The sequence below is a fragment of the Pinus tabuliformis genome, chromosome 1_2 (assembly GCF_031772625.1).
Source record: "Pinus tabuliformis cultivar Carrire ecotype Pingquan chromosome 1_2, CPIR1, whole genome shotgun sequence".
NCBI classification, from domain to species: Eukaryota; Viridiplantae; Streptophyta; class Pinopsida; order Pinales; family Pinaceae; genus Pinus; species Pinus tabuliformis.
Window position 1 is genome coordinate 178750945 of NC_142298.1, and position 144179 is coordinate 178895123.

Sequence of the window (144179 nt, forward strand, 5' to 3'; positions counted from 1 at the left end):
GGGGAAGATATCCGACACATGCACTAAATGAAGCTGCAATGCAACCAAATGTTGTCAAAGTCCAGAGTTTGAATGTATGACATATGGATTCTGTGTCCATGAGTCCCTACCAACAATTAGAGTCAATGGATTAATTCTGCCCGACCTTCTGTTTGTTGATATAAGTTGGTTGGTCATGCGATAGAGCGTAGTTTACCATATTTCATCATTTTGTTATTTTTAATTAAAATATTTAATATTTTTGAAATTTATGTAAATAAATTATATATATATATATATATATATATAAATATAAATATAAAGTTGGGAACAAATTTCACTATTTATGATGTAATTGTATATAGTTGTATTATTTTTTTAAATTTTATGAAATGAAAGAAACCATTAAATCAAGATGCATTTTGTTTTAATATTTTTATTTATTTTATTAATATTACCATTTTACATGTTTAATAAGTTATACAATAAAAATGGTTATTGTAATTATATAAATTTTTTTATTAGAGTTTATATTGTGATTTAAGATAAAGGTTTTTATTATTTTTATATAGAAAATATTAAAAAATGAAAATTAAAAGAAGAATTTTGGTAATATTAATTATTCATCATTCCAAGTTTTTATAACTGTGGTAAGAATGTGATGAGAAAATGACAATTATATTAATATAAGTTTATTTTCATTATTACTTCGATAGAATAATAATGTGTTTATAAGAGAATCTTTATCTGTAAAACATTTATTTGATTTTTTTTAGTATAAGTTTTTATTAACTCATTCTTAAATATTTATTTGACTATTTTAGCCCAAGTTTTCATTACTTCATTTTTAAAACAATTATATGGAAACATATAATTAGAGATGAAAATCTATACTTATTTTATAAATATGGAGATATTAATTTCATATATGTAATGATATATTGTTTTTAGAACAAACAAATAATATAAAAGCATTCTTTAAATTTAAAGATTTGAATAATTTACACAGCTAGTAAGTTTGGGAAAAAAATAATATTATATTAAAATATTTTAGAGTTGTATTAAAAATGAGTATACAACAAATTGAGATATCCTTAAAATGAAAGATATCAACAATGCAAATCTAAATTTTGTAATTCTTAGCCTCAAAGATACTACAATCCGTTTGCAAATATATATAAATAATAGTATATTTTATTTTTATTTTTAAAAAGTAAATCAATCAAAAACCTTAAGAATACCATACATTTGATTTTGCATGGATTCAAGTTCTACAATGATGAACTCTTGCCCATAATTTTTGTGTTTGGGCTTATGATCAAGATTCTCAACTTTAAACATTACTACAGTTGGTAGAGGGAACTTTCCATTTTATTATGGAGGAAACTTTTCATTTTACTTTTTAAAAAAATATGATATATTTTTCTTGGTTTTTTTAGTTCCAACATGAATTTCAATTATATATTTTTAATATAATTCAAGAATATGATATAATTTCTCATTTGCTTGATCATATCAAAAATTCCTAAAATAAGAAATATTATATAGTAATCTTTTTATGGAAGGTTAAACTTATATTTAATTTTTCTTTTTTAAAAGAAATTTCTAAATATGTAATGCTCCAATACAATTATAATACTTGAACTTTCATTAAAATAAAAATTTAAACTATGATTAGTGTTGGGTACATGCTAGAGAGGCTAAATTATTACCAAAGGTTGCTTACTCATTTACAAGTCATTCCCCCTTAAAACTCTAAAAGTTGGTACAAATACGTTATAGCCATATTAACCTTTTAGACTTGGACAATAATTGATAAATGAAGGTTTAAGCATTTTGATTCACTAACAATAATAAAAAAAATTATGCCTTTGCAGATGCTTATCTTCAGACCTTACCAAAGAGAGAGAGCTTCAGCCTGGTTATTCGAGACTTTCCCAAGTCCCCATGCATATTTTGTTTCATATTTTTCTTTGAGGTTAAATATCACTCCTCCTACTCCTGCCTCCACGGGGTTACCTTTCAAAGCACCATTGAAAAAGAGTTGAACTTTCCCTATATTCCCTTGCCATTCTTCAAAATTTTCCCCGAACAGTCTAATACAGAATGGAGGGACTTTATTATTTTTTTTTATTGGAGGTAGACTTTGAGTTTTTAGAGATTTTGAGCCAATCTTTTTCTTCTGTAGATAGATCCTTTATTTCCTCTTCATCATATCCCCAAGAGGATATAACCTCAATAAGGAGTTGCATTCCTTTGATGGCAACAAATTCTGGGGAGCACCATTAATCTTGGAAGATCACTTGATTTCGACAAAGCCAAATCGACCAACAAAGGAATTTTCGAACTACCATCAAACATCGCATAAAGAGGGAGCTAGATTTATCAGGAAAAGGATATTGAGATCACCATAGATTAAACATCACATTCCACTCATTAGGAATAGCAGATAGATGAAAAATAGGCATGAGAGAAAATTTCCAAGTATCCACTGAGAAGGGGAAAAAGCAAAAGAGATGCTTGATGGATTCCTCTACCTTGCCACAAAGCACGCAATGAGAAAGCCCATGGATGTTTCTTTTCCTAAGGTTCTCAGATGTCAGAATTTTCTCATGGACAAACTCCCAACAAAAGATGTTGACCTTTAGGAGACCATCCTTGTTCCAAATGTTTTCCCATATTCATGTTGTAGATGGAGAGGGAAGTTTCTTAATGAGCATAACATATCCCTCTTTGATTTTATAGTTTTTAATTTCCCTCCAATCCAAATTAATTTATCCAATTTGTTGGTAGCCATAGGCATAAACCATTTCAGATGGCATAACATTGACTGCCAATGATGCAACAAATTCCTGGGAAGATTTAATTTTCTCCACCCGTTACAATTTCCTTGTTCATCCCAGCTAGAAATGTCAGCTATATGAGTAAAACCATGTTGCATCATTTAGTTTTCAAGATCCATAAACCATTGGTCATCTACTAACATATCAGAGAGGGGAGATCGATATTTCCACATATGAATATGCTTCCCATTACCTGATTGCCAACCTCGCTGATTCAGTAAAAGTGGGGTCATTTTTTTGCAAATCTTCCAAATTTTGGTACCTTTCCCTTCCTAATATTCTCCTTCAGGTTTGAGGAGACAATTTTTGTGGAAGTATTTCCTTGTAAATGCCTTTCTCCACCATTCATTTGAATCTAAGTGTAACCTCCAAACCAGTTTGGCACCAAGAGCTAAATTCATGAATTTAGGGTCTTTGATTACTAATCCCCCCATATTCCTTGGTTGCCTTACCATTTTCCAGTTAACAAGATAGAATTTGTTTTCATTATTTTTGCCTCCCTGCCAAAGGATTTCCTGGATTAGACTACTTAATCTATGAATTATGTTCTTTGGAGATAACAAACCTAACCCCAAATACACTGGAAGGGAGGAGAGGACCGATTTGATCAGAATGACCCTCCTTGCCAGATTTATCCACCTTGCTACCCAAGATTGAATCCTTTTTTTAATTTTCTGCACGACAGAATCCCAATCTTCCCTAGACTCCTGTTAAAAGGATATTGGAATCCCAAGATAGGAAAATGAGTTTCTATCAATATCGATAAGGAAGCCTAGCAATCTGGAAATTTCAGTGAAAATAGCCCGAGAGGAATTCCAACCAATAAATTGACATTTCTTTTTATTGATCAAACCTCCAGACAAAAGAAGGTAGAAATCCAAGATATTCTTGAATATTGAGGCAATAACTAAGGAGGAACCACCAAGAAGGAGAGTGTCATCTGCAAACTGGGAGTGGTTGACTTCCCGAACATTTCTAGCAATGCTTAAGCCTAGAAGAGAACCATCCAACCTTACAACCTCAAGATTTATGCTCAAGGTTTCAACCATTATTATGTAGAGAAAAGGTGACAACAGACACCCTTGTCGAAGTCCTCTAGAAGCAACAAAGAAGGAATTTGGTCTTCCATTGATCAGAGGGGAAATCCAGGGGGATCCAATACAAGAATTAATCCATAAAATGAAATCATTGTTGAAACCTAATTTTTCCAAAACAAGGAAAAGGAAGGAATGATTTACCTAATCAAAAGCGTTGGCCATGTCCAACTTAATAACCATTCCAGCTTCTCCTGCCTCCTTGCTCGAATGAATAGCTTCCTGGACCAAAATGATGTTATCAAGGATATATCTGTGCTACATAAATCCCCCTTGGTTCTCAGAGATAAAGGAAGAGAGCAAAGGTTTGACTCTATTGGCAATGATTTTGGTTAGGATTTTGTAAGAAGAGTTGTAGAGTGAAATGGGATGAAATATGGAGAAGTTGGTTGGGTTGGATTCCTTGGGGATTAGAGAAAGAAAGGAAGAATTAGTGCTGCCACCAATTTTATTTTTTATTCTGTTGTGGTTTAGCATTCTCAAGAGATCCTTTTTAATAGTATTTCAATTAATCGATACAAAAAAATAAAGAACTCTTCAGGCCCAGGAGATTTTTTAGGTTCCAAGGACCAAACCACTCTTCAAAGTTCCTCATCCTTAGTTTCATCTAGTAGGAGAATATTGGTTGTAAGAGAGATCACTTGAGGTAAAATACATAGGAAATCCTTAGCTCGATCGGGAGGAATATGATGTTTACTGAGGAGAGATTTGAAGAATATTGGGGCCTTGTCCTTGATTCCCTCGAAGGAGCAAACTTTTGGCTTCCCAACATGCTCTATTTCTTTAATTTTATTTCGTGCCTCCCTTATCTTGTCTTTCTTAAGAAAGAAGGAAGTATTGGAGTTCCCAAATTTTAACCATAGGCTGTGAGATTTTAACGTCCATAGATTTTCTTCTTGACGTCTTAAGGTGAATATCTGGCTAGAGATTTCCTTTTCGTGATGAATGTGATTTTCCTCAATTTGGGCTTCTTCCATTATTTTGTAGTGTTCCTCCATTTCTTGAACTTTGTCTCTCCTTTTTTTCCCTGGAGGTTGATATCCTTCAACCATTTCTTGATTTCCCATTCACATTCTTTAGCTTGGATTCCCATACAAAGTTTGGGGAGCCCTAAACAATGGTCTTCCATGCCCTTACCACCATATCCCCCACCTCTTTCGATAGCCCCCAATCTGTGTTGAACTTGAATGACAAAAGCCTAAGGTTTTCCACCTTCTCCATTTTGATCATAATAGGTCGATGATTAGAATCTCCTTGGGATTCAATAGACGAAGAATAGTCAACACCTTTAAAAAAGTAGCAACTGTGAATCAGAAAATAATCTAAGTGAGCTGCAATGTATTGAGGATCAATTCATCTATTTGACCAAGTGTATTTCCCTACCTTTGGAATAACATCCAGCAAATCCCAACTATCTGTTAAGTCTTCCATTCCATCTCTGAAAAGATCCCTTACTATAGGTCCTCGTCTTTTTTCTGCATTATTTAAAATAGTATTGAATTCACCTCCAATCACACAATTAAGATGCATATTCCTTTCCTTTAGAATATCCAAAGAGTCCCAGAATTCCGCCTTTTCACTATATAGCACTAGAGCGTAAATATTTATAAAGGGTATTTATTCTCTAGTTTCTCTTACCTCTAAGAGTGCCATCACCCAGGATTTCGTTTTTAGTTCTTCCACTAGGGAAAAATGCATATTTGTTAAAAAAATACCCAGACCTCCAGAAGCTCCTCTGGATGATTGCATAGTCCCGGAACACTTTTTCCAAAATACTTCGTCAGCATTGATAGCCTCTGTCTTGTCCAGTTTTTTTTCTTGGAGAAAAACAACCATCAAAGATTCTTGTCTTATTATATCTCACACAACTAGGTTTTTAGCAGGGTTACCTAGTCCCCTTATATTCCAAGAAATTACTTTCATTTAGAAGAGGTGACTTGACCAAGCCCACCATCCTTTCCTTCCTTATTTTTTACTACCTTCCCTTTTAGTATTTCTGTAATAACTGGTTGACTTCCCAGTTTTTTATTCAACTCAACTTATTTTTCCCTTAGCTCTTTCTGCTTCAGTCTACCTTTTTTTTTAGCTCTTAGTTCCTTGATTGTTGCAATTGTCTGCCCAAGTTAAGTTCCGAGTCATATTCTAAGTAATGACTCTACCTATTTCCTCACTAACATTTCCTAAAAGGTCGCCTAGGGGTTCTGACGCTAGGGCCACCCTTGAAAGGGAGGCAATGAACTCGATTCCTTTGGTTGGACTACATTCCGTTACTATTTCACAATCCTCGGTTTCGTCAATTGCCATTTCCTTTTCATTGCTTTTGTCTTCTTGCAGGATGGGAGTTTCTTCCACCTCATGTGGGGAGCTGAGAACGTTAAAAGGGTTAGAGGAGGAAGGAGCTACGATATTACCCATAGTTCCTTGAGTTTTTTGAGACGCTCCTTTCCCTTTCAGACCTTTCTTTTGCTTCTGCCATTGTTCCTCCTGGGGAGCTGAGATATCCACAGGGTTTTGCCCAACTTTAGAACAATCTCTTGCAAAGTGACCATAGTCGTGACAATGTCGACATTTAAAAGGGATTTGTTCATAATCCAAAATTTGTTTGTGCTTCCATTCTCCCAAGTTTAGGTTAATCTCCATTGGTAAGCCTTTTTCCAAATCAACTTCCACACATATTTTAGCACAGGAAAATTGGGAGCCCTTAGGTTCAGATTTATCCAAATACTTTCCCAGACCATTGCCAATAGCCCTGAAGCAGTCATCGCTCCAACAAGAGATGGGAAGCCTAGGGAGCTTGACCCAAACCAGAATAGTAGTGGGAATGTCTTCATCCAGATTGAAATCCAGTGTCCATTTGTTCAAATACATACCTCTTGATCCAAAGAAATAAGGCCCATTTCGAAACACAACATCTCGATCTTCTTTGAATTCGAACAAGAATACGAAGAATCTGTTTCCCACAATAGATAAAGAAATCTCTCCTTTCATCATAGATTTCCAAGTCTTTCTCATCCAAAATTCCATAGACTTGGGGGATGGCCACATACCAGTGAAATTTCCAATAAGAGCATGTTTCACATAAGCTAAGGAATTTTTTCGGGCACCATCTAGCAGGGTGACATTTTTTACTTCAACATTTCGCTTGACAAACTTGGACGGGGCCTCCACCGGACGTGGGTGCTTGAAAAGAGAAGCTACCATGACTTGAAAGGCAACATCGTCAGAGGAGACAGTGAGGGGCAGAGGGGGAGCAACCCCCTCCACAGAAGCCATTGGAAGAATCAGGAAAGACAGAGAGTCGAGACAGAAGCAGAGGTGACAAAAACCCTAGCTCCGATATCCTATTTAATTTTATTGTTAGTAATAATGTCATTAAAAAATACAAAATATTTAAAAACAATGTAATCACAATAATGGCACCAATAAGCAACAAAAAACATGCCCTTGGTTTCCTATAAGAAATGTGAAAATATTAAATATTTGCCCCATCATAACATCCAATATCATTGCTTATGAGCTTCCAAAGACGTGGCATGGGGAAAATTAAAAATATGTTCCTTATGAGTCAGATATATTTAAAATTTCTCCAAAACCTTGTTTCTTTAAAAATTTCCTTATTATAAGAAAATCTTTAACTGATCATCTAATTTAATGCAATATACCATTTTATTTATATATATATATATATGTGTAAAGTTTTGTTTTCTTATAATAAAAAAATGAAATTTTGGTTAAGTTTATGTTATTTTTATTTATTATGATGGCTTCATCAAAATGCTTAAACCTTCATTTGTCAATTATTATCCAAGTCTAAAAGGTTAATATTGCTATAACTTATTTGTACCAACTTTTAGAGTTTTAAGGGGGAATGCTTTGTAAAAGAGTAAGGAAACTTTGCTAATAATTTAGCCCCTCTAACATGTACCCAACACTAATGATGGTTTAAGTTTTTTTAATGAAATGTCAAGTATTATAATTGTATTGGAGCATTACGTATTTAGAAATTGCTCTTTAGATAAAAAAAAAATTAAACATGAGTTTAAATTTCCATAAAAAGATTACTATATAGTATTTCTTATTTAAGGATTTTTTTATATGATCAAACAAATGAGCAATTATATCATATTCTTTATTTATATTAAAAATTATATAATTGAAATTCATGTTGGAACTAAAAAACCAAGAAAAGACATCATATTTTTCTCAAAAGTAAAATGACAAGTTTCCTCCATAATAAAATGGCATGGCAAGTTCTTTCCACCAACTATAGTAATATTTAAATTTGAGAATCTTAATCATAAGCCCAAACACAAAAATTGTGGGCAAGAGTTCATCATTATAGAGCATGAACCCATGCAAATCAAATGTATGTGTATTATTAAGGTTTTTGATTGATTTATTTTTCAAAAATAAAAATAAAATATACTATTATTTATATATATTTGCAAAAGATTTGTAGGATATTTGAGGCTAAGAATTACAAAATTTAGATATGCATTGATGATATGCTTCATTTTAAAGATATCTCAATTTGTTGTATACTCATTTTTAATAGAACTCTAAAATATTTTTAATATAATATTATTTTTTTCCCAAATTTACTAGCTATGTAAATTATTCAAATCTTTAAATTTAATGAATGACTTTATATTTTTTTTTTTTCTAAGTTAAGATAATCTATTGATATAAAACAAAAATGTACAGAGAGGACTATGCCTCAACAGAGTTTAACATAGTGTTTCAGAGTATATCTGGACTACCCCAACATTGGGGAAACCAGTCCACATAAACAAAAACCAGCAAGGGTATCAGTTCTTGAGACCGGAAACAACAAAGGAACCAGTGAGGTTTTACCATGACAAAGATCCAGACAAAGGACCAGATTCGAACAAAAACTAACAAAAACAAAAAGACCAGACAGACGACACCTGGGCGCCACGTCAAACTATTTGAAATCATTCGGGATGGGTTCCTCAACAATTGGGCATGCCCAATCATCCACCTCGTCCGTCAACATGCTGCCATGTGGCTCTCCTCCACCGCCATGTGGCTCTCCTCCACCGCCAAGTGGCTCATCCGCCGGATGGGCGTTGCCATGCCTGCTAGTCGCCACCTGCGAAGCTAACCCATCATACCTGATTCCACCTGGGGAGCGCGTGGCTGTGGAGCTACCACCCTCAGCATGCTGACTGCCACCAATATTCTTGCCATGCAGAGAAAAATTACCTTCGTCTAGCAAGTTCTTCCCTGTGTCTCTGCCATTACTGCGTCTGGGGGCTTCCTCTTGCCACAAGTCGGAATTTTCTACTTGAGAAGTAGGCTGCTCATTGTCTTCTGTGAAGAGGATGGAGATTGTAGCGGTAATAACTGGCCTGTTCAGGGTGCTTCAGAATCTAAATTAGGTTGAGTGGGGGGCAGGATGAAGGGGCAGAGGAAAACTAGTAGAGTGAATTGCAAAATCACCGTGATTTGCATCTGAAGACCGATCATGACCCCATACAATTCGTGTACTAGGATATCTGCTCGAACCATACCTCTGGGGATGATGCAGTTTAGGAGAGGGAGAAGAGGCAGCAGGCTTAGGGTGCGGATTAGTTTGAGGGCGAGAACTGCCTCCCCAAGTTCCTCCTCTTCGACTTCACATACGATGCCACACCATGCTGGAATTTCTGGCTGAGTTATCAGAGGGAGCTGTGACAGAAGGAGCAATGACAGAGGGAGCGCTAACAGAGGGATTGTGAGGGGGAGCAGGGTCTGTCTGGGCAATGGTTAGATAACAGAGACTGGAATGGGAATGGTGATGCCCATTTCCAAAATCAACGTAGCAAACTAACCAGCAGCGACGCCCAGTTACTATGCGGGAGCTGGGTTCAGAAGCTTGGAGCGGGCAGTTGCAGTGGAGCAGGGGAGAAGGAGAGACAATGAGCTGAGGTAAATCCATGTCCGAACAGTTAATGACTTTTCTTCGATTCGAGCCTACATTAAATGTCGCCTGCGGTGTGTCAAGAGGGCATCTCAGGGTGGTATGGGGAGAGGCGCCATCAACCAAGTGGCCTATCCTCTCGCCGCCGGTATTCATTGTTTCCATTAAATCACTGTGTGTCACCTGCATCCGGGTATGAATGATTTTATATTATTTATTTATTCTAAAAACAATAGATTATTACATATATGAAATTAATATCTCCATATATATGCAGATAGGCATCCTCCTACCTCCTATTGAAATTGCCCATTTTAATCCTTTTGCTAATTAATCCCTTTGATCTGATGATCTAAACTAAAAGATGTCAGTATATTCTCATTGTTGCCACTCCATAAATGGATGAAATTAAAAGCTAATATAACGTCCTTGCATATTTAAATTAGTTGTTTAAGCCATAACTTCCTTGCATATCTAAATTAGTTGTTTAATTTTTTACCCAATGATGACTAAAATTTTATTGTGCCTCTCATTTATCTCCATGTATAGGGATTAACAAAAATGATATTAAAAAAAAACAATAAAAGGTATATGAAACAATATAGAGCTACAATTTTCCTTCTATATGTGCAACCTGACATGCAATTATCCCATCATTTAATCATGAAATGCTTGATGGTTGGCATTCTCCTCCACTAGTGGAACAAAGTACTCCAAATCCACTACTTCAATTCAATAATTCAAATCCAATTGGTGTTTGCGAAATGGATGGGACCTTGTGGGAGTCGATTGGCTTTTAGAGTGCACTCTCATATGGCATGAAAATTTCAAGCCTAGTATTCATGTCCCTCTCTTCTTTCTCAGATGTTTCCAACAAGCGCAGTGTTGCTTTGGCCAAGGAGGAACAAGCCAGGTTCTATATACTCAGTCATATATCCCCTTACTCTTGTGTTGGAATATTAGGTTTAGTTAGATTGTATATGAAAGACTTTGTAATTATAATATATATATATATATATATATATATATATATATATATATATATTAAATTTTTTGTTGTTATTTTGTAATTATAATATATAAGGCAGACTCGAGCACAGGAACATAAGATCACGAGATCCACTCTCACTAATGAAAGGTGACAGTATTAAACTCTTACTATATTCTAAGATTTTCATGATTTCGCAAACATTGGATGCTAACCAACTTGATTATATTTAATATGTTTTTATTCTATAGCCTTTATTGTATTTTAGTTTTAGTTTTAATTTTAGTGACTAATTTACATCTTTTGGGTGTGAAAATAGCTTTGATCTTCTTTAATCTATTTTTGTTTTGTGTATTTATCATATATATTCTCTAATTTAATACTTACACAGTACCATTTCTAACTAGGCATGTGTTGAAAACTATTGTTTCTTTGCTAAGATAAATTAATCCAACACAATAATCAATTAGGATCTAATTGTTTTTGTTTCTTTACCTAGATCAAAAAAAAAATTACATACTTGCTTCTCCCTGGCCAAAGCAAGACTACTCTTGTTGGAAACATCTAAGAAAGAAGAGAGGGGCATGAATACTAGCCTTGAACTTGTCATGCCATATGAGAGCACACTCTAAAAGCCAATAGACTCCCACAAGGTCCCATCCATTTAGCAAACACCGATTCGATTTGAATTATTGAATTGAAGGAGTCAATTTGGACTTTTTTGTTTGACTAGTGGAGGAGAATGCCAACAATCAAGCATTTCATGATTAAATGAGGGGATAACTGCATGTCCCAGGTTGCATATAGAAGGAAAACGATTTATCTAGGCGAGCATTAAAATACTTCAAGGGGGGATCCATGCTGAACTGGTGAATAAGACACCAATTAGTTTTACACACTCATTATTTTTAAATCGAAGTTCGCATACAGTTCCTCAAATGCTCTCATCTTTGTTAACACCAACTGTTCTCAACTTTCTTTGGCAAGCATGCATAGTGAAGGTGAACTTTTGCATAGTGAAGATACAGAGAAATAAGCATAACAAAACCAACCAGGAATGGTTCGATATTTTTTTATGTTGCTACTAAGAGTTTCGCTCAATTTTGGGTACCTCTAATTTTCCATCAAAGTTCAACACCAATGTTGCATAGAATAGATACATCTACAAAGGCATCTTGTTCCTGGGATCCAAGGGAACCTGCCATGGTTTTTTTTGCATGTATAATATCTGATATCTGGAAAAACATGCCAAGCTTCCATGCACAAAATTAATTTCAATGCACAGATAAAACCAGAATGAATCGGATTTTTGATATCTAACGAATGGTTTAATTTATCTAATATTTGATTTACACTGACCTAGCAACAAAATATATTCCAAGTTTGAGTCCTTTAGAGTGTACATAGTCCACGAGAAACTTTGAAGCTTCCCAACCAGATTAGCCATACAATCCATATGCTCTTCTTACAATGAAGTGAAGATTCTAGAACAATTAAAAATTTATAAATGTATAACAAGTGAAGGAGTCTTATAATTTACCTTGGCATCTGGATTCAAATCACCCCATCCTTTCATTTTACAGAAATGCATTGCCCCACTTCCATATTTTTAAGTTGAATTACAAAGAAAATTACAATTTTATCATTAACTAAGTGCTTAGAAAATACCAAAATGGTTACACCCCATGCTATTGATATAAATCATGTTGTAAACTGAATCCTTACTGCATCATGTTCTTCGGCATTTACAACCTGTTGAAACAACTATTTATTTACAACACGTAACAAAGTTTCTAGACATTTCACAATAACATGTGAATAGTAAATATGAAAATATTTTCGATAAGAAAAACCATAACTTTAATTGAATTAACGGAAAGCAGGGATGCTATAACATATCATTAACATATGTGATCTCCACCATTTACAATTTTAGGTTATTAAATATTTAAAAAAATTAACATTAGTTGTTATAAATATTAAAAATTAACAGTTTATATATTAGATATTATATATATTAAAAATAACATTTTAAATATTAGTTATTATAAATTTATAATCGTTATTATTATAAATAAGTAATATATTTAAAAAAATATATAAATAATAATTATTATTAATAATAATGGATTTGAAAACAATATTATTAAATAAAAAATATTAATAATATTTTTAATACAATATTAATCATGTTTAAAAACATCTCTTATTTGATTAATATTATAAACCTAAGTGATTAATAAATTTAAAGTTTTAATCTCTTCGGTTTATCAATTCCATAGTCACCATAATCAATGTTCTAAAATTGTGGTCAACCTATGGTCAACCATATTTATTTTAGTGAACTAAGTTTATTTTACTGTTTATATACCTTAGTTTTATAATATCAATACCTTGGGTTTAATATTATTCCCTTCGGTTTATAACATATTGGGGTTTTAGAATTATTCCTTTGGGTTTATTATACCCTTGTGTTTATAATATCAATCCCTTAAGTTTATTAATGTAACGGTTTGTATTCCTAGGGTATAATATTATTCATAGGATTTATAATATTAATCCTAGGGTTTAATATTAAAACTAAATCCAATTTACTAGTGGTTATATCTATAAATTGCAACGAAAAATTCATAAATATAATAAAAAACTCATATGTGATTTCCACCATGTACAATTTTAGGTTATTAAATATTTAAAAAATTTAACATTTTAAATACTAGTTATTATAAATATTAAAAATAACATTTTAAATACGAGTTATTATAAATATTAAAAATAACATTTTAAATATTAGTTATTATAAATTTATAGTAGTTATTATTATAAATAAATAATATATTTTAAAAAATATATAAATAAAAATTATCATTAATAATAATGAATTTGAAAACAATATTATTAATTAAAAAACTATTAATAACATCCTTAATACAATATTAATCATGTTTAATAACATCTTTTATTTGATTAATATTATAAACCTAAATGATTAATAAATCTAAGGATTTAATCTCTTCGGTTTATTAATTCCATAATCACCATAATCAATGTTCTAAAATTGTGGTCAACCCATAGTCAACCATATTTATTTTAGTGAACTAGGTTTATTTTAGGGTTTATACTTTTTATTTTAGGATTTATATACCTTAGTTTTATAATATCAATCCTTTGGGTTTAATATTATTCCCTTGGGTTTATAACACATTGGGTTTTAGAATTATTCTCTTGGGTTTATAATATCAATCCCTTAGGTTTATTAATGTAAGGGTTTGTATTCCTAGGGTGTAATATTAATCATAGGGTTTATAATATTACTCCTCGGGTTTAAGATTAAAACCAAATACAATGTACTATTGGTTTTATATATAAATTGCAATGAAAAATTCATAAATAGAATAAAAAAACTAGTATGTCATCTCCACCATTTACAATTTTAGGTTATTAAATATTTAAAAAATTAACATTTTAAATATTAGTTATTATAAATATTAAAAAATTATTATAAATATTAAAAAATAACACTTTTAATATTAGTTTTTATAAATATTAAAAACAACATTTTTAAATATTAGTTATTATAAATTTATAAGAATTATTATTATAAATAAATAATATATTTTAAAAAATATATAAATATAAATTATCATTAATAATAATGAATTTGAAAATAATATTATTAATTAAAAAACTATTAATAACATCTTTTGAGTTAAGTCTCGGAGTATCCACAGTAATAATCATACTTGTCAACGTTTCAAATCCCAACAGGGATCCAATTGTGGCAAACTTATACATGGAATACTTTGAAAAGAAAGCCCTTGAATCATAACCTTTGAGGCCAGCTTGGTGGAAATTATTCGTCGATGATACCAACCTAAAATGGACTCATGGTAGGATAGAGCTTGATAAGTTTTTTATGCACCTTAACTCTATCTCTCCCGAAATAAAATTTACTATGGAGTTGGAGGAAAACAATAGTATCCCATTCTTAGACGTTCTTATCATCAGGAAGGAGGATGGCTCTTTAGGACATAAAGCTTTTAGGAAGTCAACTCACACAGAAAGCTACCTCCACACTGAATCCTACCATCACTCGTCCCAGAAGTTTGGTATTCTTAACACTCTTGCCATTAGAGCTCTTCGAATTCCTGACTCTGAGCATCTCGAGGAAGATAAAAAGCATTTATCCTCGGTATTTAAGGGTATAGGCTATAAAGAAAAAAAAATTAAGAAAGCTATAGAACGAGTGGAAAGGAGGGTGTTATCTCAGGAACCTAAGGCCCAAGACCTACCTCAGTGTGGTAGAGTTTTCCTACCATATATTCAAGGGGTGACATATAAGATTGTCAAAATCCTGAGAAGGAAAGACATAATCAGACAATTCTCAGCACTTGGAGCAATTAAACAAGGTATGAGGTCTGTCAAGGATGATATTGATAGACATCAACTCAAGGGAGTTTATAAAATTGATTGTTCTTGTGGAAAAAGTTACATTGGTGAAACAGGCTGTTCTCTGCAAAAAAGACTAAAACAACATGGAGCAGATATTAAGAATGGAAGGTCTTGTACTTCGGCCCTTGCGAAGCATTCCTAAAAAAAAAACACTAGGTTTGTTTGGAGAGCTCCTCAATTATCGCAAGAGAAGAACAATATCAAAGACAAAAGATTAGGGAGGCTCTTGAAATTATAAAACATCCACAGAATCTCAACAGGGACAATGGTATCGAGATCAATGGAAGTTGGCTTCCTTTAATCAGAGGGATTAGGACCACCAATACATCTTAGGTAATCAGGTAACTCTTCTCCTTTCATATTATATCTTTCTATTCTTTTTTTTGTAAACTTGGTAGTACTTTCAGTATTTATATTAACTAGCCAAAATCAAGTTTTTCCATTTGTTCCAGGTGGCCTCAACCTGCCCGTAGGAAACTAGGTTGGCCACCTGTCAGCGTTAAAAGTTGTCCAAAATTTGTATAAGTCTTTCTCTATCAACCTAACAACATTATCTATATTATCTATACTGCAATTCAACTTTGAAAAGTAAAAGCTATTTGTCATGAAATAGAAACAAAATTTATCTGGATCACTGTTTTACTCCTCGTCTGAGGAAATCACGGGGGCTGGGGCTTTGGCACTGGAACCCAGCATCTTGCTTCTCTTCATATCCTACAGAGTTTGTTCAATCCTTCCCAGTGCTAGGTTGTTTCGATAAGTTTGGATTTGGACTGCCGCTATCTCCTTGAGTAGCTCTGCTCTGATGGGATCTTTCTCTTTGGTGTCCTCCTGTGCCTCCGGACCTTTGCTTGTTGCCTATTCTTTGTTGAGAGTCATGGCCCAAGCCACAACATTCTTCATGACCCAGTATTGCTGGATCGTTTGTCTGAAGAGTGTGTGTCGTCTGCTGGTGTTTCCTGGGTCTTGAACCATGTCTTCCCATTCTTCCACGGGAATGTCTTGGTGTTTAATATCATCATTTAATTCTCTCTCTCAACTAGCTATTTGGGCTCTGACCTCAAGTGGATTCCCTGCCATGTACGCATCAATGAGGGTCTTCATATGCTCACATCCTGTCTTTCTCCCTCTCTTACTTTGTTCTCTATTGGAGCTTCTCACCCCCTTGGCGTTCTTTTTACCTATATCTCTCTTGCCCTTCTTGGTCGCTTCTTTTCCATCTCTTCCCATTCTGTCTTTGTCGCTGTTGTTGTTGGCTTCTCCCCATTTTCTTGCCTTCACACTGTACTAGATGCAGATTATGATTAAACCTATAACATAACCATGAAAAGTATCAATATTCTGTTGGTATAACACCCAATCAATTTTACAATTAACTGAGCCATGTTTGGTGTCCCGCTCAAGACCAGATGACCTGAGATTTCTTAGAATTCCCTTCAGCTTCCCCCTGCCATCTCTTGGTTTTGCTCTTTGCTGGCCCTCACTTCTTCTTTTCTCTGGTTAGTCTCGCTCCGTCGGCCATCGCCCAGAAGGTTCGACAAAGACATCCTCACGGGGACGCCACTAGGGGGGACTGTATTGCTGTTCTGGACACCGCAGGGAAGTTTAACCATAGAGAACCTATCAGGGGAGCTAGACATAAGGGCCATGGCCCTGTTCTGCACTGCACCAGGTAATTTCATTCCCTTCTCGCTCTTCTCTACCTTCTTTGTTCTAATTGACACTCTGGTTTTCCTCTCATTTTTGCTCAAGAAATTCCAGGTAGGATTCTCAGGGGCCGTGGTATCTCGTGTCTCATCTCCTGAGGTCTCCATGGTGGATTCCTCTCTATTCCAGGTACTTACAACATCTCCTCCGAGCCTCAGGCGCCACCTGGCCAGAGCGAGATTCCTCAGACCAGCTTCCTTACCAGGTTCGCTCTTCTCTCCCCAGCTTTCTCCTTTCTCTTTGTGCACCTTCTTCAGAGCCAGGGTTTTAATTCTTTCTTCTCTCATTCTTATATCTACATTCTCAACCCAGTCGGTGTTCCAGGAGTTCCTGGTTTTGGCTCTTACCGAGTCCATATCTATCCTGGTCTCCTTCCCTAAGACTATAGAATTTGGCATCACTATACTTCTAAGGTTTAGGGATAGGAGAAGAACATACCGTCTACTAGAGATGGTGCCGTTGCATTCCCCGGGCTGCATCGTCGTCCTTCTACCACCTTTCTCTGCTTCTGCTCTCGTTCTCGCCTTCTGCATGTAACTACCAACTAACTCTCTGCCCATTTGTTTTATCCCCCTTCCCCTTTTGTCCTTCCGTGTATCTACCACCTGTCCTTCGCATTTACTCGCCGCCCTTTTCCCTATGCCATCCCCTCGGGATGATGGCCCTCTGTCCCTTCCCACTCTGGCTCTCATTAACTCACGCATGCCTCCGGCTGCTCTTGTCGTGAGTCCTCCTTCATTGTCCTACCACTTGCTGGCATCATTCTGCCCGCTCTCCCGCTGGCTCCCCTGCCTTCCTCGCTGTCTTCCCTTCTTGGCTCCACCTGCCTTCTCTCGAGGCTTGCTCCTTCCCTGCCCTATCCTTCCACCTGCCCTTCCCACTGTCCTCTCCCTCCACTTCCCGAATTTATCCCTGTCCTTGCGCTCGTGTGGACGATGTCTGACATCTCCACTTCCCATCTCTGCTGGCCCACCTCCTCTGCGTTGCTACACCCCGATCGGAGGTATAGCTTTCTAATCTTATATTAAAAATAAAAATAAAATTAAAAATAATTATTATTATGATTCTTAATAATAATTATCATTATTATTATTAAGTATTTATAATAATAATTAATATTTAATTAAATATTATTTATAATAATAATAAGAATAATTTATTTATAATAATAATAATAATAATAATAATAAATTATTTATAATAATAATTAATTATTATAATATCTATTAATAAATTAGTTTATTAACCAATCATTTTAGAATTAACATATAATAATAATTAGTTTTATTGATTATAATATCTATTAATTAATTAATTATTCTAATTAGATAATAGAGTATTAATCTAATAAAATTGGTTATATTATTATAATAAAATAAATTTAATTTATCTTATATTAGAAATAAAATTAGAAATAATTAATTATCATTATTAATTATTAAGTATGCATTTAATTATTGATGATGATGGTTAACGTCCACTGAGACCAAACTTTGGTCTATTAGACCTAAAGAAATGAATTATTTAGTTTGATTTAAGATTTTATTCCTATGCTCAAAAAGCTTGGAGAGAAGCCTTCTAAGCTCACTATAATTTTGACATCGTAAAAGGCTAGGAAGGTCAGTATTGCAACAGAGATTTTGAAACTGAGATCTAATGTGGTTTTACGTAGGGCACTCTAAGAGGAAGTGATTTTCATCCTCGATGTTCGTATTCTCACAGAGATGGCAGAACCTTTCCATCCATGGTGTTTTAGGAACTGCCCAACGACCCGTTTCACTGTGGAGCTCATGAGAGTTCGTTCTAATCTTGGCTATATTAATTTTCTTCTTTGAGCTAGTTAAAACAGAGAGATACTTTTGATCTTCTAGTGTGGGGTTGATGACCTCCTTATAATATATTAATTTTCTTTTAGCTGCTAAATCTTTCTCACACCACATTTTTTCTTTGAACTTAGCAGTAACAATATTTTTAATGTTATTAATGTTTTGCAATGCAACATTCTCGTCGATCTCCCAATGGTTTAACCAAGCTCTGGTGTCTTTATGCCAGCCTCGCTTGAGCCTTAGGTGGTTTTGGCTAGAATTTAAAGCTAGCTTAGGAAGTCTATGGTCTCCTATGTTATTGAGTTTGTGCTTGTACAATAGAAGCCTAGTCATAGCTAAGCTCTCGATAGGGGAAAGACCGACTTCTATAAGGAGAATAGGATAGGGTGTGTTGCTTTTAATTTTGAGGTTATAAGTTATAAAACGCTTCTAGATTTGCTCAATCTTTCTCCAGGATTCTCTAGAGATGCTGCAACCCCAAACCTCACATCCATATAATATAACCGAAGTGACTAAAGTTTCAAAGGGGAACTTCTTTCTATCCCACATTACGAGGTTTGTCATTTTACAATTATTTTCAAGACCAAAATAAGCTTTCCACTCCTCATTAATCCTCTTCTCAATGCTACAGTTCTAGTTGATCTTGTGATGAATATCAATTCCTAGGTACTTGTAGGAAGACACTTCCTCCAAGTTACTATTGTCATACATAAAATTAGCGTAAGTGTCCTTCTTGGATTTGATAATCATAACTTTTGTTTTGTCAGTATTAACAATCATACCCATGGTAGAGCAGAAATCCTTAAGAATTCTAAGTTGCTTATCAAGATCAGATGGGCACCTTGCGAGAAGAACGATATCATCAGTGTAGAGAAGAAGGATGATGACTATCCCAGCTAAGATCGTGCTAGCACATCCTGCTTCCTCTAAACAACCTTCTAGCTTATCGATGTAAATGCCAAATAGGGTAGGGGAGAGGGGGCAACCTTGTTTAACTCCGATATTACACTTAATATCTTTCAACCACCCCTCATTGCTCTTTAACTTGGCAATTACATTCTCATATAACCTTATAGCGGCAGCTCTCAACTCAAAAGGAACCTTTAGCTCTTCTAATCTATTCCATAGGTTGTTTCTAGGAACCATATCAAAAACCTTTCTAAAGTCCACAAAGCAACATAAGGGATTGGATTTATCATTGTGGCATTCCTCCACAATGATCCTAAGTGTAACGAGGTGGTCCGTTGTTGAGTGTTGCCTTCTAAAACCCGCTTGGCCTTTAGCCTGCTTACCTTCACTTTCAAGCCATATGCTCAACTTCTTTTCCAAAATAATACCATATAACTTGGCTAGGAGAGGGCTGATCATAATTGCCCAATAATTAGAGGGGTTATTTGTATCCCCACTTTTAAAAATAGGGATAATGAGGCTTTGAGTCCATGGTTTAGGGAACCCTTGCTTGACCGCTTGATTGAAAAGCTTGTGGATGTGGGGGATGAGGACAAGACCTCCAATTTTTAGGATTTTCACCTAGTAACCTTCAATGTCCTTAGCTTTCCCATTAGCCAAACTATTAATCCAAAAATCAATGTCTTCTAATGAGAAAACTTCTTTTGTAGTGAGTAGGGTTTCAAAGTTATCCATGACATTTGGAGATTCATAAAGCTTTTTAAGATAGGAATTCCAGTCGTGTAAAGAAATTTTATTATTATCTTTAGTTTTCCTAGTTAGAATCTGCCTCCATAATTTCTTAGGAGCTACCTTAGAGAGGTGTAAGATATTCTCTTGTCTTTTACGAATATACTGCCTTTTTTTCCTTTTAGTTAGGGCTTTGTATATTTTTATCTTGTCAATTTTAAGAGATTCATCAACAGCTTCCTTAATTGCTCTCCTCGCACTTTTACAATCTTTGTCATACCATGGGTTGGTTTTTCTATTTCTTTTATTACTTGAAACTTCAATTGAGAACTTGTTAATAGAATATGAGAGGGTTGTAGTAAAATTATGATAGAGTTCTTCTATGTTGTCTATACTAGATAAAGGAATCAAATTAGTTTTTAGTTCATCTAGAAAGAGTTCTTTTTTATTTCTATCAAAGATTAAGTTATTTTGGCTATAAGTATTATGTTCTATGGAATCTCTATGCATGACAAAATTGAGAGTTATAAGTAAAGGCCTATGATCAGAGTCAGGCTCGTGGTCGTTTAAGATGTCAAAATTTAATATTTCGTTGTATAAAGGGAGATCAGAGATAACATGGTCTGCCATGCTACTACCAAGCCCATGGATGAAGGTCATCTGGCTAGAATTGGGCCACTTCTTTAGACCGTTGCAAATTATGAGATCCTGAGCACTACAGAGCTTGACTAGCTCTGACCCAAACAAATTCTCCCCGCGGTCTTCAAAGCTCTTTTTGTACCGGTTAGCCAGAGGAAGATCTTCATCTAACCAAAGAGGATTAGGGTTGGAATGATTGCTTAGAAGGATAGCTCTGTTGCTTGAAGTTCGAGCATTAACATCACCCATTAAAAGGATATTACCTTCATTCCTTAGGCTAGAAATATCATTCTCTAAACCATTGTAAGGACTATTTTTATCTAGATTCTTTTTCTTATAGAAGTTAGAATTGATGGGGGGAATAACAGATTGCTATGTATGTATTTTTATCATAAATGTCAGCAATCTCTATCCAACTATATTGGTTGTAAGGGTTGTTTTAATAAATCCTAGCATGGGGAGAGATGTTCTTCTTAATGTAACAAGCTATACCCCCAATGTCTCTACGGGAGGATCGCTTGTTCCAGGTAGACCATAATGTAAAGCCATCTATGTTAGGGACCTTAGATTCTTCGTGCTCCCAAGTTTCAACAAGTAAAATATTATCAACATCATTCGAGATCCAACTTAGCTTGGGGCCTTTGTTCCATGGAAAGCCCCGACAGTTCCAAGAAATAATTTGGAGCATGTTGAATTGTTATTTATTATTATCTTTTTGGTTTCTATCTCGAATAACGACTTTTCTATTTCTGATTATTTCCCATTTTCCTTCCTTCCTAACTTGCTTTACCTTTTGAACCTCCTTTCTTAATTCTGCTTGATCTTTTGGAATGAGATATTCATTTATAAATTTTCTCGTTCCTTTTAGACTTGAGGTTTTACTAAGTATGTCATACTTATGGTCAGTAGAGCTCACGTTTATTCGGATCAGCCTTCCTTTATTCTCAGTTAGTTTCCCAGACCTTGTTGTTTCTATGAGACACGTTGTTTCAATTTGTAATCTGTTATGTAATTCTGTCTGGGCTATGGCTAAAATATCCTCGTCTACCTCCTCTTTCAAATTGAAGATTATAAGGTTCAAGGCCCTTTTGTTACACTCATGGTCTAATTCTATCAATTTTTTCATTTCATCTTTAATTGGTTTGATATCTAATTTATCTGCCATACTATTTAGGGTGAGGCGGCTATTAATCAATCAATTAATTAACTAATTAGAATTAAGATATAATAATAACTATTCTTTTTTTAATAGAATCTATTCAACTAATTAACTAATTAATCATTCATCTATTACAAAATCAGTCACATTATAATAACATTATAATATTATAAAATCTATTAATAAAAATAAAATAAAATAAAATTCATTAAAAGATCTATTAATAATAATAAAAATAAAATACAATTTATTATAAAGATTATAATAAAACTTTAAATAAATAAAAAAATTAAAAATAAAATTTGTTAATAGCCGACCTCATCTCCTTAAATCAAATCATCTTATTACTATTTATCCTCTCACTAAGCTCTTCTTCTATCATCACTCAATAATTGTCCTGATGATGGATCCCTGTTGGGATTTGAAACGTTGACAAGTATGATTATTACTATGGATACTCTGAGACTTAACTCAAAAGAAATGCACCACAGATGCCTGAAATCCAATATTAATAACATTGTTAATACAATATTAAACATGTTTAATAACATCTCTTATTTGACTAATATTATAAACCTGAGTGACTAATAAATCCAAGGATTTAATCTCTTCGGTTTATTAATTCCATAGTCACCATAATCAATGTTATAAAATTGTGGTCAACACATAGTATTCCATGTTTATTTTAGTGAATTAGGTTTATTTTAGGGTTTATAATTTTTTATTTTAGGATTTATATACCTTAGTTTTATAATATCAATCCCTTGGGTTTCATATTATTCCCTTGGGTTTACAACACATTGGGTTTTAGAATTATTCCTTTGGGTTTTCAATATCAATCCCTTAGGTTTATTAATGTAAGAGTTTGTATTCCTAAGGTATAATATTATTCATAGGGTTTATAATATTAATCCTAGGGTTTAATATTAAAACTAAATCCAATGTACTAGTGGTTTTATATATAAATTGCAATGATAAATTCATAAATAGAATAAAAAAGTCATATGTGATCTCCACCATTTACAATTTTAGGTTATTAAATATTTAAAAAAATTAACATTTTAAATATTAGTTATTATAAATATTAAAAATAACATTTTAAATATTAGTTATTATAAATATTAAAAAATGACTCTTTAAATATTAGTTATTATAAATATTAAAAATAATATTTTAAATATTAGTTATTATAAATTTATAATAGCTATTATTATAAATAAATAATATATTTTAAAATATATATAAATAAAAATTATCATTAATAATAATGAATTTGAAAACAATATTATAAACTAAAAAACTATTATGATGATTATGATGATGGTTAACGTCCACTGAGACCAAACTTTGGTCTATCAGACCTAAAGAAATGAATTATTTAGTTTGATTTAAGATTTTATTCCTATGCTCAAAAAGCTTGGAGAGAAACCTCTCAAGCTCACTATAATTTTGACATCATAAAAGGCTAGGAAGGTCAGTATTGCAACACAGATTATGAAACTGAGATCTAATATGGTTGTATGCGGGGCACTCTAAGAGGAAGTGATTTTCATCCTCGATGTTCATATTCTCACAGAGATGGAAGATCCTTTCCATCCATGGTGTTTTAGGAACTGCCCAACGACTCATTTCACTATGGAGCTCATGAGAGTTCATTCTAATATTGGCTATATTAATTTTCTTCTTTGAACTAGTTAAAACAGAGAGATACTTTTGATCTTCTAGGGTGGGGTTGATGACCTCATTATAATATCTTAATTTTCTTTTAGTTGCTAAATCTTTCTCACACCACATTTTTTCTTTGAACTTAGAAGTAACAAATATTTTTAATGTTATTAATTTTTTTCAATGCAACATTCTCATCGATATCCCAATGGTTTAACCAGGCCCTGGTGTCTTTATACCAACCTCATTTGAGCCTTAGGTGGTTTTGGATGGAATTTAAAGCTAGCTTACGAAGTCTATGGTCTCCTATGTTATTGAGTTTGTGCTTGGACAACAGAAACCTAGTCATATCTAGGATCTCGATAGGGGAAAGACCCACTTCTATAAGGAGAATATGATAGGGTGTATTGATTTTAATTTTGAGGTTATATGTTATAAAATGCTTATGGATTTGCTCAATCTTTCTCCAGGATTCTCTAGAGATGCTGCAACCCCAAACCTCACATCCATATAAGATAACAGGAGTGACTAAAGTTTCAAAGAGGAACTTCTTTCTATCCCACATTATGAGGTTTGCCGTTTTACAATTATTTTCAAGACCAAAATAAGCTTTCCACCCCCCATTAATCCTTTTCTCAATGCTATAGTTCCAGTTGAGCTTGTGATGAATATCAATTCCTAGGTACTTGTAAGAAGACACTTCCTCCAAGTTACTATTGTCATACATAAAATTAGTGTAAGTGTCCTTCTTGGATTTGATAATCATAACTTTTGTTTTTTCAGTGTTAACAGTCATACCCATGGTAGAGCAGAAATCCTTAAGAAGTCTAAGTTTCTTATCAAGATCAGATGGGCACCTTGTGAGAAGAACAATATTGTCAGCATAGAGAAGAAGGATGATGACTATCCCAGCTAAGATTGTGCCAGCATAGCCTGCTTCCTCTAAACAACCTTCTAGCTTGTTGATGTAAATGCCAAATGGGGTAGGGGAGAGGGGGCAACCTTGTTTATGTCAGGCCCCTATACTAATAGTGTAACCCCTTATTGTTATTAGTACAACCGCCTTATTATATTGTTGTACCCATGTAGTCCCCATATTGTTATTATTGTGCCCCATAGAAGCCCACTATTGTTATTATTGTGCCCTTACATTATTATTGTTATGTTGGATCTGATTATATTATGACCTCTTAGACTCTTATATATAGAAAAGAGGTCTTGTCATTTGTATCATCCAAGAATTGTTCATTTGTGTAATGTAAAGGAGGTTGCCCCCTTGAAGAGGCTTATTTCTAAGGCATTCATCTATCTTTACTATCTTTTTGTGAGCTAGTTTCATAACATTTGGTATCAGAGCTTTCGATTCTAGGGTTTCGCTGCTCCAAACAGGTCATCGTGGAATTTTCACTATAACTTTTTCACTACGAAGTTTCAGAAGCTAAAAAAAACCCATTTGAGACAAAATCGTGTTGAACCCAGGGTCCAAATTTTAGATTTTATCTCGCTATATTTGCGGAGATATGATCTGAGGAAGTTAGGGTTTTTGCAAGCTCTAGAATTTCAACTAAAATAGGTCATCATGGGCTTTTCTCTATAACGCTTTCACTACGAAGTTTCAGAAGCTACAAAGAAAACTCATTTGAGAAGAAATCTGTTTAAACATCAGCTCCGAATTTCAGATCTTGTCTCGCTATATGTTCGGAGATATAGTCTGAGGAAGTTAGGGTTTTTGCAGACCCCTGAATTACATTCCAAACAGGTCACCTTGGGAAAATCATCATAGTTGTCTATCTGAGAATCAAATTGAAATTTCGTAAGAAGTTACAGAAATAGGACGAACTGTAGTTTCTTGTGTATATTTTTTAGAACCAAAGGTCAAAACAGTCACACGTGGCACTTCATACAAGTTCACTCTTTTGAAAAGGTATATAATCAGGTCATCTTGGGAGATTGTGCGTAACTCTTTCTTGGAGAATCCAAGAATTATTCTTTTGTGTAATATAAAGGAGGTTTCCCCCTCAAAGAGGCTGATTTCTAAGGCATTCATCTATATTTTTTATCTTTTTGTGAACTGGTTTCATAACATTTGGGAGAAGTGAAAGATCACATTGAGAAAGAAGAAATGAATCCAACCATATCTTGTAATGCATTGGCTAGAATTACCACTCCTCAAACTATCAAGATAGAAGGACATATCAAGAAGAAAAATGTTCAAGAAGTGAAAGAGCACATCGAGCATCAAGAAATGAATCCAACTATATCTTGTAAAGCATTGGAAGAAATTACCACTCCTCAAACTCTCAAGATAGAAGGACATATCAAGAAGAAAAAGGTTCAAGTAGTGAAATATCACATCGAGCATCAACAACAAGTTCTCCAAATTTTAAAGAATAACTCCACTTTGGTGCAGAATCAAATGAAACAATAGGTAGATCAACATCGCAGTGAAAGAAGTTTTGATATAGGTGATTGGGTATTTTTATGACTACATCTCAAGCAAGCTATTTATGAGAAGGAAATGTTGGCAATACTACATGCACTTAAGAAACGGTGACCTTACCCAATGGGAAGACACTTCAAGGTAAAAATGGATCATGATAGTCTTAAATACTTTTTAGAACAAATATTATCTTTAGAAGAATATAAAAAATGGGTCACGAATATGTTGGGTTATGAATTTGACATCATCTACAGAAAAGGGAAGAAAAATTTTGTTGCAGATGCACTCTCAAGAAAGGATGAGTATGTGGAAGCATTGTTTTGTGCTGTTTCTATTATCCAACCAGATTGGATAAATGAAGCAAGGGATGAATGGAAGAAGGATGAAGAAGTGTGGCCACTCATTCAAAAGTTGCAGAAGATCCCAATTCATACAATATTTCCAGAACTTGAAGAGGAAGGATAAATCATATTGGAACCTGGAGCAGTCACAAAAACAAGAACCCAAGAACTATGAAATCGATCAATTTTAGAGTATCTCATCAAGTGGAAGAACTTACCCACTAAAGATTCCACATGGGAGGATAAGAATTTTATACAGAAGCATGAAGAACTACTCAAGCATTGAGGACAACACTTTTCTAAGGAGAGGGGCATGTTAGGCCCCTATACTACTAGTGTAACCCCTTATTGTTATTAGTACAACCCCCTTATTATATTGTTGTACCCATTTAGTCTCCATATTGTTATTATTGTGCCTCATAGAAGCCCAGTATTGTTAATATTGTGCCCTTACATTATTATTGTTATGTCGGCTTTGATTATATTATGACCCCTTAGACTCCTATATAGAGAAAGGAGGTCTTGTCATTTGTATCATCCAAGAATTGTTCATTTGTGTAATGTAAAGGAGGTTGCCCCCTCGAAGAGGCTTATTTCTAATACGTTCATCTATCTTTTCTATCTTTTTGTGAGCTGTTTTCATAACAATTTAACTCCGATATTACACTTAATATCTTTCAACCACCCGTCATTGCTCTTTAACTTGGCAATTACATTCTCGTATAACCTTATAGCAACAGATCTCAACTTGTAAGGAATCTTTAGCTCTTCTAATCTATTCCATAGGTTGTTTCTAGGAACTGTATCGAAAGCCTTTCTAAAGTCCATAAAGCAATAAAAGAGATTGGATTTATCATTGCGCATTTCTCCACAATGATCCTAAGCATAACGAGGTGGTCCATTGTTGAGTGTTGCCTTCTAAAACCTGCTTGACATTTAGCTCGCTTACCTTCACTTTCAAGCCATATGCTCAACTTCTTTTCCAAAATAATACCATATAACTTGGCTAAGAGAGGGCTGATCATAGTTGTTCGATAATTAGAGGGGTTATTTGTATCCCCACTTTTAAAAATAGGGGTAATAAGGCTCTGAGTCCATGGTTTATGGAACCCTTGCTTGACCGCTTGATTGAAAAGCTTGTGGATGTGGGGGATGAGGACACGACCTCCAATTTTTAAGATTTCCCCCTGGTAACCTTCAATGTCCTTAGCTTTCCCATTTTCCAACCGTTTAACTTGAAAATCAATGTCTTCTAATGAGAAAACCTCTTTCATTGTGAGCAGGGTTTCAAAGTTATCCATGACATTTGGAGATTCATAAAGATTTTTATGATAGGAATTCCAGTTGTGTAAAGCAAATTTATAATTATCTTTAGTTTTCCTAGTTAGAATCTGCCTCCAGAATTTCTTAGGAGCTACCTTAGAGAGGTGTAAGAGATTCTCTTGTATTTTACGAATATACTGTCTTTTTTTCCTTTTAGTTAGGGCTTTGTATATTTTTATCTTGCCAATTTTAAGAGATCCATCAACAGCTTCCTTAATTGTTCTCCTCGCACTTTTAAAATCTTTTTCATACCATGGGTTGGTTTTTCTATTTTATTTATTCTTTGAAATTTCAATTTAGAACTTGTTAATAGAGTATGAGAGGGTTGTAGTAAAATTATGATAGAGGTCTTCTATGTTGTATATACTAGATAAAGGAAGCAAATTAGTTTTTAATTCATTTAGAAAGAGATCATTTTTATTTCTATCAAAGATTAAGTTATTTTGGCTATAAGGATTATCTTCTATGGGATCTCTATGCATGACAAAATTGAGAGTTATAAGTAAAGACCTGTGATCAGAGTCAGGCTCGTGGTCGTTTAAGATGTGAAAATTGATTATTTCGTTGTATAAAGGGAGATCGGAAATAACATAGTCTACCATGCTGCTACCAAGCCCATGGATGCAGGTCATGTGGCTATAATTGGGCCACTTCTTTAAACTGTTGCAAATTATGAGATCCTGAGCACTATAGAGCTAGACTAGCTCCGACCCAAACAAATTCTCCCTGAGGTCTTCAGACCTCCTTTTGTACCGGCTAGCTAGAGTAAGGTCTTCGTCTAACCAAAGAGGATTAGGGCTAGAATGATTTCTCAGAAGAATAGCTTGGTTGCTTGAATTTCGAGCATTAAAGTCACCCATTAAAAGGATATTACCTTCATTCCTTAGGCTAGAAATATCATTCTCTAAACTGTTGTAAGGACTATTTTTATCTAGATTCTTTTTCTTATAGAAGTTATAATTGATGGGGGGAAAATAATAGATTTCCGTGTAAGTCTTTTTATCATTAATGTCAGTAATCTCTATCCAACTATATTGGTTGTAAGGGTCATTTTTATAAATCCTAGCATGGGTGGAGATGTTCTTCTTGATGTAACAAACTATACCCCTAATACCTCTATGGGAGGATCGCTTGTTCCAGGTAGAACATCGTTAATACAAATTAATCATGTTTAATAACATCTCTTATTTGATTAATATTATAACCCTGAGTGGTTAATAAATCCAAGGATTTAATCTCATTGGATTATTAATTCTATAGTCACCATAATCAATGTTCTAAAATTGTGGTCAAACCATAGTCAACCATAATTATTTTAGTGAAGTAGGTTTGTATTAGGGTTTATAATTTTTATTTTAGGATTTATACACCTTAGTTTTATGATATCAATCCCTTGGGTTTAATATTATTCCCTTGGGTTTATAACACATTGGGGTTTTAAGATTATTCCCTTGGGTTTATAATATCAATCCATTAGCTTTATTAATGTAAGGATTTGTATTCCTAGGGTGTACTATTATTCATAGGATTTATAATATTAATCCTACTGTTTAATATTAAAACTAAATCTAATGTACTAGTGGTTTTATATATAAATTACAATGAAGAATTCAAAAATAGGATTAAAAACTCATATGTGATCTCCACCATTTACAATTTTAGGTTATTAAATATTTAAAAAATTAACATTTTAAATATTAGTTATTATAAATATTAAAAATAACATTTTGAATATTATTTATTATAGATTTATAATAGTTATTATTATAATAAATAATATATTTTAAAAAATATATAAATAAAAATTATGATTAATAATAATGAATTTGAAAATTATATTATTAATTAAAAACTATTAATAACATCGTTAATACAATATTAATTATGTTTAATAACATTTATTATTTGATTAATATTATATATCTACGTGATTAATAAATCCAAGGATTTAACCTATTCGGTTTATTAGTTCCATAGTCACCATAAACAATGTTCTAAAATTGTGGTCAACCCGTAGTCAACCATATTTATTTTAGTGAACTAGGTTTATTTTAGGGTTTATAATTTTTATTTTAGGATTTATATACCTTAGTTTTATAATATCAATCCCTTGGGTTTAATATTATTCCCTTGGGTTTATAACACATTGGGGTTTTAGAATTATTCCCTTGGGTTTATAATATCAATCCCTTAGGTTTATTAATGTAAGGGTTTGTATTCCTTGGGTATAATATTATTCATAGGGTTTATAATATTAATACTAGGGTTTAATATAAATCCCTTGGGTTTATAATCATGGTCAGCCATGGTCCAATGTCACATTGTAACAAAGATTGTCTCAATATGAAAATCAACCATGGTCTACCATGGTCAACCATAGTCTAACGTCACATTGTGCCAAAGATTGTCTCAATATGAAAATCAAGCATGGTCAACCATGGTAAACCATGTCTATTTTTTGGTTTATAATATTTATCTTAGGTTTTATATGCCTTGGGTTTATAGTATTTATCCCTTGGGTTAAATATTATTCCCTTGGGTTTTTAGTATTAATCCCTTTGGTTTCTAATATCAATCCCTTATATTTATTAATCTAAGGGTTCTTATTCCTAGGGCTTAATATTATTCATAGGATTTATAATATTAATCCTTGGGTCTAATATAAATCCCCTCGGTTTATGATCATGGTCAACCATGGTCCAACGTCACATTGTGACAAAGATTTTCTCAATATGAAAATCAACCATGGTCCAACATTGCATTGTAGCAAAAGATTGTGTGCATATGAAAATAAATCGTGGTCAACCATGTTACAACGTTGCAATATGAAAATGATTGTCTCAACATGAAAATCAACCATGGTTAACCATGATAATTTTAGGGTTTACAATATTTATCTTAGTGTTTATATATCTTGGGTTATTTATCCCTTGTGTGTAATATTATTACCTTGGGTATTTAGCATTGATCCCTTGGGTTTATTAATCTAAGGGTTCATATTCCTAGGGTGTACTATTTTTTTCTTTTTTTTTTCCACTGGAAAAATCGTAATTTTATTCAATATTGAGTAAAATTACATATTGTAGATGCTGTAATAGCATATGCTGTAACAAAACTTGTCCTGCTAAGAACATGATCTAAAAATCAATTAATTGTCTATCTATGCTTTCCTACCTTTCTTTTTTTCCACTTTCCGCCAGCCTTCATTGTTTGGCGTGGCTGTTACAATTGTCATTTGTGCTTCGTTTGTGGCAGCCACGATGTCTTTTTCAGAATCTGAGCTTGTTGTAGAGTATGCTCGCTTGCTGCCACCAATTTCCTGTCCTGGAGTCTCATATTGCTACTGTGAGCTGTTTGCGTTTGGATCTGTTGGATATTCAATCAGATTTTCATTATTTTGTAAATGGTGTGGAGAGCTTTCTTTGCTGATTTCTGGATTATTTCTTCCATCTTCATCTTCCTGAAGTATACTGGTGGTTTCTGCATTCTTTTCCTCTTCTATATCCTCTGCCCATGTGGCTGTAAACTGCCATCCTTTCGGCTTTGGTCGTTGTCCTTTTTCCTATCTTTTTTGTTTTGTGGGCATGCACTCTGAAGATGACTAGTTTGTCGACATATGCGACAGCGGAAGGCAGTGTTTTCATAATCAAGTGGCTGTGCCCATTGCTTTCCATTATGGAGTAAGAGAATGTGATCTGGTAGGCCTTGACTGAGATCAACCTCCACGCAGATCCTGGAAAAAGTGTAGATATCCTTGGATAGGCGCTCATTGTCTACTTTTAAAAAAGTCCCCAAGGCGTTGCCGATTCCTTCCAATACTTTGTAATGCCAAAAGTGTATAGGTAAGTTAAATAATTTTACCCACACTGGCATTTTTGAGACCACCATGCTGTTTGGATCGAAGTCCGGGAACCATGATTTCATAAAAAGGCCTGCATTTCCCCAAAACCATGGTCCCTCATTCAATGCATATTCCTTGTCCTTTATGGTGTCGAATTTGACAATAAAGAACCCCTTTGAACAAAGATGGATATCACAGTTTTCTGTCCATATGGAGTAAATCCATTGACGAAGGGCTTCCGGTTTGGGCCAAAAACCATTGAACCTGCATATCACTGCTTTAGTTAAATAGTCAGCATGTATTTCATTTACCTCTGGTATGGCGATTGTTAATGCAGGGTTCTATGTTGTCTGCTCCACAATGTAGGCCCTTGGTGTTGTAGCTTGCTGTTCTGGTTTCTTTTGTGGTTCCATCTTCCATTTTACTGCATCTTTGAAGGAAGCATGTCCTTTTGTACTTGTGCCAGAACTGCCACCATGGAGTCTTGTGCTAAGACAGATGGTTGAGTCATTTCCTATACCGTATTCCATTAACTTGCACATCCTCTGTTTTAGTGTTTTTGTCACCTCCCATTTCCCTATCCTGATGCATATTGTGTTCCCTCCCATGGATCTGATAAAGAGAGAGCTTTGCCTTCCTTCGAGAATATCCGATGCAGGTGTTGTTTGGTTGTTTTGCAGATTCGTCATAATCATCGAATCTTTCGGTTGCCTGCTCTGATCTATGATCTGAGACTGTGATTCAGATCTGTGAGGAGCCTTTTTGTTATCAGGCATCGAGATCCGAGTTTTCCTAGGGTGTACTATTATTCATATGGTTAATAATATTAATCCTTGGGTTTACTATAAATCCAGTGGATTTAGTTAATTAAATTAGGTTGATAATATTCATCCCTTTCGTTTAATATTACTCCAAACAATAGTCAGCGATAGTCAACTAAAGTCAACCATGTTTATTTTAGGGTTTGTATACCTTGGGTTTATAATATTAATCACTTGGATATAATATCCTTGTTCAATCATGTTGCAACGTCGCATTGTGACAAATATTGTCTCAATATGAAAATCAACCATGGTCAACCATGATAATTTTAGGGTTTACTTCCCATGGGTTTACAATATCAATCCTTTGGGTTTATTAATCTAAGGGTCCATATTTCTTTGGTGTACTACTATTCATATGGTTCATAATATTAATACTTGGGTTTAATATTACTCCCAACCATAGTGAATGAGAGTTAGCCATTATCAACCACAGTCAATTATAATCAACCATATTTATTTTAGTCAACCATGTTTATTTTAGGGTTTATAATATTTATTTTAGGTCTTATATACCTTAGGTTTATAATATTAATCCCCTGGGTCTAATATCCATGGTCAACCATGTTGCAACATTGCATTGTGAGAAATATTGTCTCAATATGAAAATCTTCCATGGTCAACCATGATAATTTTATGGTTTACAATATATATCTTAGGGTTTATATACCCTAGATTTGTAATATTTATCCCTTGACTGTAATATTATTCCCTTGGGTTTTTAGTATTGATCTCTTGGGTTTATTATTCTCATGGGTTTATAATATAATTCCATTGGGTTTATCAATCTAAAGGTTCATATTCCCAGGGTGTACTATTATTCATAGGGTTCAAAATATTAATCCTTAGGTTTAATATCAATCCCATGAATTTAATTAATTAAATTGAGTTTATAATATTCATCCCTTGGGTATAATATTACTCTCAACCTAAGTCACATGACACGAGGACATGAGACATGGAGGACAGGTAAATACGAGTATTCAATATGAAATGCAGCGACCTGGAAACAGGACACGGGGGACATGTTTTATATATATATTTAATAAATATATATATATACCGAAATATAGTTTTTTATCCATATTAAATTGCAGGTTGCAGCTTATATAATCAAATTAAAATATAATTACTTCTCAAAGTTCATAGTTCACTTTAAAAAAATAAATAGAATCAAAATTTACTATTTAGAAATTAGAATGTGATATGCTTGGTCTTGATTCTTGAATATTCAATGTTCATTGTTCATGTACAACTTACAAGCACATAAGAAAATAACTAAAGTCTAATCCTATTGATTTCCTCTGCCCCTCTTGCGAGAAAATGCCATAGCTTTCCCTTTTCCTCTAGATGTAGATGCTAGTGCTGGTGGAGTTGGCAGTGGAGTTTGCTATGCTCTAGAAACTGAAGAACTAGAAGTAGGAGCTATAGGAGGTAGACCACGTCCTCTACTGGTGGCAGGGGTAGCACGGGCAGGTGGTGTCACTTGGAAACATTACAATCTCCTAATCCTAAAATCCTGAAAAACTGATAAGTCTGCTGCATTTTGAATGAAATCTAAAATTCTACTTTCTCCATATGAAATCCAATGAGGCCAGAACCACTCTCAAACATCTTGAGTCCTTTCATGGTAATGTTAAAAATTTAAGTAAAAGGATGAAAATGAAGATTAAGGAGAATGTCACTTTTACTTTAAGAATTTAACATTACCATGAATAACATATCAATACTAGGGCCTAGACTTGATCATTAAGCTGCCCCACTCAAAAATTATTTGTTTCTTTCAAAAACAATTGCAGCTTATGCAGGCAACGTTTTCTATCAACGGAATACGCGTTTTCCAGATGCATGACACGACAAAAACTGGCGAATACGTTTTACATTTTATAGGACACGATGAAAAACGTTTTCGACACGTTTTAGGGCCGTTTTCGTGTCCGACATGTAAAATACGGGACACGGGACCTTGGAGGACGTGTCCTGTGACTTAGCTCTCAACCATATTCAACCATGGTCAACCATGTTTATTTTAGGGTTTATAATATTTATTGTAGGGTTTATATAACTTAGGTTTAAAATATTAATCCCTTGGGTCTAATATTATTCCATTAAGTTTATAAAATTTTGGGGTTTTAGAATTAATCCTTGGGTCCAATATTAATCCTTGGGTCTAATATAAATCCCCTTGGTTTATAATCATGGTCCACCATGGTCCAACGTAACATTGTGACAAACATTTTCTCAATATGAAAATCAACCATGACCCAACATTGCATTGTGACAAAAGATTGTCTGCATATGAAAATAAATCATTGTCAACCATGGTCGACCATGTTGCAACATCGCATTGTGACAAAGATTGTCTCAATATAAAAATCAACCATGGTTAACCATGATAATTTTAGGGTTTAAAATCTTTATCTTAGGGTTTATATATCTTCAGTTTATAATATTTATGCCTTCTGTGTAATATTATTACCTTGGGTGTTTAGTATTGATCCCTTGGGTTTATTATTCCTGTGGGTTTATAATATCAATCCCTTAGGTTTATTAATCTAAGGGCTCATATTCATAGGGTGTACTATTATTCATATGGTTCATAATATTAATACTTGGGTTTAATATAAATCTCATAAATCTCCAAACAGGTCAACCATATTTATTTTATTCAACCATGTTTATTTTAGGGTTTATAATACTTATTTTAGGGTTTGTATACCTTGAGATTATGATATTAATCCCTTGTGTATAATATTATTCACTTGGGTTTGTAATCCTTTGGGATTTAGTATTAACACCTTGGGTTTATAATATCAATATATTGGGTTTATTAATCTAAAGGTTCATATACATAGGGTATAATATTATTCATAGGGTTTATAATATTATACATAGGGTTTAATATAAATCCCTTGGGTTTATAATCATTTTCAACCATAGTCCAACGTCACATTATGACAAAGATTGTCTCAATATAAAAATCAACCATGGTCAACCATATTCAACCATGGTAAATAATGGTAAACCATTGGGTTTATCCATAGGGTTTATAATATTAATCCTCAGGTTTAATATAAATGCCCTGGGTGTATAATCATGTTTCAATGTCACATTGTGACAAATATTGTCTCAATATGAAAATGAACCATTGTCAATCATCATTAACCATGGTCAACAATGGTAAACCATTTTCAATCATCGTAGATCATGGTAAATCATGGTTAGCCATCATCTTATGTCACATTGTGACAAACATTGTGTCAATATGGAAATCAACCATGGTCCAACATCGTGTTGTGACAAATATTTTCTCAATATGAAAATCAACCTTGGTAAACCTTAGTCAACCATGTTTATTCTAGGGTTTATTTACCTTGGGTTTATAACCACTTGGGATTTTAGTATTAACCCCTTGGGTTTATTATTTCGTTGGGTTTATAATGTCAATCTCTTGGGTTTATGATTCCCTTGGGTTTATAATATTAATACCTTGGGCTTATTAATCCAAGGGTTCATATTCCTAGGTTATAATATTATTCATAGTGTTTGATAAAAATCCTTTGGGTTTATAATCATCGTCAACGATGGTCAACCATGGTCCAATGCCTCATTGTGAGAAATATTGTGTAAATATAAAAATCAACCATGGTCTACCATGGTCCAACGTCACATTTTGACAAAGATTGTCTCAATATGAAAATCAACCATGATCAACCATGGTCAATGATGGTCCAACGTCACATTGTGGCAAAGATTAGCTCAATATGAAAATCAACCATGGTAAACCACAATTAACCATGTTTATTTTAGGGTTTATAATATTTATCTTAGTGCTTATATACCTTGGGTTTCTAGTAATAATCCCTTGGGGTTTTAGTATTAACCCCTTGGGTTTATAATATCAATCCCTTGGGTTTATTAATTTAAGGGTTCATATTCCTAGACAAAGATTGTCTTAATATGAAATTGAACCATGGTCAACTATTGTCAACAATGGTAAACCATTGTGAATCGTCGTCGGTCAATCATGGTCAACCATGGTCGAATGTCACATTCGTCTGAAAATTTGTCAAGCATTGCATTGTGACAAACATTGTCTCAATGTGATAATCAATCTAATAATGTTTGTTGCAATGTTATATTTCATTGAAATTTATTCAATGTTGTAATGTGACATTAGAAAATTGGGGTTTAATATTAGGTTTCTAATATTGTGTTTAATATTATATTTATAATTTTAGAGTTTAATATTGGGATTATAACATTAGGGTTTTTATTATTGGGTTTAATATTAATCCTATGGTTTGTAATATTAATCCTACTATTATATTAATCCCTTGGGTTTATTAATACCTTAGGTTTATAATACTAATACCTTGGGTTTATTAATCTCTTAGGTTTATCAATCCCTTATTATGGTTAATTGTTTGGTTTATGATACCGAGACAATCTTTCTCATTATGAGAAAGATTGTCTGAATATGAAAATCAACCATGGTACAACATCACATTATGACAAATATTGTCTCAATATGAAAATGAACCATGATCAACCATGGTCAATGATGGTCCAACATCGCATTGTGGCAAATATTAGCTCAATATAAAAATCAACTATGGTAAACCATAGTTAACCATGTTTATTTTAGGGTTTATAATATTTATCTTAGTGTTTATATATCTTGGGTTTATAATATTAATCCCTTCAGTTTAAGATTATTCCCTTGGGTTTATAATCCCTTGGGGTTTTAGTATTAACCCCTTGAGTTTATAATATAATCCCTTGGGTTTATTAATCTAAGGGTTCATATTCCTAAACAAAGATTGTCTTAATATGAAAATGAACCAAGGTCAATTGTTGTCAACAATGGTAAACCATTGTCAATCATCGTCAACCATGGTAAATCATGGTCAACCATGGTCAAATGTCACATTCATTTGAAAATTTGTCAAGCATTTCATTGTGGCAAACATTCTCTCAATGTGATAATAAATCTAATAATGTTTGTTGCAATGCTATATTTCATTGAAATTTATTCAATGTTGTAATGTGACATTAGAAAATTGGAGTTTAATATTAGGGTTTCAAATATTAGGTTTCTAATATTGTGTTTAATATTAGATTTATAATTTTAGAGTTTAATATTGGGATTATAATATTAGGGTTTTTATTATTGGGTTTAATATTAATCCTACTATTTATATTAATCCCTTGGGTTTATTAATCCCCTAGGTTTATAATACTAATAGCTTGGGTTTATTAATCTCTTAGGTTTATTAATCACTTAGGTTTATTAATTGCTTAGGTTCATTAATTGCTTAGGTTTATTATATTGATCACTTGGGTTTATGATATTGAGACAATATTTCTCATTGTGAGAAAGATTTGTCTGAATATGAAAATCAACCATGGTGCAATGTCACATTATGACAAAGATTGTCTCAATATGAAAACCAACCATGATCAACCATGGACAATGATGGTCCAATGTTGCATTGTGGCAAAGATTAGCTCAATATGAAAATCAACCATGGTAAACGACAATTAACCATGTCGTTTATAATATTTATCTTAGTGTTTATATACCTTGGGTTTATAATATTAATCCCTTGGGTTTAATATTATTCCCTTGGGTTTATAATATCAATCCCTTGGGTTTATTAATTTAAGGGTTCATATTCCTAGACAAATATTGTCTTAATATGAAAATGAACCATGGTCAACTGTTGTAAACAATGGTAAACCATTGTTAGTCGTCGTCAACCATAGTCAATTATGGTAAACAATGGTCGAATGCCACATTTTTTCGAAAATTTGTCAAGGATTGTATTATCACAAACACTGTATCAATGTGATAATCAATCTAATAATGGTTGACCAATGTTATATTTCATTAAAATTTATTCAATGTTGTAATGTGACATTAGAAAATTGGGGTTTCATATTATGGTTTCAAATATTAGGTTTCTAATATTGTGTTTAATATTAGATTTATTATTTTAGAGTTTAATATTGGGATTATAATATTAGGGTTTTTATTATTGGGTTTAATATTAATCCTGGGGTTTTAATATAAATCCCTTGGGTTTATTGTTCTTTTTGGTTTATAATATCAATTGCTTGGATTTATTATGCCCCGACCAACCATGGTTTGTTATGAAGTCAACCATGGTCCAACATGGGATTGTGATAAAGATTGTCTCAATATGAAAATCAACGATGGTAAATCATGTTTATTTTAGTGTTTATATTATTTATATTAGGGTTTATATACGTTGAGTTTATAATATTAGTCCATTGGGTTTAATATTATTCCCTTGGGTTCATAATCCCTTGGGGTTTTAGTATTAATCCCTCCCACTTATTATTCCTTTGGGTTTATAATATCAATCCCTTGGGTTGATTATTCCATTAGGTTTATAATATCAATCATGATAATCCATTGTCAATCATAGCCAACCATGGTCAGCCATGGTTGAATGTCGCATTGTGACAAGGATTGTATAAACTATGTTTATTTTAGTGTTTGTAATATTCATATTAAGGTTTACCAATGTTGGGTTTATAATATTAGTGTCTTGTGTTTAATATTATTGCCTTGGGTTCATAATCCCTTGGGGTTTTAGTATTAATCCCTTGGGTTTATTATTAACTTGGGCTTATAATATCAATCATGGTTAGCTTTATTAATCTATTGTGTTTGTAATATCGATCCCTTACGCTTCTTGATCCCTTAGGTTTTTAATATTGATCCCTTAGGTTCACTAATTCCTTGGGTTTATAATATTAATAATCCCCTTGGTTTACTAATCCCTTGAGTTTAAAATATTAATTCTTAGGGTTTATTAATTCAACCATCTTTATTTTAGTAGTTTTTAATATTTATCTTAGAGTTTTTATACCTTGGGTTTAATATTATTCCCTTAGGTTCATAATCCCTTGGGGTTTTAGTATTAATCGTTTTGGTTTATTATTCCTTTGGGTTTATAATATCAATCGCTTGGGTTTATTATTCCTCGGTCAACCATGGTTTATTATGATGTGAACCATGGTCATCCATTTTCCAACATGGAATTGTGATAAGGATTGTCTCAATATGAAAATCAATGATGGTCAATCATGTTTATTTTAGTGTTTATAATATTTATCTTAGGGTTTATATATGTTGGCTTTATAATATTAGTCCCCTGGGTTTAATATTATTCCCTTGGGTTCATAATCCCTTGGGGTTTTAGTATTAATCCCTTGGGTTTATTATTCCTTTGGGTTTATTATTCCCTTAGGTTTATAATATCAATCATGGTAAAACATTTTCAATCATAGCCAACCATGGTCAACCATGGTTGAATGTCGTGTTGTGACAATGATTTTCTGACCATGAAAATAAACCATGTTTATTTTAGTGTTTGTAATATTTATATTAGGTTTACCAACGTTGGGTTTATAATATTAGTCCCTTGGGTTTAATATTACTCCTTTGCATTCATAATCCCTTGGGTTTAATATCAATCACGGTCAATTGTGGTCAATCATGGTCCAATCTAGCATTACGACAAAAATTGTCTCCACATAGCGATTCTATACCTTTGATTTATAATATTAGTCCCTTGGGTTTAATATTATTCCCTTAAGTTCATAATCCCTCGGGGTTTTAGTATTATTCCCTTAAGCTCATAATCCCTTGGGTTTTAGTATTAATCCCTTGGGTTTATTATTCCCCAGTCAATCATGGTTAATCATGGTCAACCATGGTCCAACATGGAATTGTGATAAGGATTGTCTCAATATGAAATTCAAAGATGGTGAATCATGTTTATTTTAGTGTTTATAATATTTATCTTAGGGTTTATATACATTGGGTTTATAATATTAGTCCCTTGGGTTTAATATTATTCCCTTGGGCTTATAATCCCTTACGGTTTTAGTATTAATCCCTTGGGTTTATTATTCACTTATCACAAAAGGTCTTGGTTTCGAAGTCCAGCTGGTTCAACAAGTTCGTTGGCAATTCAACGACCCCTGAACACTCTAAGCTACTAATTGCATAACTCCCTGCCCCATGGTCAACCATGGTTGAATGTTGTGTTGTGACAAGGATTGTCTGACCATGAAAATAAACCATGTTTATTTTAGTGTTTGTAATATTTATATTAGGTTTACCAATGTTGGGTTTATAATATTAGTCCCTTGGGTTTAATATTACTCCCTTGCATTCATAATCCCTTGGGTTTAATATCAATCACGGTCAATTGTGGTCAATCATGGTCCAATCTAGCATTACGACAAAAATTGCCTCCACATAGCGTTTCTATACCTTTGATTTGTAATATTAGTCCCTTGGGTTTAATATTATTCCCTTAAGTTCATAATCCCTTAGGGTTTTAGTATTATTCCCTTAAGTTCATAATCCCTTGGGGTTTTAGTATTAATCCCTTGGGTTTATTATTCCCTAGTCAATCATGGTCAATCATGGTCAACCATGGTCCAACATGGAATTGTGATAAGGATTGTCTCAATATGAAAATCAACGATGGTGAATCATGTTTATTTTAGTGTTTATAATATTTATCTTAGGGTTTATATACATTGGGTTTATAATATTAGTCCCTTGGGTTTAATATTATTCCCTTGGGCTTATAATCCCTTAGGTTTTAGTGTTAATCCCTTGGGTTTATTATTCACTTATCACAATTCTAATTATTATTGGACCATGATTATTATTATGAGTTAATATTATTATTATTATAATAATACAATATAATTGTTATTGTTATTATAATATTATAATAATAATTATAATATATTATTATAATAATAAAAATATAATAATAATTATATTATTATAATAATATAATGATAATATAATATTATTATCTGTTATTATTATTATTAATTAATATTATTAATATTATTATTATATATTTAATATAATAATCATATAATAATATATGCTAAATATATAAAAATATGGTTGTTATTATTTATATAGTTATTAATAATTATGAATAGTTGGTGTTTAAAAAAATACACATAGTAATTATTAATGTCGCTGATACAAGGCTATCTCGTTAATATCAACCACATTGAAAAATGTGATTGTGCTGATTACAAAATAAATATAAATGTTCATATCTAATTATATTTTTTCATATAATTTGAAATTTGAAATATCCAATTGAATGCAACACCCAGTGAGTATCAGTAAGTATCACTCTCGCTGGACAGTGGCCGCGGCTCCTGTTCGTTGTCAGGCCTCCGGGAGATGAAAATGTACACCAAGAAATTCAGGCCTCCGGGAGATGAAAAGGTACACCAAGAAATAAGAGCTGCAAGAAAATCTTGAGACACCATCATCTTTGCCATAAGCGTCACATCCATTTCCAAAAGGTCGCATTATAGACTACAATAATAAAATAAAATAAGGAGTAGCCTATAAATCAACTTTTTGGATATAGATGTGGCATTGCCATAGATGACCATCGTCCATAACATAGACAAAACAAGATTACGGGGTCTCTTGATTTCTCGGCAGCTCGTTTTTTTGCCTCCGAGGCCAACACTAGACAAGACAAGATTACAGGGTCTCTTGATTTCACGGTAGCTCTTTTTTTGCCTCCTACGCCAACACCAGTTTGCATCTCCCCGAAGTCTGACAATGAAAAAACAAGACTCGCGACCATTGTTCTGACAAGACGACTTAATTAAAACGTTGATACCTACAACCTGCGACATCGTCCTCAATTTGAAATTTGAGTGCTAAGCAAAGCACTACATGAATGCCCATGACCGGGAGATTGGATTTCTGGTGTGTTTTATATTTTTTAGGGACAGGTATTGCTGGACAATTACACCTTCAGTTTTCTCTAAATGTAGACTGTATTTTTGCAATAGTATAGCTATTTTGATCAATTGTTGCTTTTGACGCAGGATCGAAATGTTGTTGTTGCATTGATAGATCATTGGTTTTGACACAAGGCCAGAGTGCCTATACATTTGGTGAGATGTCAAGACATATGAAAGCTCTTGAGAAGGTCGTCGATACTATTTTAATAGATTTAGAAAAGATAACTTATTCTTCGAGGCCAACGCAGTGACGAAAGTATGCCCGATCCAACCAACATTTTGGATTTTGTATTTACAACAAAAATCAGATCCGCATCGCTTGCTGCTCCGAATTATCAAAATATCAAAAGCCACAGAGGTCTAATAAAATAGGGAGGAGATACCTAGGTTATATTTAGATGATTTTTTCGGCAATATTGTCTTTTCTTTACGTTGTCGAGCTCAGCTTGAACGTTGTTATGCTCATTGCTTTTTCAAAATCTCGGTGGCGTTTCATTTGAGTTTTCGTTCGAATCTGTTTTCACTGACAAAATAAAATTAAAAAGTGAATTTGCTCCATTGCGGCGATCTCTACTACCTTCTATTATACCTTAGAACGTTTATAAATATTCTAATATTAATATGTATTATGAGATCAACATCGTTAATCTACATGGATTTTGTGTGACCCCTGCCATATATGATGATGGTAAGCAATTAAATTTCCACAAATTGCCGACTAATATTGCATGGCGCAAGTGTCTTTCAGTTCAAAAACTTGAAATTGAATCATATATTGTTTATACGAACAAAGATTTTAACTTTACATATCCAATTATGTATAGTTTTGCAGGTAGAAAGGTTTTACAGTGAATTAAACCAAATAAAAAAAATAAAAATTGAAAACAAATCTACGATAGTAAAACTGTGACTTTGAGGTAGCCTCCATAATGATCAATTTTGTGTATGGTAAAGAAGAATTAAGCTAGAAATGGTTTCATGTTAAATAAGAATTAACATAGAAATGGTCGTAACTTGTTTTTCTTCTTCTTTTTTAATTCGTGTTTTCTGAAAATAAATATGTGAGGGTTCGAATCCTCTTCCTATATTTTTTGAATTATTAGGGCAATTGCAATCGAAAACGTTTATGCTGTCCATGATTGTATCTTTCCATTTTCTTAATTTTAGTTCACGGTAAAATTCTGATCCTCACTAACATATGAACTTATATTGGGGATCCATGGGAGTTCCGTCCCAATTCTGGTAGACGAAAAGAGCATCTTGGTTGGAAATTTGGTAAGTCATTTACCTTGTTTAGAAAAAAGAAAAATCCCATTTTTTAAAAGTAACCATGGATTTTGAGAATTAAAGGAAATATGCACGGTCTGGTTCTAATTTTTTCAGGTTGACCATTCAATTGTGGAGAGTTATGCAGAAGGGGGGAGACAATGCATATCCGACACATGCACTAAATGGAGCTACCAAACTATTTATGTTCGGCAATGCCACCACAGTTTTCAAAGTCTAGAGTTTGAATGTCTGGAATATGGATTATGTGTCCATCAGTCCCTAGCAACAAGTTACAACTAGAGTAAATGGATTAATTCTGTCGGGCCTTCTATTTGTTGATATATGCTGGTTGGTCATGCGATGTATATATTGATGTAAAATCTGTATGACATATAGAATTTCCTAGAATATGGGGAAGTGATAAATGAGGAAGGTGTCAATTATTAATCACGAGCATCTCTCACTGTTCAGATGGCGCAGATCACTATTCAGCAGTCAGCATAGTGGGCTAGTGTTAGTAGATAATAAATATCATTTGCCCAGTTATTAGTCGTCTAGTGCTGAAGATGTCTATAAATTGCAATGTTTAGTAATGAAAGGAACAAGTTTTGAGTGTTCGACTATGTTCTCTGTTTTGGTATCAGAGCGAGAGTGTGAGGGCTCGCTGGTGTAGAGGTTGCAGTAGTAAGGTTGTGTAAAGCCTGTATGAAGTCTGGTGAAGGCTCGGTTGTATGCACTGAGCTTTGTTGAGAGAGTCTGTTGTGCAGAGCATCATTCCTGAGTCGGATACTGCTGTGTGAAAGCTGCTGCTAGTCAATCAAGCGTGCAAGCCTACAGCTGTCTGTTGGAATCGCTCAAAAAATTTTCTTGGTTGTTGTCACCACGTTGCAGAGCGCCTTCGTATATTACAGTGGTAAAATTATCTGTACTCTTTCCATTCTACAATATGAGGTTCTGCAATATAAACTTTTGTGAAGTATTTTTTTTTTATGATTAAAAAAGGGAGCATAGCATATTGATGTTATAAAGTGTAATAAGAGCAAGTGGGGTTATAAGGAAAAACATATATAAATTGATATTCAATTCTATTGTGCGGTGGTCTTTATAAGGGTGGCCGGGGATATATGTTTTTTATAACTTGTTTTGAAATGATATTGGGAAGAGGAGAGTAAAAGATAGTATGTAGTTTGAGGAGTGATAAGTTTTCAATGTAATTTTTTAAGTGGTGAGAGGATTATTAAAAATAAAAACGTTTTTTAAAGTGAAGTTTAATATAAGGAGGTTTCATTCTCTTTATGGTGAAAATTTTGAGATTTTATGATGATTTTTGGTTCATAAGATCACTTTGGGATTTGGTGAATTTGGGTGCATTTGGCTTTAGATCTGGTGGATTTGGTTGCATTTTGGTGATTGGAGAAAGCTTTTTTTTCCATCATGTCAAATTTTTTGGCTAATACTTATTTGAATGAATCCACCAAACTTGATGAAGGAAATTATGTGAATTGGAAATTCAAGCTCCTAACTATTTTAGAAGGTTATAATTTTGGGTCTATTGTGAGTGGGGATGAGCTCAAACCCATTGTTGCATCTTCTATTCCATATTGGAAGAAAGGGGAGATGAAAGCAAAAGTGTTGTTGCATATATCCGTAAAGGAAAACATTATTCCTCATATCAGAGATTGTAAGACATCAAATGAAACATGGGATATGCTGAAAGGTTTGTATGAAACAACAAATACAAACATGATTTTTTTTTTGAAGACTAACCTTTTATCTCTAAAAATGTAAGAAAATGAAAATATAAGCAATTTCATATCTAGTGTCAAATATTTAAATGATAAGTTAAGAGATATTGCTGAAAAGGTGTCTAGTAATGACTTAGTCACCATCACATTAAATGGCTTAGTGCAAGATTATCAATTTCTTGTTTCAAGTCTTTCAGCTAGAGAGAAGCCCCCTACATTTGATAATTAACATGAATTCTTCTACAAGAGGAGGAGAGGATGAAGAGCTTTAATTTGGGCTCCAGTAGTTCATAGTTGGTGTTGGTAGCCAAGAGAAAACATCCATGCAGAGGCAAGCCATGGGACAAGAACAAAAAAGGCAAGTTTCAAGCAAAACAGAAAGGTATGACACAATCTAAATTTCCAATCCATGATAAGAGAAATGATGATTGTTATTATTGTGGCAAACTTGGGCATCATTCTAAAGATTTCTATAAAAGGAAATATAATGAGTATAGGCAAAGAAACAGAAGGCACAATGGAAATTTTGTGGACAAAGACACCTCAATCAGTGATGGATTTAAAAATATTAAATTGTTTGTTTCTGATGTTGTGTGGAAAATGATGATGTGAATGCTTGGTTCATTGATTTTGGGGCATCACTCCATATGTCTTGTAATAAGGAGTGGTTTGATGAATATTATGAAAACATTGATGGAACATATGTTTATCTAGGAGATAACATATCACTTAAAGTTCAAGGTTATGGAGTAATAGGTGTGAATTTTCCTAATGGACAAGAGAGATAGATCCATAATGTGATGTACGTTTCTGGTATCAAAAAAAATTTAATTTCTGTTTCTAGTATTGATGACCAAGATTTGAAGGTGGAATTTTTTAAATCATAGTGTGTAGTGAAAAACATTCAAGATCACTACAAGGTTATTGCCACAGGTACTAGAGTTGGAGGCTTGTATAAGTTGGATGTGACCAGGAAAAGTCATCAAGCGTTGGCATCTACAACAATATCAACAGTAGAGTTATGGCATCAAAGGTATGGACATCTAAATCACAATGATTTAATGCTACTTCAAAAGAACACAATGGTTGAAGGTATTTCTATCTTGAAGAATGATCATGTTGAATGTGAAGCATGTGTACTTGGAAAGCAACATAGGGAGGAATTTCCTATACACAAAGAAAAAAGGCAGAGGAAAATACTTTAATTAATTCATACTGATGTATGTGTACCTATGCAAACTAGATCTATTGGTGGAGAATGGTATTTTCTTATTTTTGTGGATGATAGATCTAGGTATACATGGGTTTATTTCATAAGAAAGAAGAGTGATGTTTTTGAGTACTTTAAAGAGTTTAGGAGTATGGTGGAAAAAGAAACTAGAAATTGCATCAAAATTTTGAGATCTAATTAGGGGGGAGAATATAAATCAAGAGAATTTAATCAATATTGTAAAAGCAATGGGATTGTACAACAATTTACAGTGCCACATACACCTTAGCAAAATGGAGTTGCCAAGAGGAAAAATAGAACACTAGTTGAATATGCACATAGTATGCTTGAAGGTAAAAATATTTCTAATGGTTTTTGGGCTGAAGCCATTAATATTGCTGTTTATTTGAAAAATAGGAGTCCAACCAAAAATTTTAGAGCTTAAAACACTTTTTGAAGCATTTTATGGGTACAAACCAAAAGTGAGTCATTTAAGAGTTTTTGGTTGCAAGGCATTTGCTCATATTCCAAAAGATGAAAGAAGAAAACTTGATGCAAAGTCAATTAAGTGCGTATTTATTGGTTATTGCGATGAACAGAAAGCATACAAGTTGTTTGATCCCAATACTCATAGATTGCTTGCAAATAGGGATGTGATGTTGCATAAGAATGCAAATGAAGGTGATAAAATGAATAAAACTAGTGTATGGCATGATACTAATGATTATGTCAAATTAGATACAAGTGTTGAACAAGAACATGAACAAGTATAAGTTCAAGAGCAAGGAGCATCAATCAGTCATGACACTCGAAGAAGAGGAGAGGAGACTTCACAAAGCAGAAAGAAAGATGAAAGCAGTAAAACTCCAAGAAGGTCATCACGTCAAAATCAGGTACCTATAAGGTATAAAGATTATGCATTTATGTCTCTTGTTATGAATGTTGTAGAACCTTCAAGCTATGAAGAAGATAAAGAATATGATGAATGGAGAGATGCAATGAATGAAGAATATAACTCTATAATGAAGAATGACACATGGGAATTAACAGAATTGCCTAAAAACAAAGTTCTCATAGGATGAAAATGGTTGTATAAATCCAAGTTTAATGTTGATAGAAGTATTGATAAGCATAAAGCTAGATTGGTTGCAAAAGGATATTCACAAAAGGGGGGAATTGATTATGAAGATACTTTTTCACCTGTAGCTAAGTTGAACACAATTAGAATCTTGATTGCATTAGCTACAAAATATAATTGGAAAATGCATCAGTTATATGTCAAATCTGCATTTTTGAATGGTGAGTTAAAAGAAGAAGTTTATTTGGTTTAGCCTGAAGGGTTTGTAAAACAAGAACACGAGCATCTGGTTTGCAGGTTAAAGAAATATTTATATGGCTTGAAACAACCACCATGATCTTGGTATGTGAAAATTGATTCTTTCTTTTATGAGAAGCAAAAATGATCCTAACTTGTAAATCAAGGAAGATGAAGGTGGGAATGTTGCTTTAATATATGTATATGTTGATGATCTTATCATAATAGGAAATGCATGAAAGTTGATTGAAGGAATTAAAATTCAGTTGTCACGTGTATTTGAGATGAAGGATCTTGGTGAATTGCATCGTTGTTTAGGTCTTGAAGTTTGGAGGGAATCTGGTAAGACAATAATCGCACAAAGCAAATATACGAGGAAAATCCTTGAAAGGTTCAATATGATTGAATGTAAGGCAATATCTACTCCTTTAGAATAGAATGTCAAATTGTGCATTGATGATGGAACCAAAGAGGTGAATGGAACCTTGTATCGTCCACTGGTGGGAAGTCTGAACTATCTTACCACTACTAGGCAGGATATAGCATATTCTTTCAGCATACTTAGTCAGTTCATGGCTAAGCCTTGTAAAAGCCACTGGAGAGCAGCAAAGAAATTACTTCGATATATTAAAGGAACACTTAATTTTGGTATTATGTATATTGATGAATTTGATGTTGGGTTGGCAGGTTATTCTGAATTTGATTGGGCTGGAAATCTAGAAGATAGGAAATCTACTATTGGATACGTGTTCCATATTAGTTCAGGACCAATATTATGGACCAGTAAGAAACAACCAACTATTTCCTTGTCATCCATGTATATCGTGATTAAGGGGAGGTGTCAGGTATTAATCATGAATGATGCCACTCACTGTTCAGACGACGTCGATCATTGTTCAGCAGTCAATGTAGTTGGCTAGTGTTAGTTGATAATAAATATCATTCGTCGCAGTTATTGCTCGTCTGTAGCTGAAGATGTCTATAAATTGCAATGTTTAGTAATGAAAGGAACAAGTTTTGAGTGTCGACTCTGTTCTCTGTTTGAAGGATGATACTTTCCTTAGGAAAACTTTATGCCGTATTTCATCATTTTGTTATTCTTAATCTTTTTAAATAATTTTTTTTTAATTAAAAATTTTAATATTTTTAAAGGTTATTTAAAAAAATTTAATTTAAAAAAAACGAGTATATAATTAAAGTTGTGAACAAATTTTGCCACTTTTGATGTAATTGTATATAGTTGTATTTTTCTATTTTTTTTTTTAAATGAAAGAAATCACAATGTGTTTTGTTTTAATATTTTTATTTATTTTATTAATATTACCATTTTACATGTTTAATAAGTTATAAAATATTTTATTAAAATCAATATGGTAATTTAAAATAAAAATGGTCATTGTAATTATATAATTTTTTTATTAAAATTTATATTGTAATTTAAGATGAAAGTTTTTATTATTTTTATATAGAAAATATTAAAAGAAAAAATGGTAACATCAATTATTTATCATTTTAGGTTTTTAAAATTGCTCTAAAAATGTGATGAAAAATTGAAAATTATATTAATATAAGTTTATTTAAATTATTACATCAATAGAATAATAATGTGCCTATAAGAGAATCTCTATCTATAAAATATTTACTTTGTTTTTTAGTATAAGTTGGTATTAACTTATCTTTAAATATGTATTTGTTTATTTTAGCATAAGTCCCTGTTTCCTCCATTTCAGCGATGAGTTGCCTCGATGTGTACAAGGGTACTTGTAGTTATTGTGACAGGGCGCTCTCTACATGGCGATGACGGTCAACTAGCAGGAACATACCTCGGAAATTACATAAAGGCTGCTGGTTTAAAGTTTGAAATTATGACTCTCTGACCCTCTTATCTGGAGCCTTTTAGGCTCATGTTGTACAAATCGATTCCAGTAACTCACCATTCGTCACTGTTGTTGCAGCACTTGATGCCTGTAAAATTGCAGAAATGGTTGGAAGTAAAATTCGAGTTGCGCAATGTGTGTTATCACTCCTCCAGATCTCCAAGGTTGAGGAAGAGTTCGACTGAGGTAACCACAAACCAGTCTTTTAGCTTGGTAGCTAGCCCTACCAAGTCGAAGAGGGCTCTCTCCAAAGGGTCATAGCTAGGGGGGATGGATAGTTTACGGTTTTAGGCTAGAAGTATAGTGCAGAGGGTTGTTTGATTTGATTTGGTTGGGTAGTCACAAGGATGAGGGATTTAGGTCAGAGGGACTAGGTCAGGGCAAATGAGATATGATTGCAGACATTCAAAGGGGCAAGGTAGGTATGAAGCTTAACACTTAAAAGGTGATTTGATGAGATGGTTTAAGACTAATGAGGAGTTAGGAAGAGCATAAGAGATGTATTATTCCTAAACTAAAGAAAAATGGACAAATTATGATAAATTTCTCAAAACAAAGCATGAGCAAGCATATATTCTGCATATCAACTTGAAAAATACCATATAACATACATGAAATGGTTTATGAACTGATAAAACATTCATACAAATGATCACAAAGAAGAAACAATACTAAACATTCATATCACATGTATCCCAAAAAAATCGTTGCAACTCATCTATTAAAACTGGCCAAAATCTGATACAATAGTGTCTCTGATCACTAGTACAACATCCCACTGAATCCAACCTAGAAAATGACTAGGAAAATACATAATATAGGCCTCAAACCAATTCATCCTAGGCTCAGGGGTCAAATCCATGAGAGGAGGAGGAGTTTCTGGAAAGGCTAAACTAATAGCTGGAGTGTAGGGTGGTCAAAGTGACTCATCCCTCACTCAAGCAAACTGATTCATTACATGTCACATAGGCCATTTAACTAATGTATCTACCCTAGATAAAAGTAAAAACATAATAATTACATCATCTAGATCAATTACATGAGTAAAAATTGAATTTCCCATAGCTGAAAGTCAATTTGGAGTGAAACAGTGAAAATAGCAGAAGATTGTCAAACACGCCCTTGAACTATCAAACGCACCCTTTTGGTGTCAAACGTGCCCTCCAACTTCAGGGCTACTTTTGGATGCCTTCCGGGTGTCCAAATTTGCTCCAATATAGCTTGTTGGAAATCCCTTCGAGTCTACTTTCCAGATATGCTTTTAGTTTTAAATTTGGAGGTCATTTTCCATGTCAAAATTCCAATCTCCCAAGATTAGTAAACACGCAACAACCAGGCCAAAAAAGAGCCAGAAAGGTGATTTTTTGATAGTTTTGGACCCTTTTGGCTAACCAGTTTTCCTCCAAATTCTTAACAAACGTACAGGGTGCATGTCCGCATCATTATGAATCCAAAAATACTGACCATTTTTTCATTGGATGCTCCAAAAAAGAGCGTAGCATCTAAGGTGTTGCGCGTTTGACCATTTCATTGTGCCAAAAATTTCTCAAAAGACACAACAAAACATAACTTGCCAAATTTATTAACAAATGGTCAAAATTGGTGGGCCGATAGTTGGATATATGTTTGAGGCATGGAGTGATGCCTTGACAAGGATATCCTACCTCTTTTTCTCCTCTTGCTTGGTCAAGGCCTAAATTTTTGCATGAGCTATTTTGAGCTTGGCCCTTGCAATTTTGTTTCTCATGCATAGTAATTTGTCATCCTTCTTTGAATATCATTGTCCTTTTTGGCCTTGTCTAAGAGGCTCTCAAGATGACCATTTACCCTCTCAAGCTAATGTTCTTGGTTTTCATTTACCATCTTGGCAAATTGCTCATTCAAGGTGAGCTCATTGGCTAGTTTTGCCTCCCTTTTCCTTTCTTGCTCCAATGCTCTCTTTAAGCCTCTAGTCCTTGGCCTTCTTCTTGGCACCTGTTCATCAAGTTACTCACCATACTGCCCATATGCCTCATAAAGTAAGGTCTTAGCCTTTTCACCCTCTCTCTTTGCCTTTCTGAGCTGGATCTCCATGAGCTCATGTTTTACCTCAAATTGCCTGTTCTCCTGCTAATAGTAGGAAATGATGTATTTGGCCCTTTGCAAGTTCACCTGGAGCTCTGCTATGAGTGCATTCTTCTCCTTGATGACAATAGTTGTGCTTTCACTGTTATCATGCCCGTTTGAGTCAACTAACAGAAAGTCATGCTCTATTTGATGGAGGTCTTCCTCCTGCTGCTGGATCTTTGCCTCTATAACCTTTTCCTTACCCTCTTGTACCTACTTTGTCAATGAAGAAGGAAAGGCCCCTCCCACAATCAATGGGGAAAACACTTGCCTATGCCTTCTCTCATAGGTATGTGCCAAGGTATATAAACCAACCCTTTTGGGCTTGCTGCTCTCACCATGCTCAATATGCTCTTGCCCAATGCCTCAATATCTGTCAGGCGAATGAATAAGCTCATGAAATGGTGATGATGGAGGTGATGGTGTGGATGAATCATCAGATGAATATGGATGATGCATGGGCTAATATGGAGGAATGGAGGTGGATGGATGAGAAGATGAAGGTGCCTCTTGGCCATGCTGAATAGGTGGGACTGTGAAAATCTCATTGGATATGAAAGTGTCCCATGCAATGTTAAGATGATCAAGGTGGTGTAGGACTATCATCTTGATGAGAGAATGGTGAAATATGCTATGCATTTGATGATCACGATCTTTCCTTTGGCAATATATGACATATTGTCGATATCCTGGTAAAGATAGTAGGGCAGATTGAGCATTTTGACTCTTGTAAAATGCATGAGTAACCGAATATGATAGGAATAGAGCCTAGAAAACCTACCCTCACATGTGAAGTACTTCATGATGATTTTCATTATAGGAATATATATGTCTAGGAGGTAAGAGAAAGGGAAAATCCTCCTTCTCTCATTCTTGTGCCTGGGTTTAAGATATGGCTCATAGTAGCAATGATCTAATTCTCCCTATTTAAACCATTTTTCCCCAACATTTGGGATCCCAGTAGTAGCTGATATGATAGCAGGAGATATAGTAAAGGTGACACCAGCAAGGGTTTCCTGGTTGTCATGGAGGTTGATGATGAATTGTCTTGTTAGTTTAGAATGATGCTGGATTCTTTCCACCTTCTGACAAAACTCAAAACAACCCATATGTTTCAAGCTTGTTACAGTGATGGGAGATGCCATGAGTTCTTTGGTGTTGGTTGGCTCATGTATGATGATTCTCCCTCCTTTATTATATTTCCTCCTCCCTTGTTTTTCTTCCTCACTCTAAATTCTGTGTTCTTCTTCTGCCATGATTTATTACTATCAAAACCCTAGGGAGGTGGTAGAATGGATTGTGGGTGTGGGAAATATGGAATGATATGAGAAGATATGATGACGAGGGGATGAGGATGTGTGGAATGAGGGAGGTGATAGGGGATAATTATTAAGTGAGGGGAATGGTAATGGAAGCTAGGAAATGTGATTGAGACTGTGAGAATGTATTACTAGGGTTTTATTTTAGGAATGACAACAAACAACTATAAACCCTATGTAAATGAACAATGGAGGTAAGGAGTGAATAAATTTTGCCACCTAACTCATTTGATGAAGTATATGATGACCAATTTCGAAACTTGGTGGCGATGGAGGAGGTTCTAGCATGTTTTTGCTCCTTCTAGGCGAATGCGCAGCCACCCAGGCAAACGCGTCCTTCAGCTATAGGAGTGCAACACCATTATAAATTACACTGAAATCTCTGGCAAACAAGTAGCAACCTAGTCAAACACACAACGACCAGGTTAAACGTACCCTCTGGCTTCGTTTTGCCCAATTTCGCCTTAAAATTGACAATTTTCTTTTGCTGAGGAGGTTTGAGAGTGTTAGAGTGTAAATGAAGCTTCATGGATATCTTGAGAGTCTTTATACTTGGATGAAATTTAATTTATGAGTTGCATGTTATCACTTAGAAATTTCTTTAGAAGTTATTAGGAGAAATAAAATGACCGAGGTAACCACAAACCAACTTTGGAGCATAGGCTCTAGACAACCTATGGCTCAGAGAGGGTTCTCTCTATATGATTTAGCTTTGTTTGCTGGGATTTCAGGCTAGTTATAAATGTTCAAGGGGGTTTTTGATTTGTATTGAAGATTGGATGGTGGGGTTCTTGAAACGGATGGATAGAATTATGTCTTTATACCATTGGGCTATGGAGTCAACAGAAGGGCAACAAAACTGGATTAACTCACTAAAGGGAATGTTCAAAGGGCAAGCTAGCAGAGTAAAGTGTAGGTCTTTGGGACAGGGGGGATGAAATGGTTTTAATTAGGGTGAGAGAGCAATTAAGAATTCTCAAACTGGGATATAAATGAGGAATAAAGGGTAATCAAAAGCAAAGGGCAATTAAGAATCCTTTGATCTGGATTAGCAAGAAAACAACCTAAACTAAGGAGCAATTAAGAATTCCTTAACTTAGATATCAGTTGAAAACATTTATATGCCTAAATGTTAAAATAGAGTGTAATTAAACAAATTCTGAGATATTGTTCCAGTTATAGCATTAAGATTCATAAATACATTAAAGATTGTGGAATTTTTTTAAGAAAGATAACAATAACATGAGAAAATACTTGTCTACACTTTTCTTAACACATGAATCTTGTGAAATATCTTGTCTTTATTCATCAATCCAGCTTGCTAGGTCAGTCAATGATACAATAGCTTTACAGTCTTTTGATCAAGAAGTCTATAGAAATGTCTAAGAATCCATGCTACATACTTCGAATTGTGAAGTATTTATACAAAAATTGTTACAAAAAATCTCAAAATAACTTGAGATTTAATCTAGGAAATAACAATATCTTCTTGTAAGAAGATAGAGACAACTATTGAACTACTTTCATGCTGTCCCATTTATTGTGGTGTTGTTGGCCTTTATGGTTTGGTTTTAGCCCTTTATGTTGCTTTGTTGTTTGATCATTTACGCTGGAAGCTTCATTTACTTTTGGCTTTCATCTGATACTCTTTGACACTGATACTCTTTGACCCTGCTAACCTGTCTTTATCTTTTCACCTGGTTGTTTTTCTTTTACTTTTTTACTACAATTTTCTTACAATAAATTAGTCAATTTTTCCCACCATTCAGCATCAGGTAATTTGATTTTCAACATCCTTCTATGTATTTCATATGCCTCAATGTACTTAGCAAAAGTAGGCTTAGTGATGAATAAGTGTTTTACCTCATGCTGGAGGAAAAACAAGTTTTCAAACGTTTGGTAAAGAACCTTGCTTGTTGGCAATGCCTTTATTGATGATGTACTGGCCTGTTCTTTAGCTAGCTCTCTGATTTTGCTGTCATAATCCTGTTGTGTCATGAGCTTGTCATTTATGACCAAGGGACTGGGTAACCCTTTCTCTCTCAATATTTGAAACCTGACCATAAATCTATCAGCTGCTACTTGCATATTTTGACATTTGTCCTCCAAGTTTAACTTTAAGTTTCTCTTGGAAAGGACCTTTCTCACCTAAAAAATGGTTTCTATCCTATCTTCTATTTCCAATTCCTGAAGTTCATACTTGTTTTTACTGTTGAGGAAGTGGATAAGTCTAGTTGCATCTTCAGGCATGTCTCCTAATTCTTCCTTGACTCTTTGGATAGATTTTGTAGCTATCTTTATTAGATCTATCTGTTTAAAAATTACTTGAATGGATGGCCAAATATCATTGACAGAGCCAATGATATTAGCCCATAATAGTTCCTTGGCTAGCCCAAGGGGTTCCTTTAGTGTTAGATCTTTCTCCATGGCCTTTAACCTTACATTCATTCTGGTAGCTTTCTGCACTTCTTCCTTGTGCATGATTTTGGCAAGTTGGTAATCTGTTTCCAAGCTTGTCACCTTTTCTTTTAGTTTTTTCATTTTTGTAGCCTGTATGGACATTTCTTGCATGGCTCTAACCAAATTTGTTGCTTCCTCACCTGATGCACCTGCTACTGATGTAGACTCTGTGGAAACTGGTTATGCTGTAGGCATGGGAGATCTGGGAGCCAATGAGGTTGCCAATGTGGAAGGGACTGTTGTTGACACTGTTGGGATGACATTTGTAGATGTAGTGGCAATATCACTTTGCTTCAATTGGATTAAAGTGTCCAATTCCTTCTCTGTCTCCCTTAACTGATCATTGAGTTTCAGGACTAGGTCCATCAACTCTTCATGTCTCGTCTGGCTCTCCAAGACTTCCTATGTTTGGGGATGCTGTAGCTGAGATATCTTCAATTGTTTTTTAAGTGCTGCAATGTCTTCATTATTTTTCTTTAACAGCTGTTTAGTGGCTTTAATGTCTTTGGGATCATGTCCCAATTCAATCACTAAGTCTTCCAAAGAGTTAATTTTGTTATCTTTGGCCTATGAGGAGGCCTTCTCTAACTGATACTGAGCTGAGATGTTAGTTAAAAAATTCTGCAGTTGATGAGCAGCTATGGCTTTACCTATGAGGGTTGAGTAAATCATCTCTCTAGCCTGTTTATGAAACTCAATTTGGTCTATGGGATGAATATACCGTGCCAACACTTCAAAATCAATTTTCTTCTAATCTGCTGATGTCCTTGGCTATTGTGAAGTTGGTTTTATGAAGGACATCTGTAGTTTTCCCTCTTTGATTTTTAAAGCTGACATCAACCTAGTCTGATTGGTAGGTGTGAGTTTGAGATATTGAGCATAAGTTTGGGTCTTCAGTTTTTTCATTTCTCATGTTGATCTCTTTATATCTATCTTTTATATCCTTATCCTTATCAGCAGGCCTACTGAATGAGGATACTTCTACACTTATATGCCTTTCCAAAATTTGGGTTTGTGATGTGGATGGCTCCTATGTTTCCTCAGATGGATCTGTGCCTTTGCTTCTACCTAGCTCAGTATCAGTTACTTGTGCTGAGTCCTCTGTGTCTTCCTGTTCTGAAACAGGATTGAGCCTTGGTCTCTTGCTTTGACTGGCTTCATACTGCACATTTGATGTGCCCATTCCTGAACTTGAGGGTTCCTCTCTGGTCCTTTTGGGGTTCTTTTCCTCATTTTGAGGAGTCTGCATGATAGGAGGGGTGCTCATGGTTCTTTCTAGTTGTTCAGGTACTTGCAGAAATGAGCTCTCATTAAGTTGTCTTTCTAAGTCAATCAAGGTATTCTCTACATCTACCTTTGTACTATCCCTATCTACAAGAGTGTTTTCCACCCACTCAGATTGATTAGCATATCTTTCTATCTCTGGTATGGGGTGATGAATATAAGGTCCCAACTTGGCCTTCTTTCTTAATCTAGTCATAAACTCCCGGGGGTCATACCTCCACATGAAACTCTTTTGGAACTTCATTTGCTGCAAAATTTGGTCTGCCTCCTCCCCTGCTTCTCTAGAGTTGCAAATGAAGGGGCCTAACTAGTTTTTGACTTTAAATTGTGATATTTTCTTAGCTGAGACAAAATTGATCTCATCAGAGTTCATTATTTGTCTATAGTACTCTAGAGAAAATAACCTCATGGGGAGGTATTTGGGAAATTTATATGGTGCAAGCTGGCAACCATAGATTCTTATCTTTGTGTGATTTTGGTAAAGGTACCAATCTCCCACTTTGCTTTGTTTAGACAACTGAAGCACCCTTTTGATCTCTTGACTTATTCTGGGTGGAGGGCTTCTTGTTAGCATGGTCATGACTGGATGAACAAAAGAATCAATGAAATCTATATAGGTATATGGTGATTGAAACTTGTGGAAGAGTGGGGTCCAAAATATGACAGCCCTGGGCTGCCCTCTAGTATCCAGCTTCTGAAGAGTGAAATGGAATCTGTCTAGCTGATAGTATAGGAACATATGGTAGAGAACAAATGAGTATTTAAATACTCTCTCATTGTGCATTTTGGTGAATTGTTCATGCATTCTTTCAGCTATGAATTGGGCATAATCATACAAAACAGCACGAGGCTGTCCTGGGGTGTAAATAGACATGAAGGCCAGGATAAGCTCATTGACAAATTCATCAGTGGTGCAGCCCAAAATGCATGATATCATAGTGACAATGTGCTTGCCCCTTTCAGAGAAAATGGTAGAAACATATGGAGGGGGATCTTTGGGAATATGCTGCTCTTCTACAATGAATGTCTGGAATATTTGGGCTAACCTAGATAGACTCAATTTGGAGTACTGGTTTAACAAATCCCCAATGGAGAGTGGGGTTAGGTTTGGGCCTGATTGGAGCTGTAACATCTCATTGATTGATTCAGCTATGATGGTGAACAAAATATTTTGGTCAAGGGACATAATAGCTCTCTAGCTGGGAATGTAATAGGGATCGCACATATGGACAATTTCAGTGAAGACATTCACTTGGGGAAATTGGTATTTGGGAAAATTGGATTCCCATAGACCAATGTCATCAGAATGGTTCAAATATCTATCCCTACTCAAACAATGAAGTTTGAGCAGGACCTCATATGCACTGGTATCTTTGATTTGGAAATCCTTGTCTGCCAGGGGAAGGTGGTCTAGGTCCAGATGGGGAGTTGTGATAGGTCTGACATCCATGGCAACAGGGGCAACCATAATTCAGTTCTTGTGGATTTGAATTTGGCTTTAAAGGTTTATTCAGGGGTTTTAACAGAAACTGGAAACTTTCAGAAGGTTTTGGTTGCAGGATTTTAAATTTAAAGTAATTTTCAATTAATTTTACTTAATTAAAATACTTCAAGAGTGAACATTTTCAAATTTAGAAAGAGGGTCTGGTAATTCGTTCACAAATACCTAGAGTTTAGGTGAATTGACTCCAAATTGATGTTCTGGACGATGGCATAAGGTTGAATGGGCTGTGAGATCTTTGTAGGTGGTCTCCGCAGCTTCTTTGAGGACTGGAATGGGGTTTAATTGGTAGTTTTTAGGTTTACAGGTGTCACACTGGTTCACAAAAAAAATGAGTGAAAAAAGACGAAAAAGGGCTTTCGAGTCTTTTTATGGAGCAATGGTCACCTTTTGGCAGAAAATTTTATGAACCCCGGGTCGAGCGGGGAGGCGGTTTCCCAGGCCATTGCAACGCTTATGAGGGTAGGGCCCTATTTGGGAGGGGTCACCCAATCTACTCCAGCGATTGACATGTAGCAGTCGGGGGGTCGAGGAAAACCGCTTTATCAGGCGGGTAACGATTGGCCATTGGGTGCGGTCGATATGGCTGTGGACCGTCGGATGAGGGGGATGGTGATTGGACGAAAATTGGGCGAGGGAGGTGCGTGGGTGACTTCGGCAGTGTGGGATTAGTTATAGGTTAATGATGGGTTAATCGATCGGGCAGGGCTTAATGATGGGATTAATTGGTTTTGTCGGGATATGGGGTAATTTATATAGTTTTTATTAAAACTAAGGGTTGGGATATTACATAGGGGATTTAATTAATATAAGGGAAAAGGTATTATGGGATTTATATAATAAAATTAAAAATTAATATGAAATTGGCGGAGTGGGTATATCCTTAGCATAATGTAAAATGTAATATTTGCGCACTTTATTTACATACACTCAATACTTAGGATAAGATGTTTTTGTGGGTTTTTGAATGAAATAGGATTTACATGGGGGTTTTCACTTTTCCTAGGAAAATGAAGTTTATCCTTAGGAAAATGGGTTTTATTAGGGTAATGAGGGGGAAATGAATTTCATGAAGGGGATTCCAACACTTGATGTCCATAAGTCATTAAGCCAAGGGTCCAGTCCCACCAAAAGTCAAAGAAATGCTCTGAGCCTCTTTGACTTGAAGGATTTAAAGTACTAGAACATACTTGTGGATAGGAAATTAGTAAGTAAGGGGAAAAATGAATGAGGGGGAGTTAATCATATTAACTTGCAAACCTTTGTTTTTGCTTCCATAGTTGATCATACATATAGAAATATGTGTCTAAGCATGATGCATGTGTTTTGATCCAACCAATTTTATACTTCAACAACCTTTCTTCTACTTACCCATTACTTACCCTACCATTTTTTTCTTCATTTTATTTGGGTGCATTTAGACTAGCAAACCCTTATCATCCATTTTTCTTTTGAAAATTAATCTTTCTAATTCTAACCTTATATCATCCAAGGGCTCATATTAAATTGATGAGCTCCTGTTATTTTCTCTACCTATCTAATGATCTGCCAAGATCAAACTATTTGGTCAGATTTTATTCTCTAACTATACACATAAAATTCAAAGCATGGAATAACCAAGATTAAATGGTTTGATTACCATGGATTGTGGCATGAATAGAAAGCTACACACAATCATTATTATGCATAAAAGTAAATAGTAGTGGCATTTGGACTTGCACACTTTCATGGTCTCTTTTTGTTTTTTGGGGTTCATATATTTTCATTTTCTTGACCTTTTCTTTTTCTTTTTCTCCTTTAATATTCTTTTAGGATCTACCCTCTTTACATTTTTAAAATTTTAATATGGAAAACATTTGCAAAAAGAAAAGATTTGTACAATATTACAAGGCTTAACCTTAGTTATTCAAAATTGTGACTCCTATTGGTATAGGAATGTAACAGTGGCTCCACTCGGGGATGGTATTTTCTAGTGAAATGTCAAGAACTCTAAAGATCAGTAGCCTTTGAATTGTTGTTGATGTTACCTTGCAAAGTTCCCTTTTGTGAATCTGCATTATTGATACTTATGATTGTTGAAAATGCAATAAGATGATGGAGCTTAGTGAAAAGAAGTCGCCTTCACTAAGTGGGCCCGCAGGCTATTTTTGGCGCAAAGTCTATTTTTAGACATATGGATCATGGTCTATGAGTTGCAGGATGATATTTATGGATGATTGGTCATGTTGGTAAAAATAGATGGACCTCTATTTTTAGACATATGGGCGGAGTCTATTTTTAGACTGCCAGTCAAAAAATAACACAGTCGAATATTATTAGCTCTTAATGATATTTGGACTATAAACATTATCTTATCCTCTTGCGGCACTTTAGTTCGATCTATGGATGTGGCACATGCAACAGCCAAAAGGAAATATGCTTTTCCTATGGGTTAGTTGAGCTATTGCATGATGGACTTCAGTTAGAACTCAAGTGATCGAGTTTGGTGGAGTTGATTGAGGATTTGATGGAGTTGTGTTCAGTTTGACTTAGTTGAACTAGTTGTATTTAGTCTAACTACCAAATACACTAGTGATGAGTGATGTGAATTAATTATTAATTAATTCACTAATTATTAACTCATAAATCAACTAAAGAATACATCATTTAACTCAGTGCATGGACAGTTCAGTGGAGACAAGTGTTAGAGGTGGGTGAAAGGGTGAGACTACTATTAGTTGTGACTATAGCTGTGCATGAGATTTGCACAATCATTGATTGAGATGGCCAATGAGGATTGCATAGTACAAGAAAAAGGGAATTCGAACTTGGATTGCGCAGTAGAGGTAGGCAAACAGTGGAGGAGATTTTAACTCGTGACTTGTTCAGATCTGAGCTAGTTTTGTGTGTAGCATGTGGAGATAGTACTGAGTACTTGTGAGGAGTATTGTACTATGTATTGTTACATGTCCTCTATCATTATAATATACATATAGTTGGGGGTTTTCAGCTGTATGCTTTCCCCATTACATACTGTGTTGATATGTGTGATTGATGTTTCAATGTGCTCATGCAATTGTTTTTTTAATTCCACAAATTGATGATCAATGGTAGAGGAGGTTACGTGTTATGCATGCATTCCGCAAATAATGTATAATCAGGATAATCTCTGTGAATCACTGTTATATTATTCAAATTTCTACATGGTATCGGAGCGAATTTGATCATCAGATCTATTATTCAGAAAGTGATTACATTTTATTTCTTCAGGCAGAGTCTGTAATCGGGCCAGGTAGCCTCTGGATTCGTCCTTCTTTTGGAAGGTGAGATATCCGGTAAATGCCCATAGAGTCAATCTCTATACGAGAAATACTTTTTTCTCACGAATTTTTAGATCAGAAGCGGTTGAGTTTTGAGCTGGTGGAATTCGAATTTGTAGCAGTGTTTTCTTGGTGTCGAAGTTGAAATGTCTTTCAACGGATTGTGATTGGAGTATGCCTTTGAAGGCAACTCGAATTATATTGCATGGAAAGACATGATGGAGGTGGTGTTAGATGAAAATGGGTTGAAGGAGTTCATAGATGCTGAGGTCCCAAAGCCTACTGATGCTGCTCAAGTTGAGGCTTGGCAAAAGAAGACAGCAAAGTGTCGAAGGATTCTATTGGAGGGCATGAAGGATCACATTGTATCCAACCTGCATGGAAAGGCTTCTCCATACTTGATGTGGAAAGCGTTGACAGATTTATTCCAAAGCAAGAGCGACCAGAGGAAGTTGGCGCTCAAGGATAAACTCAGAAACATTAAGTGTGAGAAAGGAGACAGTATGCCCAAGTATCTCACAAAGTTCACCCAATGCCGGGATGAGCTAGGAAGTGTGGGGGTGACTGTCGATGATGAGGAATTGGTGAGCTTGGCTCTCCTTGGTCTTCTGAAGAGTTGGCATTCCTATCAGGACTCTGTCAATGGTCGGGAGAAATTTCCAGGATGGGAGAGACTTTGGTCTGATCTTGTGCAAGAGGAGATCAGGCGGAATACCAGGGACGGATCTTCATCAAAGGCATCTGATGAAGAAAATTGCGCTTTGGCTGCCAAAGCAAAGAAGGGGAAGAACAGGAATGCTTCTCATTCTGGTGCGAAAGGCAAGAAGCAGGACATGTCCAAGGTGAAGTGCTTTCACTATCACCAGCACGGATATTATGCCACAAATTGTCCGCATAAGAAGAAAAATAAGCAAGCTGCTAGATCTGCAGCGGGAGAGGCCTTAGCCTCGCATTTTGAGTTGGATTTTTCGCTGATCGCATGCTTGGTATCAAGTGTGATGGGATCGGTATGGTTCTTGGACAGTGGTGCATCTTTTCACATGACAGGAGATTGAGATTTGTTTTATGATCTGGATGAGAAAGATCTTGGAGTGCACATTGAGATGGGCGATGATGGTAGATACAGTGCGATCGGTATCGGTACCATTTCCTTTGAGAGGGAGTTTGGTAAACCCTTCGTATTGAAGGAAGTGATGCATGTTCCAGGATTGAAGAAGAATCTAATCTTTGTGGTGATGTTAGAAGACAAGGTATATGATGTTGTCTTCAGCGAGCGAAAGGCTTTCCTGCACAGTGAGACAACTGGAGAAACCCATAAGATAGGGGTTTGAGTCAAGAACCTTTATCAATTGCATGTAGATGGCTGCGCAGCAATGGCATGCAAGGTAGAAGGATTGGTGAGCCGGGATGATGGCGAGCTGTGGCACCGAAGATTGGGCCACCTTCACCATGGAGCCTTGAAGATACTGCAACAGATTTCTACTGGGCTTCCTAAAGGCACTCTTGCCTAGTCAGATTAGTGCAAGGGGTGTACTTTGGGAAATTTTTTGAAAGCCACCTTTCACGAGAAGGATAGTCGTGCCACGACGATCCTTGAGAGTATTCACACAGACGTGTGTGGACCTTTCTCAATAGCTTCGACAGCAAAGCACAAGTACTATGTGATCTTTGTTGATGATTTCTCTCGAAAGTGCTGGATCTTCTTCATGCAGAAGAAGAGTGAGATGTACTCAAAGTTCAGTGAGTTCAAAGCACTGGTCGAGAAGGAATAGGGGAAGAAGGTGAAGGCTCTTAGGAGCGACAATGGTGGTGAATTCATCTCTGGTGAGTTCAAGGACTTCTGCAGTGCAAAAGGGATTCGAAGAGAGGTCATATCTCCCCATAACCCATAGTAGAACGGGGTTGCTGAGCGGAAGAACAGAACGATCGTGGGTGCTGCATGGGCGATGTTGCATGATCAGGGCCTACCCCTTCACTTGTGGGCGGAGGCATGCAATACTGCAGTATATGTGCAAAATCGTTGTCCTCACAAGATACTTGGCATGAGTACACCCAAGGAGGCCTATTCTGGTAAGAGGCCTGATATTTCCCATTTGAGGATTTTTAGTTCTCCTGTTTACATGCATGTGACGAAGGATGCCAGGAAGAAGTTGGAGCCGACCGTAGAGGTTGGGATATTTGTGGGGTACACTGATATGCCCCAAAACTATCGTGTGTATTTGCCAGACAGTCACAAGACTGTTGTGCGACGGGATGTCAAATTTCAGGAGGAGAAAGCCATGAAGTGTTCGCTTGAGAGGGAGCCACACTTGCATGCAGATGAGGAGCTATTAGTTCCTAAGGATGAGCTTGAGGATGTGGATTAGCCACAAGATGAAGTTCATGGAGTGGAAGAGACCACTCATGCAGTGCCAACCATCAGAGGGCGAAAGCACACTATAGAAGCTGAGCGACTGGCTCAAGATGTAGAGAAGGTTGTAGGACCACCTATAGCACAGCGCAGACAGAGAAAATCACCCAATCGGTACACTGGATACATGGATCTTATGAGCAAATGTGTTGTGACTAAGCCATCCTCTTTCGAGGAAGCTGTGGAGGATCCAACATGGGTAGATGCCATGGTGGAAGAGTATGATTCGATTGTCAGAAACAGTGCATGGGAGATTGTCCCAAGACCGGAGGGGAAATCAGTGGTGGGTTTGAGATGGATCTACAAAGTGAAGTAGGCAGCTAACGGGAGTGTGGAGAAGTACAAGGCAAGATTTGTTGCCCGAGGCTTCTCACAGATAGAGGGGATTGATTATGAGGAGACCTTTGCACTTGTCGCAAGGTATTCTTCCATATGGATGATTCTTGCTCTCTTAGCGTAGATGGGGTGGCACATCCATCAGATGGATGTTAAGACTGCGTTCCTTAACGGAGTCATTGAGGAGGAGGTGTACATAGAGCATCCCGAAGGTTTCGAGATCTTCAGCAGCGAGTTGCATGTGTGCAAGCTCAAGAGAGCGCTGTATGGGTTCAAACAAGCACCTCGTGCTTGGTACACATGGATAGACAGTTATTTCACCGGACTTGGATTCTCCAAGAGTGAGGTGGATCCTAACATATACCAGATTGTGGTGGAGGGTAAGTTGCTGATCATTGTACTTTATGTAGATGATTTGATTTTGACGGGAGATGAGATGTTGATACTTTCATGCAAGGAGGATCTTGCTAGAGAGTTTGAGATGAAGGACTTGGGCCTCCTTCATTATTTCCTAGGATTGGAAATTTGGCAGCGCAGTGATGGACTATTTGTTTCTTAGGGCAAGTATGCCCGGGAGATACTGGAGAAGTTCAACATGCATGGTTGCAAGCCTGTTGATACTCCTCTTCCTGGAGGTGGAGGAAGGAAGATGCTACTTCAGTGGAGGTAGTGGACGCCACTGTTTATCAACAGTTGGTGGGGTCGCTTATGTATCTGGTCAATACACGACCCGATATATGCTATGCTATTAACCAGATTTCACAAGCTATGGTTAAGCCAACCAAGCTCTTCTGGAAGGCAGGCAAGCATGTATTGCGTTATCTCATAGGCACATCGGGATATGGATTGTGGTACAGACAGGAGGATGAGGTGAAGCTATGTGGGTTCACGGATGCAGATTGGGCAGGGAGCCCAACGGATAGAAAGAGCACATCTGGAGGGATCTTCAGTATCGGGTCGACAACAGTTTCTTGGTACAGTAGGAAAATGAGATCTGTGGCACTTAGTTCAGTAGAGGCCGAGTATATGGCAGCAAGTTTGGCTACATGCGAGGCTATATGGATGAGGAAGATCCTGGTCGGGTTGTTCGGGTCACACTTGGAGCCTACTGTGATTTATTGTGATAACCAGAGTTGCATTAAACTCTCAGCTAATCCAGTATTTCATGATAGATCCAAGCACATCGAAATCAGGTACCATCATATCAGAGATTGTGTGTAGCAGAGAATCATGTTACTTTCATACATTCCCACGGAGGATCAAGATGCTGATATCTTGACGAAGGCGCTCACCAGGAGCAAATTCGAATACCACAGAGGCAGGATAGGGGTTACAGATAATCCATATCTTGTTGAGAGGGAGTGTTGAAAATGCAACAACATGATGGAGCTTAGTGAAAAGAAGTCGCCTTCACTAAGTGGGCCCGCAGGCTATTTTTGGCGCAAAGTCTATTTTTAGACTATGCCTATTTTTAGACATATGGATCATGGTCTATGAGTTGTAGGATGCTATTTATGGATGATTGGTCATGTTGGTAAAAATAGATGGACCTCTATTTTTAGACATATGGGCGGAGTCTATTTTTAGACTGCCAGTCAAAAAATAGAACAGTCGAATATTATTAGCTCTTAATAATATTTGGACTATAAACATTATCTTATCCTCTTGTAGCACTTCAGTTCGAGCTACGGATGTGGCACATGAAACTGCCAGAAGGAAATACGCTTTTCCTATGGGTTAGTTGAACTATTGCATGATGGACTTCAGTTAGAACTCAAGTGATTGAGTTTGGTGGAGTTGATTGAGGAGTTGATGGAGTTGTGTTCAGTTTGACTTAGTTGAACTAGTTGTATTTAGTCTAACTGCCAAATATACTAGTGATGAGTGATGTGAATTAATTATTAATTAATTCACTAATTATTAACTCATAAATCAACTAAAGAATACATCAGTTAACTCAGTGCATGGACAGTTCAGTGGAGACAAGTGTTAGAGGTGGGTGAAAGGGTGAGACTACTATCAGTTGTGGCTATAGCTGTGCATGAGATTTGCACAATCATTGATTGAGATGGCCAATGAGGATTGCGCAGTACAAGAAAAAGGGAATTCTAACTTGGATTGCACAGAAGAGGCAGGCAAATAGTGGAGGAGATTTGAACCCGTGACTTGTTCAGATCTGAGCTAGTTTTGTGTGTAGCATGTGGAGATAGTATTGAGTACTTGTGAGGAGTATTATACTATGTATTGTTACATGTTCTCTATCGTTATAATATACAGATAGTTGGGGGTTTTCAGCTATATGTTTTCCCCATTACATACTGTGTTGATATGTGTGATTGATGTTTCAATGTGCGCATGCGATTGTTTTTTAATTCCGCAAATTGATGATCAATGGTAGAGGAGGTTATGTGTTATGCATGCATTCCGCAAATAGTGTATAATCAGGATAATCTCTGTGAATAAGTGTTATATTATTCAAATTTATACAATGACAATAAATCTTTTAAAGCTTAGGGCCTTCTCTTCGGGCTTCAACTTCAAAAATCACCATCAAATCCAAACTAGACTTTGTAAATAAAGTATGTACAAATGAGAAATGAAAATTAGTAACTTGGTTCAAAGTAATGTTTTAGCATTCGACCATTCACTGGCCCACCTTCTGTATCTGTACCATTAATTTCCCTTAAGAAGAAGGCATTATTTCCTCTGTAAGCATAAATGACATAGGGACCTTTCCATAGGAAATCAAATTTCCCATGTTTTCCTTTGTCTTCCCTCCTTGAATCCCACTTGAGCACTTTGTCACCAATGTAGAAATCTTCAGCCTTGGTTCTCTTATCGAAAATCTATTTAATCTTTTCCTACACAACTTGAGACCTGACATAGACCTCTTCTCTGGTTTGTTGTAGATGAATAGTTTGGTTGATTCTTCTTTGGATACTATTTGGTTCAACCTGCAATTCTTGAAGTATCTTCATTACTAGTACTCCCAAAGAGGATGGAAAGACAACTTCCATCCCATAAACTAGTTGATAGGGAGAAGTACCAATTGATTTCTTAGTAGTCAATCTATCTGCCCATAAGGCATTGACTAGCTTTTTATTCCAAGTTTTCTTATTGTCCTCTAGTAACTTCTTGATGATATTTACTAGGATTTTGTTTGAGGATTCTGCCAGTCCATTACCTTGAGGGTAATAGGTTGTGGAATGGCCAAGGGAGATATGGTATTTATTGCAGAAATCTATCATTCTTTTGGATTTAAAGGTTGTTGCATTATCAGTAATGAGCTTAGTTGGACATCCAAATCTTGATAGAATATTGGTTTCAAGGAAGGTTATGATAACAGTATCTGTGGCTTTCCTTGAAGGTATGGCCTCTATCCATTTTGTGAAGTAGTCTGTGGCTGTGAGGATCCATTTGTGCTGGGCAGAGGAGGGTGGGTGAATTTCACCAATGAAGTCTAAACCCCATTGCTGAAAAGGTATTTCTATAGAGATTGGCTTGAGGGTAGAGGTAAGAGATTTTTCTTCCCCTCAAAAATTTGACATTTGTGACAGGAGGTCACATATTTTTGACATCAACAAACAAGGTAGGCCATTAGAAACCAGCTCTAAGGATTTTATCTGTAGTGGTCTTCCAGTAAAGGTGTCCTCCATAGTCACCAGCATGAAACTCTTGCAAAACTTTGTCAGATTCATCTTTTAATAAGCAATTAAGAAGAATACCTTCATGATCTCTCCGAAATAGAGCATTGTCTAACATACAAAATTTCAAGGATTTCATCTTTAAAAACCTCCTTTTAGTCCTAGATAATTCACGAGAAGCTTGTAAATTCAGTAAAACATAAATAATATCAGCATACCAAGGTGATTCAATAAAGACCTAGCTGATTAGTGGAGTTGCCATCTCCTCTTCATTATCTATTGCTTTAATAAAGTTTATATCCAAGGCCTGACAGTTTGATTCAGCCTTGAGCTTGGCTAAACCTTGGCCCTTGATTAACTTAGTAGGTTTGATTTCTATATCATACTCCAAAATAGTAGCAATCCACTTTCTTCTCTTTCCATCAGAACCATCCTGAGTTATGATGTCTTTAACTACTGAATTAGGAACTTAGGCTACTATATGAGAATATAAGATGTATACTCTGAAATCCTTAATGGCTTTGACTAAAGCCAAGGCTTTTTTTTCCATTATATTATATTTCAAGGGGGCATCTCTTAGGGATTTGCTGAAGAAAGCAATGGGTTGTTCATAGCCCTGGTCATTTTTTTGCTATAGAACTACAACAATTGTGTGCTCAGAAGCAAAGGAAAACAAGATGAAATCTCTGTCAAATTTAGGACTGATTAACACAGGTGTTTTAGTCAAGGCTAGTTAAATGTCTTCAAAAGATTTTTTAGCCTCAAAAGTCCATTTTATGGTGGAGTCCTTTTCAACATGTTTTTTAGTGATCTAATTAACTTTGCGAGATTAGATATAAATCTTCTAAGAGAATTAATTTTTCCTAGGAAAGCTGGTAACCCTTTAATGTTCCTAGGGTGTTTTATTTGCAGGATGGCTTCTATTCTCGTAGGGTCTATTCTTATACCATCTTTTGAAATTATGTGACTTAACAACTTTCCTTCTTCTAACCCAAACAAGGACTTTTTGGGGTTTAAGGAGATTCCAAATTTCCTGTATTTAATAAAAACTTGCCTTAGATGATCCAAATGTTGATTGTCAGATTTTGAAAATACAGTAATATCATCTAGATATATCACAAGGAAATCATGAATTTCTTTTGCGAAGGTTATATCCATAGCCCTCTGGAAAGTGGCTCCTGCATTCATTAGCCCAAAAGGCATTTTTACATACATAAATGTGCCCCAAGGAGTAGTAAAGGTAGTTTTGGATTGTTCATCTGGATGAACCAAGATTTGATTGTAACCAGAAAACCCATCTGCTTTAATAAAGTTTATATCCAAGGCCTGACAGTTTGATTCAGCCTTGAGCTTGGCTAAACCTTGGCCCTTGATTAACTTAGTAGGTTTGATTTCTATATCATACTCCAAAATAGTGGCAATCCACTTTCTTCTCTTTCCATCAGAACCATCCTGAGTTATGATGTCTTTAACTACTGAATTAGGAACATAGGCTACTATATGAGAATATAAGATGTATACTCTGAAATCCTTAATGGCTTTGACTAAAGCCAAGGCTTTCTTTTCCATTATATTATATTTCAAGGGGGCATCTCTTAGGGATTTGCTGAAGAAAGCAATGGGTTGTTCATAGCCCTGGTCATTTTTTTGCTATAGAACTACAACAATTGTGTGCTCAGAAGCAAAGGAAAACAAGATGAAATCTCTGTCAAATTTAGGACTAATTAACACAGGTGTTTTAGTCAAGGCTAGTTGAATGTCTTCAAAAGATTTTTTAGCCTCAAAAGTCCATTTTATGGTGGAGTCCTTTTCAACATGTTTTTTAGTGATCTAATTAACTTTGCCAGATTAGATATAAATCTTATAAGAGAATTGATTTTTCCTAGGAAAGCTAGTAACCCTTTAATGTTCCTAGGGTGTTTTATTTGCAGGATGGCTTCTATTCTCGTAGGGTCTATTCTTATACCATCTTTTGAAATTATGTGACTTAACAACTTTCCTTCTTCTAACCCAAACAAGGACTTTTTGGGGTTTAAGGAGATTCCAAATTTCCTGCATTTAATAAAAACTTGCCTTAGATGATCCAAATGTTGATTGTCAGATTTTGAAAATACAGTAATATCATCTAGATATATCACAAGGAAATCATGAATTTCTTTTGCGAAGGTTATATCCATAGCCCTCTAGAAAGTGGCTCCTGCATTCATTAGCCCAAAAGGCATTTTTACATACATAAATGTGCCCCAAGGAGTAGTAAAGGTAGTTTTGGATTGTTCATCTGGATGAACCAAGATTTGATTGTAACCAGAAAACCCATCTGCTTTAATAAAGTTTATATCCAAGGCCTGACAGTTTGATTCAGCCTTGAGCTTGGCTAAACCTTGGCCCTTGATTAACTTAGTAGGTTTGATTTCTATATCATACTCCAAAATAGTAGCAATCCACTTTATTCTATTTCCATCAGAGCCATCCTGAGTTATGATGTCTTTAACTACTGAATTAGGAACATAGGCTACTATATGAGAATATAAGATGTATACTCTGAAATCCTTAATGGCTTTTACTAAAGCCAAGGCTTTTTTTCCATTATATTATATTTCAAGGGGGCATCTCTTAGGGATTTTCTGAAGAAAGCAATGGGTTGTTCATAGCCCTGGTCATTTTTTTGCTATATAACTACAACAATTGTGTGCTCAGAAGCAAAGGAAAACAAGATGAAATCTCTGTCAAATTTAGGACTGATTAACACAGGTGTTTTAGTCAAGGCTAGTTGAATGTCTTCAAAAGATTTTTTAGCCTCAAAAGTCCATTTTATGGTGGAGTCCTTTTCAACATGTTTTTTAGTGATCTAATTAACTTTTCCAGATTAGATATAAATCTTCTAAGAGAATTAATTTTTCCTAGGAAAGCTGGTAACCCTTTAATGTTCCTAGGGTGTTTTATTTGCAGGATGGCTTCTATTCTCGTAGGGTCTATTCTTATACCATCTTTTGAAATTATGTGACTTAACAACTTTCCTTCTTCTAACCCAAACAAGGACTTTTTGGGGTTTAAGGAGATTCCAAATTTCCTGCATTTAATAAAAACTTGCCTTAGATGATCCAAATGTTGATTGTCAGATTTTGAAAATACAGTAATATCATCTAGATATATCACAAGGAAATCATGAATTTCTTTTGTGAAGGTTATATCCATAGCCCTCTAGAAAGTGGCTCCTGCATTCATTAGCCCAAAAGGCATTTTTACATACATAAATGTGCCCCAAGGAGTAGTAAAGGTAGTTTTGGATTGTTCATCTGGATGAACCAAGATTTGATTATAACCAGAAAACCCATCTGCTTTAATAAAGTTTATATCCAAGGCCTGACAGTTTGATTCAGCCTTGAGCTTGGCTAAACCTTGGCCCTTGATTAACTTAGTAGGTTTGATTTCTATATCATACTCCAAAATAGTAGCAATCCACTTTCTTCTCTTTCCATCAGAGCCATCCTGAGTTATGATGTCTTTAACTACTGAATTAGGAACATAGGCTACTATATGAGAATATAAGATGTATACTCTGAAATCCTTAATGGCTTTGACTAAAGCCAAGGCTTTTTTTTCCATTATATTGTATTTCAAGGGGGCATCTCTTAGGGATTTGCTGAAGAAAGCAATGGGTTGTTCATAGCCTTGGTCATTTTTTTGCTATAGAACTACAACAATTGTGTGCTCAGAAGCAAAGGAAAACAAGATGAAATCTCTGTCAAATTTAGGACTGATTAACACAGGTGTTTTAGTCAAGGCTAGTTGAATGTCTTCAAAAGATTTTTTAGCCTCAAAAGTCCATTTTATGGTGGAGTCCTTTTCAACATGTTTTTTAGTGATCTAATTAACTTTGCCAGATTAGATATAAATCTTCTAAGAGAATTAATTTTTCCTAGGAAAGCTGGTAACCCTTTAATGTTCCTAAGGTGTTTTATTTGCAGGATGGCTTCTATTCTCGTAGGGTCTATTCTTATACCATCTTTTGAAATTATGTGACCTAACAACTTTCCTTCTTCTAACCCAAACAAGGACTTTTTGGGGTTTAAGGAGATTCCAAATTTCCTGCATTTAATAAAAACTTGCCTTAGATGATCCAAATGTTGATTGTCAGATTTTGAAAATACAATAATATCATCTAGATATATCACAAGGAAATCATGAATTTCTTTTGCGAAGGTTATATCCATAGCCCTCTGGAAAGTGGCTCCTGCATTCATTAGCCCAAAAGGCATTTTTACATACATAAATGTGCCCCAAGGAGTAGTAAAGGTAGTTTTGGATTGTTCATCTGGATGAACCAAGATTTGATTGTAACCAGAAAACCCATCCAACAATGAGCTTCTGGTTGATCCAACTACTCTCTATAAAATGTGGTCCCTTTTGGGGAGAGGGTAATTGTCTTTTAGTGATACTTTTTTGAGGTTCTTGAGATCCACACAGAGTTTGATCTCACCAATTTTCTTTCTAGTTGGCACCAAGTTTGAGACCCAATCAGAAAATCTGATTGGTGCAATTATTTTGGCATCATACATCCTCTGAATTTCTTTTTCAATTGTAGGTAATAAGATAGGATTACTCCTTCTAAGTTTTTGTTTGAAAAGCTTTTGATTTTCTTTAATAATAATTGTATGTTGGATGATGTTGGTGTCATAGGATTTGAGGTCCTCATAACTCCAAGCAAAGACATCCTGAAATTCTTTCAACAACTCGATGTATTTAACTTTTTCAGTTGGGGGTAATGATTTTGAAAGTTTGATTAGTTTAGGATTTTCATCGGTGCCTATATTACATTCCTCTATATCATACCTTAAAGGTTCCATTTTAGGTTTCCTAGGAACATCATTTGAATCAAATAAATCTTCCAGAGGGGTTAATCCCTTTGGTAAGAAGTTATCCTTGAGATTAATTACTTCGGTTTCTTCACTGATTATTTCATCAATCTCAATTTGCTCCAAGTTATCTACATCTAATTTGGTAAATTTAGTTGGGTTGAGTCTATCTATTTCATCACCTTCTACCTCATTTATTTCTATCTCATCCTTAGTGTCAGGATCTATTGATGTATCAATATCTATATTGTTATTGGTAAATTCCTCTTCTGAAATTAAAAAGTTATTTATCTGTTTATCATTAGAAAATATTTGCCAATTCTTCAAATTATCTGGAATTGCAGGTCTATGCCTAACTTCAGCAATGTACTGATGGTTAGGTTGGAAGGGTAATTTGCAGGTGCTGGCAAACATTGCTAAACTATGGGCTTGCATGTTGTGTTTTCTAGGGATTACTGCAAGCTTTGTTTCTAGGAAAGTGTTAAGTATTTCTACGATAGTTCCCCTATAACAACTTAATCTAGGGTCCTTTGTCATATATACAACATCAATATATTTTATAATTAGTTCAGAGTCTCCCATGACAGAAACTCTTTTAGCTCCTAGATTCCTAACTAACTTAAGACCTAAAATTAATGCTTCATATTCGGCCATATTGTTGGTACATTTAAAATTCAATCTATATGCATGGCCTTCTGAGTAATTATTTTCCAAATTATATATCCACACTCCTGCTCCTGCTCCTAACCTATTGACTAAGCCATCAAATTCTAGATGCCATAATATCTCATGATCTATATTTACACTATCTGGTGCAACAAACTTTTCATCATTTATAGCAATTTGACCGTCTTGTTCATTGAACAGTTTTGTAGTCTGATTAGTTTCATTTTGTGTAGAAACTGCAATTTATTTTGGTTCTGTATTAGTACTGTCTAAAATTTGTTCTTGTGTTTGATCAGCATTATACAAGATAAAAGAATCAATATTTGAGTGTATGGAGTAGATGGGAAAGTTTTGAGGCCGATCTTGGCTACTTACCATATATTTCATTAAGGTTTCTCGGTATAGTTTCTTAGGTTGTCCAAAAACAGAGATTGTTGCATATGACATATCTAGTTGTAAGGATCCCTGAAGTTTGGCTCCCCATGATCTGGATAATAGCATGCCATATTTTGGTGGGATGCCAAAAACTACAATATCCATAAGGATGCTTCTGGCAAGATATTGGACTAAAGTGACACACAGGTCTTTGATAAATCCTAGACACTTTACTTGACTGGAGTCAAATGAGAATAAGTCTTTGTAAGGCCTTGTAATGTCTAGGTTTAATTTCTCCATTAGTGATTTGGGCATTAAATTGTGTGAGGCCCCAAAATCCAACATTGCATTGTGTAGAAATTTTTCATGGATACTAAGGCTAATGTAAAAAGGTGGAACTCCTCCTTCTAATGGTTTTCCATTAACATCTAGACCGAATATGAGTTCTGGTTGGTCATCAAACAAGTTGACCGAATCCTCATTTTCAACAATGTTTAAGGTCTGGTTTATCTATGATTTATAAGTTTCATTCTTGATTAGTTCTGTTAAAGGAACTGAAATATTTAGCTTTGCTATCTCTATTCCCAAATTGAATGGAAAAGAGACCTTTTCTGTTTGAAGGTTTTGAATTTTTGCAGCAGGGATTTGAGTAGGCTTATCTTCTTTTCCTTTATTGGGGATCTTCTTATGTGGATTTTCAAATTTGATGTTTTGAGATTTGTCTATTGGTTCCTTAGGGGGAATTGAAGTGGATGGTTGATTAGCAAAAGGTTGATCAGAGGTTATGTCTACAATTGTGGGGCTAGAAGGTTTTGGGTTTTCCCTAGGGAGAATTTGGAGGATTTTTGAAACAGGGGCTTCCTTTATTTTCTTGGGTTGATTTTGTACTGTTTTCTTGGTTTGGTCAAGGACATCAACATTATTTTTGCTTCTTAGATTATACTGTTTATGTACTTCAAAGATGGTAGAATCATATCCTTGTTTGTAATCAAATGATTCCCCAGACTGTATTTGTAATTGCTGCAGCATATACAGTTCCTGCTCATCTTGGGTTAGAAAAACAATGTCCTCATCATTTATTCCCATTAGGTTAATTTGTGTGTCTTCTTCTGGATCTTCCGGATGGGATGCCTCTGCATAATTTTCTTGAAAAGGAGGCCTAATGTTCTGATCTGGTCCATTTTTCCCAATGTTTTGGTTTTTTCTAAAATTTGGGTTTCTAACTGGAGGTGCTTGTTGGTTATCCCATTGAGGTTTCCTCTCCATATTCTCTATTCTATCCATTAGTCTTTCCATACTTTTGGCTAAACTATCTATTTTAATGTCAGATGGTGAAGTTTCATCCTTAGCAGTTCCTCTCCTTTCATTTCTAACTCTAGCCCTTTTAGCTAACAAATTAGCTTCTACACTAACAACTACACTTTTCATTTCTTCTAATGTTGGGGGATTTCTTTCCCTAAGTTGGTATGCCATATCTGTGTCAAAACCATCAGGGAACTTTATTAATGCTAAGTCAGGTGGGGGTCTAAGGTTAACTGGGATTGCATTATATATATTATTGAATCTAGTGCAGTAATATTGAACAGTTTCATTAGGTCCTCTTCTAATATTCTCATATTCTGAAAGAATTTGTATGGGATTCTTTTTCTTTTCCCACCTATCAATAAACAAACTTTAGAAATTTGCTAGGTCTGCAATGTGGTTGGCAGGAAAGGCTTTAAACCACTTCTTGACATCACCAGTCAAAGTTTGGGCAAAGAGTCTCATCTGGACATCAGCTTCATCTATTTCATGTAGTTCAAAAAAGTCAAGCATCTTGTTTACATGCTGCTGGGTAGTGTAATGACCAGTAGCATCAAACAGGAAAACATTACTCTGATAATCTGTAGGCATAACATGAAGTTGGGCAGGTAAAATAAGAGGAGCATATCTGTTTTCCATTGTTCTAAGTTGGGAGGGGCTGAGATGTGGGGTTGAGGTACTTCGAGATGATGCAGTAGTGGATGAAGAACTATGGCTAGTAGATGATGAATGAGTAATGATAGGTTGGTGAGGGAGTGAAGGTATAAATGGTGGTGAAGAATGGACTTCAGAAGGTATTATTGTTGAAGTTGAAGGGAACAATGGTGAACTCAAAGTAGTGGACAATTGTTCAGAAAGCTCAGGGGTTGTGGTAGTATTAATGGATGATTGTGGATATTTCAGAATGTATTCATCAATTGATTTATTGGCCTGTTGAATTTCAAGGTCTATAATAAAATTAGGATCTAGAACTGTTTCATCGATTGCATTTTCAGATTTTGTTTTAAATAATGAAAGATCAAATGGCACATCAAAGGGAAGTTCTTCTAAAAATAACCACTCATCAGGACATGAATTAGCTTTAACTAATGGTAATTGGCTAACCAAACTTTCTTCTTTTTTATATTTTCTTGAAATTAGGTTGGGATTATCAACTACTGGGGCAGGGTTTGGATCTAGATTAGCCCTAGTAAAATGAGTCTTCCTAGAAGCTAGAATTTCAAATTTTTTAATTGTTTTTGTGAGATTTTTTCAAAATAACTTCTAACAAATAACTTTAAGAGGCTCAAAATATAGATTTAGAATTTTCTTAAAGCTTTATTAGGACTGAGGATTCGATGGTCCCCAGTGTGGTCGCCACTATGTTATCACTCAGAAATTTCTCTAGAAGTTATTAGAAGAAAGAAAATGACCGAGGTAACCACAAACCAACTTTGGAGCATAGGCTCTAGCCAACCTATGGCTCAGAGAGGGCTCTCTCTATATGATTTAGCTTTGTTTGCTGGGATTTCAGGCTAGTTATGAATGTTCAGGGGGGTTTTTGATTTGTATTGAAGATTGGATGGTGGGATTCTTGAAACAGATGGATAGAATGATGTCTTCAGACCATTGGGCTATGGAGTCAATAGAAGGGCAACAGAACTAGATCAACTCACTAAAGGGAATGTTCAAAGGGCAAGCTAGCAGAGTAAAGTGTAGGTCTTTGGGACAGGGAGGATGAAATGGTTTTAATCAGGGTGAGAGAGCAATTAAGAATTCTCAGACTGGGATATAAATGAGGAATAAAGGGTAATCGAAAGAAAAGGGAAATTAAGAATCCTTTGATCTGGATTAGCAAGAAAACAACCTAAACTAAGGAGAAACTCAATTGAAAACATTTATATGCCTAGTTGTTAAAACTGAGTGTAATTAAACAAATTCTGAGATATTGTTCTAGTTATAGCATTAAGATTCAGAAATACATTAAATATTGTGGAAAAACTTGAAGAAAGATAAAAATAACATGAGAAAATACTTGTCTGCACTTCACTTAACACATGAATCCTGTGAAATATCTTGTCTTTATTCATCAATCCAGCTTGCTGGCTCAGTCAATGATACAATAACTTTACAGCCTTTCGATCAAGAAGTCTATAGAAATGTCTAAGAATCCACCCTACATACTATGAATTGTGAAGTATTTATACAAAAATTATTACAAAATATCCCAAAATAACTTGAGATTTAATCTAGGAAATAAAAATATCTTCTTGCAAGAAGATAGAGACAACGATTGAATTTCTTTCATGCTGTCCCATTTATTGTGGTGCTGCTGGCCTTTATGGTTTGGTTTAGCCCTTTATGCGGCTTTGTTGTTTGATCATTTACGCTGAAGGCTTAATTTAATTTTGGCTTTCATTTGATACTCTTTGACCCTGTTGACCTATCTTTATCTTTTCACCTGTCTGTTTTGATTTTACTTTTTTACTACAATTTTCTCACAGTAAATCAGTCAATTTTTCCCACCATTCAGCATCAGGTAATTTGATTTTCAACATCCTTCTATATATTTCATCTGCCTCGGTGTACTTAGAAAAATTAGGCTTAGTGTTTAATACGTGTTTTACCTCATGCTGGAGGAAAAACAAGTTTTCAAACGTTTGGTAAAGAACCTTGCCTGTTGGCAATGCCTTTATTGATAATGTACTAGCCTGTTCTTTAGCTAGCTCTCTAATTTTTCTGTCGTAATCCTGTTGTGTCATGAGCTTGTCATTTATGACCAAGGGACTCAGTAACCCTTTCTCTCTCAAGATTTGAAACTTGGCCATAAATCTATCAACTGCTACCTGCATATTTTGACACTTGTCCTTCAAGTTTAACATTAAGTTTCTCTTGTAAAGGACCTCTCTCACCTCCAAAATGGTTTCTGTCCTGTCTTCTATTTCCAATTCCTGAAGTTTATACTTGTTTTTACTATTGAGGAAGTGGATAAGTCTGGTTGCATCTTTAGGCATGTCTCCTAATTCTTCCTTGACTCTTTGGATAGATTTTGTAGCTATCTTTATTAGATCTATATGTTCAAAAATTACTTGAATGGATGGCCAAATATCATTGACAGAGTTAATGATATTGGCCCATAATAGTTCCTTGGCTAGCCCAAGGGGTTCCTTTAGTGTTAGATCTTTCTCCATGGCCTCTAACCTTTCATTCATTCTGGCAGCTTTTTGCACTTCTTCCTTGTGCATGATTTTGGCAAGTTGGTAATCTGTTTCCAAGCTTGTCACCTTTTCTTTCAGTTTGTTCATCTCTGTAGCTTGTATGGAAATTTCCTCCATGGATCTGACCAATTTTTTTGCTTCCTTACCTTATGCAGCTACTGCTAATGTAGATTGTGTGGAAACTAGTTGTGCTTTAGGCATGGGAATTGTGGGAGCCAATGAGACTGCCAATGTGGAAGGGACTGTTGTTGAGACTGTTGGGATGACATTTGAAGATGTAGTGGCAATATCACTTTGCTTAAATTGGATTAAAGTGTCCAATTCCTTCTCTGTCTCGCTTAACTAATTAGCCTTTGAAACCTTCCACCAGTGATCAAATATGATCTTACAAAGTGGTCTTAGGGTGTCAAAGTCAAATTTTGTCATTTCAGTGAGTCTTCAAGTAAAATTTGGTCACTAGGTATTAGGTCTAGGGTTTGTTTTCACTCTTTCCAATGTTTTCCAAGTGTCAGTCCATGTCACCATTCATCTGAGTGAACCATCATTTAGAGAGTTTTAATCATCATTTTAGGTTCCAATGGGTCATTTTACACCTTGTTCGTGTTTCAGTTGTACTAGGTAAGGCTTATTTTCCTCTCCTAGGGTTTTGAAGGTAATTTCTCTTGGATGGTCAAATCATCAACAAAACTTGTATCCTGATGCTCATTCACATTCCCCTATCCTTAATGTACCTTCTTAAGCACTTCCCATCACTGATATCCCTCAAATTCATCATTTTCCCACAAACCCTAGCTTCTTGCTATAATTTGACAATTTTCTAGGCTAGGCCTATGTTTTTCCCTTTTGAACCCCTTCCCCTCACTCAACATTTGAAATTTCACTTTCCCCTACTTCCTAATATCCCTCCCTACTTCTAAAAACTTTCTCAAGAATTTATAAGCCCCTTATCCCCTTCATTTCACTTCATTTCAACAAATCCTTTGTTCCACACATCGGGATAGGTTTTACTCAAATGATGTTTCTGAGAAAGAAAAAATGAATTTGGAAAATATGAGAGAGGTTTTTGTCCATAATAGGCCAAGGAAGACAAAAATCCTTCAATTTTTACACAGGTGTCATGGTTTTAGAGAAATGTCAAAAATAAAGTTGCCTCAGGAGGGTTGCTGCACCTCTGAAGTGGCCTTGGGAAAATCATGATTCCTCCTAGCTTGGTTAGCCAAATGACTTTCTTGATGAGTGAAATGATATTTGGACACAAAGAGCTTTCCAATGCACTATCATGAGCTCAATTGGGAGTTGAGGAAGACCTTCAAAAGTTGACTGAAATAGAACTTTTCATTTAGGCCGCCTCATTTTGCACATTTTGACCAGTCTTGGGAGATTTGACTTTTGACAGGGAAAATAAACTCCAAATTGAAAAATTCAAGATGTTTCGGAAAGTGGACTCAATAATATTTCCAACAAGCTATACTTCAAAAAATTTGGACACTGGGAAGGCCTCCAAAATCGGTCTGCAAAAGGGCATTGCGCATCAAATCAGTGGCGCTGTGCATCAAATTTTGCAACACATGAAATTTCAGCTGATGGCGCGAACATTGAATTGGATCACTCTTTTGCCAAATGGCTTGTAGTTTTGGATTCAGCATGAAAAAACAACCAAACCCAGAAAATTTCATCAAATTTGGAGGAGATCTTGGCCACCAAAAGGACAAAAAACACTCAAAAAGTGCCCTCTCTGCCACTTTTTGGACACACAGGAACCAGTCTTGGGAGAATCCACTTTTGAGGGGGAAAATGACCTCCAAATCAGAAAATTCAAAGTGTTCCAAAAACTAGACAGGCAGGGCTTTCCAACAAGCTATCTTGGGCTTGATTTGGATGAGTGGAAGGCCTCGAAAAGTAGCCTTGAAGCGGTGCTGCGCATCAGGCAGATTTTGTCAATTTTGCCTAAAACTCAAAATTTCATTCAGTTTCTTCAGTGGTTGAATTTTCTTCTTGTTTAGGTAAATGTATGTATGGTAAATGATACATGTATTTGATTTAAGTATAGATGAAAATCACCTCATAGGGTAGATACATCAAGTTCCAAGTGGTTTTGCGCTGTAATGAATTGGTTTCCTAAGTTTTAGAGGCAAGTTGTTCCACTGCCTGCTTTTGTGTTCCTAGTTTAGATATGGTTGAAACCACCCCTTTTCTCATGGATTCGACCCCTGATGGCTAGCACAGGTGGTTTGATGCCTATATTATGTACTTTCTTAGTCATTTGTAAAGGTTGGACTCTTATGGATGCATTGAGCTTTATTGTAAATCACTTTTGCAGTTTGGCAAGGAAATGAACCAAGGTTTTGCAGCGTTTTGTGGGATTCTTGTGGTAATGTGTCTTGGAATTGTGTCTTCCTTTTTTATTTAGTGTTTCTCTTATGTGTATATGTTCCAGCATCTATTTATTTCTTCATAAATAAATGAATCAAGAGAATTAGGTGGAATCCATTGATATTCAGTGCTCTGCCTTAAGGATACATTTAGTTTTTAATGTTTTCTGCTATTTGAAGAGGATTCATGAACTTTGCATGCCCTCTCCAACTCCTCACTAGTATTTAGACTTACCATCACACTCAATTCAAAGTTCCAAAACACCTACCTATCTCGCCCCACAGAACCTCCTGCAAATCTGAGTTGATTTCCCGGACCCAAAGCTGCCTTCCTCATTTGATCCAGCAACCAACCATCAAAATCAATCAAAATCCTCTGACCTAATATACCTAGCCTAAAATCAACATTTATTTTCAGTCATCTCAAGCCCTAGTTGCCATATTTTAATTGAGATTGACAAGGAGAGAGCCCTCTCCCGACCTGGTAGGGCTAGCTACCAGGTTAAGTGTGGTTTGATGTTACCCTAGACCTACCTTCCTTCAGCCTGAGGTAGATTTAGGCACTAACATAGTGGTGACCATACTGGGGAATGTAGTGTTATGTTCCTCAGCAAAATGTATCAATTTATATTTGATTGTTGATGGTGGACAACGATTAGACACTGGAAGGCTGAAATCATTCACCTGGCAACTCCAGTGTTGAAGAATCCCAAGGTTCATAATTTTTATGGCAACTCCACTCTTCAAGAACCAGTAGCCTAAAGAATTTCTTGGTGAATTCATTGTTATCAAAATGGATTTGTTTGCTCGAAGGTATGCTCCCATGAGCCGAGATCACATTCCAGGTTTCCCAAATAAAATTCCGAAGGTAGATTGGCAAAGGAATTTGCCTATGTTTAAAGATGATGATAGGAATGATGTTGCTTTACATCTGGTTAGATTTCACATGCATATTCGCAAATTGAGGGTTGATTTTCCTGAAGACTGCTTGATGAAGATATTCATGGCCACTCTAGAAGGTGAAGCCCGATCTTGGTATGAAAGTTTGCCACCTGCTTGTATTTACTGTTTAAAAGATTTTCATACTATGTTCTTTGAAAGGTATAAAGAAGATTATTCATCCTTAATATTAGTTTAGAACATTTTCAAACATGTTTATAGTTTTATTGAAAATCTTGAGAGAATTTGTGAAGATGATGACTTCATGGACAATGAGATCATGGAAGCCTTGTATGACAATCCATTTCAGCAGCATAACGAGAGTGATACTTATCAAGATGATCAGGAAAATTTGCAGTAGGTTCAAGATCTTAGTACAGTTGAAAATGATGAAAGAAAAGGTCTTACTTCCGATCTGCTCATAGCAGAAGACAATATGCAGGGAAATCAAGTTTCAATTTCAGATTGTGATAAAGTCAAGTTGACTAATTCAGATCTAGATTCAGATCATGATGATGAAGAAGATTCAGATCGTGATGATGAGGAAATCATTGAAACCAGTCACTTTGTTACACAAGATCATAATCAACATATAGTAGCTTCTTCTTTGCTTGAAGATGAAGGAATTTTGCATCTTGATAGTCAACAGGAATCATATAAAATGAATCAGCAGTATGAGGAAAATTTGTATACTCCTTTGTTTGAAATTAATGAAGATATTCAACAACCTTGTGAATCTTTCAGAGGGAAAGAAGAAAATCACTGTTTGAGCAAAAGAAAACAAAAAGTATTATCTCCTCTGTCTGAAGATGAGATAGATCAACTCCTGAAAGGTCATGTTACAGCCCAAGCTAATGCAGGTTTGTAGTGTGCACATGGTCAAGAAGGTGTTGGTGAAGCTTCTTCCACTTTTGAAAATGATGATAGTCTTGAAATTAGCTTTATAGATCAACGAACAGATAATGTTTTCCTTCATGAAGATGATATGGTTGTCATGTTTGATAATCTTGAAGAATATTTTCTATTTAAGAAGGGCTTAGATTATGACATTGAGGAGTGTGAGCCTAAGAGACACAGTATGCCAGAATTCAAGACAACATTTCTCATGGTCGAGGAATTTACAACTAGCACTCAGATAGCAAAAGCTTGCACTGCTCTATGCCTTCCTATCAATCAGCAACCAACTATTCTTTCAGATCAAAATGAAGGGAGTACTTGTATCTTTGTTGTTGGATCTCAAGACAAGTTAGAGCTTCAGGACTTTCAAGATCCTTTTGACATTCTTTTGCAAGCACTAGAGAAGATGGATGTTGCCTGGTTTGTTAGCATAAGCCTTGGTTTCAATTGTTATTGTGAGTTTCCTACATGTACATCATTCTACCCGCTCGGCGAAAGTGAGAGCAGAATTTCAGTGAGTAGCCATCTGTTGGATTGGTTACATTGGAAGGCCCACTTCACATGATTGTACATATTTCATCAGTAAGCAGGTGGTTGTCATCATGATTTTAAGCCCCCAAGTCTCAATGGACTGCTGCCATTAAAAATCTTTGTAAGTACTTGTTTCAGTTAAGTAAGTCTTGAGTCATTTTTTGTTTTCTTCATTTTCGAGATAGTTTCAGCTGTTGAGTGTCTAGTTTCAGCTGCTGAGTGTCTAGTTTCAGCTTTTGAGTGTCTTGTTTTAGTTTTGAGTTAGTCTTAGTTCTTAGTAATTTCAGTTATGAGTCTTGAGTCTTGCGTCTTGAGTTTTGATGTTTTTGTTGCCAAGATGTTGATTCAATATTGCCCAATGGATAAGGCACTGGTTTACTCTCCCAAAGATCTACGGTGTTCTTGGCACCTCCAAGGAGCTACCATCCCCATTCGAGCCAATGTTGGTGTCAGTCTTTGAAACCTTCCACCAGTGATCAAATATGCTCTTACAAAGTAGTCTTAGGGTGTCAAAGTCAAATTTTGTCATTTCAGTGAGTCTTCAAGTAAAATTTGGTCACTAGGTATTAGGTCTAGGGTTTGTTTTCACTCTTTCCAAAGTTTTCCAAGTGTCGGTCCATGTCACCATTAAGCTGAGTGTACCATCATTCAAAGAGTTGTCATCATCATTTTAGGTTCCAATGGATCATTTTACACCATATTCGTGTTTGAGTTTTACTGGGTAAGGCTCATTTCCCTCTCCTAGGGTTTTGAAGGGAATTTCTCTTGGATGGTCAAATCATCAACAAAAATTGTATCTTGATGCTCATTCACCTTCCCCTATCCTTAATGTACCTTCTTAAGCACTTCCCATCACTGATATCCATCAAATTCATCATTTTCCCACAAACCCTAGCTTCTTGCTACAATTTGAAAATTTCCTAGGCTAGGCCTGTGTTTTTCCCTTTTGAACCCTTTCCCCTCACTCAACATTTGAAATTTCACTTTCCCCTACATCCTAACATCCCTCCTTACTTCCCAAAAATTTCTCAAGAATTTATAAGCCCCTTATCCCCTTCATTTCACTTCATTTCGACAAATCCCCTGTTCCACACATTGAGATAGGTTTTACTCAAATGATGTTTCTGAGCAAGAAAAAATGAATTTGGAAAACGTGAGAGAGGTTTTGTCCATAATAGGCCAAGGAATAAAAACCTCCTTCACTTTTTACACAGGTGTCATGGTTTTAGAGAAATGTCAAAAATAAAGTTGCCTCAAGAGGGTTGCTACACCTCTGGAATGGCCTTAGTAAAATCAATATTTCTCCTAGCTTGGTTGTCCAAATGACTTGTTTGATGAGTGAAATGATAACTAGACACAAAGAGCTTTCCAATGAGCTATCATGAGTTCAATTTGGAGTTGAGGAAGACCATAAAAAGTTGACTGCAACAACACTCTTCATTTAGGCAACCTCATTTTGCACATTTTAACCAGTCTTGGGAGATTTGACTTTTGGCAGGGAAAATAAACTCCAAATTGAAAAATTCAAGATGTTTCGGAAATTAGGATCAATAATGTTTCCAACACATTATCATGCACCCAATTTGGACACAGGGAAGGCCTCCAAAATCTGTTTGCAAAAGTGTGCTACGCATCAAATCAGTGGTGCTGCGCATCAAATTTTGCAACACGGGAAATTTCAGCTGATGCGCAGCACTGACATTGAATTGGCTCACTCTTTTGCCAAATGGCTTGTAGTTTTGGATTCAGCATGAAAAAGCAACCAAACCTAGAAAATTTCATCAAATTTGGAGGAGATATTGGCCACCAAAAGGACAAAAAAACACTCAAAAAGTGCCCTCTCTGCCACTTTTTGGACACACAGGAACCAGTCTTGGGAGAATCCAATTTTTAGGTGGGAAATGACCTCCAAATCAGAAAATTCAAAGTGTTCCAGAAACTAGACAGGCAGGGTTTTCCAACAAGCTATTTTTGGCTTGATTTGGATGAGTGGAAGGCCTCCAAAAGTAGCCTTGAAGGGGCACTGCGCATCAGGCTCAAGGCGCTGCCCATCAGGTAGATTTTGTCAATTTTGCCTAAAACTAAAAATTTCGTCCAGTTTATTCAGTGGTTGACTTTTCTTCTTATTTAGGCAAATGTATGCATGGTAAATTATGTATTTGATGTAATTATAGATGAAAATCACCTCATAGGGCAGATACATCAAGTTCCAAGTGGTTTTGCGCTGTAATGAACTGGTTTCCTAAGTTTTAGAGGCAAGCCGTTCCACTGCCTACTTTTGTGTTCCTAGTTTAGATATGGTTGAAACCACCCTTTTTCTCATGGATTCGACCCCTGATGACTAGCACAGGTGGTTTGGTTTGATGCCTATATTATGTACTTTCTTAGTCATTTGTAAAGGTTGGACTCTTGTGGATGCATTGAGCTTTATTGTAAATCACTTCTGCAGTTTGGCAAGGAAATGAACCAGGGTTTTACAGCATTTTGTGGGATTCTTGTGGTAATGTGTCTTGGCATTGTTTCTTCCTTTGTTATTTAGTGTTTCTCTTATGTGTATATGTGCCAACATCTATTTCTTTCTTCATAACTAAATGAATCAAGAGAATTAGGTGGAATCCATTGATATTCAGTGCTTCGCCTTGAGGATACATTTAGTTTTTAATGTTTTCTGCTATTTGAAGAGGACTCATGAACTTTGCATGCCCTCTTCAACTCCTCACTAGTCTTTAGACTTACCATCACACCCAATTCAAAGTGCCAAAACACTTACCTATCTCGCCCCACAGAACCTCCTACAAATTTGAGTTGATTTCCCGGACCCAAAGCTACCTTTGTCATTTGATCCAGCAACCAACCATCAAAATCAATAAAAATCCTCTGACCTAATATACCTAGCCTAAAATCAACATTTATTTTCATTCATCTCAAGCCCTAGTTTCCATATTTTAATTCAGATTGACAAGGAGAGAGCCCTCTCTCGACCTAAAAGGGCTAGCTACCAGGTTAAGCATGGTTTGATGTTACCCTAGACCTGCCTTCCTTTAGCCTGAGGTAGATTTAGGCACTAACACATGGATCTGACCAAATTTGTTGCTTCCTTACCTGATGCACCTGCTGTTGATGTAAAATAGTTGTGCTTTAGGCATGGGATTTGTGGGAGCCAATGAGGCTGCCAATGTGGAAGGGACTTTTGGGATGACATTTGAAGATGTAGTGACAATATCACTTTGCTTCAATTGGATTAAAGTGTCCAATTCCTTCTCTATCTCCCTTAACTGATCATTGAGTTTCAAGACTAGGTCCATCAACTCTTCATATATGGTCTGCCTCTCCAAGACTTCCTGTATTTGGGGATGTTGTAGCTGAGGTATCTTCAATTGTTTTTTAAGTGTTGCAATGTCATCATTCTTTTTCTTTAACAATTGTTCAGTGGCTTTAATGTCTTTGGGATCATGTCCCAATTCAATCACTAAGTCTTCCAAAGACTTAATTCTGGTGTCTTTGGCCTATGAGGAGGCCTTCTCTAACTGATACTGAGATGAGATGTTAGTCAAAGAATTCTGAAATTGATAAGAAACTATGGCTTTACCTGTGAGGGTGGAGTAAATCATCTCTCTAGCCTATTTATGAAACTCAATTTGGTCTATGGGATGAATATCCCTTGCCAACACTTCAAAATCAATTTTCTTGTAATCTGCTGATGTCCTTGGCTGTTGTGCAGTTGGTTTTATGAAGGACATCTGTAGTTTTCCCTCTTTGATGTCGAAAGCTGACATCAACCTAGTCTGATTGGTAGGTGTGAGTTTGAGATACTGAGCATAAGTTTGGGCCTTCAGTTTCTCATTTCTCATCTTGATCTCTTTATATCTATCTTTTATATCCTTATCCTTATCAGTAAGCCTACTGAATGAGGATACTTCTACACTTAGCTGCCTTTCCAAAATCTGGGTCTGTGATGTGGATGGCTCTTGTGTTTCCTCAGATGGATCTGTGCCTTTGCTTCTACCTAGCTCAGTATCAGTTACTTGTGTTGAGTCCTCTGTGTCTTCCTGTTCTGAAACAAGATTGAGCCTTGGTCTCTTGCTCTGACTGGCTTCATACTGCACATTTGATGTGCCCATTCCTGAACTTGAGGGTTCCTCTCTGGTCCTTTTGGGGTTCTTTTCCTCATTTTGAGGAGTCTGCATGATAGGATGGGTGCTCATGGTTCTTTCTAGCTATTTAGGTACCTGTAGAAATGAGCTCTCATCAAGCTGTCTTTCTAAGTCAATCAAGGTATTCTCTACATCTACCTTTGTACTATCCCTGTCTACAAGAGTGTTTTCCACCCACTCAGATTGATTGGCATATCTTTCTATCTCTGGTATGGGGTGATGAATATAAGGTCCCAACTTGGCCTTCTTTCTCAATCTGGTCATAAACTCCTGGGGGTCATACCTCCACATGAAACTCTTTTGGAACTTCATTTGCTGCAAAATTTGGTCTGCCTCCTGCCCTGCTTCTCTAGAGTTGCAAATGAAGGGGCCTAACTAGTTTTTGACTTTAAATTGTGATCTTTTCTTAGCTGAGACAAAATTGATCTCATCAGAGTTCATTATTTGTCTATAGTACTCTAGAGCAAATAACCTCATGGGGAGGTATTTGGGCAATTTATATGGTGCAAGCTGGCAACCATAGATTCTTATCTCTGTGTGATTTTGGTAAAGGTACCAATCTCCCACTTTGCTTTGTTTAGACAACTAAAGCACCCTTTTGATCTCTTGACTTATTCTAGGTGGAGGGCTTCCTGTCAACATGGTCATGACTGGATGAACAAAAGAATCAATGAAATCTGTATAGGTATATGGTGATTGAAACTTGTGGAAGAGTGGGGTCCAAAATATGATAGACCTGGGTTGTCCTCTGGTATCCAGCTTCTGAAGAGTGAAAGGAAATCTGTCTAGCTGATAGTATAGGAACATATGGTAGAGAACAGATGAGTATTTAAATACTCTCTCATTGTGCATTCTGGTGAACTGTTCATGCATTCTTTCAGCTATGAACTAGGCATAATCATACAAAATAGCAGGAGGCTGTCCTGGGGTGTAAATAGACATGAAGGCCAGGATAAGCTCATCGACAAATTCATTAGTGGTGCAGCCCAAAATGCATGATATCATAGTGACAATGTGCTTGCCCCTTTCAGAGAAAATGGCAGAAACATATGGAGGGGGATCTTTGGGAATATGCTGCTCTTCTACAATGAATGTTTGGAATATTTGGGCTAACCTAGACAGACTCAATTTGGAGTACTGGTCCAACAAATCCCCAATGGAGAGTGGGGTTAGGTTTGGGCCTAGTTGGAGCTATAACATCTCATTGATTGATTCAGCTGTGATGGTGAACAAAATATTTTGGTCAGGGGACATAATAGCTCTCTGGCTGGGAATGTAACAGGAATGGCACATATGGACAATTTCAGGGAAGACATGCACTTGGGGAAATTGGTATTTGGGAAAATTGGATTCCCAAAGACCAATGTCATCATAATGGTTCAAATATCTATCCCTACTCAAACAATGAAGTTTGAGTAGGACCTCATATGCACTGGTATCTTTGATTTGGAAATCCTTGTCTGCTAGGGGAAGGTGGTCTAGGTCCAGATGGGGAGTTGTGATAGGTCTGACATCCATGGCAATAGGGGCAGCCATAATTTAGTTCTTGTGGATTTGAATTTGGCTTTAAAGGTTTATTCAGGGGTTTAAATTTAAAGTGATTTTCAATTAATTTTACTTAATTAAAATACTTCAACAGTGAGTGTATTCAAATTTAGAAAGAGGGTCTGGTAATTCATTCACAAATACCTGGAGTTTAGGTGAATTGACTCCAAATTGGTGTTCTGGACAACAACGGAAGGTTGAATGGGCTGTGAGAGCTTTGTAGGTGGTCTTCGCAGCTTCTTTGAGGATTGGAATGGGGTTAACTGGTAGTTTTCAGGTTTGCAGGTGTCACACTGGTTCGCAGAGGTTCACAAAGAAAACGAGTGAAAAAAGACAAAAAAGGGCTTCCCAGTATTTTTATGGAGCAATGGTCACTTTTTGGCAGAAAATTTTATGAATGAACAGTAGGTGGTTTATCGGGTCAAGCGGGGAGGCGGTTTCCCAGGCCATCGCACCGCTTATGAGGGTCGAGCGGTATTTGGGGGGGGGGTCACCTAATCTACTCCAATGATTAACACATAGCAGTCAGGGGGTCAAGGAAAACCACTTTATTGGGCAGGTAACGATCGGCCATCAGGTGCGACTGATATAGCTATGGATCGTCGAATGAGGGGGATGGTGATCGAACGGCAATTGGGTGAGGGAGGTGCGTGGGTGATAGGAGCATGGGTTTTGGGGGGTCCTAGTGCTTTAAACTTCAGCGGTATGGGATTAGTTATAGGTTAATGATGAGTTAATCAATTGGGCGGGGCTTAATGACGCGATTAATTGGTTTTGTTGGGATATGGGATAATTTATATAGTTTTTATTAAAACTAAGGGTTGGGGTATTACATAGGGGATTTGATTAATATAAGGGAAAAGGTATTATGGGATTTATATAATAAAATTAAAAATTAATATGAAATTAGCGGAGTGGGTATATCCTTAGCATAATCTAAAATGTAATGTTTGCGCACTTTATTTACATACACTCAATACTTAGGATAAGATGTTTTTGTGGGTTTTTGAATGAAATAAGATTTACATGGGGGGTTTTCACTTCTCCTAGGCAAATGAAGTTTATCCTTAGGAAAAGGGGTTTTATTAGGGTAATGAGGGGGAAAGGAATTTCATGAAGGGGATTCCAACACTTGATGTTCATAAGTCATTAAGTCGAAGGTCCAATCCCACCAAAAATTAGAGAAATGCTCTGAGCCTCTTTGACTTGAAGGATTTAAAGTACTAGAACATACTTGTGGATAGGAAATTAATAAGTAAAAGGAAAAATGAATGAGGGGGAGTTAATCATATTAACTTGCAAACCTTTGTTTTTTCTTCCATAGTTGATCATACATATAGAAATATGTGTGTAAGCATGATGCATGTGTTTTGATCCAACCAATTTTATACTTTAGCAACCTTTCTTCTACTTATCCATTACTTACCCTACCATTTTTTCTTCATTTTATTTGGGGGCATTTAGACTAGCAAACCCTTATCATTCATTTTTATTTTGAAAAGTAATCTGTCTAATTCTAACCTTATATCATCCAAGGCCTCAAATTAAACTAATGAGCTCCTTTTATTTTCTCTACCTATCTAATGATCCACCAAGATTAAATTGTTTGGTCAGATTTTATTCTCTAACTATACACATAAAATTCAAAGCATGGAATAACCAAGATTAAATGGTTTGATTACCATGGATTGTGGCATGAATAGCAAGCAACACACAATCATTACTATGCATAAAAGTAAATAGTAGTGGCATTAGGACTTGCACACTTTCATGGTCTCTTTTTGTTTTTTGGGGTTCATATATTTTCATTTTTTTGACCTTTTCTTTTTCTTTTTGTCCTTTAATATTCTTTTAGGACCTACACTCTTTACATTTTTAAAATTTTTAATATGGAAAACATTTTCATAAAGCAAAGGTATGTACAATATTACAAGGCTTAACCTTAGTTATTCAAAATTATGACTCCTATTGGTATAGGAACCTAACATTGCACACCCACTTTCTAATGTTTCTTGTCATTTCAAAATTTTCATATTAATGCTTTTTGACTTTTTGACTTTTTTTCTCTTGACAGTTGGATGAAGCTTTGGTAATCTTGAGTTTGATTTTTGTTTGGATACTATTGGCAATGGAATTGAGTATACTGCTGAAAAGTAACTTATTACGTATAATAGACATAAAATTACATAAACAAAAATAAAATTATTACATCTCTTTTGAAGTTAAAATTTACAAACTTGAATAAATTCCCTTCTTGAAATCAAATTTGGGGCTTTCAGTAACCATGGTTACATGCTTTGGAAAGCTTTATTTAACTGAAAAAAGATATTATTTGCTTGACTCTCATATTTTGCTAACCTTATGCAGTGAGATGGTGATTTATTGGACCTTGGGAAAATAAAACCTAGGTGACCTAATGGAACCTCAAATGACTGAATTTCAGGTGGATTTGACTGATATAAAATATGATGAAATGAGCCTTCATGGTCAATGGATACCCAGAAAGACACATGAAGGTGGGCTAGCAAATACAGAGGGGAAAGTGATTTTGGATTTTGGGCTACCATCAGTGAACAAATTTTTTGATGATGACCTAAGTGGAATGCAAAAAAATTCAAACGGGACTCTAATATGATATAAAAGAGGGATTTTGATCACTCATGGTAGTATGCAAATACTGACTCTAACATTGGCCTTATTTGGGGATGGCAGCTCCTTGGAGGTGCCAAGAACACCGTAGACCAAGTAGGCTTGCCATATGGGACAATATGGTAAAAAAAACTCAGAACTGACTCGAAATTGACTGAAAACTGACTTAAATGACTAAGGACTGAATTATCAAAATAACAGAAAATCAGTGAAGCTCCATGGCCTTCACTTCGAGCTTCGAAGTCCAATGATCTTCAGCTTCACACTTGCAGAAAATTTAAAATGTATGTACAATGGAACCAAGGGAAATTCAGAAAAGATAATGCTTTAGGAGCCTACCATTGACTGGTCCTCCTAAGCATGGTTCTCCATTCATCTCTTCCAACAAGAAAGCATTTTGTCCCCAGAAAGCTGAAATTTGATAAGGGCCTTTCCATAAATTCTCGAATTTACCATGCTTGCCCTTGTCCTCGTTTCTAGCATCCCAACGAAGTACCACATCTCTGATTTTGAAATCATCTTCCTTTGTTTTCCAGTCATAGATCCTTTTTATCTTCTCGTGTAGCTTGGAGGTGTTCTGAAATACCTCTTCCCATGTCTGCTCTAAGTGAATCATTTGATTGATTTGGCACTGCATATCATTCTCTTCACTTCCCGTTTCTTGTAACAATTTGATGATCGGGACTGCTAATGATGTAGGAAAAACAGTATCTACTCCATACACAATCTGAAAAGGAGAAAGCCCAAGAGATTTCTTACTACTCACCCGATTTTCCCACAATGCATTGATCAGCTTTTTGTGCCAATTATTTTTGTTGGCCTCCAACAGTTTCTTGATAATGTTGATTAAAGACTTATTGGAGGACGCCGCCAAACCATTTCCTTGCAGATAGTATGCTCTAGAATGTCCCAACTTGATGTTTTACTTGTTACAAAACTCAGTCATCTTTTTGGACTTAAATGCTACCGCGTTGTCTGTGATTATCTTATGAGGACAACCAAACAGAGACAAAATATTAGTTTCTAAAAACTAAATGATAATTGAATCAGTTGCTTGCTTGGTTGGGATCGCTGCGATCCACTTTGTGAAGTAGTCCGTAGATGTCAGTATCCACTTGTGTTGTGCGGATGATGATGGATTTATCTCACCTATGAAATCTATGTTGGCATTATGACACAGGTTTGGCACTATGACATAGGTGTTGTCCTTGATGGCAACTCTCTCAGATGACAGATCACAGTTCAGACTCATAGAATGAAGATAGAGAGGTATACGCAGGTTCCCCATTGACCAAGCTGCGTATACACGCGGGTTTGTAGACCAAAAGGCGCGTATAGCATACACACGCACTTTCATGGAATCAAAGGCACGTACATGTCGGAAAACTTAGTTTTGGTCCATGGTATTGGTCTAAGGTATCTTGTCCGAAGTGTTGACCCCAGGTATTTGGTCTAAGGTATTGGTTCTAAGTGGTTTTGGTCCATGGTATTGAGTAAGGCCTAAGACTATAAAAGGAGGAGAAGATCATTAGGCAAAGGTACTCAAGTATTGAAGATCTGATGAAGAGAAAGATCCAAAATATAGGTTAATGGGTTATGGTGCATAGCTGGATCTGAATCAGGGATGAACCTTAGTGCTTGATGAAGGACAAGATCTAATAATGGGTCAAGATCTTAAGGCTTGAAGAGAAGTATCTTTGTGTGGTTTTGATCTTTTATCTGAATAACTAGTGCATGTTGTAATCTGTAAATATGACGATCTGGGTATAAGTGATGTCTAGAATTGTTGTAAAGTTTTGAATCATCATTTACAGATCCGCACACAGGTTCACTTTATCAAAGGCACGTATACATGCTGGTTCTGCATATCAAAATAGCTTATACATCTTAAATTTGATTTGAAGATCTGTACGCAGGTTCTCCTTGAGAAAATAGTGTATGTACGCAGGTTCGACATATTGAAGTAGCATATACCTCATAAAATATTCTTTATCTACTTCTGTTTGCTGTTGCAGTGTTCTGGGTTCTGGCTTGGGTTCTGGTTACTATTACTGTATTCTGGTTACAACATTCTGAGAAGTGATTGATTGATTCAGTTTTGGTTGGTGCAAAGGAGATTGGTTGATGCAGATATATTTGATGTTTGATTAATGTTATTGATGGATCCAGTCTGAAAATTTATGAAATGTGGTCCCTAGAATAAAAGAGAAGGTTGTATCCTTCTGTAGGCTAGCACCTACGTACTAGTAAACTCATCAGCTAGTACAAGAGCTAGGGGGTTGTAGCTCCCTTCTAGGAGAAGCTGGAGAACAAGAGAAGGTTGTAGCCTTCTGCAGGTAGAAGCCCGCATACTGGTATAAGACTGCACTAATACAAAAATTGTAAAAAGAAGTTTCTTATTAAAAGAAGATAGAGACGATTGCAGTAGGTGGTTTTCACCCACATTGAGTTTCCACCTTATATCTTGTGTTCATGTGTGTGATTTTCTGTTCTGTTTTTACTGCACTTGGTTACTGTTTAAATGGTTCTGATGCACAGATTAAAGATTAACATATGATGAAGTAGCTAAGTTATAAGTTTGCAGGGTATATGCTAGTTTCCTTAAATACAGTTGCGTATACACGTAGGTTTCGTTAACTGAAGTAGCATATATGAATCTGATTATGGAAATGAAATATTATTGACTTGCTAATACTAATTCACCCCCCCCTCTCAATATTATTTCCAACAGTTGGTATCGGAGCCGGTCCTTTAGAAGAAGCTTGATCGCTTGAAGGAAGATCTATCATCATGAGTAACTACGAAAGAGAGGGATCCATTAGACCACCAATCTTTGTTGGGAGCAACTTCATTCATTGGAAGGTAAGAACCACAACCTATCTTGAATCTCTTGGAACAGATGTTTGGGAAATCGTGGAAGGAGGATATACATTTCCATTTGCAATTCCTACAGATACGACAGGTAAAAGCAATATGAAACCAATGCCAAGGCTGTCAATACATTATTGGGGAGTCTGTCACAATTAGAATTTGTCAAAGTTATGCAGCTCAAAACCGCCAAAGAAATATGGGACAAGATCATTCTAAGCTATGAAGGAGACAATCAGGTAAAACGTGCAAAACTGCAATCTCTCAAAATTCAATATGAAACTCTCAAAATGCACAATGATGAAAGTATAGCTAGTTACTTCTTACGTATAGATGAGATTGTTAATTGCATGAAGAACTTGGGTGAAGAGATAAAAGAAGTTACTTTAGTTGAAAAGGTTTTAAGATCCTTGTCTACTAAGTTTGAATCAAAAGTTTCTGCCATAGAAGAAAAGCAGGATCTTCAGAGTATTACTATGACACAACTGCATGGAATCTTAACTGCGTTCAAAAGGAGGTCCATTAGATATGAGAGAAGCCACATTCAAAGCTTCAGGAAAAGAAGAACTCAATGAATCAGGACATATTTCAGAAGGAGAGGAAGAAGCAAACTTTGTCAAGAACCTTCAACGGGGTTCTGGAAGATTCAAAGGTAAACTACCTTTCAAATGTTTTTCTTGTGGAAGAGTCGGTCATTATGCGGCCAAATGTCCTCATAAAGATAAGCTTGATAAAGTTAAGGAATCAGAAAAATGGAATAGGAAACAAAGTGTAAGTAAGAAGAGCTACTATACGCATGAAGATAGCGATGGTTTATCAAATAGTAATGACTATAGACTTCTGATGGCTTTTGAAGATCATGATTTCTTAGATGCCTTAGATGAAGACGACCTTTATGAAGAAAATTATCTAAACTCAAAATTTGTTTAGAAGAAAAGAATATGATTATAGATACTCTGACATTCCAACTTGCTGAAAGAGAAAAACACGATGAAAAACTAGAATGTGAAATTGTGGGTCTAAGAAAGGATATTGAGAAAACAAAAGCTCTCAATCTTAGATTTGCTAAAGGATCAGAAAACCTAAATGAAATTATCAAATTGCAGCGTTCTCCTCTGATAAAGATAGGTCTTGGAAATACTGAAGAAGCATCCCAAGCACAAAAGTCGTCAACCTCCACTAAAAGCTATCTTGATGCACCAAAGAGAAGTGAACAATTTGACAATCGACAGCAAAGGCACAAAGCAGATCACCACGTAACTTGGGCTCAATTCACTTCAAGGATAAATAGAAGCTACAACCAACCTCAGGTAAATCATACTCAATATGTTTCAAGAATGAATAGTAACTACAATCACCAGGTCAGTAGATTTGATAATAGCAGGAACTTCTTCAATGGCCAATGTTTTTCATGTCATAACTTTGGACACAAAGCTGCTCAATATGTTGCTTACAAGACCATCATGACTAGAGAAGCACAAAATCAAAGGAATGTGATGGGGATCATGAAACGGACCTACATTAACTTTTCTCTTCTTGAAAATGAAATGGAATGCTCTATCTGCAACAACTTCGCTCATGAAGAATCTGAATGCAGGAGTAAATTTCGGCAAACATCTCAGAAGGAGAAAACTTCATTAAATCCCAAAATATGGAGAAAGAAATAACAACAAATAGAAATATGTGGTATAGTCTTGTATACAGAAGGACAAGAAAATTAGTGGTACATCGACAGTGGATGCTCAAAACACATGACATGTGATAAGAAAAACGTCAGTCATATAATTCCTTAGAAAAAGAAAAGAAGGTCTCATTTGGAAATGACACTCCTGCTATCATAAAAGGTAAAGGTTATGTTCTCTTAAAAGAAAAAGTTAAAGCTCGCAATGTTATGTATGTTGATGGTCTAAAGCATAACCTATTGGGTGTCATTCAAATGTGTGATCAAGGAAATGAAGTAGTATTTCGATCAAATGGATGTGTTGTTCGTGAGATTGATACAGGAGAAACCGTGATCAAAGGCATAAGAACTCCAAACAACTTATACATACTCAAGGGAGGACAACAACAGTGCTATCTAAGAAAAAATGATGAACACTGGCTATGGCATAGAAGATTGGGGCATCTAAGCTTCTCTCAAATAAGAAAAGCAAGCAAATTCTAGGCCGTTCGTGATCTTCCTGATTTCAACATTCTAGAAAATCAAATATGCAAATCATGTCAATTTGGTAAGCAAACCAGGTCGCAATTCCCTGAAAAGGAAGGATCAACTAGTAAGCCTCTTGAACTTGTTCATACTGATTTATGTGGTCCATCAAGGAAAAAGTCACCTCGTGGAGAAGAATACTTTATATTATTCATTGATGATTTCTCCAGAATGCATTGGATAGGACTTCTAAAGCATAAAGATGAAGAATTTGAAAAATTCAAAGCCTCAAAAGCATTGGTTGAGAATGAATCAGATCGCAAAATCAAATGCCTCATATCTGATCGAGGAGGGGAATTTACCTCGGATGAATTTTTTGACTTTTGTGAAGAACATGGAATAAAAAGGCAATTCTCCACTGCAAGGACTCCTCAGCAAAATGGAGTGGTCGAAAGGATGAACAGAACTGTTTAACAAATGGCTCGTGCTATGCTAGATGAGTTTGGAACTCCTGCAACCTTCTAGGGTGAAGCTGCATTCACTGCCATCACTATTCTCAATAGAGGAAATGTTCGGGTAAACAACACACAAACTCCACATGAAATTTGGTATGGTAAGACTCCTACTGTAAAATACTTCAAAGTTTTTGGAAGTAAATGTTACATGAAAAGGATTGATGAAAAACTTGGCAAGTTTGAACCCAGAGAAAATGAAGGAATTCTCCTTGGTTACTCTTCCCGAAGTAAAGGATATAAGTGTTATAATAAAAGACTTTGGAAAATTATTGAAAGTATTGATGTTGTGGTTGATGAAGCAGGAAAAAATCCAAAGTAGGTAAAAACCGACGATTGTGGAGAAGATGAGGATTATCCTTCCACATTAAATCAGACTAATTCTTAAGAAGAAACCAATGGAGCACCAGAAGAACATATAATGGCAGAAGAAAAGACTCCATCCAGGTACGTTCAGAAAAATCTTCCAGAGACTCAAATTTTGGGACAGAAAGAGGCAGGTGTGCAGACAAGAAGAACTATTACAGAAGCTTCAAGCTATCTAGCATTTCTTTCCTCCATCGAACCTCAAAATTTAAATGAAGCATGCAAAGATGAATGTTGGGTCAAGGCCATGAATGAAGAACTTGAGAAAATTGAAAGGAATAATACTTGGGAATTAGTTCCTAGACCTCTTGATAAGAATATCATAGGAACCAAATGGATATTCAAAAACAAGCTGAATGGAAATGAAGAAGTTATTAGAAACAAGGCCAGACTTGTTTGTAAAGGGTATGCTCACCAAGAAGGTATAGATTTTGATGAAACTTTTGCACCTGTTGCTAGACTTGAAGCCATAAGAATGTTCCTTGCTCTTTCTAGTTTTCAGAAATTCAAAGTATACCAAATGGACGTAAAATATGCCTTTCTTAATGGAGACTTAGAAGAAGAAGTATATATTGAGAAACCAGACAAATTCATCCTTGGAAATGATGCAAAACTTGTTTTCAGACTCAGAAAGGCTCTCTATGGTCTAAAAAAAGCTCCAAGGGCCTGGTATTACCGTCTTGACAAATACCTCCATCAACAAGGTTTTTCAAAAGGATCAGCTGATAGCAATCTATATACAAAGATTGACAATAATAAATTTCTAATACCTGTTGTGTATGTTGATGATATCATTTTTGGTAGCAATGAAGAAGCCATGAGTCGTAATTTTGCTTCGATAATTCAGCAAGAATTTGAAATGTCCCTGCTTGGTGAGCTTACATATTTTCTTGGTATACAAGTTCAACAAAATAAAGATGGTATTTTTTTGTCACAAAACAAGTATCTCAAGCAGATCTTGAAAAAATACGGCATGGAAGATTCTAAACCAGTATGTACCCCTATGGTAACAGGATGCAGGCTCAACTCAAATGATGAATTAGCAACAGTACATCAACCAACCTATAGATCCATGATTGGTAGTCTACTGTATCTAATAGGTACCCGACCAGACATCATGCATGCAATGGGAATAGTTGGAAGACTCCAAGAAAATCCTAAGGAATCACACCTTCAGGCAGTCAAAAGGATTTTCAAATATCTTCAAGGAACACAGAACTTTAGTTCATGGTATCTTAGAGATATAGATCTTACACTTCATGCCTATATAGATGCAGATTGGGCATGAAGCATTGATGGCAGAAAAAGCACTAGTGGTGGTGCATTCTATATGGGTTCCAGAATAGTGTCTTGGTTCAGCGAAAAACAAAGTTTAATTGCATTATCTACAGCTAAAGCAGAATATGTGGCTGCTACATCTTGCTGCACACAACTCCTTTGGATGATGCAAACGTTGCAAGACATTCAAATCACATGTACTCCACCCATCTCCATTCTATGCAATAATACAAGTGCCATCATTATTTCAAAGAATCCAGTCATGCATTCCAAGACCAAGCACATACCCATCAAATATCATTTTCTACAAGAACAAGTGCTTGAACAAAAGGTCAAATTGGAGTATGTTCCCTCCAAAGAATAGGTTGTTGATATATTCACCAAACCACTGCCCAGAGAGACATTTGAATATCTCAGACAGAAGCTAGGAGTAGTTGATGCATCATCTTACTGTTAAAACTTATCTGTTTCAGAGAAAAGTGGTTATACGCGAGTTTCTTGAAGCGTATCCGCGTACATACGCCGGTTTCTGTGGATACAGTCACGTCTATGTTGGTTTGAAGAAAAACTGTGGGCCAGATTCAGGATGAAAAGAGTCTGATATGGGTCTGACAATGATCATTTGGCATATGTTCAGGGGGGGAATATACTTCTAATAATGCATTGTTGGCACTATCTTAGAAGATCTTGGTACAAATTCACAATTGTTTTTTCAGGTGGAACAGGTTTAGGGGGAGATCATGGTTGCTGGTCTGGATGGTGATTGATAGATGCTGCTGATGATAGTTGCTGATGACTATCATGGTCCTGTTTTAGATATTTGGTCTCTATGTCATGTATATCTTTTAATGTCAAGTTCATGAAATGACCTATTTTGTTTCCCCACTATGCATGGGATGGATGATGTAATGTTCTTGTTTTGACATGCATAAAAAATTGGTATATTCCCACTTGGTTGGGTGGATGAGTCAAACTTGGTATATCCCCACTTCATTGGGAGATGGATGTATGTATGAGTAATTGGTGATAGGAAGGTCATTTATGATGTATGTATATAGTCATGTACTTCTTTTAGAACATCTTTTTGCAGACCGTGCTTATACTCAGGGGGAGTATGAACTCAAGCATGGAGCTCAATCGCACACTTCAGCATATCAAAGAATTCAACATGTACTCAGGGGGAGCATAACCCTTTGCCCTTGATGACAAAGGGGGAGAGTGACTTGGGGTTGCCATCAAGTCCAAAGGGGGAGATTGTTGGAATTATGACATAGATTTGGCACTATGACATAGGTGTTGTCCTTGATGGCAACTCACTCAGATGACAAATCACAGTTCAATCTCACAAAATGAAGAAAGAGAGGTATACACAGGTTCCCCATTGACCAAGCCACGTATACACGTGGGTTTGCAGACCAAAAGGCACGTATAGCATACACACACACTTTCACGAAATGAAAGGCACGTACATGTTGGAAAACTTAGTTTTGGTCCGTGGTATTTGGTCCATGGTATTTTGATCCATGGTATTGGTCCAAGGTATCTTGTTTGAAGTGTTGACCCCAGGTATTTGGTCCAAGGTATTGGTTCTAAGTGGTTTTGGTCCATGGTATTGAGTAAGGCCTAAGACTATAAAAGGAGGAGAAGATCATTAAGCAAAGGTACTCAAGTATTGAATATCTGATGAAGAGCAAGATCCAGAATACAGGTTATTGGGTTATGGTGCATAGCTGGATCTGAATCAGGGATGAACCTTAGCACTTGATGAAGGACAAGATCTAATGGTGGGTCAAGATCTTAAGGCTTGAAGAGAAGTATCTTTGTGTGGTTTTGATCTTTTATTTGAATAACTGGCGCATGTTGTAATCTATAAATATGATGATCTGGGTATAACTGATGTCTGGAATTGTTGTAAAGTTTTGAATCATCATTTACAGATCTGTATGAAGGTTCACTTTATCAAAGGTGCGTATACACGTTGGTTCTGCATATCAAAACAACGTATACATCTTAAATTTGATTTGCAGATTTGTACGCAGGTTCGCCTTGAGAAAACAGCATATGTACGCATGTTCAACATATTGAAGTAGCGTATACCTCATAAAATATGCTTTAGCTACTTCTCTTTGTTGTTGCAGTGTTCTGGGTTCTGGCTTGGGTTCTGGTTACTGTTACTGTATTCTGGTTACAACATTTTCAGAAGTGATTGATTGATTCAATTTTAGTTGGTGCAAAGGAGATTGGTTGATGCAGATATATTTGATGTTTGATTGATGTTATTGATGGATCTAGTCTGAAAATTTATGAAACGTGGTCCCTGGAAGAAAAGAAAAGGTTGTAGCCTTCTGTAGGCTAGCACCTACATACTAGTAAAATCATCAGCTAGTACAAGAGCTAGGGGGTTGTAGCTCCCTTCCAGGAGAAGCTGGAGAATGAGAAAAGGTTGTAGTGTTTTTCAGGTAGAAGCCTACATACTGGTATAAGACTGCACCAGTACAAAATTTGTAAAAAGAAGTTTCTTATTAAAAGAAGATAGAGACGATTGCAGCAGGTGGTATTCACCCACATTGGGTTTCCACCTTATATCTTGTGTTCATTGTGTGATTGGATGTTCTATTTTTATTGCACCTAGTTACTGTTTATATGGTTTTGATGCACAGATTAAAGATCAACATATGATGAATTAACTAAGTTATAAGTTTGCAGGGTATACGCTAGTTGCCTTAAACACAGTTGCGTATACACGCAGGTTTCATTAATTGAAGTAGCATTTATGAATTTGATTATGGAAATGAAATATTATTGACTTACTGATACTGATTCACCCCCCCCCCCCCCCCAAGTATTATTTCCAACAATCTAGGCCCCACTGCTGAAAATGTGCATCAACTGATATTGGTTGTCGAGGTAAGGGAATAAGCTTTCTTTTACCTTGAAAAACTTGACACTTGTGACAACTCATCGCTGCCTTATAGATATCTACAAAAAGCATAGGCCAATAGTAACCCGCTCTCAGTAATTTGTTGGCCATAGTCTTCCAATATAAGTGACCCCCACAGTCTCATTTGTGAAAGTCATTTATTACTTCTTTAGACTCATCTTCAGTCAAATAGTTCAGTAATACATCTCTTGGATCTTTCCAATAGAGTGCACTGTTCATGATACAATATTTGGAAGCTTTCAACTTAAATGACCTAGTCTTAGCCTTAGACATGCCTGGAGGGGGATTTAGATGCTGAAGTACATAAATAATATCATAATATCATGGTGATGAGAGAAATATTTCAGATACCTGAATGAGATACACTTCTTCTTGATTATATGATAATGCTGCGACAAGGTTGATGTCTAGAGCATGAAGGTTTGACTAGGACATGAGTTTGGCTAAGCCCTGACCCTTGTTCAGCTTTGTAGGCTTGATCTCAAGATCATATTCTAATAATGTCACTATCCATCTACCTCTCCTACCTTCGGGGTCATTCTCCACAAGGACTTCTTTTACCACTGCATTAGGAACATAAGCAAGAGTATGCGAATGTAATATGTAAACTCTGAAATCTTTGATTGCCTTTACCAAAGCTAAGGCTTGTTTCTCAATGATATTGTACTTAAGAGCTGCATCCTTGATGTTGCGACTGAAAAATGCAATTGGCAGCTTGGTTTTATCCCTTTTCTGCATTAGTGCCACTGCCATAGTATGCTCAGAAGCAAAATAAAATATGATAAAATCATCAGTGTAATCAGGACTAATCAAAACAAGGGCAGTGGTTAAGGCAAGCTTGACCGCATGAAAAGACTTACGGGATTCTTCGGACCATTTTACCTCATTATCTTTTTTCAACATATTGGTCATTTCTCTAAGATGTTCAGCCAAATTAGGAATAAATCTTTGTAAGAAATTCATCTTACCATTGAAAGCTTGGATTTCCTTTTTTCTGCAAGGAAAATCAATTTGTTGAATGGCTTCTACTCTTGAAGGGTTGATCCGGATGCCGTCTTTCGAAATGATGTGGCCAAGGAGTTTGCCTTCCTCCATGGAAAACTAACTTTTCTTTGGATTGAGAGAGATTTTGAAATTTCTACACTTTTGAAAAATGATTCTTAAATGATGCAATTGTTCATCATCTGAATGTGAATATACGGCTACATCATCTAAGTATACAACTAGGAAAACATCTTTTCCATTTGAAAATGCTAGTCCATGGCACGCTAAACAGTGGCCTACATTTTTGAGACCAAATGGCATCTTTGCATATTTGAATGTGCCCCAAGGTGTGGTGAATGTCATCTTAGCCTGATCATCCTCATGCACTAAAACTTGATTGTAACCAGAATAGCCATCCAAAAGTGAAAGTCGGGAAGTGCCAACAAATCTTTGAAGAATATGGTCCATTTTTGGAAGGGGGTAATTGTCTTTCAGCGACACTTTGTTCAAGTTTCTGAAGTCTATGCAAAGCCTTATCTCCCCAGTCTTCTTTCTCACCAGAACTAGATTTGATATCCAGTCGGAAAATCTGATGGGAACAATAATGCCTGCCTTGTAAAGTCTATTAACTTCCTTTTCTATGGATGGAAACAATCTCGGATTGATCCTTTGTAACTTTTTCCTGAAGGGCTTTTGATCGGGCCTGATTGGTATTGTGTGCTGAATTATCTTCTTATCATATTCCTTCAAATCTGCATAATCCCAAGCAAAGACATCAAAAAACTCAGATAGTAAATGAATGTATTTTTCCTTTGCTTCGGGAGATAATGATTTGGACAACTTGATCATTTTTGGTTTGTTTATTGTTGCGATTCACATCTTCGACACCTTTCTCTATAGGAACCAATGTAGGCTTCCTTGCTACATCATCCTGATCAAACAAGTCTTCCAAAGGTATGAGACCTTTCAAAATATTGTTATCTTTCAGCTGTAGTATATCAACCTGAGCTGCCTCGATGACTTGATCATCTTCATCATATTTTTCGTCCATATAACAATTTTCAAACTCTCCTTCACTCTGAAGGAAGTTATTCACCTGTTTGTCATCCCAGAATACTTGCTAGTATCACAAGTTATTAGGAACTAAGCGCTGATGCTTCACATGAATCTAGAATTTCTTGTTAGAGAAATTGGAATTTTAAATTACTTGCAGTTGTGGCTAATGAATCCACCATAATATTTTGAGTCCTTGGTACAACTGAAAGTGTATATTCGGGAAACATTCTAAGAATATCTAAAATGACATTTCTATATTGTTTCATTCATGGATGGTGAGCTTGATATTCACCTTTAACTTGCTTAATTACAAGTTCTGAATCACCATACACAGAAATTCTGCAGGCACCTAACCTCTTCAAGATCTTCAAACCTGTGATGAGTGCTTCATACTCCGCCTCATTGTTAGTGCAATCAAAAGCTAACTTGTATGAGCACAATCTAACATGCTGAGGGAGATTACCTTGCTGATGATGATGTGGACTTCTAATCCAAATACCAATACCTACTCCATCTTTCCCAAGGGTGTCGTCAAAGTCCATGGTCCACATGCCATTTTCCTCTTCTAAGAGTTGTTCATACTTTTGCTATTTTGGGTCAATTTTATAAACTTTTACTTTAGACTCTTTGAAAGTTTCCATTACCTTCTCTGATGATTGATCTGAACCTTTTTCTGCCTTGTCTAACGGTTGTTCAGATGAGTTTGGCAACACACCTCTTTCTTGGTCTGAAACTGCCCTTATAGTATTGAAAATATCTGGTACATCTTTAATCTCTACAAGCTGACTATCTACATCATTCAGTCCACTATCATTATACAAAATAAATGACTCTAAATCTGTATGTACAACGTTTATGGGATGATTTTTGGGTTTCTCCTTGCTAGTTATCATAAACTTCATTTTGTTTTCTCGGTACAACTTTCTCAATTGCCTAAAAATTGGGATGGTGGCATAGGAGAAATCTAATTGCAGTGTGCCTCTTAATTTTTCTCCCCAGGATCTCAAAAATAACATGCCAAACCGTGGCGGTATATCAGCTACCACCACATCCATTAAAACATTCTTGGCAGGGATTTGATCTAGAGATACTACCAAGTCTTTGATTAGACCAAGACAATGGACCTTTCCGGAATCAAAAGAATACAAGTCATGATACTCACGAGTTATATCTAGACCTAGCCTCTCCATGATGGATTTTGGCATTAAGTTATGAGAGGCTCCAGAGTCAAGCATGGAGTTGTGAAGAATGAATTGGTGAATTCTCAGACTGAGATAAAATGGAGGAACATCACTATCACCTGACTGACCATCTATGGTTGGACCAAAAATAAATTCAGGTTGGTCGTATTCAATATAAACCATGTCAGATGTAGGATCAACTTTAAGCATTTTAATTATATCAGACTTGTAATGGCTATTTTTTACAAGTTCAATAAGAGGGATTGACACTTTCAACTTTGAAATTTCAGTTTCTAGATTGAAAGAGCTAGTTTTATCTACCTCTTTTTGGACATTGTCTCTCTTCTCGGACAGATCTCTCGGTAGCTGATCCTTTCTTTGGCTATCATGATCCTTGTTTGGAATGCTTGTAGATGGCTACTTTGTTTTGCTTTGATCGGTTGCTGCCATCTCTTTACCTTTTCTTTGACCTCCTTGAGGATTTGATTTCTGTTGGGTGTCTTTCTACTGTGATGTGATTTTCTGAGTAATTGGGACATCTCTATTCCTTAAAGAATATTGGTTCTATTGAGAATTGAGAGCATTCAAATATCCTCTTTGATAATCATTGGTTTGGGCTTCCAATGCATTATCACTTGCTAGTATGTAGTCCTCATCTTTAGGCTCCTCCACTTTCTCGACATACTTCTCATCTTCAGTCAAGAAAATGGGATGGTGATCTTCCCTAAAGAAGTGATTTTCCTCAACAATTGGTTTTGTTTCATCATCATATTCGCCTTGAGCATAATTCTGTTGCAAGGGAGTCCAAATAGGTTGCTGAGATGTCGATGCTTCAGAAGCCTTCTGCTCTCTTTGTTTTATCCTATACTGAGGTTGCTGCTGATTTCTGAAGTTAGGATTTCTAACTTGTGGCTCTAGAGATCTAGATGAATTTATCATTAGGTCGGCCATTCCGTCCATGGTTTTGATTAATGCATCTAGTTTTAGATTGGTGGAAGTAGAAGGTTCTTCTTTGATGGCCACTCCCTTTTCTAGTTTCTCATGTTTCAATTGAGACTTCTTGATCATCAAGTTTACTTCTACACTTACCGCATTGTTCTGCATATCTTCCAGAGTTGTAGGATCTCTTTCCCTCAACTGATAGGCCATCTTTGAATCAAAAGCATCAAGGTAATTCTGAAGTGCCAAATCAGGTGGAGGTTTCATGTTATCCAGAATGGAATTGTAGACCTGATTGAACCTTATAGTGAATTCCAGAACCGTCTCATTAGGATTCCTCTTCAAGATGTTGTATTCTGCCAAGATTTGCAACAGATTCTTAGTTTCGTATCATCTAGATAAAAACAACTCATTGAGCCTCATTGAAGAATTAATATAGCATCCTGCCAAACCATGGAACCAATTTTTCATGTCTCCCGAAAAAATTTGAGCTATCAGTCTCATTTTAGCATCATCTTCATCGACTTCCTCTAAGTCAATGAAATCAGCCATCTTATCAATATGTTGCTGGGTTGTTACTCTTGGGCTGCCATCAAACAGAGGAAGCCTCTGGCCATAGGTCTAAGGTAATGTTGCCAACTGACCCAGTAACACCAAAGGTGAAAATCTCACCATAACTCCCAGAGAATGGTGGATGGGAACTGCAATGGGCTGTGTTGGTTGTGAAGAAGATGGAGGGGTTGAAGTGGATGTTTTTGGAGATGAAGTAGAGGGTATGGCAGAAGATAAGAGCTCAAGTTGATATTGGATATAGGCCTTTTCAGCAGTGATTTGTAGTTGATCGGCTAGGCTCTGAAGTTTCTCAAAGTTAGACCAAACCTCATGCTCAAGTTTTGCAGACTGAGAGACAGCTAAAGGTTGGTGAAATAAAGACTTTGAGGCAAGAAGATAGCAGTCAAACTTTATGGGGTCAAAAACTTCTTCGGTAAGATAGGACTCAAATTTTGAACGAAATAGAGAAAGCTCAATTTTAATGTCAATAGCTATATCCTCGATACTATGTATTTGATCTGGAAAGGAAGTGGTTCTTTCCAATTTTATAGTTTCGGTCTCGGGGAAAGGGACTTTAGACTTTCTTAACAATCTTTTAGGACTATTGACTGGAGAAGGAGGATTTGGGTCAGGGTTTGACCTGGTATATCTTTTTGAAGCCAAAATCTTAACAGGGTTGCAGAATATATGAGGTAAAAGAGCTAAGACTTTGAGTTGAACAAAGATATTTTCAAAGGAAAGTCTTCAATAGCAAAATCTAAAATTGGTAATGAATGAGAGATAACCAATGAAATGGTGTCTGATCAAACTTATGATTTGAAACCTTCTTCATTTTTCCGACTGAATCAACTGGACCAGGATTCAAAATTTGTCTTCGTTATCTCCTTGAGGCCAACTTCTACAATCTTGACACTGCAATTACTGAATCAACCTTTGTAAAGCTTAGTCCCATCATCCAGAGGACCAAACTTAAATGAGAACTTGTCGTACATCAAGGGAAAATGAACCTTTTGTTCCCCGGCAACAGCGGCAGTATGTTATCACTCCTCTGAATCTCCAAGGCTGAGGAAGAGTCAGACTGAGGTAACCACAAACCAGTCTTTTAGCTTGGTAGCTAGCCCTATCAAGCTGGAGAGGGCTCTCTCCAAAGGTTCACAGCCAGGGGGGCTGGATAGTTTAGGGTTTTAGGCTAGATTTATAGTGCAAAGGGTTGTTTGATTTTATTTGGTTGGGTAGTTGCAAGGATGAGTGATTTAGGTCAGAGGGACTAGGTTAGGGCAAATGAGATATGATTGCAGACATTCAAAGGGGCAAGGTAGGTATGAAGATTAACACTTAAAAAGTGATTTGGTGAGATGGTTTAAGACTGATGAGGAGTTAGGAAGAGCATAAGAGATGTATTCTTCCTAAACTGTAGAAAAATGGACAAATTATGATAAATTTCCCAAAGCAGAGCATGAGAAACCATGTATTATGCCTATCAACTTGAAAATTACCATATAATAGACATGAAATGGTTTATGAACAGATAAAACATTCATACAAATAATCATAAAGAAGAAACAATGCTAAACATTCATACCATATGTATCCCAAAAAAATAGCTGCAACTCATCTATTAAAACTGGCAAAAATCTCATACAATAGTGTCTCTGATCACTAGTACATCATCCCACTCAATCCAACCTATAAAATGACTAGGAAAATACATAATATGGGCCTCAACCCAACTCATCCTAGGCTTAGGGGTCGAATCCATGAGAGGAGGAGCAGTTGCTAGAAAGGTTGAACTAATAGCTAGAGTGTAGGGTGGTCAAAGTGACTTATCCCTCACTCAAGCAAACCGATTCATTACATGTCACATAGGCCATTTAACTAATGCATCTACCCTATATAAAAGTGAAAACATAATAATTACATCATCTAGATCAATTACATGTGTAAAACTTGAATTTACCATAGGTGAAAGTCAATTTGGAGTGAAATATTGAAAATAGCAGAAGACTATCAAACACACCCTTGAACTATCAAACGCACCCTTTTGGTGTCAAACGCGCCCTCCAACTTTAGGGCTTCTTTGGATGCCTTCATAGTGTCCAAAGTTGCTCCAAGATAGCTCGTTGGAAATCCCTTCGAGTCTACTTTCCAGATATGCTTTCATTTTTCAATGTGGAGGTCATTTTCCTTGTCAAAATTCCAATCTCCAAAGACTGGTAAACGCACAACAACCAGGCCAAAAAAAAAAGCAGAAAGGTGATTTTTTGATAGTTTTTGACCCTTTTGGTTGACCAGTTTTCCTCCAAATGCTTAGAAAACGTACAGGGTGCATGTCCTCATCATTCTGAATCCAAAAATGCTGACCATTTGTTCATTGGATGCTCCAAAAAAGAGCGCAGCGTCCAAGGTGCTGTGTGTTTGACCATTTCACTGTGCCAAAAATTTCTCAAAAAACATAGCAAAACATAACTTGCCAAATTTATTAAAAAATGGTCAAAATTGGTGGGATGATAGCTGGATATATGTTTGAGGCATGGAGTGATGCCTCGGCAAGGATATCCAACCTCTTTTTCTCCTCTTTCTTGGTCAAGGCCTCAATTTTTGCATGAGCTCTTTTGAGCTTGGCCCTTGCAATTTTGTTTCTCATGGAATAGTACTTTGCCATCCTTCTTTGAATATCATTGTCCTTTTTGGCCTTGTCTAAGAGGCTCTCAAGATGACCATTTACCCTCTCAAGCCAATGTTCTCAGTTTTCATTTACCATCTTGGCAAATTGCTCATTCAAGGTGAGCTCATTGGCTAGTTCTGCCTCCCTTTTCCTTTCTTGCTCCAAAGCTCTCTTTAGGCCTCTAGTCCTTGGCCTTCTTCTTGGCACCTATTCATCAAGTTGCTCACCATACTGCCCATATGCCTCATCAAGTAAGGCCTTAGCCTTTTCAGCCTCTCTCTTTTCCTTTCTGAGTTGGATCTCCATGAGCTCATGTTTGACCTCAAACTGCCTATTCTCCTGCTGATAGTAAGAAATGATGTATTTAGCCCTCTGCAAGTTGAATTGGAGCTCTACTATGAGTGAATTATTCTCCTTGATAACAGTAATTGTGATTTCACTGTTATCATGCCCATCTGAGTCAACTAATATAAAGTCATGCTCTATCTGATGGAGGTCTTCCTCCTGCTGCTAGATCTCTACCTCTATAACCTTTTCCTTACCCTTCTGTACCTACTTTGTCAATGAAGAAGGTAATAGCCCTCCCACAATTAGTGGGGCAAACACTTGTGTATGCCCTCTCTGATAGGTATGTGCCAAGGTACCTAAACCAGCCCTTTTGGGCTTGCTGCTTTCACCATGCTCAATATGCTCTTGCCCAGTGCCTTCATCTCTGCCAAGTGAATGAATAAGCTCATGAAATGGTGATGATGGAGGTGATGGTGTGGCTAACTCATTAGATGAAGATGGATGATGCATGGGCTGAGATGGAGGAATGGAAGTGGATGGATGAGAAGATGAAGGTGCCTCTTGGCCATGTTGAACAGGTGGGACTGCGAAAATCTCATTGGATATGAAAGTGTCCCATGCAATGTTAAAATGATCAAGGCAGTGTAGGAATATCATCTTGATGAGAGAATGGTGAAATATGCTATGCATTTGAGGATCATGATCTTTCCTTCGGGAAATGTATGACATCTTGTCGATATCCCGATAAAGATAGTAGGGCAGATTAAGCATTTTGACTCTTGTAAAATGCATGAGTAACCAAATATGATAGGAATAGAGCCTAGAAAACCTACCCTCACATGTGAAGTACTTCATGATGATTTGCATTATAGGAATATATCTGTCTAGGAGGTAAGAGAAGGGAAAGTCCTCCTCTCATTCTTGTGCCTAGGTTTAAGATATGGCTCATAGTAGAAATGATCCAATTCTCCCTGTTTAAACCATTTTTCCCCAACATTTGGGATCCTAGTAGCAGCTGATATGATAGCAGGAGATATAGTAAAGGTGACACCAGCAAGGGTTGCCTGGTTGTCATGGAGGTTGATGATGAATTGTTTGGTCAATTCATAATGATGTTGGATCCTTTCCACCTTCTCACAAAACTCAAAACAACCCATATGTTTGAAGCTTGTGATAGTGATGGGAGATGCCATGAGTTCTCTAGTGTTGGTTGGCTCATGTCTGATGATTCTCACTCCTTTCTTATATTTCCTCCTCTCTTTTCTTTCTTCCTCACTCTAAATTTTGTGTTCTTCTTCTACCACGATTTATTGCTGTCAAAACCCTAGGGAGATGGTAGAATGGACTGTGGGTGTGGGAAATATGGAATGATGTGAGGAGAGATGATGAGGAGGGGATGAGGATGTGTGGAATGAGGGAGGTGATAGGGGATAGTTGTTAAGTGAGGGGAATGGTAATGGAAGCTAGGAAATGTGATTGAGACTGTGAGAATGTATTACTAGGGTTTGATTTTAGGAATGACAGCAAACAACTATAAACCCTATGTAGATGAACAATGGAGGGAAGGAGTGAATAAATTTTGCCACCTACCTCATTTGCTGAAGTATATGATGACCAATTTCGAAACTTGGTGGCGATGGAGGAGGTTCTAGCATGTTTTTGCTCCTTCTAGGCGAACGCGCAGCGACCCAGAAAATCGCACCCTTCAGCTACACGATCACAACGCCATTATAAATTACACTAAAATCTCTGGCAAATGCGTAGCGACCCAGTCAAACAGGTAATGACTAAGTTAAACACGTCCTCTGGCTTTGTTTTGCCGAATTTCGCCTTAAAATCAACAATTTTCTTTTGCTGAGGAGGTTTGAGAGTGTTAGAGTGCAAATGAAGCTTCATGGATGTCTTGAGAGCCTTTATACTTGGATGAAATTTAATTTATGAGTTGCACACCCACTTTCTAATGTTTCTTGTCATTTCCAAATTTTCATATTAATGCTTTTTGACTTTCTGACCTTTTTTCTCTTGACAGGTGGATGATACTTTGGGAATCTTGATTTTGACTTTTCTTTGGATATTATTAGCAATGGAATTGAGTATACAACTGAAAAGTAACTTATTACATATAATAGACATAGAATTACATAAGCAAAAATAAAATTATTACATCTGTTTTGAAGTTAAAATTTACAAACTCGAATAAATTCCCTTCTTGAAATCAAATTTGGGGCTTTCAGTAGAAAGATTTATTTAACTGAAAAAAGACATTATTTGCTTGACTCTCATATTTTGCTGACCTTATGCAGTGAGATGGCGATTTATTAGATTTTGGGAAAATAAAACCTAGGTGACCTAATGGAACCTCAAATGATTGAATTTCAGGTGGATTTGACTGATATAAAATATGATGAAATGAGCTTTCATGGTCAATGGATACCCAGAAAGACACATGAAGGTGGGCCAGAAAATACAAACTTTTTAGAGGGGAAAGTGATTTTGGATTTTGGCTACCATCAATGAACAAATTTTTTGATGATGACCTAAGTGGAATGCAAAAAAATTCAAACAGGACTCTAACATGATATAAAAGAGGGATTTTGATCACTGGTGGCAGTATGAAAATACTGACTATAACAGTGCGAACAAGGGATCGTTTATTATTGTGAGTTTCAATGCCATTAGAGCCGCCCCAGCTTGTTGTGGAAAGGGTGGTCGATATATTTACGATCCACACATAGCATGCGGCACAGGTGGAGCATCTTCGTGTGCCAATACTTGACAATATTTCAACTAGGATGGGATTCATTTGACTGACTCCGCTTACGAAAATATAGCAAAAATGTTTTTTCATGGGAAGTTCACATCTCCCCTTCTTCACATTCTCTGTACTAGGCGAACTGCACTCATGGTTAAGTCCACCCTAAAAAGACGAACAAAATCAAAAACTCTTGAAGTATCCATACATATCCATAATAAATAAAAATAATAATATAAGGTCTTATGGTCAACGAGTTTTATATGGGAACATCAATCTCATTTTTGGTGTGTGCTTGCTCAATTTCCTCACAATCATGGGAGAGTATATTGACAACTTGAATGATATATTCCAGGGTTATGAATTATTAAACGATTGCAATTTATTTTCTATTTGTTGGACATGTCACTCAAAGGGATTTACAGTTCAATGCACTTTAACATACCCTTACTTGGAGTCACTGAATCTAAAATAGTTATGAGTATCTGGATTTTGACTCTTCCACCAAAGTTTTTTTTGTTGTTTGGATTCAGAATCTAAATGTGCTGGCTACTCAAGTTTAATTTTGTTCCTCTCTTTATACCTTGTTTTAGTGTATCACTACCCACTTTTAATCCTCCATATCAGTTTTTTGAAAATGTTATTAAACAAGGGCTACATAGCAGCTAGTCCTTGCCGCTTAGTTTAAATATAGCTAAATTAAAGTAGAAAATAATAAAAATATAAAGATTTAAAATTTTAAAATTTTAAAATGTTATAATTAGATTAATTTTAAATTGTAATTAAATGCATTATTAAATGTTGTAAATTAACATTATTTGTATTGCAACATAGAGATAATTATTAATAATTAGCATTTGGCTTTTTATAGTTTGTGGATATAAACTTATGAAAATCTTATTATTAGACCTGGGTATAGAAGTCCTATCATAAATTTTTATTATACCTCGGTTTGTGAATATGAAAATTTTTATATTTATTCGCATTACAAACATCTTATTATTTTGAATATCATTCATTCATTAATAATGTAAAATCTATCATATATGGTTAAATTCACACGAAAACCTAAGTGACCTGCACCCCTTAAAAATATAATGTAAAAATAAAAATATATCTCTCACATACCATTAATAAATCTTTTTAAATTACATATGTGATTTTAAATAATTATTTTAAATTATATATGTAATTTTAAATAATATATTTTTTATTATATTATATTAATCATTAGCCATTTTTATAAATAAGAATATAAACTAATTATATTCATTAGCAATAATTTTATCGCCTTCCCAAAACAAATTGTATCATAAATGCCGATCCTACACCTTGATGTGATCTATGTACTTCTGGTTAATTAATAAAGGTAATGGGCACATTAATAGAGGCAAAGGGCAATAACATGTTCAATTTGATAGCCAATCAAATTGAACATAAATAAATTAAATTATTTTTAAAAAATCATATATTTCATTGTGTAATGTTATACTATAAATGTTTTTGCAAATTGTTTTGGTCAAACCCGAACTAATATGGGTTTGACCAAAAACCCATTGCAATATCCACTACCTTACGACAGGGATAATAATAATTTTGATTGTTGCATCGCCTTACCGTCATTCTTGTGATATCCATTTTAATTTAATTGTGTTATGTATTAATCTTGGAAAGGGAAAATATATTGTTAAGATAGATTAGGGGAAGAGCCTTGAATTGTTGTGCAGGGACCAATACTAGTTATAGTAATAGTCCCACACATCCATAAAAAAATTCATCATAAACCATAAAAAAGATGCACATAAATAGTTTATACTAAGTTATATAATTATGTCCAAAATGGGCCCATATATTGATTGGACCAACAAATATCAAACACCAAACCTTAACATCACAAGTTGGCAAGACATAATATCCTAAGTACCTCCAGCTTTGAATTACCAAATAAGTCAAAATGCACTACCAAGCATTCCATTGAATTCTATTTAGGAGTACACTTATCCCATCAAACAGTCACCTGCTGATTTCCGCTGGAGCAACACATCCCATTGCTCAGTAATACCTGCACAAGAATAGGTAAAATGTGTGTCAGCCATATGTACATGTATGTTTAACCATTCAACCCATTGAAGACAATAAATCACAATATTCAATTTAGGAATTAGTTCAGAGGATGCAATAAATGACACCAACCATTTCAATTCAAGTATTAAACACACCACCCTTTTCAATTTAAGGAATTAAACACAGGAAAGCACATGGATCGACCATGAAAGATTATCATCCATTTTATCATGTACAAATCAATCCAGATCACATATTTTATTTTGGGAGATGGAAACCCATGCCAATCTTCGCTACCAATCAAATTCTAGATCAAAAAACTATAAAACATCAACTCTTACTGATTTTCATTTCAAACATTCATTCTACTCATCAGTTGTTGGAGACATACAATCAGAGTGTTTAGACACGGTTACATTCATTCTATTCATCATCTGCTGGAGACATACAAAAAATGTGTGTGCACATTGTTACATTCATTAGCTGCTAGAGACATACAAATAGAGTATGTGCATGGTGTTACATTCATTCTATTCATCAATTGCTGGAGACATACAAGTTTCTTTTTGTTGAATAATGTTATTTTTGTTGAGAAACAAGGGTAAATTAAAGCCGTTATAACCAATATCACTTGTTAAACAGATCGCAAGATCCGATTAGAGAATCATTTCTAAATGAATAATGATACCAACATCTATTTATCACTTGCATATGCTTATTATAAATTCTCTTTTAATTATTATAATATCAAATTAAGACGAGATAACTACAAGATTGCAGGAGCAGAACTATAAGGAATTATTCAAATGAGATGCAACAGATAATCATTTATTTCGTTATGAGGAATATTATGAGCAAGGTGTTTAAGATCCTACATACCAGCCCGTAGACATTAAAATGTTATTTGATCATGATGATAATGTAGAGGTAGCTGATGAATTTATTTCCCTTGAGTTCCACTGGTCTGCTCATGATTGGGGAGGAAGAAGAAGTGTAGGAGGAGGAAGTGTAATTAAATGATGACCATCCCTTCAACTTGTCCCCTACCCATCTCAGTATGGTGTCTGATAATATCATGGCGGATGTGAGAAATAAATATGAGCTATGACAAAGATTGAATGCACCAAATTTGAGAAGGGAGAAGGCAGCAAGGGGGCCTGGAAATGCAAGAAGGGATGCACCTAAGGAGGTAGAACAAAATTATAGAGGAGAGGAAGCACTAAAGGCCTATGATTTGAAAAGACTAGCTATTCCAATTAGAGAAGAACTGAAATAAGTGGAGCAACCCAGTTTAGTAACCAATTTCAATGCCACTGTAACCTCAAATCTGACCCCTGCAATTCAATATCAGACTACTATAATAACAATGCTTCAAACCTTATATTTTTCGACAGTCTGCAATAGGTCATTGTTGAGGAGAAGTAAGTTTACAAGTGATTGAAAAAATACACTCCAATCATAAATAACATGCAGAATACCTTAGAAGATCCTCACAACCAAGACAGGTCAATCAAATAAAGTTCAAAACCATGCAATAGAAATCTAGAAAGAAATTTTATGTGTGAGTTGAAAAGACTAGCTATTCCAATTATAGAAGAACTAAAATAAGTGGAGCAACCCAAGAACACTCGAAATGCTAATATTAGTTAGAAACCCCCAATTTCCCAACAACCCAGTTTAGTAATCAATTTCAATGCCACTATAACCTCAAATCCGACCCCTGTAATTCAATATTAGAATACTATAATAACAATGCTTTAGACCTGATATTTTTCGACAGTCTACGATAGGTCACTATTGGTGAGAAGTAAGCTTACAAGTGATTGAAAAAATACACTCCAATCACTATTAACATGCCGAAGACCTTAGAATATCCTCATAGCTTATATAGGTCAATCAAATAAACCCCACAACCATGCAAAAGATACATAGAAAGAATTTTTATGTGTGAATTGAGAAGAGTATCTATTCTAATTAGAGAAGAACTTAAATAAGTGGAGCAGCCCAAGAACACTCGGGATGCTAATACTAGTTAGAAACCCCTAGCTTCCCAACAACCCAGTTTAGTAACCAATATCAATGCCAAAAGAAAAATACTGAAAAAGGATAAAATGAATGCCAAGAACAATGATTTGAGGACAAAGAGAAATAGTTAGGTTGAAGAAACTATGTTATGTCAAAGCTATTAAAAATAAAAATGAAGCAAAAAAACCAAAGTCATGGTTTAAAGCTGAAAAGGAAAGTAAAATATAACTGACATCAATTTGTTACTTCCTCTTTATATAAACTCTAGGAGCTTTTTAGTTTATAGGGTATGTATTTGTAAGGAAAGATCTTATCCTGAATAGAAAGGAGCTACCTTCTTGTATTTATGTTAGTATTTAGAGGAACTATAATTAGATAGTATGATTTGTATAAGATAAGAAGTGAAAGAAGGAATTAGATGTCAAGATATATTTTATATAGTTTAGTTATAATAATTAGGATAGAGTAGGAACAAGAACAAGAAGGAAAGAAACCTCTTACTAGTATTTGACTTAGGCTTTGACTTGCAAGAACAAAAAGAACTAGAACTAAACCCTTAGACTTTTAGACTTTGAAAGGGAATAACTACATAAAGAGACTACAACTAAGAACCCTTACTCTTTATATCTCTTCCTCATAACTCATATTTTTACCAACTAGGAATTTATAGCTTATACTTTGAGAAAATACAGCAAAAAGATAAAATGAATGGCAAGAACAATTATTTGAGGGCAGAGAAAAATAGTTGGGTTGAAGAAACTGTGTTATTTTAAAGTTGTTACAAAAATAAAAAGGATGCAAAAAAACCAAAGTCATGGTTTAAATCTGAAAAGGAAAGTCAAATATTAACACTGATTGTAAGCATATTACAACATTGATTAAATGTTTGGATAACAAAAAAATAATCTAAGAATCAATAAAGAAGTTAAAATGAAAGAAAGGGTCAATGCCAATGTAACCTCAAATCTGACCCCTACAATTCAATATCAGACTACTATAATAACAACGCTTTAGACCTGATATTTTTCGACAGTATGCAATAGGTCAATGTTGAGGAGAAGTAAGCTTACAAGTGATTGAAAAAATACACTCCAATCATCAATAACATGCAACAGACCTTAGAAGATCCTCACAGCCTAGACAGATCAATCAAATAAAGCCCACAACCATGCAAGAGAAATCTAGAAAGAATTTTTATGTGTGAATTGAAAAGAGTAGCTATTCCAATTAGAGAAGAACTGAAATAAGTGGAGCAGCCCAAGAACACTCAGAATGCTAATACTAGTTAGAAACCCCCAACTTCCCAACAACCCAATTTAGTAACCAATTTCAATGCCAAAAGAAAAATACTGCAAAAAGATAAAATGAATGCCAAGAACAATGATTTGAGGACACAAAAAAATAGTTGGGTTGAAGAAACTATGTTATGTCAAAGTTGTTACAAAAAGAAAAAGGAAACAAAAAACCAAAGTCATGGTTTAAAGTTGAAAAGGAAAGTCAAATATAACCGACATCAATTTGTTACTTCCTCTTTATATAAACTCTAGGAGACTTTAGTTTATAGGGTATGTATTTGTAAGGAAAGATCTTATCCTGAATATAAAGGAACTACCTTCTTGTATTTATGTTAGTATTTAGAGGAACTATAATTAGATAGTATGATTTGTATAAGATAAGAAGTGAAAGAAGGAATTAGATGTCAAGATATATTTTATATAGTTTAGTTATAATAATTAGGATAGAGTAGGAACAAGAACAAGAAGGAAAGAAACCTCTTACTAGTATTTGACTTAGGCTTTGACTTGCAAGAACAAAAAGAACTAGAACTAAACCCTTAGAATTTTAGACTTTGAAAGGGAATAACTACATAAAGAGACTACAACTAAGAACCCTTACTCTCTATAGCTCTTCTTGATAACTCATATTTTTACCAACTAGGAATTTAGAGCTTATACTTTGAGAAAATACTGCAAAAAGATAAAATGAATGCCAAGAACAATGATTTGAGGACACAGAAAAATAGTTGGGTTGAAGAAATTGTGTTATGTCAAAGTTGTTACAAAAAGAAAAAGGAAGCAAAAAAACCAAAGTCATGGTTTAAAGCTGAAAAGGAAAGTCAAATATTAACACTGATTGCAAGCATATTAAGACATTGATTAAATGTTTGGATAACAAAAAAAATCATCTAAGAATCAATAAAGAAGTTAAAATGCAAGAAAGGGTCAATGCCACCATAACCTCAAATATGACCCCTGCAATTCAATATCAGACTACTATAATAACAATGCTTCAAACCTAATATTTTTTGAGAGCCTACAATAGGTCACTGTCGAGGAGAAGTAAGCTTACAAGTGATTGAAAAAATACACTCCAATCATCAATAAAATGCAACAAACCTTAGAATTTCCTCACAGCCTAGACAAATCAATCAAATAAAGCCCACAACCCTACAAGGGAAATCTAGAAAGAATTTTTATGTGTGAATCCTCATTGTTTCTTTCTAGATTTCTTGTTTCTTTTTGTGAATTTAATTATTCCAAGCCTCTTGTAATATGAAATTTTATGTGTGAAAACCCTTCCAATTATGAGTTTCAGATCCGAGATGTATTCAGTCACCCATAAGGCTCATGTTAAGTAAATGTAAGATTGAAGTTACAATATAGATAAAGCACTTATTGTTGTTGCTCATTGATTGCAAAGGGTAATGAATTACCTTATTTCTAATACAGACTTTTAAAATCAGAATTTCATGGTAACTTTGCAGGTTGTTGTAGCCATGCTAAGAGTTTCTATTGCAGATCGTACAAGGAACAAGAGGAGGTGAGTGGGGAGTGGGGGCCAATTGTGATCCAATTCATCAGATGAGGATAGGGGGCTGATGTGAATTCTCCCATTGCACCCAGTAATGTCGTTGAAAAGGACACTATGGTGGAAGATCATGCTATCCCACCATCAACCACAAAGCCACCTTCAACCAAAGTGCAAGGTGCAAGTTCAACAAAGAAAATCAGTTCCATCAGAGGCTGGACAAAGCAAGAAATGCTAGCTGTAATTGATGACATTGAGTTTAAGGGATATTCAATCTGGGCCTCTGCAAAAAAACAAGGTATTTCTTCCTCTAACATACATTATTGGATAAATGAGTTGACTAATAAAAAACATAGAGGGCCTATTACAGTTATGACTGAAGAGGAGGAGGGCGAGGTGGTTGAGTGGTGTAAGGAGATGGCCCAATTGGGACATGGGTTAGAGCTTATACAACGTAAATCCACAGTAGCATAAATTTGTTAGGGGAGGTCAAACCCCTTCAAATATGGGTTTCCTGGTAAATCATGGTGGAGTGGTTTTAAAAAAGGAATCGAGACCTTGTGCTATGTACAGTTGAGGGCCTTGACAGAGACATGGCTTTAAATCTACTCCTCGTAATTGTGTCCAAGTTCTATAACACGCTTTATGCTTCATATGAGAAACACTCATATACCCCAGACCATATATGGAACTGTGATGAAACAAGGTCACAGGTAGGAAGGAATTGTGTTATGCAGGTAATTGGAAAGAGAGGGAGCAGAAATGTGCCTAATGTTTTTCCTAAGAGCAGGGAGTGGATCACTATTCTTTGTTGTGACAATGCAATTGGTTCTTTAATCCCAGGATTTTATTTATTCAAAGGTAAAACAAAACTAAAAAACTATATACAAAACTGTGAACCAGGTGCATGCATGGTTGCACATCCCCATGCATGGATGACAAAGGAAATATTCCTGAATTGGCTTTGTCACTTTGCTACATATGTACCAGGTGGTGTCTCACCTGAAAACAAACACCTACTAATTTTAGATGGCCATGGAAGCTACATGGTTGTGCAAATAATTGAGGAGGCCAAAAATTTGGGCATTGACCTGTTAACATTGCCGGATCATACCACTTACAAATTGGAACCCCTTGATGTCCAAGTGTTTGGGCCTTTCAAGAACTATTTCAGGGTCGAGCAAGATTTGTGGGTGGAACATAATACATGGGTGGAATTAAAGAGGTTTGAGCTAGCCGAGCTTGCAAATAAAGAATTTAAAAGGGCTCTCACACCCTCTAATATCAAGGTTGGATTTAGGAGGACTGATGCATGGCCACTTAATGTTGATGCTCTTATGCATGAATACTAGTTGTAGCCAAGCATTTTATGTGGAAGGTCAGGAAGCATAGAACTTACAAGACCATGTTGATGGTCAAGAATATGTTGTTGTTGCTGAAGGTATATGGTCCCTTTCTAAAGGGCACTTCTATGGTGATGATGATGAACATGTGAGTGAGACATAGTTCAGTCATGAACCAACTATCAATATCATGGAGGTTGTCACACCCATTGAACCACCGACCAATTCTTCATGTGATATTCCATATGAGGCAGTTGATCAAGCAAATGAAAATGCAAACTTGATTTCAAATGATAATGCAACAGGATTAAACAATGAGAAATTGAGCATGCCAACCCAAGTAAGCCCACCATCATGGTTGGTAGAGGCCATGATGAATATCAACACACATAATGTGTCTACCACCAATGAGGAAATCATGGACATGCCTTCACAACCATCAGAGTTGAACATCGAAATTGTTCATTATTTTGTGGACAATGGGTCACTGGAAGAGGAGCCTATTCAACATGAAGTACCTGAAGAAGACAACAATGGGGGCCAATCAGTTGTCCTGGAGGTTGAAATCCAAGTGTTAGGTCCTGAGGAGCATGGGACATCAAAGAAGAGAATACTTGGTGCATTCCTAAAGTTACCAGTAGAGAGAGTGAAGGCCTCATCAAGGCACTCAACATCAGATTGTCTTCGTTTGGGGAGGAGTTCATAGTTTCTCACATCTGAAGATTATATGAATTTATTGTTTGAGTCTGAACGTAAAAAATAAATTGAAATTCAGGAATCTAAAAAGAGAAAGAAGGAATTGGCCAAGGAAAATAGAGTTACAAGGATTGTAGTAGCAGAAGCTCGAGCAAAGGAAAGTTTGGAAAGACAAAAATCAAGGGAAGATAAGGAACATCATAAAAAATTGGCAATGCAAGAGAGGGAGGCAAGAAAGATTCAACAGGTGTTGGAAAAATGAGGAGGGGTGACAAGTAGGGAAGGCTATGGTCCAAGCCAATTTGAGGCAAATAGGATGATGTCCAACATGCTAGACCACATCGCAGAGAACACACCATCATAGCAAGACCTGATTAACATCCAAGTCCCCCGCTATCAGTCAGGGTTTATGCCCACCTCTTATAACCCTACCAATGCAGGTTTAAATCCTAATTGTGTTTATATGACACCTGAAATCAGTGTTGGGGTTAGTAACACAAGTGCACACTTGGGCTACTCAGTCCCTCCATGACTACAAGGATGAAATTGGAGTCAAGCATATGGAAACATGCAGGCACATCCTAATCAACCAATCTTGTGTAGTTGACCATGCTTGGGTCAGGCAAGAAAATCAACAATTTTGGGCAATGCAGGAAATGGAGGCCATCAAACATAGGGCTGGCATGACATAATTTTTGTAACCACATTACAATGTAAATTTTGTAAGGATGCAATATATTGATTCGTTTAATATTAGAAGCTACACTTCTACACAGTTATGGATTATCTAGTTCATCATATTGAGGATTTCAAATGATAAAAAAATATCATTCTCTTCTACACATTTACATCCAGTTTTACTTGATTTGAGAATGTTTGTTAATGGTCATTGTGATGATCAAGGAACAAAGGTAGATGAACAAAATTCAAAAATTTGAACTTTGTTGGGATAATATGATATGTAGATATTTGAACTTTGTTTGGATAATATGATCAAAGTTCGATAAAATGAATTCAAGAATCTGAACTCTGTTGAATTTGAATTTGACTTCTAATATGATTTTTTTTTTGTTTTTTTTTGCGATGTCAGGTTTTTATGATTTTTTCAATCATCAGAATATTCTCTTTTATTTAGAGAAAATTACTAACTCTAAATCAATGAATCATTTAGTTTAGTGTTTTCCTTGGAAGCTTTAGTTTATGGTTTTGTTAGGAGTCAGTAACAACAACATTTTTAGGCATCTTATTGCTAACCAACTTTTCTAGTTTGAATCACCCAGTTCCATACAACAACATACAAGCCCTAAAGCTAATTCTAAGCACCTTCTCTGATGAATCTGCAAGCACTTTTCTCTGTTGCAATCACATATGGTGGTTGTATCTCCTCCTCACATAATTTTTTGGCCATGAAAAAATAGAGAGACTTCCAAACCTTTCTCTGGCACCACGAATATACAACTCACAGTGCAAGCATTTAAACCATTAGGGGAGGGATGCCATTACCCAAATTGAAAAGAGGGAGGGAGGGACTAAAGACAATGAATAAAATCACATGTATTTAGGCAGTTTTTAAATTTAAATCTAACAAACAAACAAACAAGCTAACAACATTTTACTGCTAACAACTGCTAACAATTTAAATGTATTATACTGCTAACAACTTCGGTCAACATTATACTGCTAACAACTGCTAACAAAAATTATGCATCATTCAATTACACTGGTAACATAATCATAATCCAATCAAGTACCAATCATAATCCAGACTACTGATAACATGTACCCGCCATACCCTCCATCACAAAAACTAGAAACTCTAACTCACTGAAGAAAATCACATGTATTTAGGCAGTTTTTAAATTTAAATCTAACAAACAAACAAACAAGCTAACAACATTTTACCACTAACAATTTAAATGTATTCTACTACTGACAACTGCTAACAATTGAAATGTATTATACTTCTAAAAAAATCTACGCGTCATTCAATTACACTGGTAACATAATCATAATCCAATCAAGTACCAATCATAATCTAGACTACTGATAAAATGTACCGCGATACCCTCCATCACAAAAACTAGAAACTCTAACTCACTAAAAAATATACCAACATAACCACACAACATCAACTGCAAACCAGTACCATATCAACCTGAAAAGAAAAACACTGCCCAAACAATCTCAACAAGATCGTAGCCAAGCCAATTAGCAACACTAACAACCAAAAACCCTGTTTACTTACAAAATTTCAATCAAGACCATGATTTACTAGATTCCTCTATTCTTAAGAGATTCGAAGCTGAATTACTTAGTTAGGTCTCTTCGTCTTAAGCTGGTTGTAAACACTTTTCTATTTGTAAAACACTATGTCTAGAAGTTTTATTAATAATATTAAGGGCAAGTGCCCATTTTCTGTAACAAGATTTCAATAATATTTGTGCTCTGTCTATTTTGTCGAGGGTTTCACCTCCTCCTAAGGATTTATTTCCAGACTCTTATTTCACTCTTCAATTCTTGGTTGAGGCCCATATGGCCATGACTATAATTTTTCTTCTTACATTTCCAAGACAATAAATACATATTGTTCTATAATTCATTAGGAACGATAGTTAAACATGAATTCTCTGATGGGGCTTCTTATCTTGTTTAAAAATTAAGGCTCAGGCTTGTAGGGTCATAATTTTTTAGAATTATTTCTCTGTTTTAAAGAAAAACAACTGTATGCTCTCTTTGTCCTTTTACAGTTGAACCTGTAGCTTATTAAAGATTTCAACAATACTTTCTACCCCTATTCTCACATACATAGCAATATAATACACCAAACCTTATTGTCACATACAAAGCAGTATAATACGCCCTATTCTCACATACAAAGCAGTATAATACACCAAACCCCAACACTGAGCGTGCAACCAGAATAAATTATCACAACCAGAACACCAAAACACCAAAACTACAACCAAACTCGACGCACTATTGCTGCACAAATGACTCGACGCATAGAGTCTTCATGCTTCAAACCCCACAATTTACACAAAGCCCACAAAAAACCCACAATTTAGACAAAACCAACACAACTAAAAGTGTTCAAAAACATAGGCAAATAAGCACAAAGGCACAATAATCCATCCAGTTAAATGTGTTTAAAAACACAGGTAGATATAGGATGGTAGGATAATGTCCTACCTTCCAGGTCTCGTTTCGTCGGCTTCCTCCATGCCAATGTGCCACAAGAACCCCAAACGCTCCATAAACTATAGCTCCAACTGTAAATTGCATAGTGACCTGCAAGACAGGCCTGCCAGGGCATTAGACATCCAAAAATCTGCGTAAAACAAGAAAAAATCTCGAGTGTAGCTCAAAACTTAATTTTTTACCTGATAAAACCCTTCGGAGCACGAAAGCACCATAACCAGCATCGAGCCGAGAAAAATCCACCACAGGGATGAACACAGACGAATAATCAGGCCAATACACCATATGGGGAAGAGAAAACAACCCAATAAACCATACCAAACTCTAGATAACAACCTCACAACCTCTCAAACAAGCAACAGAAAGACCCCATAACCCGCTATTTGCAGGGCCAAGGACATGCATAGCTGCAAGAGACATTGCAGTAGTGTTGTGTAAGTACCTGGGACCAGAAACGTACAAGAAACATGCCCGAACAAAATAAGTTAGTGGTTGATAGAAGGCTCAAACAAGTAACCACTAGGATAACTTAACTCACCATAAATCAGTTGAATCGATCACCACACACATGTGAAAGGTGTCTACAGGCGAAGGACAGGTGTCGTACAACACCTAACCTGGTTGACGTGGCATCAGTGAAGTCTTAGCTGGACCCATTTGCCTAATGGAGTCCCTCCCCTAGTTATTATTTATTTATTATGTTTTTGTTTATTTTTATAGTCTTTCTAATTAATAGATTATTTATAAAAGAAGAAAGTATATAGTTTAAAAATAAATGATTAAAAATAAATAATATTTAAACTCTTATAATAATATTAAAAAAAAAAAAATTAGAAATATAAGATTGAGTGAAATATTATTGTTATTAAAATATATATAAATATTTTTCAAACTGTTTATTACATAATGCATATATTAATAATCTACAATATTCAATTATAATCCAACATTATTATATGAGATAAGTATGAGTTAATAATTGAAACTACTCTCTATTAATGATTACTCGTCTTAATAAATATCTTGTTAGTGTTAGTCATCACTTATGATTAGTTTGATGAAAAAATTGCTCCATGACAAATTAAAACCGCTATTAATAAGCAACTTCTATCTCTAGTCCGGTTAGGTATATTTCATTTCTCAATGACATAAACATCATAAATAACTAACATCAATATAAATGAATAACCATTAACTTGAACACATGGTACCCAACTACTAAAAACATTGATCAAGTAAGACGTCACTAAAATACATGGTTTGTTCAACTTCATAAAGTCCTCTTGAAGGATATAAAACTTCAAGTTTATTGGGATACTATACCTAGAATATACAATCAATATGATCCACTATAAATAATTAAATAGACACATAATCCTCTCCTTCAACTCTCAACAACTTGCTAATAGGGGTACTATCTTATACCAAACAAATTATCTAATAATTAGAGGCATATGACAAAGGGATATGCATGGCTATCAAAGTATTAAAACAATATGTCATTTACATGTTACATGTATAAATATACATAACATTTATTTACTCCATATCATGGGGACACCAAGTACAAAATTTTATTCATTCCTTAGGTAATCTTAAAATACACTTCCTAATTTATTTGTTAAAATACCTTTCCTAGTTTATTTCTTAAGGAAACTTACAAGTTGAAAAACATGAGATGTCCATCGTCAAATAAAATCTGATGCTACTACTAAAACTATCCTAATCATTTTATTTCATCAAGCTCCAAATAAGTTTTAATTTCATTTAAGAACATCATTATCTTCCCTACTAAAATATCATCATTCCAACATAGAGTTATTTTCTATCACATTTCGATTCGCTAGCAAGAGTAATGCAATTTCATGGCATCATTTTCTTCCATGATAAACACACAATGGTTATTCTCAGAGAGAGCATGCCTTCATCTCTCAACCAATGTATTCTCCTTCCTTAATATCCACTTTAAGGATTTTCATCTCAACCACCATATGAAGGAACTACTTGTACTTTTGGGATGATAACGAGTACTATATAGAATGATTGAGATCATTGTATATGATAATTCAATGTCAATTTCACTTTAATTTCTAAACCACTAGTTATCCCATGGACATATTTTCATCTATTGACATGTCGCCAACATACCTAACCATGATGCTTTCCATTTCTCCAAAAAAAAAAAAATAGTTTGGATATGAAATGTATTCAAGTAAATCCTATAAACTATATGATTACCAATATAAGGTCTTTTCGGTCTATACTCTTAAATTAAACCTATAAAAACAAAATAACTATGAGAGTTTAAAACATTAGCAATGTTTTTCTTCTAGCTATGACAAAGAACGTCACGAAATATGCAAATGAATTTATATTAAATAGTATTTCCAAATAGAGATATAATAATCAATAAAAATGAAGAATACATGTGACCAAAATCATATTCCTTTTCAATGTATGTTGTAAACCTTTATAGTAGAAATGCATGTATATAATCTTAACAAAAACAACCGTAAACAATTATATTAGTCAGGTAATATCCAAAGATTTATCTTGAAGCCATTTTTTATCTCTTAGAGGAAACCCTAGCTGTGGGAAAACCTCTAAGGTAACCTCAAACCTCTTTGAGGTTGAAAGCTGGCCCTTCAACCTGGAGAGGCATCTCTCTCTAAAAAAAACTCAACTACTCAAGGTCACTGTAGTAGAAGGTTTGCAATTGAGTCTTATGGCCAGATTTATTGAAAAATGAGTAAAACTAGTTTGGGCTATGTGAAAGTTCCACCATTGGGAATGTAGTCTAACCCAATCAAGTCTTAAACAAACACAACTTTGATGAGAAAAACACAAAAGCAGGGAAGCAGTAGTTCCTCTGATACTTCAATGATTTAGAGAAATATCAAGGAATTTAGTGTAAAGGTTAGGTGAACAACAATTATTAATGCCTGAGAAATAAAGAAAAAGGAGCATAAAACATGAATCTCGTTCTCATATTCTTTTTATCAGACATGAGGAAATATAAAACAAAGAAAAAACAAATAGGGAAATATAGCACAAGAATTTATAAAAATGCTCATAAAGGTTGTTTTTCATTAATGATCTGCTCAAAATACACAAGGATGCTCAATCTTCAAATAAACACCAACCCTTTCTTCTTCTAGATTATCTTCTTATATACATAATACAATAACTCTAACATGTTTGTAGCTCAAAAAATAGTTATAGTAATCCAGAAATAGAATCAATATCCAAGTACGTGCATCTTGAAAATACATTTTAAATATATCAAAAAGTCATAATAACTCCCTAAAAAATATGTTGAAAAAGAGTTGGAGAAAGTGTATCATGATCACGTTCTCCTTCCAGTAGATCAACCTCGTCATCCTCCAAAAAGGGGTTTTATTATGTTGTTGTCATCCCTACTGCAATATGTTGATACTGTCGTTACTAGTCTTGTATCTTCCTGAACCAATGGTTTCGTTGATAAGTCGATTGTCAGTGCCCTTTCAAAACTGTTTCTTTTTTAGAAAGTGATGACAATGGAAATGTCAGATCTACTCCGTGCTGCTCTAAATTTAAATGCTGACAAGTGTGTGATCAGTCCAAAAACTCACTTTAGCAGTGACTTCATCAAAAATCAAAAAATTGTCATCAACTTCCTAGTTGAGGGTGTTGGTTGCCTCCAAAATAACATATACCTTTTCCATTCTCTTCTTACTCTTCCTGGTCTCCATAGAGATTTTCTTCTTAGTTTCCTTGGCCTTTGACCTTCTAGAACCTACAGTCAACCCTTAGTTTATTATTAGGTCCTTTAATGGGACATTTTCCACATCTATCACTTCCTTGGCGAGGTCAGGATTTTTCTTTAATTTTATTTTCAGCCTTAATTTGTTTAAAGGCCTAGTGTGAGGTTTCTTCCCTTCCTTAAAAATCTGGAACAAAGAGGAATCTGCTTCATCCAATGGCTCAATTTTAATTTCTTTTCCTTGGTCTATTTTGGTGGGTGATTTTCTACAGGGGAAATCTTGGTGGGTGGCTCTTCAAGGGGATTCACAGAATGAGGTAAATCTTTAGTAGGAGGGTTTTCAATAGTCGGTTGGGTTTTCTTCAATTTGACACTTCTTCTGGCATAAACCTTAGGGATTGTAGGTGTTAGGTTCCTATACCAATAGGTGTCATATTTCATGATTGAATTGGTTTAGCTATGAAATATGTTCATACCTTTTCTTGCTGCAAATGTTTTCCATATTTGTGAAAAAATAAAAAAATTAAAAAAAATGTAAAGAGGGTATACCCTAGGAAAAGAATAAAAGGGTAAAAAGAATAAAGAAAAGGTCAAAAAAGGAAAGAAAATGAACCCCAACAAAAAGAAAAGACCATGAAAGTGTGCAAGTCTAAATGCCACTACTTTTTTACTTTTGTATAATAAAAAATTGTGTGCAGCTTGTCACCTATGCCACAATTCATGAATAGTCAAATAGTTTAAGCTTGACTAGTTCATATTTTCAATTTCATGTTTTAGAAGTAGAGAATAAAGATCTGACCAAACAGTGTAATCTTGGCAGATAAGTAGATAGGTAGAGTAAATAAAAGGAGCTCAACAGTGTAATCTGAGCCCTTGGATGTAATAAGGTTAGATTTAGATAGGTATCACTATGTAAAAGAAAAGAAAGTTTGAAAAGGGTTTGCCACTTCAAGTGCACCCTAATAAAGAAGTAAAAATGCTAGGCTAAGTAGGTAGGGTAAGTAGATGATGGTTGCAGAATAATGTGTGATGAATGGTCAAGTTAAAAGCTTAAATATTTTTGCTTTCATCACTTGGACAAAGCATGGATGACAATGAAGATAACATATCATGAAATCAAAGTAAAAAATAATTAACTTCCCTACTCATTTCCCCTAAATTTTCACTAATTCCCTAAGTGCTAAAGGTAATTGCCAAAGTAAGAGGGGCTTAGAGCATTTCTCTGACTATTGGAGGGACCGAACCCTCGGCCCAATAATTTGGAATATCTAAAGTACTTAAATCCCCTTCATCAACATTTACCCCTTCATAAAATCATTCATTCCCTTAATAAAGCTTTTCCTAAGTAAAATCCTATTTTACTTAGGGAAATTAAAACATTCTCCATATAAACCCTCATATTCACTTAGCCTAAGTCGTAAATGTGTATGATGAAAATGCTTTCAGAAATATTTTTAACTTAGTGCGCATTCATATCCTACAAAATCATATTAACCGTTAACTTATATTATTATGTAACTCCCGAAAACAACACTACCCGCGCCCGTATTATTATATAAATCCCAAATATTTACATATCATGTCCCGCGGTTAAATATAACCTTAATAAAGTCAATAAATGGAATTAATTAACCAATCTGTGGTTAATTAAGAACCTGAACCCCTGCCACACTATACATGGATTAATTAATCCCCATGATTAATTAATAACTTTTCAGACCAATTGCTTTACCCCCGATATGATTAACTCCTTTAATTAATATTGGGCCCGCCCTCCGTTAACCTTCCGCCACTTCCCGTTGCCGACCACCGTCCGATCGGATCCCTCAGATCTAACAGATATCTCTCATATCGCACAGGCCTTGTGGTCAACCTTTAGCGTGCGATGTGAGCGGTTTCCAAAACAGTGTCGATGCTACGTGTCAACTGACTAGTGGAATTACGCGACCCTCCTCCAAAACCACTAGCCTCTCAAAAGCTGTGTGATATAAACCGCTTACCACCTCCGACTAAATGACAAAACATCATGTCGTTTTCCTGCTGACATTACGCATCTAAATCCCGAAACCCGCCAATTCTTGACTTTGTATATAAAAAAAAATAAATTGTTTCCATCGTTCTATTCTGCAAACCTATACATCCATGCAAACATAACGACAAGGTCAACCAGCTTGTGCTCCCGGCCGCCAACCAACTTCAAACTTTGCAGCTGACACCGCCTAGAGCCATCCAGTCATACCTAGTACCTGCATTCCGCTGCCTGTCCCCAAAAGCAGGTATTTACCAATTTCCCGACAAGAAAACCCTGCAAATACTTGTTTTCCACTGCAAATAAATTGAAAAGTCCAAAATTCACCATAATTCTGTTACTACTTTTGTAATTCAAGTCCCCCAGACCCTTGGTTTCACCAATTTTACAAAGAAAACCTCAGTTTCCTTTCTGAATCCACAAGAACCAGAATGGAAACCCCGGTAGCCCTAAACGTTGCTCCCATTACCACCCCTCATCGTGATTTAGACTATCTGCCTCTGGCAGATAAAGATTTTCAAATAAAAGACTTAATCACTGATAAAGACCATCTAAAAGTCTTTTTCCAATGCCGAGATAATCATTTGAATGGCTATGATGCCATGGGACTGTGGGAATCCAATCTCCCAATGTACTTTCTCCCCTCTGTACATGTTTTCCCTGACATAATCCATTAGTGCCATGCGAATTATGACCCCAACCGCAGAGCAGTCATGTCTCCCAACCAAACAGTCCTCTTCACAATAACTGCTGAATCAATCAATGAGATGTTGCAATTTCATCCTAGTCAGGCCCTCACCCCCATTTCCATTGGAAATTTACTTGAGAAATCAACTAAATTATCCCAATCTGAACTCAATCACCTCTGCCAGACTTTCATATTAAAAGAATATCAAACTAAAGATCCACCTCCTTATATGTCAATTTTCTTCACAGATACAGGCAAAATCATAATTGATATGATATCTACAGTCATAGGATTCAACACTAGTGAATATGTAGATGAATTGACCCTAGTGTTGATGTCCATCTTTACCCCTGGCCAGCCTCCTACTGTCAATTACGACTATGCCTCTTTTATTGCTGAGAAAATTCATGACCAGCTCATGAGACTGGAGAATGAAAGGGTTTTCAAGTATTCCACCTTCATATATCACCTCATCCTCTACTATCAATCAGACAAATTCCCATTTTCTGTCAAGAAACTTGATACTAAGGGTAATCCAAGGTCTGTCATCTTTTGGACTTCCATCTTCCATAGATCTTTTGCTTGCCCTTATTCATATAATGAGTTTATTGATCAATTTGTCCACACAGTGACCACCTTACTAACAGGGAGTTCCCCTCCTAGAATTAGTGATGACATCAAAAGGATCCTTGAGCTCTCCAAACAGTATAGAGTAGGTGATTGGTATTTATACCAAAATCACACAGAAATCAGGGTATATGGGTGTGAGCTTTCCCCATTCAAGCTACCTAGATATGTTCCAATGAGACTGTTTGCATTGGAGTATTATAGACAGATGATAAACTCATATTTGATTCATTTTACTAAGGCCAAGAAGAAAGCACAACTCAGAATCAAGGATCACTTAGGCCCATTTGTCTGCAACACTATGGAAGCATGGAAAGAAGCAGAACAAATTCTAGAAGACCATCTAATTAAACAAAAGTTTTAGTTGGACTCCATATGACCCTCATAGTTTCATCTATGATAGAAGGATGAAAAATATACTATCACCATACTTGCATCATAGAATTCCAGAGATTGAGTGATTTGCTAATATGGATGAATGGAGGGAAGGGACCCTAGTAGAAACAGATAGTGAGCAGGTCAACATAGAAAATGTAATGAAGGATCTTGAAAAGACACTTGACCTAGATTGTTTTGGATAGGTGTAATTTGAGACTTCTCAAAATTTAACATCAAGGATTAGTGCCTCAACAGTTGATACCTCTCAAAGGCACTCACAGGAGACCAGTGCACCACTTGCAGAGACATCACAGGGAAGAGAAAAAGAGACCAGCACTCAAGCAACAGAACAATCAACCATGTCAAAGCAGCCTGAAACTTCTCAGGAGCAGGCTCAAACATAGGCTCACCCAACTCAAGTCAACATGGGAGAGCCCCCAATTTTGCAGACTCCTCTGAATGAGGAAAAGAACAAAAAGAGAGATAGGGAAGTAGCTACCCCTGCCAGTGGTCCATCAGAACAACCTGGTGCTAAGAGGCATAGGCTAAATCCTCATTCAGAAGAGGAATTTTTTGAGGAAACTACAGAGAGCCAGAGGAAAGAAGGTGCAGACAGTCAACAGACTTTCCCAACAGGTGGGACACCTTCTAGCTCACAGAGACAGGAGCTGGAGAGACAAAAAAGTGCTGAAGTATCATCCTTCAGGCCTTCTGGTAATCAAAACCTAGATATTAAACAGAAATTCAAAGAAATAAAAGACAGAAATGAACCACTAAGAATCCAGGTCTACAATCAGTTTCTAAAGATGGCTCCCACCAATCAGAATAGATTGATGTCAGCATATGACATCAAGGAGGGCAAAATGCAAATGAGCTTCTTTAAGCCCAAAGCACAGCAACCTTAGTCAATAGCAGACTACCTCAAAACTGATTTTGAGGTCATGGCCAAAGGCATCCACCCCCTAGACCAGATTGAATTACACAAGAAAACAGGGGAGATGGTATATTCAACATTGACAAGTAAAGCCATGATGGCCCAAAGATTAGAAAATTCTTTGAATAATACAACTGCTCAGTTACAACTGGAAAGAGCCTCCTCACAGGCTAAGGATAATAGAATTAAATCATTGGAGGAGTTGATTATTGGATTGGGTCATAACCCAAAGGATGTAAAGGCAGCAGAGGCCTTAATAAAGAAGAAAGATGAAGACATAGTTGCCTTGAGAAAGCAGTTAAAATTGCCACCATCAAGACATCCACAAACTGCAGAAGTTGTTCAGAAGAAGTCTGAAGAAGAGCTTATGGACTTAGTCCTTAAGCTAAATGAACAGTTGAAGGAGACTGAACAGGAATTAGAAAATTCATTGAAAAGAAGGCAGGGAGAGTCGACCTCTCAGCCTCAAAATGTGATACCAGTGGTCTCCACAGTAGTCCCTTCAACACTTGGAACAACTCTGGCACCAAATGTCCCCTTGGTCACAGCAGAGACAGTTACAGGTACAAGCTCAGGAACAGCACCAACAGGAACTTCAGGTTTGAGCACAGAAGAGTTAATAAAGTCCATGGAGGAGATGAAACTCCAAGTCTTTGAATTACAGAAGGTAAAGGAAAAATTTGTTACCTTAGAACAAAAATATGATGTTTCAAAAATCAATTTTGCTGAAGAGGTAAGAAAGAATAAAGGCTTAGCACAACAGGTAAAAACACTAGAGAAGGACCTCACCTTTGAGAAGCCCTTAACAGATATTAGAAAAATTTTATGGACCAACATCACTCAGTCAATAAATGATGCTTGGTCATCCATACAAATAATTTTTGAACAGATTGACTTGGTAAAAGTAGCTCTTGAAGAAATCCAGAGAACAAAAGAAGAGCTAGGAGGAAAGCCTGAGGAAGCTATCAGGCTAATAAATTTTTTGAATAGCAGAAATAAGTACCAGCTAGAAGAGTTGGGTATTGAGGATAGAACTAGGACTATTCTAGAAGTCAAGAAAGTATTGACCAAAAGGTCTCTGATGCAGAATTTGGAAAGGAAATGCCAGAACATGCAAGAAGAAATTAATGATTTTATGGAGAAGTTTGGTATTTTGCAGAGCAAAGGACTTCCCAGTCCTTTAGTAATTAATGATAAATTGATGAGACATGAAGACTATGTGAACAAGTTGGCTCAATATGCAGATAACCAGGCCAGTTCATCAGCTAGTGCATCTGCACCAAAGGCACTACCTACAAGCAGAGTTCTCTATGACAGTCTAGAGAACCTTTTCTATGTTGAACATGAAATAAAACATCTGTTTCCAGTTCAGCCTAATTTTGTCAAATACATTGAGGCTGATGAAATCTTCAGGAAACTTCAAAGGACCAGAATACCAAAGGAAGATTGGTGGATGGATATGACAGAAATTTTGTAATTTGCCTTGGTAAAAAGATAAATTTTCAGTATTTACCTTAGTCAATTGTTGGTAAAAGAAGGTGAATAAGGATAAAGCAGGTAAAGAGTATCAGAATAGGTCAAAGAGTATCATTACGAAGATGAAAAGTAGAACAGCCAGCATAGAATTACAAAGAAGACAACGAGATGCTCAATCATAGGGCCTGCCTACAACTCATTCTCAAAAACAGGGACAACAAGCCATCAGTTATTTTATCTTCTATCTTCGAGACCATTTATCTCTACTTTTATGTAACATATAGTTAGTCATCCTAGAATATATCTCTCTTCTTTATGAGATATTTTATTGTAAAATTTTGTATAAATACTCCCTCATTCAGAGTATTGGGGTGGATTCTTAGACATTTCTATAGACTTATTATTTTGGAAAAGAAAAGTTGTTGATCAACTCTTGTATGGCTGGCTGGATGAAGAAATAAAGCAAGGGACTTTTTACAGGATTCATGTGTCAAACATTGGACAAATAAGTATTCTATATCTCATGTGTTATTGTTTTCTGGTTTAATATTTCACTTGTGTTCATGTCTGAATATTAAAATGAAAAAGTATATTTCAGAAAGTGCTTAATTGCAATCTGTCTTTAAAATCGTTTTTATTCTAAATGTTTTCCTCTAAACTATCATAGGCAAGGAATTCTTAACTTCTCTTTGCTTCTTAGTTTATCATTATGGTCATTTAATAAGAAATTCTTAATTTCTTTTTATTAGTGATCATTCATTTTCCCTCCTTTTGAAACTTGTTGAAGGATTCTTAACTGCCCTTCATCCCTTTCAAAACCATTCCATTCTTTCAAGTTACCATTTGTTCCTTGTTTAGCTATCTTGCCCTATGAAGCCCTCCTTTGTTGAATCATCCAAATCCAGTTTAGCCATCTGTAGTTGACTCCATAGCCCAATGGCCTGATCTACTCTGTTCTATCCATCTGCTCTTGAATTCCACCACCAAACACAATCAAAATCCCAAAGCCTTCATAACTAGCCTAATATCTTATAAAACAAAGCTAAATCTTAAAGAGAGAGCCCTCTTTGAGTACGGATTGGCTAGATTATATACTTAAAGTTGGTTTGTGGTTACCTCGGACCCCTTTCCTTCTTCTTACAACTTCAAGGAAAATCTAAGTGATAATAGTAGGTTCAAAGGATGAAGGGATCTCCCTCTGTTCTTAGCTTTGGGCTTCAGTAGAAATGTCATGAGTAGAGGTTTCTCCCTAAGTTTTATTACCAGACTTAGTACACTTTTGTCTCCACAATTTAGCTTTAGGGGGTTGAGTTTGAAACCCTCCCCAAAACAAGAAATGGCTCCAAGTCCTTCCAGATTTGGCCAACTGGTTCTCAATTAACAATTTGATTAAAGCTTTGTGGTAAATAAAATGAGGAGATGTGTTAGGCCCCTATACTACTAGTGTAACCCATTATTGTTATTAGTACAACCCTCTTATTATATTGTTGTACCCATGTAGTCCCCATAAATGCCCATTATTGTTATTATTATGCCCCATAGAAGCCCACTATTTTTATTATTGTGCCCTTACATTATTATTGTTATGTCGGCTCTGATTATATTATGACCCCTTAGACTCCTATATATAGAAAGGAGGTCTTGTCATTTGTATCATCAAAGAATTTTTGATTTGTGTAATGTAAAGGAGGTTTCCCCCTCAAAGAGGCTTATTTCTAAGGCGTTGATCTATCTTTTCTATCTTTTTGTTAGCTGGTTTCATAACATTTGGTATCAGAGCTTTGGATTCTAGGGTTTCGCTGCTCCAAACAGGTCATCGTAGCACTTGCGCTATAACTTTTTTTTGTGATGTTTTAGATGCTGAAACAAAAACCCATTTGGGTTGAAATCGTTCTAAAGCTCGGGTCTGAATTTCAGAGCTTGGCTTGCTATATTTGCAGAGATACGCTCTAAGGAAGTTGGCCTTTTTGCAGACTCCTGAATTACATTCCAAACAGGTGACTTGGGGAAAATAATCATAACTTTTGTTTTGAACGTCAGATTGAAATTTCGTAAGAAGTTGCAGAAAGAGGACATACTGTAGTTTCCTGTGTAGATTTTTTAGATACTAAGGTCAAAACAGTGACACGTGGCACTTCATACAAATTCGCTCTTCTGGAAAGGTCTATAATCAGGTCACCGTGGGAGATTTCACATAGTTCTTCCTTGGAGAATCCAATTTGGATCAGACTAGCAGCATTGGAAAGAGGAAACAGAGGGCTACTTCAGGTCACAATTTCAGAACTGGAAGAACTGAAATTACAAAGTTATAGTCGTGTCAAGATCGAGCTTCTAAACTCAAGAAAAGGCGATATGAGGAAGTTTGATGGCAAGGATCCGGTAAATTGGATACTTCAGATGGAGCAATATTTTGATCTACATGGTGTACCACTGTTACAAAAGGTATGTATTGCATCTTCATATTTAGAACCGGATCAATTTTTATGGTATAAAGGGCTTTGTTCTCGCAAACAACTTTTTACGTGGTCAATTTTCACGGAGGAAATGATAACACACTATGAGGATACAAAGAGAAACACCTTCTTTAGAGCAACACCACAACAATTGGAAAGAGTAAAAGGGCTTTGTTACATAGTGGAAACTAAAATTATGGCAACAAGGAAGACTACCCCTCACAACTATAAAGATGGAAGTGTTGTTTCTCCTAGCCTTCCGCAACCTACAAGGGTTACACCACAACAATTGGAAGAAAAAAGAGAGAAAGGGCTTTGTTACAATTGTGATAGCAAATGCACTAAAGGTCATAAGTGTGCTGAGAAGAAATTATTTTACATAGAGTATTAAGAGGAGGAAGTAAAGGATCAAGAAACATCACAAGAAGAGGTTATATGCCAGGACCCAACCCTAGAGAAAGAACAAATGAATTTGACCATATCTTGTACTGCAATGGCAGAAATTACCACTCCTAACACTCTCAAGATAAAAGGACATATCAAGAAGAAAAAGGTTCAAGAAGTGAAATATCACATCAAGAAAGAAGAAATGAATCCAACCATATCTTGTAATGCATTGGCCAGAATTACCACTCAAACTATCAAGATAGAAGGACATATCAAGAAGAAAAATGTTCAAGAAGTGAAAGGTCACATCGAGCATCAAGAAATGAATCTAACCATATCTTGTAAAGCATTGGAAGAAATTACCACTCCCCAAACTCTCAAGATAGAAGGACATATCAAGAAGAAGAAGGCTCAAACAGTGAAATATCAGGAAGAAAAGTATCAAGAAACATCAAAAGAAAAGGATACTCACCAGGAACCAACCCCAGAGAAAGAAGAAATGAATCCAACCATATCTTGTAATGCATTTGTTGGAATTACCACTCCCAAAACTATGAAGATAGAAGGACATATCAAGAAGAAAAAGGTAATAGTGTTGATTGATTCAGATAGCACCCATAATTTTATTAATTGTAATATAGCCAAGGACTTGAATTGCTTCCTAGATCCAGCACCAGAGTGTCAAGTGACGGTTGTAAGTGGAGGAACCATAAATTTCTCTGGAAAGTGCCATAATATCAAGCTACCCATGGGAGAATATTTATTGAATAGCCCAATGTTTTCCGTTCTAATGGGTGGTGCTGATGTTGTACAAGGAGTCCAATGGCTACAATCCTTGGGTACAACAGTTTTTAATTTTCAAGAACTTTTTATGAAATTTTCTTTGGAAGGAAAGGAAGTTGAATTAAGGGGTATCACAGGGAAACTAGGAAAGATAATCAACTCTAACGGAATGACAAAGCTTCTAAAGAAAGAACAACGAGGCGTAATTGCACAATTATGTTTGCTAACTGTTCGCACATCGAAATCACCTATTTCTCCAAATCTCTAAAAAGTCTTGGACAATCATTCCAAGGTATCTAAGACTCCCAAAGGTCTCCCAAGTATTCGTGATCATGATCATGCTATTTATTTTATTCCAGGATGTGTTCCTCCAAACGTCAAGCCTTATAGATATCCATATGCCCAAAGGAGTGAAATTGAACATATGGTTGCAGAAATGGTAGAGGTTGGTACAATTATCCAACCAAATTTGATAAACAAAGGAAGGTATGAATGGAAGAATGGTGAAGCAAGGTGGGAACTCATTCAAAAATTGTCAAATATCCCATTTCCAACAATATTTCCAGAACTTGACAAGGAAGGAAAAGGCATATTGGAACCTGAAGCATTTACAGAACTGAGAAGTCGACAACTACAAAATCGATCAATTTCGAAGCATCCCATCAAGTGGAAGAACTTACCTATTGAAGATTTCACATGGAAGGACAAGAATTTTGTACAGAAGCATCAAGAACTACTCAAGCGTTGAGGACAACACTTTTTGAAGGAGAGGGGCATGTTAGACCCCTATACTACTAGTGTAACCCCTTATTGTTATTAGTACAACCCCCTTATTATATTGTTGTATCCATGTAGTCCACATGGATGCCCACTATTATTATTATTATGCCCCATAGAAGCCCACTATTGTTATTATTTTGCCCTTATATTATTATTGTTATGTCGGCTTTGATTATATTATGACCCCTTAGATTCCTATATATAGAAAGGAGGTCTTGTCATTTGTATCATCAAAGAATTGTTCATTTGTGTAATGTAAAGGAGGTTGCCCCCTCGAAGAGGCTTATTTCTAAGGCGTTGATCTATATTTCTATCTTTTTTTGAGTTGGTTTCATAACAAGATGGGTCTACCCTAGCCTAGAAATGAGCAACCATGTGTTTAAGACTCTCCAGTAAATAAAAACAAGTGTTCATTCTTACTTGCCCTACTAGATGAGCTAGGAAATGAAAGTGGTAAAGATTTACTCGGTTGAAACGCCATTCACATGTGAAGTATTGTTGAGTAATGCATAGAAGATTGTGCCATTTATCATCCAATCATGATCTCTGCACACTTGTCTTCCAATTTTTGTCTTTGAATTATGTCCTCAGGAAAAATGGGACATCAATCCTAATGAGAAATTGGCTTCTGAAGACCCTTTCTTCATATGTTGACAGGGTTGTAACTTCTACGATCAATTCATTTGTGACCAAGAAACAAATTCATCCTACCTCCACCTGTTGTCTGTCAAACCCCTAGTGTTATAGCTCCAAATCTCACTCTTATGGTTTGTGATGCTGTACTCATGGCCTAGGGCAACCCCTCCTTCCAGACCTGGTCCTAAAATTAAAAAAAAACAGTGTTTTATCCCTTATACGCGACATTGCCCTGAGTTAAACGCGTGTATACGCGGGTATGTGTATAGCCAACCTGCGTGTATGTATTAAAACACTTAAAAAAATATAAAACTCCTTATTTTCGGGCGGGGATCGCGGGTTTTACCTGCTGATCACCTGTTAGTGCCCGTGGCCCAACTGTTCCCAACCAAACTCCCTTCGGACATTCCAAAATTCGAAGGGAAGAGTGGTGAGGACCCAGGTGACCATGTAACCACATTCCATTTGTGGTGCTCATCTAACTCCCTTATCGATGACTCGATTAGGTTGAGACTCTTTCAGCGCACCTTGACTGGTAATGCGGCCAAATGGTATATAGAGTTGCCAGGGGGTAGCTTTACATCGTTCGCTGACTTAGCCAACATTTTCTTAAATCATTTCCAGTTGCCTGTCTGCTATGATGCCGGAACTGAACTTCTGGCCACCTTTCGTCAGGATAAGGCAACCCACATTTCTGACCATATTCAGGAATGGAGACGGAGAAAGAGGCTCATTAAAGCCGAAATCCCTCCGGAGTACCGTCTCGAGTGGTTTTTGAAGTCGTTACAACCCGAGATCTCCAAGGATGTCTCCATGTCTGGGGTCTATTCTGAGGAGCAAGCCATTTTTAGGGCCCAGCAATTAGAATTGATCTACTCTCAGTCTGGGATCCTACAAAAATACTTGCCAGATGCTCCTGGATCTACGGTTGACGTAGCTAAGTCGAAGCCAGGTCCGCACGCGGATGGTATCGTTGGGTCAGTAGACACAACTACAGTGAACTTGTTGAATCAATTGCAGCAGTTGTCCTTGCAAGCTGCTTCTAACAACCAAGTCACATCGTCTAATCCCCCCGCTTCCCAAACTTCTTCAATAAATGCCGTCCAATCTGATAACCCCAAAGGAAATCAAAATTCCAATGGGAAAAAGAAAGGATGAGGTAAGAAAAAGAACCAGGATGGGAAGCCTGATGCAAATAAATCCGGCAACAACGCTGGTGGTGGTAGAAATGAGTCGAGAAAGAAAGTCAAGTTTCCATGCAAATTGTGCAGTGGAGACCATCTAACTCATCTCTGCCCTAAGATTGAAGATGCTCAGTGCTTGTTAGGACAACAAGGGACTTCTAGTTCTCAAGCTGTGTTAACCAACCCGTTTCCCCAAGGGCAGCAACTTCTTGTTGGCACGAGTTCAAACCCTGGAACCTCCGCTGGGGGCAACCAGGAAGGGGAAAAATCGTCAAATGTTTTCATGATGGGTTCTAACGTCCATATGGCTACTCGGTCACGTGATTATGATGAAGCTGAAACTTCCAAGGACAAGACTGTTCCCGGAAGTACTGACCTTCATATTGAGCGACCCCCTGTCGCGACTATACCACGGATACAGAAAGGTTCCGCTAAACGCGCGACGATTAATCCTAATGCCAGGGCTGCCCAGAATTACTCCATTGTGGAGGATCTGGCTCAGAGTCCGTGTGCCATGTCCGCTTTAGAGGTTCTCCAGTCGTGTCCGGCTCAGAGAAGTGCTTTACTCTCCACAATTGGAGTAGTCAATCCAGCTAACTCTTTAGTGCTTACTTTTGAGATGTTAAATGTCAAAAAGCGACTCCCTCGTCATATGGCTTTCCAAATAAAGTCTACATACCGAAAAATCAATATTTTTCGCACCGTGATAGATGAAGGAGCTTCCACATGCGTCATGTCGATGTCATGCTGGAAGGCTATTGGATCACCTTCGGCTGTTCCTTCACCCACCATCTTGACTGCATTTGATGGTCATTCTCATAAGCCGCATGGGATTATCCCGGCCTTTCCTATATGTGTTGGGGGAAAGGTCGTCAATATTGAAGTAGAGGTCATAGACGCTAACCTAGACTATAATCTCCTATTAGGAAGGAACTGGGTATACGAGATGGATGCCGTTGTTTCGACTCTGTTTCGTGTCATTTGCTTTCCTCATGAGGGGAAAATCGTTAAGGTTGATCAATTGGACTATTGTCCAGTCGATCCTCAAGCAAGCTCTGACTCTACTATCCCTTTAGTGGATAACCCTCTCCCGCCTACTAAGAATTTAGGAGTAGGGATGTATTCCTCATTGATGGGTACATTTGATCTTCCCTCTCCTTTCGCTAAAATCAATGCTATTTCATCATCTAAGGAGTCTCCTCGAGAAGAGTTCTTTCGAACTCGTTATTTTTTAGACCCTTGGACCTTGCCTTCACCTACGAACACATTAGTTGAAGGACAAGCAAATGGAATGGCATTCCCTATATCTGCAGCTAAACTTAGATATCAGTCTATCGTAGACTCTGCAGACAACCATTCTACTCCTTTTTCCGAAGAGGAGTTAGATGGTCATGTGGCCCCAGCTTGGAGCCTTGATTCTACCTCTGCCTTGGACTGCTTAGATTTGGTTTTACCTTCTGAAGAAGCAATCCTCGAACTAATGATGGGTATAGATCGACCTTGGGAAGACTTACACCATCGTTCATACTTTCTTCCTCCATTGCAGGAAGTAGAATCTAGATTCTCCGAGCTCCTCACTAGTGATGTTTGTACGGTGTCAAACCCTTTGGCGCCAGCACACATTCGTGCCAAAGGTAATATGTCGGTAATTTCAAAAACGATACTTATAAACATCTCTAGGGACCCTAACGTCATCGAGAATATCTTCATCGGAATTGAGTGTTCCCCTGAAGAAATTCAAATTTACACCGACCTGTTCAAGGAATATCGTGATGTATTTGCTTGGTCTTATGAAGAAATGCCTGGCATTGATCCTTCTATAGTTCAACATGAGATCAAGACGTATGAAAACGCGAAACCAGTTCATCAAAGGCTTCGACCGGTTAACCCTAGGAAAGTAGCGGCTATCAAAGCTGAGGTTGAGAAGCTGCTAAGGGCGGGCTTTATATACCCTGTTCCTCTTACTGATTGGGTTTCTAATCTAGTCCCTGTGGACAAAAAGCAAGGAACAATCCGCGTATGCATCGATTTTAGGGACCTAAACAAGGCTTGTCCAAAAGATAATTACCCAACGCCATTCATTGATCAGATTATCGACGAGTGTGCGAGTAATGAAATTTTTTCCTTCATGGATGGTTTTTCGGGTTATAATCAAATTTCTATCCATCCTGAAGATCAACATAAGACAACTTTTATATGTCCCTGGGGTACCTTTGCATATAGAAAGATGCCTTTTGGTCTTAAAAATGCTGGAGCCACTTTTCAGCGGGCCATGTCATATGCTTTCCACGACATCAAACATGTCATCGAGGCATACTTGGATGATCTCGCTGCTCGTTCTCGAAAGAGAACTGATCATCCTAGTCATCTTCGATTGGTTTTTGAACGATGTCGTTTTTATAAAATCCGGTTGAATCCCAACAAGTGCGTTTTCGCGGTTACGTCTGGCCGATTATTAGGGTTCATCGTGTCCAATGAAGGGATTCGGGTTGATCCCTTCAAGGTTGAGGCAATAATTCAGTTGCCTCCCCCGTCCTCTATTCGACAACTTCAAAGTCTTCAAGGGAAGGCTAATTTCTTAAGGCGGTTTATAGCAAACTATGCCGAGATCACTAAAGGGTTTATGCGTTTGCTACGGAAAGGAGTTCCATTTGTGTGGGACGACTTTGCGCAGCGGTCGTTTGATGCTTTGAAAAAGGCATTAGTCTCTGCCCCGCTTTTGAGTCCACCGGATTATGGTAGAGACTTCCTTTTATATCTCGCCGCAGTAGAATCAACCATTGGTATGGTTCTAGTTCAGGAGGACGATGCTCTCGCCGAGCACGTGATTTATTATTTGAGCCGAGGCTTAATAGGTCCTGAACTCTGCTATTCTCCGGTTGAGAAGTTGGCCTTGGCGGCTGTCCACGCTGTCCAGAGGCTCCGTCATTATATCTTGCTACGCAAAACTTTTGTCTTAGCGGCGGTCAATCCATTTCAATTTGTCCTCAGTAGGCGAGTGATTGGGGGCAAATATAATAGATGGATAGTCATTTTGCAAGAATTCGATCTCGAGTTCTTGTCTGCCAAGTCTAAGAAATCCATGGTTTTCGCAGAGCTAATTTCTGAGCTTCCTTGTGGAGAGGATACTGTTTATGAGGAAAGTTTTCCCGACGAACATTTATTACTCATCTCTTCACTCGACCCTTGGTATGGAGATATCATTGTCTATCTCCAGACTTTGAAGTTTCCCTCTACTTTCTCCAAGGATGAACGTCGAAAATTACGTCACCTGGCTAAAAACTATGTTATCATTGGTGACACATTATACCGTCGAGGGGTTGATTCTATCCTTCGACGCTATTTAACCTTAGAGGAAGCAGAGTCTGTGCTCAATGACTGCCATAGTGGAGCTTGTGGTGGCCATTTATCAGGGCTTGCTACAGCCCAGTGCATCTTACGTGCTGGCTATTTTTGGCCTTCACTCTTTAAGGACTGTGTGGAAGCGGTCAAACGCTGTCACCCATGTCAAATTTTTACTCGCAAGATGCGCGCGCATCCAGCTCCCCTTTTTCCCGTTGTCACCGTCGATCCCTTTACTAAGTGGGGTATTTATTTTACAACTTGTAATCCGCCTTCAGCGGTGAATCACAAGTACATT

General features: G+C 36.1%; 1 non-coding gene across 1 annotated transcript; it reads right to left on the reverse strand.

Moving 5' to 3' along the window:
* Window positions 1–7313: 7313 nt before the first annotated feature.
* On the reverse strand, window positions 7314–7457 carry LOC149205072 (small nucleolar RNA snoR2/U65). Its single transcript, XR_016253183.1, has one exon. It is a non-coding gene; the product is annotated as a small nucleolar RNA snoR2/U65 (small nucleolar RNA).
* Between the last annotated feature and the right edge of the window lie 136722 nt (window positions 7458–144179).